General features: G+C 46.2%; 1 protein-coding gene and 4 long non-coding RNA genes across 11 annotated transcripts; 1 reads left to right on the top strand and 4 right to left on the bottom strand.

Annotated features, from left to right (window-relative positions):
- The first annotated feature begins 40,403 nt into the window (after positions 1-40,403).
- Positions 40,404-120,501, top strand: ZFP64 (ZFP64 zinc finger protein). 4 transcript variants are annotated; one of them, XM_055545337.1, is made up of 9 exons: positions 40,406-40,612; positions 43,565-43,804; positions 56,792-56,953; positions 61,754-61,816; positions 65,703-65,954; positions 106,795-106,944; positions 107,089-107,151; positions 116,331-116,582; positions 119,232-120,501. In XM_055545337.1, the coding sequence occupies exons 1-9, from the start codon at positions 40,567-40,569 to the stop codon at positions 119,939-119,941; spliced, it is 1,938 nt and encodes a 645-aa protein (XP_055401312.1). In that variant the 5' UTR covers positions 40,406-40,566; the 3' UTR covers positions 119,942-120,501. The 4 variants fall into 4 exon arrangements, with proteins under 4 accessions (XP_055401310.1, XP_055401309.1, XP_055401312.1 ...); XM_055545335.1 differs by lacking the exons at positions 106,795-106,944; positions 107,089-107,151; positions 116,331-116,582; positions 119,232-120,501 and adding an exon at positions 72,168-78,880 and having other exon boundaries at positions 40,404-40,612; positions 43,571-43,804; XM_055545334.1 differs by lacking the exons at positions 106,795-106,944; positions 107,089-107,151; positions 116,331-116,582; positions 119,232-120,501 and adding an exon at positions 72,168-78,880 and having other exon boundaries at positions 40,404-40,612.
- LOC129626113 (uncharacterized) lies at positions 41,633-48,869 on the bottom strand. 4 transcript variants are annotated; one of them, XR_008701764.1, is made up of 5 exons: positions 48,800-48,869; positions 48,559-48,645; positions 46,664-47,297; positions 46,233-46,285; positions 41,633-41,768 (listed from the first exon to the last, which is right to left on the bottom strand). It is a non-coding gene; the product is annotated as an uncharacterized LOC129626113 (long non-coding RNA). The 4 variants fall into 4 exon arrangements; XR_008701762.1 differs by lacking the exons at positions 41,633-41,768; positions 48,800-48,869 and adding exons at positions 43,736-43,871; positions 45,996-46,088 and having other exon boundaries at positions 48,559-48,698; XR_008701761.1 differs by lacking the exon at positions 48,800-48,869 and having other exon boundaries at positions 48,559-48,698.
- On the bottom strand, positions 52,855-55,333 carry LOC129626114 (uncharacterized). The gene is made up of 3 exons (XR_008701765.1): positions 55,218-55,333; positions 54,692-54,816; positions 52,855-53,228 (listed from the first exon to the last, which is right to left on the bottom strand). It is a non-coding gene; the product is annotated as an uncharacterized LOC129626114 (long non-coding RNA).
- Positions 81,736-82,368, bottom strand: LOC129626115 (uncharacterized). Its single transcript, XR_008701766.1, has 2 exons — positions 82,251-82,368; positions 81,736-81,961 (listed from the first exon to the last, which is right to left on the bottom strand). It is a non-coding gene; the product is annotated as an uncharacterized LOC129626115 (long non-coding RNA).
- Positions 83,115-84,533, bottom strand: LOC129626112 (uncharacterized). The gene is made up of 2 exons (XR_008701760.1): positions 84,356-84,533; positions 83,115-83,447 (listed from the first exon to the last, which is right to left on the bottom strand). It is a non-coding gene; the product is annotated as an uncharacterized LOC129626112 (long non-coding RNA).
- Positions 120,502-139,509: the final 19,008 nt, after the last annotated feature.

The raw sequence follows: 139,509 nt of genomic DNA, 5'->3' as shown, positions 1-139,509 counted from the left end.
CTGGACAGCACCCAAACGCCCCTGCAGCTGCTGCCTCCAGAACCTGGACGGGGCTCCCCTCCACTCACAGGAGTGCACTCCACGGGGCGCCTGCAGGAATCTCAGGGTCCGCAGTGGGTGTCTGAGTTTTGCTGTATGAGAGCTGCCGGGGAGGCTGGGACGGTGAGCCTTCTAATGACAGACGATGGGCGCTCACGTGTGGCGAATCTCCCATGCCTGGGGAGGATGCAAAAAGGGCTTGTGCTGCCAAAGAAATAGCAAGGGCCCAGCACAGTTCTGGAGGACCAGATCTATGTGTTACAGTGCCTTGGGACCTTCAGAAGCTTCCATCCAAGTCAGGCAGCCCAGAGTCCCTGCCCATCCCCCAGTATCCCTATTATCCCATTGTCCCTCCCTCTAGGGTGCGCCCTCTTTCTTCAGCCTATCAAAGCCCTGCTGATCCAGGCTGCACTCCAATAAAAATTATGCTTAAAATATATTGCAGGATCTGAAGTTTCAAACAGTCTCTAAAAAGAAAAAAAAAATCAACTTGTCCTCTGCTTCTTTGTTGCTACATTTAGAAGACACTTGGAGTGAGAGACATTCTTCTAAGAAAGAGAACTTTCTCCAGGATGGAAGACAGATCCCCTAAAACACACACCCTAAAACAGAGATTCCCGTCTTCCTAATACTTATATTATTTTTTTAAGTTTGCTTAATGAACAAATAGAAACTTATTCCTTAACCTGGAAAGCCTGGAATCCGCCCGGCTATCCCTTAGCACCGTTCTGGCACGAGAATGTCGGAGCTCTGGGCAGAAAAATCACCTCACAGTGTTGATTGACATCTCAACAAGCGTAGAAAGATGTAGCGTGTTTTGATAGGTACGTCCCACATTTTTTACTTTCTCTTCACTACACCGGATGGTTCCTTCTAGAAATGGTGATCAGCCACTTGTATATCCCAGACTGAGCTTGAGGAAGGAGTATATTGTTCCGTAGCGTTCCAATTGCATCATCTCCTTTTAACAGGCAGTCGGGCCCTTCCCAGATGCCCTCAGGGTAGTGGGGGGGGCCTCTGCATCTGCTCCTGCCAGCTGAGCCAGGCCCACTAAGGACACCCACAGTTGAGAAGAGCAGACCCCGCATTACAAAATACGCGTTGGGGAAAAATACTCAAATATGCCAGAATTAGCACAGTGGTTGTCTTCGGGAGATCAAGTTCGCGGGATTTCCTCAGGTGGTTTGTGTTTTCTCAGTTGTCTACTAGGTGCGTGCATTTCATTTTCACACAGTAGCTCATCCGCTCCAACCCCTCGCCTCTCTCCTCTTCATCTTCAGGGGGGAAGATCAGCCCATCTTTCAAGACCCACGCCGCCTCCTTCAGGAGTCCCCACAGCTGGGTGATCTCTCAAGTCAGTCTCTGTCTCCCCGGCTGCCCTGTCTCTCACTCTTGCCGCGATTAGGTTTGGCTCCGTTCTCAGTTAACCCTGCCTGCCGCTGCTGCCCTCTGTGAGCACCGACTCTGTCTACTTTTTCCAGCCATTACTGGCACAGTAGCTTACATGGATCAAGTACTCAACAGTATTCAGAGTTGAATTCTCATTTTTTTCTTTAACAAAGGTTTACCTTATCAGATTAATGGTCTGAAATGACACTTCTCTCTGAGAAATCGAACCAGGTAGGGCACAGCCATATCCTTGAAGAACCAGAGCCTGAGATTTTTCACAAAATCCACACATGGAAGCTCAGAGGCTTTGCCACATTCTCACAAGCTTCGGGTGATCCTGGAAGCCCCCAAACTCCACCCGCACCCCTGTAGGAGATCCACTCAACATACCCACCAACACGGGCACCAAAGACACACAAACCAAGACATCTCCTGCAGGGTAGTGTGAACTACTCTAAAACTTGGATTCAGCCTTAATCTCTGAATATAAGTGAAAGAACATCCACAGAGACTGTGGAATATTCTCCAGTGGTTATAAAGACAATGTTAGTTAAGCCTACACATAGTGAAATAAAAAGATCACCAAGACACATTGTTAACTAGAAAAAGCAGTACATCAATACATAGGTTAAAATTCCATAAAAGTAATAAAAACTAAAAGCTCACTTTTAAATGACAGATACATATAGGAGATATCTGTAGTCTATACATGGATATGTGAACAGTGATTATTTCTGGGGAAGGAGGAGAATTTTCAGGAAGGGATAAAAAGGGATGGTAGCATATACCTCTATGTTAAAAATTATGTCCTGAAATGATTATTGTTTGAATTTTTATGAAAACATATTCTACATTATATGTGTGATTATAAAAATAAAAAAGAATTGTAATTTTAGGACAAGTTAGAATTCCCAGACATGTTTAGATGAAGTCTTCTGTAGAACACCATGGGAATCAACTTATAAAACTTTAAATAACTACGTTTTGCTTGTCTGCGTTATGTCAGTGGCATATTAAGTTACAGCCTTAATCTGCAGCAGTTAAAGAAAACTGTAATGCAGTGAAACAACTTAAATTGAGAAACTTGTATTGATTATTTTACTTTTCTGAATATTGGGGCGGGGGGAGTGAGTCATAATTTATTTTTAAACGTGTGGTTTCAGAATCACCAGAATCTCATACAGTTTGCTTTGAGAAGCCCAAATCTAAGGAGAAAGGGAAAGAATCTAGAAAAAAAGTAGGCCATGATTATCAGGGAGCTAAGACAATACAAGCTGAACAGACTGAAATCTTGAAAAATTAAAAGAATGTCCTGGAAAACTGGCTTAGATAACAAAAATCACTCTGGAAAAAAAACAGCAGAATCACCCACCTAGACCACACTGCTTCTCTTTGTCTTTTCACAAAGGATCTAAGCAGACAGTATTAATATTTACAATAAATTTTCTTTGTGCAGTAACATATATAGAGAAACAATAGTCAAAAGACCTGTGGGATTGCAATAATTTAAACTTATACCTTTGCTTCTATTGTAGCATAATACCATGGGGATTCTATACATATTGAAAGACTCAGGATCGTGTTATACTTCTTAAAGTGGAATTTCACACACATAAGCTGAAAATAAAACAATGTCTTGGAGAAAATTTCATAACATGCTCAACAAGAATTGTATCAGAATTCAGAGCCCCATAGTCATTTTTTCAAATTATTTTTACAAGAAAAACGTTAAATATGCAACTAAAGAGCGCCCTCTAGTGGGGGATAGTGTTTGTACAAAAACTCAGAATTTGACCTATTTCCAGAAAATACTGCATCGCAGATTTGCTGTGGATAAAACAGACTATCCTTAGAATATATTGCTTCAAATCACAAAATTCTTTTTGAAATCACTGCATTTCACAATTCTTCTCTCTAACTATTAAATGCAATTGGCTATTCTTTAAAATATATTGTTTTTCTTTGAAAGCATATCAAGACTTAAAACCATCACTTTTTCCTATTAAAACACCTTCCTTTGTTTAGAAATCCTTGAGCCTTGCAAACGTGATTCCAAATGAGTATACAATGAGGACACATTTGCCCCTCTTTGAAACATATCTCCTTTGGCCTTCAGCGCAAATCTGCTGATGCTGTCCTATGGCCTGATGCAGACAATGATAACCAAATTAAAATCCCTCTTTAGGCAGAATTGAAAGGTGCTGAGGAAGCCTGCCGCGGCACATTTCAGCAATGTGCCTGAACCCGGCCATCTTTATACAACCATTTATCCTAGTTCTTCCCTATTAGGTACACACACGTGAATGCGGAAAAGAGTTTAAGCCCTCAAATGCCGAGAAGGTTGAACATACGACCCAAAAGATCAGAAACAGGAGTTTCACCAAAAAAAAAAAAAACCCTCAAAGAAACGCAGGAACACTGACCTTGAATCTGGACAGCATTTAGTTTATTTTACTCAGTATCACACCCTCACGATTTTTACCAGATTAATGTCCCATCTGTACAGCTCTTACCTGTTTAACTTATTTAAAGACCAAGATCACATACCATAAATAGAAACTAACCACAAAAAGAAAAGAGTAGTATATTACATTCTAGAAACTGGATTTTCTATTGGGGTTTGCTTCCTTCTTAGTGGAAAAGAGGAGATTGCAGGATAAGTGTTTAGGACAAAGCAACACGCAAGTAGACTCTCATCCGTGTTTCTGGAAGGACTGAACAAATCAGGATTCAGTGTTACTGAAGCTGTGTCCATGTAGCACCAAAATCATCTCTCATCCTGGCAGCAGTCCATGTCCACATTTTTAGGAGGCATTCTTCAAACTCGCGCTTCTCACATGATCACAGAAAATAAAACTCAGGAAGGGAAAGTGCCTTGCCCAAGGCTGTTGGAGCAGGCCTGGCTGGGGCCTGCCCACAGTCCCTCAGGCATTTCCACCGCAGTGCTCTCTAGGGCAGCTTCCCGCTGCTAGCATCCCGTCTCTCTGCCTGGGGGCTCCTACGGGGGGCGGGGGGGGGGGGGGGGTGCGGGTGGCAGCCCACTCTGCTCATGCACTCAGGGCTGAACCAGGAGTCCTGGAGAATTAACATCCCAGGGGCAGTTCTCAACCAGTGACCAACAGGAACCGGTATATAAATACCCCAGCTCCCTCTCCCTTCTGTCCAGCAGGCATGCAGTCCGCTCTAGCTCCTACGGTTCCCACGAGGGATGAGGCTCCTGTTACTCGCAGAACTAACCTATTTTATCTTGTTGCTTAGTCGCTTAGCCACGACCATCTCTTTAGCAACCTCATGGACTGTAGCCCACCAGATTCCTCTGTCCATGGGATTTCCCAGGCAAGAATACTGGAGTGGGTTGTCATTTCCTTCTCCAGGAAATCTTCCGACCCAGGAATGAAACCCACGTCTCCTGCATTGGTAGGCAGGTTCTTTACCACTGAGCCCCCAGGGAAGTCAGCTTGCTTGACAGCGCATCTTTCACTGGCTGTTCTCAATCCTAGTCTCACTGCCCCATTCCTTTATGGATGTTTCTTGGGGTCACTCCCCAGATAATCTACTTGCACTTGGGTCTGTATCTCAGGGTGTGCTACAGTTCAGTTCAGTTCAGTCGCTCAGTCGTGTCCAACTCTTTGCGACCCCATGAATCGCAGCATGCCAGGCCTCCCTGTCCATCACCAACTCCCGGAGTTCACCCAGACTCATGTGCATCAAGTCGGTGATGCCATCCAGCCATCTCATCCTCTGTCATCCCCTTTTCCTCCTGCCCCCAATCCCTCCCAGCATCAGGGTCTTTTCCAATGAGTCAACTCTTCGCATGAGGTGGCCAAAGTACTGGAGTTTCAGCTTTAGCATCATTCCTTCCAAAGAAATCCCAGGGCTGATCTCCTTTAGGATGGACTGGTTGGATCTCCTTGCAGTCCAAGGGACTCTCAAGAGTCTTCTCCAACACCACAGTTCAAAAGCATCAATTCTTCGGTGCTCAGCTTTCTTCACAGTCCAACTCTCACATCCATACATGACCACTGGAAAAACTCAAATTAAGACAATTAAGTAGGAAATGAGCAATAGAATCCGTTTCTTAAGCCCACTTTTCCACTTCTTTTAGGATGGTGTTATTTGTCTCTTCTTTGCCATTGCTTCCTTGTCCCAAGGTCTTTGGACTGAGCCAACTCTAAACCATGGTGCCTTTCAGTTACAAGTGTGCTGGCTAGAAGGTGCCAGGGCTGAGGAGTTCCCCAGAAGGTGGAACTTGCAGCGCAAAGTCCTGGGCAAACCAGGACCCGTTGCTCACCCTAGTCAGCCACCACTTTTCCCTTGTGAAGGGGCTACAGTTCTGAATCCAGAAAGCCTGGCCTCCTATGTGTAACACGTAGGCACAATCCGTAAGACACAGCTCTGGTAATGCAGCGCCTGGAGTTCCCCAGGTTATTACAGACAGTAAGTCTGCTGCGTACAAACCTTCCAGCTGCCAACTTTAAAAGATGCAAACGCGTTCACGTGTCCAGTCACGTGTTAGTCCACGTGTCTGGTGCGCATTGTCACGTGTTGCGTCCTCTACGAGTTGTTGTGCTTTCATGTACTTTACAGTATAGGTGGTGCTGGTGGTGAAGAACCCGTCTGCCGTTGCAGGAGACACGAGAGACAGGGGTTCGATCCCCAGGTCGGGAAGATCCCCTGCAGGAGGGCATGGCAGCCCACTCCAGTATTCCTACCTGGAGAATCCCATGACCTAGGAGTCCATGGGGTCTCAAAGAGTCAGACGTGACTGAAGCGACTTAGCACGCACAGCACACACAGAGCGTTTGCCATTCCCTTTATTTCCTTCCCTTTATTCCGCTCCCTTTATTTTGAGCCCAGGATGTCCGGAAGTCAGTGTTAAAGCTGGTGATGTAGCTGGGACTACTGTGCTTTTCGAGGTGTATGTGTTAGTCACTCAGTCACGTCTGACTCTCTGCAACCCCATGGATTGTCGGCCACCAGGCTCCTCTGTCCATGGAATTCTAGGCACGAATACTGGAGTGAGTTACCATTCTCTTCTCCAGGGGCTCTTCTCTACCCGGGGATCGAACCCAGGTCTCCCTCCTGGCAGGCAGATTCTTAACCATCTGAGCCATGAGGGAAGCTGTTCTATAAGATTAAAAATAGTTTCTTTACTCTTTGTGTTTGTTTTCTGTGTGCTGTTGTGTGAGAAGTGTTATAAAGCTATCACATACAGTACTACATAGCAGATTGTGTTAGTTGGGTACCTGGGCTAACTGTGTCGGATTTGTGAACAAATTGCACGTAGGAGCCCACTCTTGGACCAAAACTCAATCATATGTAGGGGACTTGCTACATTCAAGTGACATAAAGGATGACTTTTTACTCTGCTGGGTATACGTTTATCTTCTTGTGTGTTAGGAAACATTTAGCACAGCAAATGTGTATTTTAGAGACATTCATGTCGAAGAGGATACTCAGACAGTCATTTAGATTTACTTTTCTAAATGAGCTCATTAAATAGAAACAAATTATGGTACACATTTTACACACTCCTGGCAAAAAGTCTTGTAGAAGTTTGTTAGCTATACAGATAATACTAGAAATCATATATTTATACATTTTTAAGTAAATTAAATTCACTCTTTTAATTTGTTAAATAGATATCTTTTCAACTGTCCTTCAGTAGTCATTCCTCTTAACCTATTAAAAATAAAGGTTTCTATTTGACAGAATCTCAGACAAATGAAGCCAGCAGCCTCTATCAGGTGGCAGAAAGATTCAGTTCCTGAGCAACTGCTGGGTGCCGGTCATTGGACAATTAGAAAATACATACTGAGCACTCACTCTTGTGCCACTCGGTCCTTCATCTAATAGAGAGGGAGGCAGACACAACCCCGGCCTTGGGGAGCTGACAGTCAAGAGGGTGAGACAGACATTAACTGAATACTTACGCAAGTAAGTACGCAATTATTGTAACTGAGGTAAACAAAAAAATAACATTCAGGAAGCTGTGTTCAGATGCACAAGGGAAAATGTATCTTTATTTTCTGTAACAAACCCTGGAGTTAGTGGGGTGGGCAGATGAGAAGATGTGCAGAAATAAAAATCAAAGCTTGCTCTTTAAGGTATCTCGGTCTCTTCTGGTTTAAATGCAGCCTCTTTGGGTTTGAAATAGTGTCTTTCAAGTGAACCTCAAAGACGTGTCTCTGAAGTAGAGGTCCACGCTGTGGGAACGAACTATAGCTCTGTCACGCCCTCGCTGTGAGATCTGGGGCGAGTCATTCAGGCCCCCTGAACCGCAGCTCCCAGTCTGTGAACTGGGGGTGGGGATGGCGATGCCTGCTCCTCACTCCAGCGGGGTGGTGAGAGGTATATTCTCTTTCCGTCAGAGTTCTTCAGTGGCAAGCAACAAAAACCGATAGGCCACTGTTGTTCGGCCAGCAAAAAGGAAATGCACTTGGAAGGAGATTTGGGAGTCTCCAGAATTTATGGGGAGGCTACAGAACCGGGCGTGAACAAAGGTCAGGACCGAGGCAGGAGCTCAAGCAGAACCACAGACAGGGGTCACTGCCTTTGGACCCTCTTCCCGTCTCTGAGTCGCTTCACTCACAATCCAAAGTCCAGGGTTAAGAGAGTCTGATTTACTGAGCTTAGTTCACTTACCCACCCTTGCCTGCCCTGGAATAAAAAGAAGTTTCTACCTCTTTGGCCTCTATAGTGGGACATGTGAAGGCTTTGATTAACCATGCTCATGAGGGAAAGATAATTTCTAAAAATGAAAACAGGATCCTGTCGAAAGAGGGGGAAAGTACTGGGAAAGTACATGAAAGGTCACCGAAATGTAAAGTGGTGGTTATTCCATTTTTCTTAGCTTTAGTGGAAGCCTTGTCTGCGCATTTGTGGCAGAGGGCGGTGGGGAGGGAGCGTCTGCTCCCCTCAAGGCTTCTTCACACTCTTGTTCCCAGCGTCACAGCAAAAATACAGACACTTAATGGCAAACCTAGGCGCCGAGCTTCGATTTATACTAAATCCAAATTCTTCTCCCAAAAGCATCAACCATAAATAGCAAAAAGATAAATAAGAGTATGTGACGTGTGAGGAAATCCATGGGCTTCGTGATTTGTGTATGAAATTACTGATGATAAAAACATTATCAGATTATCATGCATTTTCAAGGCAAAAATAGTAGGTCACGGGGTAGGATAAATGTGAGGCATGACCATTCAGTTGGGAAAGAAATCTTTTTTAAGTTCAAAATAGAGTGAATCATGACCGGACAGTCCAAGAACATAAATTTTACCATCATCATTTACAAAATATTACTATTGAAACTAGGCCATTATGCAAAAAATACAGGTAGTTCCTCAAGAGAAAATACTTCAAACGTTTATGTAAATAATAATGTTTTAAAGTTAAAAAAATATAACCACGAATGCAAGAGTTATAGACATAATATTTGACTCTCTTTTTGTTTAAATGCTGTTCCAAGAAAAAATGTCTTCTCTTGGGCACATACATAAAGGTTAAGAAATATTAGCAGATCATCTGTATATACTAGTTTTGTTTTTTTACCATAAAACAAGGAAAAAATGCAGCACAAATTAAAAAATTTTAATGCTTCGTCCAAATGATATGTTAAAATATCCCAGAAAGAAAATTTTTTTTTTTATTTTATTGCTTGGCCACACCGTTAGGCATGTGGGATCTTAGTTCCCCCACCAGAGATGGAACCCACACCCCTGCCTTAGAAGCTTGGAGTCTTAACCACTGAACCACCAGGGAAGTCCCAGAAATTTTTTTAAATAAGCAATGAAGTTAATACAGAAGTTCTCCTACTTCGTGAATGTATTGAAGAAGGAAGAAGAGGGAAGGGAAAACGAAGAAAAAAAGAAAGTGAAAAAGAACGCAAATTTATAATGCTAAAAGAACAACTGTGCAGCTCAGAAAATTCATATTTGGTTATAACATAAATGCAACACTAGAACCAAACTGAAGTAAGTCACCTCAGAATTTTTTGTTAATGTTTGATTGACAGCGTTTGAGTGATCTATTTAACAAACACCAGTTGAATTTCGAGATGATTCAACATTGCATGAGGCAAAACTATAAGAGGGACTTACTATTTAAATTATATGATATGTTACTATCAACATAATTGTATCCCACATGTGACTAAATTTTGCCTACAGGTTAGAAAATAACAGATAACAAAAGCTTTTAAGAAATACACATTTGTGTAAGTTCCATTTTCTATTATCTGTTGATACTGTATCTCACGTTCTAATACAGTGGTTGTTTTGAAGACACAAATTATACAGAAACTCACTATTCTCCCCCCCACCCCCCAATTTTACCCATCATTCAAATTCCAAGGCAGAGAAAATTTTCGTCTAAATGAATTGTAGGACTTCCTTCTCCTTCTGTTAATTTTTTAAGGCATTAGGCACCTAACAAAAGAAAAATACATTCTATGCATTTTACAGTTGTTTGCAAATATCACGCTAGTGGAAGAAGCCATACAGCACTGTTTTAAAGTCTATATCAGTACACATCAGCCGGTGTAAAAACCACAGTGCTTTATCTATAAAGCTTTGACTGAAGGAACTGGCATAAGATTTGTTGAGTAAAATCTCCACAAAGAATATTACTCTGGATAAGATTTGGTGTGTATGAGTTAATAAATTTTTTGTCCGGCTGGCCCTTAGGATTACTCTTCTGTGTGAATTTTGGTTTTGTTTTCTCTCTGTTCTTCCCTCATGGAGTTGAACCTGGAAATAGCATCACTCTTGAGCTCGTTAGTTTGATAAACTGGCCTAAGTGCACAGCAACAATGGGCACCGCCAGCACAGAAGCTTTTGTGGGTCTCCAGGGAATTCTGGAAAACACCAGGAAGTGTTTAGGTACTGAATCACAGCCAAGTATTCTGAATCTTTCATTTTTTTTTCCTATGAGGATGTCAGCATTAAAATATAGAACCTGCTTTTCCCACTTGGTTTCTATTACTTGTAAAGCATTCAAGAGCTCATAGGCTAGAATTACTTCCTTCCCACACAAGAAAACAGGCAAAAATTTGAAAATGCATTAACACTTCCTCTGCTGGTCTTTAACATTTTTGAGCCAACAATATAATAAAAATGACTAAATACTAAACCTGAGCATTGAGCTTCTAAATCCATCATATTTTTATCATATTTATCCATGCAGTGTTCTCATCTTTGGTGGTTTAGATAATGCATGTTGAAATAAATTTCACACGATAACTAGTGTGTTTTCAGATATGATGCATCCATCATCCAAATAACCAGGCAATTATGACATACAAACCTTTGGGATAAATGATTTGTTTTAAAGGTTGTTTAGGTTACAGGTAAAAATTAAGCTTACTACAAAGGCAGGAAGAAATAAGATAAAATTAAGGTTTGTAAATAAGAATTTAAAACTGAAATTTGGGTGGAAATGACTTGTTGTTTTTTTCTAATTAAGCACATGTATTATTTATGTTAGAATACTTCAGACACCCCTTGAGGGGGGTGGGGGCGGGAAACGAGAGATAACTGTATTTCCTCAAATCTTAGCTTATCTATCTTTGCTTACTGACTGCTTTAGCATTTTTAAAAAATCATCCCAACAACTGAACATTGAGATATTTATCTACAATCAAACAAGCAAAAATATAGGTGCAAAGATGCTGAATGCACCAGAATGTAATATTAACAAACTGGAGACAAGTGTCCATCAATAGGGAATGACTAATAAATACTGATTAGAGTCATATAATTGGGATATAGAATGCTTTGCAGACATTTTGAAAAATTGAGATCTGTGTACACCAGCGTGGAAGTTCATGCATGACTTAGTGTCGAAGGCAAAAAGTGTTCTACATTCAGTAAGAATAGTAAGATGTCATTTTTAAATAAGCATTCATAGATATATTTGAACATTGCTTACATTTTTACAGCAAGAATATATTATTTGCTCGCTTTATTATTTTTCAAATAATTATTTAAAGGCTCCAGAGGATACCAAAAAACCTGTTAATAGTTATTGTAGTGAGCATGATACAAGAGAGACAACCTTCACTTTTTTACCTGTGTCCATTTTACTTGTTTTAAACAAAAGACCCCATATTGCTTTAAACAATACTCATTTTGTCTGGGCACTGGTTCAGCAAACAATGAAAAAAATTTCCTTTATGTGAGGTATAAGGGGATAATATTAAAATCAGTGCAAGTATCAGCAGCTAGAGAAGGAAAAAGACATGAATGTCTAATGAAAGAAATGTAAACTAATAATAATCATAGTATCCAACATGGCAAAAAGGATATTTAAAATATTCCAGCTGGTGGTAGGAACAGAAATCGGCATCGCCTTCATAGAAAGCATGTCTGCATTATATAGCTTGAGTTTCACAAACATTTGTGTTCTTAAATCCAGCATTTCAACGTGTAAAAATGTAGCCTAAGAAAGCAGCTGACGCCAACAGCGGCACTTGAAAAGGCAAAGCGCAGGGAGCAGCCTAGACTCCGGCAGAAGGGAGAGGCGCCCGTCGTCACCTTTACCCATCTTCCCTTGAGGGGTTAGAACTAGGCATCAGAACCGTGGATTAGAACCAGGCATTGTTCCGTTAAGTTCCAAGGGCTTAATAAACATTCTGTCCTGTGCTCTTAGAGCAACCCTATAAGATATACAGTTTCTTTCTACTTTTACAGGTAAGAAAACAGAGACACGAGTTGTTTCATCACTTGTCTAAGATCTGCAACTAGTTAAGAGGAGTGGAGGGATCAGAACCGATGGACAAGCTGCCAAAACCTGTGTTCTTAACCAGCACATCAATCTGTGTTCATCCGATGGGATACAGGCAGCCATTAAAGATCATGGAATATCACTGACGAGGAAAAATACTCATGATTTCTTGCTCCATAAAAATATATAATTCAATATAGTATTTATAGTATGATGGTTATTTGGAAGCGCATATTCACATGTAAACATAGAATTTTCGAAAATTAACATTTCTTTTTATATGAATAGAACACATTAGACATAAAAGAGGCTATTTTTAATCATTCTGTGAATGCTTAATGACATAAATTGGTAAGCAAAAGTAGAAGATGCTGGAATTCCCTGGCGGTCCAGTGGTTAGGGCTCCATGCTTTCACCACCGAGAGTGTGGGTTCAATTCCTGGTCAGGGAACAAGTCTCATGATGTAGCAAAAAAAAAAAAAAAAGCTTTTTTTAATGCTAAGAATGTGCCCTGGGACTTCCCTCATGATCCAGTGGCTAAGACTCTGTGCTCCCAGTGCATGGAGCCTGGATTTGATCTCTGGTCAAGAAACTAGATCTCCCATGCCACAGCTAAGATCCTGTATAGCCAAATAAATAAATAAATATTCTTTAAAATAAAAAAAGGGGGGGGAGTACCCCAGTGTTCACTGCAGCACTGTTTACAATAGCCGAGTCTTGGAAACAACCCCAAGGCCCATCGACAGAGGAGTGGATAAAGAAGGTGTGGCGTATGTTTATACACCTGGGAAGTCCACACGCAGACACGCAAAATATCAGGCTGCAAAATACAAGGCTGCAGTATATAAAAGCATCAGGGATCCTCCGAGAGGTGAGGTTTAATCTTCTTCATTATACTTGCAAAGATATTTTCCAAATTTTTACAATATAAATCTGGAACTTTAAGAAAAAATGTTATAATTAATACTTACATTTATATGCATAATAGCTTCCCTGGTGACTCAGACAGTAAAGAACTCACCTGCAATGTGGGAGACCTGGGTTCGATCCCTGGGTTGGGAAGATCCCCTGGAGAAGGAAACGGCTACCCACTCCAGTATTCTTGACTGGAGAATTCCACGGACAGAGGAGACTGGCAGGTGTCCATGGTGTCGCAAAGAGTTGGACACGACTGAGTGACTTTCACTTTTCACGTATGTAATATATAAGTGAAGCAAGACAACAAAGCTTTTCTGTTGCACATATATTAGTATTTGTATTGTTTATAAAGTTATATGTTTTATTGGAAAATTCGAAATACACAATAGTCTGACATTTGGTAAACTCATTATCCACATTCAAGAATTATCAAGAATTGGTAAGACTGTGCTGCGTTTACTTCAAGTTATCAGGAAAGATAGCAGGGCCAAGTTTAGAATGAGGCCAGACACACATCTCGGGTAAAACACTTAAGGAGGCAACAAAAAGGTCAGTAATCAAGATAAATAATATTTTAATGCAATATTTTTTGCCTTCAGGAAAATCGTGCCAAACGTTACAACCTTGTAATTTCTAGTAAGAAACTTTGGAAAACTACCACATCACAGGAGAGAGCAGTTTGAGAGCTAAACTTCAGTCTGCCAGGGCCCTTGTTTACATCCACAGACCCCCATTTAGATCCACAATGTTTTTCACCAAATCCATCTTCAATTAGGAAGTCTTGAGGGAATACATCTTTCTGCAGAAAGCGGCGGCGGCGGGGACCCAGGGGGCCACAGGGCCCCGCGCTGTCCCTCTGGAGGCTCAGCTCAGAGTAATTAAGCCTGAGTTTGGCGTAAGATGTCGTAATAGAAGGACGTGCAATCAACTTCTCCTGTGAGAACTCCAAAACTACAACTCACTGCTGAACAACCATCAACTGGAGAATGTTGGAGCCCACCAAAAAAGGATACCCCACAACCAAGGGCAAAGGAGAAGCCCCAGCAAGATGGTAGGAGGGGTGACATCATGTTTAGAATCAAACCCCTTCCCCTCCAGAGATGCTCAGAGGGCTCAAACATACCTTGTGTGCACCAGGACCCAGAGACCCCACAGAGACTGAGCCAGAACTGTGTCTGAGTGTCTCCTGCAGAGGAACGGGTCAGCAGTGGCCTGCCACAGGGGCAGGGGCTCTGGGTGCAGCAGACCTGGGTATGGCATAAGCCCTCTTGGAAGAAGTCACCATTAACCCCACCATAGAGCCGCCAGAACTTACACAGACGGGGAAATAGACTCTTGGAGGGCACAACAGAGCCTTGTGCACCAGGACCCAGGAGAAAGGAGCAGTGACCCCACAAGAGACTGACCCAGACTTGCCCGTGAGTGTCCAGGAGTCTGCGGGGCAGGCGTGGGTCGGCGGCGGCCTGCTGCAGGGCCAGGGCACTGAGTGCAGCAGAGCATCTTGGGGCCTTTTGAAGGAGGCCACCACTGTCTTCATCAGCTCCACCGTAGTTTGGCCTCAGGTCAAACAACAGGGAGGGAACACAGCCCCATCCATCAACAGAAAACTGGATTAAAGATTTACTGAGCATGGCCCTGCCCATCAGAACAAGACCCAGTTTCCCCCTCAGTCAGTCTCTCCCATCAGGAAGCTTCCATAAGCCTCTTACTCTTCTCCATCAGATGGCAGATAGAATGAACACCACAATCACATAAAACTAACCAATCTAATCACATGGGCCACAGCCTTGTCTAACTCAAGGAAACTATGAGCCATGCCGTGTAGGGCCACCCAAGACAGACACGTCATGGTGGAGAGTTCTGACAAAATGTGGTCCATTGAAGAAGGGAATGGCAAACGACTTCGGTATTCTTGCCTTGAGAACCCCATGAACAGTATGAAAAGGCAAAAAGATAGGACACTGAAAGATGAACTCCCCAGGTCGCTAGGTGCCCAATATGCTACAGGAGATCATGTCCAAACTACTGCATAATTGCACTCATCTCACATGCTAGCAAAGTAATGCTCAAAATTCTCCAAGCCAGGCTTCAACAGTACATGATCCGTGAACTTCCAGATGTTCAAGCTGGATTGAGAAAAGGCAGAAGAACCAGAGATCAAATTGCCAACATCCATTGGATCATCAAGAAAGCAAGAGCAGTTCCAGGAAAAAAAAAAAAGACAGAGTTCCAGAAAAACATCTGCTTTATTGACTACACCAAAGTCTCTGACTGTGTGGATCACAACAAACTGTGGAAAAATCACTGTATGGATCACAACAAACTGAAGAAAAAATTCTTCAAGAGATGGGAATACCAGACCACCTGACCTGCCTCCTGAGAAAACTATATTCAGGTCAAGAAGCAACAGGTAGAGACAGACACAGAACAACATGGTTCCAAATCGGGAAAGGAGTACGTCAATGCTGTATATTGTCACCCTGCTTATTTAACTTATATGCAGAGTACATCATGAGAAATGCTGGGCTGGATGAAGCACAAGCTGGAATCAAGATTTCCGGGAGAAATATCAATAACCTCAGATATGCAGATGACACCACCCTTATGGCAGAAAGCGAAGAAGAACTAAAGAGCCTCTTGATGAAAGTGAAAGAGGAGAGTGAAAAGTTGGTTTAAAACTCAACATTCAGAGAACTAAAATCATGGCATCCAGTCCCATCCCTTCATGGCAAATAGATGGGAAAATAGTGGAAACAGTGACAGACTTTATTTTCTTGGGCTCCAAAATCACTGCAGATGGTGACTGCAGCCATGAAATTAAAAGACACTTACTCCTTGGAAGAAAAGCTATGACAAACCTAGACAGCTTATTAAAAAGCAGAGACATTACTTTGCCAACAAAGGCCCATCTAGTCAAAGCTATGGTTTTTTCAGTAGTCATGTATGGATGTGAGAGTTGGACCACAAAGAAAGCTGAGCACCGAAGAATTGATGCTTTTGAACTGTGTTGTCAGAGAAGACTCTTGAGAGTCCCTTGGACTGCAAGGAGATCCAACCAGTCCATCCTAAAGGAAATCAGTCCGGAATATTCATTGGAAGAACGGATGCTGAAGCTGAAACTCCAGTACTTTGGCCACCTGATGCAAAGAACTGACTCATTGGAAAAGACCCTGATGCTGGGAAAGATTGAAGGCGAGAGGAGAAGGGGACGACAGAGGATGAGATGATTGGATGGCATCACTGACTCAATGGACATGAGTTTGAGAAAACTGTGGGAGTTGGTGATGGACAGGGGTCCTGGCGTGCTGCAGTCCATGGGGCCGCAAAGAGGCAGACACGACTGAGCGGTTAAACTGAACCAAACTGATAGGAATGCACACATGAAAAATTATTTGTGTATAAGTTATAAACTAAGTATAATCACAAAAACAAGAGAGAGGTTCAGTTTATATCACTGTAGATGATGTCAACGTACACTATCAAAAGTGTTAAGACTAAATTGGGAAGAATTCATTGAGGATATACGTTCAAGGTAATACTTAGAGAATGAAGAGAAGCACATGATTTCTATGTTTAGCCCCAACAGTGTTCCGGCAAACAAACCAAATTAGAAGAAGGTACAATCTTTATCATGACAGAGGAAAAAAAAAAAAACCCTGCCCCTTCTCCCACTGAAAAAAATACCACAAAGTTTTCATGAACAGAAAATTCTCGTACTATTGCCATTGACATGTCCTAGCCACTGGTTTGAAACCTAAGACATTGTCTGGAATTTCCCTAGAACTTATTGACCACCAAGTAACATATTTGGACAAAAAGGAAGCTCCCACATAATACATTTCAGAAGAAAAAGTAAACACCACTTCAGAGGTTGATCCTCAGCTCTGACAATATACTTAATATTTCCTTCACACTTCCCCCCAAATTAATAATTATACATATTAGAAGGAAGCAGACTAATTACTCTTTTAACATAATGAATTTGACACTTAGTCATTGTTGGGAAAGCACGATTGTCACACACTCACGCCTTAATGTGCACATGTCAATAAGGCGGGCCAAGGACGCAGGCTTTACATAGTTTCAAGAAGGAAGAGCGTTGATTTTTATGATTGTTGCATAAACACTGAGCTAAGTGTCAGAGAAACACATTGGAAGAATTCAAACGGCTTCGTAAAATGGAAGAGAAGGAAAGCCATAATTAAACATCAGAATGACTAACTATTCTTTCAAAAGAATTCCTTTGCTGAAGATTAGCAAACCTGGTTTCTCCCAGAATGTTCCAAAATGTGCACCTTCAGTGGGATGGGAGATAACTATGATTCTATTTTAATTGTTATTTTAATGTGTCCTAGAAATATCACTAACGAGCCAAGCCTGTGATACCCCAGTAGTATTGCTCATGGTGAACTTTTGTTTTAAAGGAAGTTCTTATAAATGAAAATAAAGCTAAGCCACGGTGTAAGTACCGCACAGATGAGAACACGTGATATGAGTATGTCGTGTCTCTAAGCATCTTTTTCCCATTTTCCTACACACAGACTCCCGACAGGCACCTGCTTCTAACAGCCCCACACTTGGGCTCTTTCCATGTCAAGCTGCCCAAGCCAGTTTTGCCTGGAATTAGGCAGAGCTAGAAATGCCTTGGGCTTCTCTAGTGGGTGAGATGGTAAGGAATCCCCCTGCAGTGCAGGAGACCAGGGTTCCATCCCTGGGTAGGAAGATCCCCTGGAGAAGGGAATGGCTACCCACACCAGTATTTTTGCCCGGGGTTTAGTCCATGGGGTCATAGAGAGCTGGACATGACTGAGAGACTAACAGACCCAGAAAAATGCCTGAACCAATCCCCTTCACCAATGACCAGGTGCGAGGATGTCAACCTGCTTTGTCCAATAGAAACATAATGCGACCCATCTCTGTCACTTGCAATTTTCTGTTGGCTACTGTTTACAAAAGTAAAAATAAACAGGTGGAAATAATTTTGATGATGCATTTCATTTAGTCCATTACAGCAAAACTATACCATTTCATCATGTAGTCAATGTTAAAAATTACTAGTGAGGTATTTCACATTCTTTTTTTGGTACTAAGTGTTCAAAATTCAGTGTGCATTTCACACTTACAGTACATTTCAATTTGGACTAACCACATTTCAACGGCTCAGTGGCCACATGTGGCTCGGGGCTGCCATCTTGAACAGAACAGATCTAGACAGCCATTATGCACTCAATGTTTGTGTCTTCCTGTCTCTCTCTCTCTCTCTCTCTCTCTCTCTCTCTCTCTCTGTCTGCAACTTGAGAATTCAGCAAGAAGACATCTACTTATATACAAACCAGACAGACAGCTCTCAGGAGGAACCATACTGGCCAGCACCTTGATCTTGGACATCCCAACTTCTAAGAGTGTGAAGGACAAACCGATGTTGTTGAAGTCTCCCCAGGCTATAGCATTTTTGTTACAGCAGCCCAACTGCCTTCAGTCAAACCAGTCCATCCTAAAGGAAATCAGTCCTGAATATTCACTGGAAGGACTGATGCTGAAGCTGAAATTCCAATACTTTGGCCACCTGATGCAAAGAACTGACTCATTGGGAAAGACCCTGATGCTGGGAAAGATTGAAGGCAGGAGGAGAAGGGAACGACAGAGGATGAGATGGTTGGATGTCATCACCTACTCGATGGACATGACTTTGAGTAAGCTCCGGGAGTTGGTGATGGACAGGGAAGCCTGGCGTGCCGCAATCCATGGGGTTGCAAAGAGTCAGACATAACTGAGTGACTGAACTGAACTGTCTCCAGAGCTCTCTGGGGGATTCAACCCACATAACTTTTGGGGTGGTACACAATTCAACTCACAATAGAAACTGTGCCCTAAACTAAGTTATCTGTGTATCTCTTTAAGCATTACCAGGTTGGAAGGCTTTAAGGAAAAAAAAAAAAAATGTGTGCCAGAAATGAGCTGTTACGAGACCTCATTGAAATCTTCTTGGTCAGTTCTCCCTTTTCTTTCCCCTTTTTGCTCTAGGCCTGGTCAACCAAGTATACTCACCAAAGTCATCCTTTTTTAAAACTTGAGCCAAATGTGCTAGGACACAGGACCAAAGACTAATGACACCTTGAAGTGCTGAATAAGTTTTTTGGAAAAACTTATGTCACATATCTGCCAACGAAAAAAATGAAGCGAACAATGAAATCTCTGGTAAAAATCAAAAAGGAAGTCAGTTGTGATGTTTCAACCATCGAGTCATCTTTGCAATGTGGTAAAAGAGATTAAAGTCAGTGGCCATCCCTGTATAACTCTCTTCTGCCTCTGACACCTCCTGGACATGGCCTCATTAATGCCAACTTTGTTTCCTATGACTGTAGGAGCTTTCGGGAACCTTTCATGTACTATGGTCAGACAGAAATGCTGACCCAAGGAGATCCTTGTTTCTCATACTTATAGCTGAATTTCTGTTACAGTAAGAGGAGTTTGGGGGCTTGAATGCGTTTTGAAAACCACATAAGTGATCCTGATGAAGAAGCTTACTTTAATTCAGGCTGCAGGGTTCGCTTTAAGTTACTAGCTTAGTGAGCTGTTGAAGCACTTCTCCACACCCACCTCTCCATCTCAGGCACTGGCACTCATGCTGCCTTTGCATCCAGAAGCAGAGGAAAGGTTCCCCTCGCTGCTGTACAAAATGACCACAAACCCAGTGGCTGGAAGCCTCACAAATGTATTATCTCACAGCCAGGGAGGTCACAAGTCCAAACTCAGTCTCACTGAACTAAATTCAAGGTATTAGCAGGTCTGGCTCCTTGTACTAGAACCAGTTCAAAGGAGGATCTAAAGAAACCAGGAATGTTGAATGAATGTATGAATAGAGGTGTACTGGTTTCCTAATCCTGCTGTAACAAATCACCACCATTTAGTGGCTTTGGAACACTAAGTGGGGACTTCCCTGGTGGCCCAGTGGTTAAGAATCTGCCTGCTAATATGGGGGACAAGGGTTCCATCCCTGGTCCCGGAAGATCCCCATGCCACAGAGCAACTAAGCCTGTGAGCTGCAATGGTACTGAGCCCATGTGCTGCAGCTCCTGAAGCCTGTGAGCCTAGAGCCTGTGCTCTAAAACAAGAGAACCCGCTGCAAGGAGAAACCCACACACCACAACAGAGAGTAGCTCCAACTTGCCACCACTAGAGAAGGCCCACATGCAGCCAACGAAGACCCAGTGCAGCCGTAAATAAGTAAATGAAAATTTTAATAAAACGTAAGCGGCTTATTATCTTACAGTTCTGGAGATCAGAAGTCCTAGAACCAAGGTGTCGGCAGGGCAGTTTTCTTTCTGAAGGTTCAGTGGAAGGATCCATTTCCTGGTCTTTTCCAGTCTCTAGAGGCTGCCTGCACTCCTGGGCTCGTGGCTCCTTCCTCCAGCTTCAAATCCAGTAGCGTAGCATCTTCAGATCTCTCTCTTTCTCTACCTCCTCTTCTGTCACCACATCTCCTCCCACTTCCCTTATATAAGGACCCTTGTGGTTACACTTGACCCACCCAGACAGTCCAGGGTCATCTCCCCAACTCAAGATCCTTCATTTCATCACACCTGCAAAGTAAGGTAACAGGTCCACAGTTTCCAGGAATAACGACATCCTGGAAGGGGAGGGCATTACTCTGACTACACAGGAGGAAAAATGGGAAATTAGAGATTGACTTGCCCCCAATGCAGTGTCAGAGAAGGAAGGGTGTATGGAAGCTCTATCAACACTCATACACCCTCTCTGAACCTCAATCTCACTCCCACAGAGCCCGGTTCTAGGGCTTCAGATTATACACCTTTTAAGCCTTCCCTATAAAGAAAGCTGAGTGCCGAAGAATGGATGCTTTTGAACTGTGGTGTTGGAGAAGATTCTTGAGAGTCCCTGGGACAGCAAGGAGATCCAACCAGTCCATCCTAAAGGAAATCAGTCCTGAATATTCATTGGAAGGACTGATGCTGAAGCTGAAGCTTCAATACTTTGGCCACCTGATGCAAAGAACTGATTCATCTGAAAAGACCCTGATGCTGGGAAAGATTGAGGGCAGGAGGAGAAGGGGACAACAGAGGATGAGGTGGTTGGATGGCATCACTGACGTGATGGACATGAGTTTGGGCAAACTCTAGGAAATGGTGATGGACAGGGAGGCCCGGCGTGCTGCAGTCCATGGGGTCGCAAAGAGATGGACGTGACTAAGCAATTGAACTGAACTGAACAGAAGCCTTCCCTTAAATTATTCACTAATTCATTTTTTTAATTTAAAATACAGATAATGATGTTTTTGTTAAATGTACGATGCTATAAACGCTATCTCACCTGGAAATCCGTATAACCACCACAGTCAGGACACAGAAGGAGTCATGATTCTGCCTTTTGTGAGGATCCTCGTGTGTGTGCTCACTCACGTCCAACTCCTCACGACTCCATGGACTGTAGCCCACCAGGCTCCTCTGTCCATGGGATTTTCCAGGCAACAAAGCCACAGCAAAACCAAATTTTAAACATAAAGAAATAAATAATTTAAAAGAAAACAGAAAAGGAGAGGCGCAGGGCAGGAGTTCCAACGCCAGACGCTGGGGGCCCAGGACGAGAGCAGAGGAGACGGCGGGGACAGGAAAAATCCAGAGGACAGGAGTCACTCAGTAATTAGACAGCCAAGATCCATGCAGTGGGTAGAAATAGACCCAAACAATAAATATCATCATTAAAGTTCAGATTACAAAGGGACAAGGAAAGGTAGCTGAAAGCTGGTGGGAAAAAAATACAAAGTTTTCATCTAAACACACAACTATCACAATGGTCCAGACATACGATCGTCAACATGGGAAGCCCAAGGGCAGGGGCTGCCTCGTGCCCGCGCCTAACATCGGTGTGGTGTGTAAACTTTACCTGGGCTTCCCTGGTGGCTCAGAGGGTAAAGAATCCGCCTGCAATGCCGGAGACCTGGGTTTGATCCCTGGGTGGGGAAGATCCCCTGGAGAAGGAAAAGGCTCCCCACTCCAGTATTCTTGCCTGGAGAATCCTGGGGTCAGAGGAGCCTGGTGGGCTGCAGTCCATAATATCGCAGAGTAGAAAGACTGAAGCGACTCAGCACGCATGCACGCACAATTAACAGTTGGCAGAGTTCAGCACTAACGCAAAAATAATATATAAGGTGTCCTTCAATAGAAACACATAAAATAAAGTTACGTATTGATGTGTTGATGACACGATCACGGCTAGGGGCTGAAGGGAACCTGACTCGGCGTTTCTCCTAGAAGCAGGGGTTCGGTATTCGCTGATTTGGTGGTCATGGCGACTGCAGGGCCACCTCCAACAACAAGAATCGACTAGAATCATAGCATAGAATGTTTCTTTCGTTTTTGCTTTATAAGATAGACAATGACTTTTTTCCATCCGGGTGCAGTTCTGTGGACTTATTTATCTGCTGTTGGCCGTGCCGGGTCCTCGCTGCTCTGCGTGTGCTTTCTGTGCTCACGGGTGGTGCTCTGTGGCTGTGCGCAGGCTTCGCATCGCAGCGGCGTTCCTCGCTGTGGAGCACAGGCCCTGGCGCTGCGGTGCATGGGGTCACTGCCCTGTGGCATGCGGGGTCTTCCCAGACCAGGGGTCACACCCAGGTCCCCTGCCTTGGCAGACAGAGTCTCATCCCCTGCACCACCAGGAAAGTCCAGGCCTGTGAGCTTTAACTCATGGATAGACTTCGGTGACCAGCACCACAATCAGGATACCAGGTATTTCCATCCCCCTCTAAATCTCCCTGGTGTTGCCCGTTTTTACTCACAGCTTCCCCTCCTAAACCCTGGCGCTCGCTGATCTGTTCTGTCTTTTAGAGGGTGTCATATAAATGGACTCCTGCAACACGTAACATTTTGAGACTGGCTTCCTTCACTCAACCAGTGTCTTAGGGACTCACCCACGTTTTTTTTTTGTTTTTTTTTTTGTTTTTTTCCATTTAATATTTATTTACTTATGTGGTCGCACTGGTTCTTAGTTGTGGCCCATGGGATCTTTAGTTTAGTTTCGGCGTGTGGGATCTGGTTCCCTGACCAGGGATGGAACCCACGCCCTCTGCGTTGGGAGTGTAGAGCCTTAGCCCCTGGGCCAACAGGGAAGTCCCCAAAACTCACCCCAGTTTTTACACGTATCCATCATTTGTTCCTTTTCCCTGCTGAGTCATGGTCTGTCCAGCCTAGAATTTTAAACTCAAGTCAATAAAGCAGGAGGATACACAGATCTTAAAATGTACTTTACTTCTACTTTGTCATAGGAATCTACTATACCAAAAAAAGAAAAAAGTGGGAGGTCGGAAATAAACCAGGAAGTGAAGACGTAAGATCTGTAAAACCAGGGGCTCTGCCATGAGGAAGAAACGTAACAAAGCCCCAGGATGACGTGAAGACGTCCTGAGACAGTAGCTCCTCAGCGGCTCCCGTCTGCACTGAAGAGCTCCTTCGGGGGGTAAAATCAATAGGAGTTGTCAAGTGTTTGGATCCATCGAGAAGAGGTTTACACACCTGGTGGTAACTCACTCAGGTGAATTAATACACAGATAAGTAAGTAGACGGAAAAGGAAAACTTTTAACTCGAAAGAAAACAAAAGCTTGTGCAGAACAGGAAAGGTAATCAGAATATCCTATGGTGCAGCTGTGACCACTGAATATTTGTCTAAACATAATTGTACCACAGTTCCCTTGCGGTCTGGGAAATAGGAGTGGGGAGATCACTCTCATTGATAATAAGCCTTGCAGAATTATCTAGCTCTTTAATATATGTGCCTTAATAACACAGATGAAAAAACTAAACTTAAAACGTTAGCTTGATGAAATAAATTTTTTCCTAAATCAGACCAGAGAGACAGAGAAAGCCATTCCTGATAACACTATCCTTGAAGTGGAAGTCATTCGTTCCCATCTTTGTTTAAAGCCAGTTCAAATTTGGATTTCTCTCTTTAACGACCAAAAGATAACGGACAAATACCCGAGCCGTGGACCCGCCCCACCAGGAAGCACCGTGTCCTCATTCTGGTCCTCCGCTGAGCAACCCGGATGGTGCGGGACGTGCTGAACGTGGTCAGGAAGGTGCTGCCCAGCCAGACGTCCACGTCAGCTGCAGAGCTTGCGGCTATGAACAGTGACCAGGGAGTCCTGGGTGCTGGCGGAGCTCGTGTTCCTGATGCCCAGGAACACCGTGCCCTGGCCGACCAGCATGGAGCTGGTGGGGGTCTGGCCATAACTACTGGTGGGTCCATTTCCAGGTACGCAGTGGTCCTGACCTGCCTTTCTGTAAACTGGGTACTTCACGCCATCCTCAGCTGTGACCCTTCAGTGGGTGCAGGCTCCCTGCAGGGGATTGCTTGAACCACACCTCTGTGTTCTGCCGGTGGACGTTCATCATTATTGTAAAATATGATATTTTACCTCTAGGTCTGACTGGACCTGAAAGCTATTTGTACTACCACAAGAAATTCCAGCATTGACCAATGACAGGAAAGGATATGTATGCTGGCTGCTAGACCCATTAAAAAAAAATGTTATTATTGGAAATTTCTGAAAGTTTGTTATAAAAATAGTATGCTTTTACACAGCTTCCTTGTGCTAACAGAGCTTCTCATGTGTGGCTCTCCTCGTGCATGTAACACAGCGCTAAGAACTGCACGGCCCTGAACTGAAGCCGCTCAGTCTGTCCAACTCTGTGCCACCCCGTGGACTGTAGCCCGCCAGGCTCCTCTGTCCACGGAACCTTCCAGGCAAGAATACCAGCGTGGATTGCCATTTCCTCCTTCAGGGGATCTTCCCAACCCAGGGAGCAAAGCTGCGTCTCCTGTATTGGCAGGAGGGTCTTTACCACTAGGGCCAAATGGAACACATGTGAGGTGACCGTAGATGACTTGCTCTGTCGCCCGGGCGCGCCCGGCTTTCCGTGGCGCCACGGACGGCAGCACGCCAGGCCTGCCTGTCCTGCACCATCGCCCGGAGTTCGCCCCAGTTCATGTCCATTGCATCACTGGTGCCATCCAGGCATCTCATCCTCTTTACTGAGGATCACATAACATGATCCGCATTAAAAAGACAGGAATTGCATGGAGCCGCTTAAAGCATAAATCCGATACACAGACTTTATGGATGCAAACTCAAGTTTCTCATGTAAAAAATGTGATATTTTGTAACAAGAACTTTTGTAAAATTGTAATCGTTAATTACTTTCTAAAACTTTCCATTTTATTTTCTGTATTCTTCATGGGGTCGCAAAGAGTCGGACATGACTCAGCGACTGAACTGAACTGAACTGAAGGAAATAACATCAAGAAATAGAATTGATTTTCTTTTCCCAGCCTGCATATCGTGCTTCAAAATTTCTGCCATTTGACCCCAGTGTGATAATAACTTAATTATTATCATTTAGATGATCATGTACCCTGTTGTGAAAAAAGTTGGAGAGAACTGGCTGAAATCATTCAGTTCAGTTCAGTTCAGTCGCTCAGTCGTGTCTGACTCTTTGCGACCCCATGAATCGCAGCACGCCAGGCCTCCCTGTCCATCACCAACTCCCAGAGTTCACTCAAACTCACGTCCATCGAGTCGGTGATGCCATCCAGCCATCTCATCCTCTGTCGTCCCCTTCTCCTCCTGCCCCCAATCCCTCCCAGCATCAGAGTCTTTTCCAATGAGTCAACTCTTCACATGAGGTGGCCAAAGTACTGGAGTTTCAGCTTTAGCATCATTCCTTCCAAAGAAAACCCAGGGCTGATCTCCTTCAGAATGGACTGAAGAATGGATCTCCTTGCAGTCCAAGGGACTCTCAAGAGTCTTCTCCAATACCACAGTTCAAAAGCATCAATTCTTCGGCTCTCAGCTTTCTTCACAGTCCAACTCTCACATCCATGAAATCATTAGGACATCTGTTATTACAATTAATGAAAAGTCATGAGGTAGGCAGCCTCAGAGCAGGCTAAGTAACACCAGCAAAAACCCAGACTCTTTTTATGTTTGTTCTCCTCCTGCCTCAGCACTGCCGCCCCCGTCCCTACGCCCCGACTTCCGCCGCCAAGCCTGGCGTCCACAAGGTGGCTGTCAGAGCTCTGGAACCCAGGTCCACTCCTGACAACACGCAGAGAAAAGAGGATAACGCTGGGAATGAGGTAGAAGGAGCTTTCTTCTCACATGCAACTTTCGGTTCAGAATGAGAAGTCTTTCTCAGAAGGCTCCAGATTTCCTCTACCTCTTACTGAGGTAGGTAGTGTCAGATCCCACAAGTCAAGGGTTCGGTCCTGCAAGACAGCCTCGCCCTCTGCTTCAGAAGCCAATGACAGGCCCGTGTTGACACGAGCTTCTGACAACAGCTGGAGATCTGCGTGTCCCAAGACACGCCGCCCCGCCTTGAGCTCTGTTAACCCGCTAGAGTCACTCACAGACTCAAAGAAACACTTTACTTATTTCTTACCAGTTTGTTATAAAGGGACACAACCTAGGAACAGCCGGGTGGACAAGGGCACAGGGTGAGTATGTAGAAAGGGGCCCAGAGCCTCCCTGCTCCGCTTGATTCATTGCCAGATGTTCACCAGCCCGGCACTGTCTGCAGCCTGTCCTTTTGGGTTTTCGTGGAGGCTCCCTTACCCTGGCAGTGTTGATTAAATCCCGGCCATTGGTGGTAAAACCAATCTCCAGCTCCTCTCTCCTCCCTGGAAGTGGGGGAGAAGGGCGAGGTGAGACTGCAAGTTCCAACCAGGGCTGAACACAGGCTGGGTTTCCCTGGCAACCAGCACCCTTGCTTAGGTGAGGCGGGGCTTCCCAAAGTCACCTCATTAACATGACAAAAGACACTTCCATCGCTCTCATCTCTGAGGAAACTCCAAGGGGTTTTAGGAGCTTCAAGCCAAGAAATGTGGAAAACCCAGCACACGTGTCTCATTATAAATCACAGTATCACACATGTCCACTGGTGAACGTGTCACTAGCGAGGAAACAAGTATTTTCATGTATAGCTTAGACTGAGGCTGTTCACCCAGACCAAAGCTAGTCTTGACCACCGTAACCAGCCCAGGAGCTCCAGCAAACCCACTTCTGTCCATCTGCCGATAGGATTGCGATAACCTATGCATGAGGCATAACTGAGAAAAACTCTGTGTAAGACGCTGGCAGCCAAAGGCATCCTAACTGAGACAGGCCAACGACCAACCAGCACAAAACGCTCCCTGGCTGGCTCAGCTGGTAAAGAATCTGCCTGGAATGCAGGAGACCCCAGTTTGATTCCTGGGTCAGGAAGATCCCCTGGGGAAGGGATAGGCTACCCATGCCAGTATTGTTGGGCTTCCCTGGTGGCTCAGACGTTAAAGAATCTCCCTGTAATGTGGGAGATGTGGCTTCAAACCCTGTGTTGGAAAAAACCCCTGGAGGAGGGCATAGCAACCCACTCCGGTATTCTTGCCTGAAGAATCCCCATGGACAGAGGAGCCTGGCGGGCTGTGGTCCATGGACTTGCAAAGAGTCAGACATGACTGAGCGACTGAGCAGAGCACAAGTGCTAGGCTCCGGTCACACAGAGGGACCTGTAGGGAGAGGCTCAGAGACCAGCCGAGGCTTCAGAAGAGGCTCCATAGAAGAGGAACTTAAGCTCGTTCCAGTGGTCATGTGTGGATGTGAGAGTTGGACTGTGAAGAAGGCTGAGCACCGAAGAATTGATGCTTTTGAACTGTGGTATTGGAGAAGACTCTTGAGAGTTCCTTGGACTGCAAGGAGATCCAACCAGTCCATTCTGAAGGAGATCAGCCCTGGGATTTCTTTGGAAGGAATGATGCTAAAGCTGAAACTCCAGTATTTTGGCCACCTCATGCGAAGAGTTGACTCATTGGAAAAGACTCTGATGCTGGGAGGGATCGGGGGCAAGAGGAGAAGGGGACGACAGAGGATGAGATGGCTGGATGGCATCACTGACTCGATGGATGTGAGTCTGAGTGAACTCCAGGAGTTGGTGATGGACAGGGAGGCCTGGCGTGCTGCGATCCATGGGGTCAAAAAGATTCAGACACGACTGAGCGACTGAACTGAACTGAACTGAACTGATCCTGATAAAATGAGAAACAGAATTTCAGATGGGAGACAGGACAGAAGGTACAGAGTACAGAAGTTTGGAGGAGCTTCAGGTAATTCAGGATAATAGAAGCTGTCTTGGTCTGGATCACGTGACCATTTTGGTTGACAACTGGGCTGGGGGGAGGGGTGGCTGTGACTTACTTTATGTGGAGTCAGGGCAATCATTCTCAAGGGAAGTCACAGAAAGAAGTAGTCCTGTTCTCAGAAGTAAGAAAGAGATACTAGGAAGACCAAAACAATAGCTCCTCCGTCCACAGAATTCTCCAGGCAAGAATACTGGAGTGATTTGCCACTTCCTCCTCCAGAGGATCTTCTCAACCCAGGGATCAAACCCAGGTCGCCTGCATTGCAGGTAGATTCTCTACCATCTGAGCCACCGGGGAAGCCCCTAAATAATAATAGACTGAACTAAACCCTAGGTTCCCCAATGTCCTGGGTGATACACCGTCTGAGAAAAAGCGGAGAATCCTTTCTGTGGCAGACAAGCTACTTGTACATCAAAAATACACCTCCTCCAGTCTAGAGGGGTCCGTATTTCCTTCAAGGAGACCCCCTTCCATGGACGGGAACACCCGTCTTAGACTGCAGAGAATAAGAAATTAGTTTCTATGACTGTGAGCCCTTGTATCTTGGGGACTGTTGATTTCAATAGCACCTGTGGCCCTAACTACAGTATTAATGCTTCCTGGGGCATCTCACTGAACACCTGCATTATCCGCACAGCTGTCATATGACTACCTTCTGAATCGGCTGTGGTCTTGGATGGGTAAAAAGCATTGAAAAGGAATAAACATTTCAAGATGTTGTTTGTTTGGTAACTCAAAAAGAGTATCCATTGTCCCTGGGGAGAAGGCAATATAAGAACTTTACTGTTTCCACAACTTTTTATGAATCTTCAATGATTCCAAAATTAAAAGGTATTTTAAAAGATATTCAAAAAGGTTTAAAAAAAAAAAATGTTTACCAACAGTTCTGGATTCCTACAAGGGAAGGGCCTCAGTTTTGCATCCTGTAAAATGAGGGTTTTGTTGCTTAGTCCCGAAGTCATGTCTGACTCTTGCAATCCCATAGACTGTCGCCCACCAGGCTCCTCTGTCCATGGGATTTCCCAGGCCAGAATACTGGAGTGGGTTGCCATTTCCTCCTCCAGGGGATCTTCCTGACCCAGGGATCAAACTCTCATCCCCTGCAGTGCAGGTGAATTCTTCACCCCCGAGCCACCTGGGAAGCCCAATATGAGGATTAGATCACGGATTTTCAAACCATACCATCATTTAGGGTTTCAAGATCTTAGCAAATAACTGATTGGAATTTTCTGTCACATATTAAAACCATTTGAAAACACACAGGCTAAAGTATTACCTGCTAATTTTTAACACACTGGGGACCCCAGCAAGTTGAGAGCTGACCCCAGCAGTCACATTCTGGGACGAGGTGTCTCCTTGGCCATCGATGCATTATGTCTGAACCTCTCTGAACTCATAATTACACAGATTGTAACTGCACTGTTCTGTTTTGTTGGAGACAGGTGTTGAGTTTGCCTGCCTTTGATTAAATTCAGAAGTATATCATAATTAGAGAAATGCAAATTAAATCCTTGACACAGAATTTTTTTTACCCACCAGATTGACAGACATCAGAAACCTGATAACTGTGTGAGTTAGAATGTAGGAAAGAGATGCCCTAACAAGTTGTTGATGGGCATTCTAAGTGTCATTGGAAACCATCAAAATCTGAAAGGCAGAGTTGTCCCTGGTAGTCCAGCGGTTAAGACTTCGCCTTCCAATGTAGGGGCTGTGCTTCAATCTGTGCTTCAATCTCTGATCCAGGAGCAGAGATTATACATGCCTCCAGGCCCAAAAAACCGAAACATAGAAGAGAGACAGCATTGTAACAAATTCAATAATGACTTTAAAAATGGTCCATATCCCAAAAAAAACTTAAAAAAAACCCCCACTAAATGCCCATACCCATTGACTTAGCAATTCTACTTTAGGAAATTATACTATGGATATACATTCTCCCCTGTACAGGCATAGATACAGATACTCATTGCAGCTTTGTCTGTGGTAACAAAACCTTTGAAAGAAACTAAATGTTCATTAACAGGGATTGTTTAAGTAAATTTTAGTATATGTATATACACAATGAAAAACTGAACTCTTCCTACGGCAGGGAGGAAAATCTAGATTCACTTATAAGCAATATTTTCCAAACTACATTGTTATGCAAAAAAGCAGGGTGTTGAGTGTTGTTTACGTTGTATTTTCATTTGGAAGAAAAAGAAATGGAGGGAGATATGTATATAGATCTGTACAGATAATACTGTTCTGAAGAACACCCCAGCAACTGGCAATAATGACTGTTTCTTGGAAAGGAGACTGGGGCCTGTGAGAGGCTGCAGGGGCACGCCCCTTTTACGACACACCTTATACTGTTTGAGCGTTCTCGTGTTCAGACAGCAACCATACAAAAGCATGAAAACACTCAGGTGTGTGTGTGCTCGCTTGTATGGAGTTATCCACGTGAAGCTGCTCTGAAAGCACAGGTGTCCCACCCTCAGATGCCAGACAAGTCTCAGAGCCAGCTCTCATCAAAACGATCGGTTGTATAATCACCACTTTATGCCCAACAGGTTGAGTCTTGACTATATCCTATTACAGAAGGTTTCAGTGGTTACTTTAACTTTCAAGTGTTTCTTCGTTGACTTTTATGTTTATGTAAAGATTGCAGGCCATCGTTAAATACTGTTGGCAAATCACTTCTGGAATATAAAAAATTTCCCCCTGGTCTGCTTCTAAGATTTTAGATCAGGTTTCACTGAGGTCAGGAGGGGCTAGCTCTTGTCACCCATGACGTTTCTCCAGGCTTGGTGCCTGGAACTCCACACCTCAAGATTCTGTTCCCACACAGCTGGGTGTTGCCCGGGTGTGTGTGTTCTCAGAAAGCTCCCTTGGAGATTTTAAGGCAATCTCCAATTAAGAATCACCTGCCGTATCCAGAAAAACCAGAAGAAAATTATAAGCCCCACACACCTTAATCCAAACCTTAAACCAGAGCCCAACCAGGAAAAGAAAGCAAGTCTGAGGATTTAAGTTAAGCTAACATCAGGAATTGATAGCTGAAAGGCCAAATGGGAATGTTTAGGTAACCAGAGATTATAGCATCAGCTGGAAGTCACCGGCCCATGCTCCCCAGGGAGGAGGCTGTATTTTTCAGAGACCAGGAATCAGAGTCCCCTGCCTGAGGCCATGGTGGGCCCATCTGGGATCTGAGGCCAGAGCAGAGACGCAGACCCTGCCACCCAGACAGGAAGACCTGGGAAAAGACTCTGGCTGCTTCTCCCGCTTCCTTCCACCCATTAGCAAACTTGACAGGAAACTAGAAGCCCCAGAAGCCTGGAAGACACAGACAGGGGTCAGCTCCCCTGCAGAGCTGAGCAGGGGAGGCAGAGAAGGGATCACATGACAAGAGGCTCAGAGCCAGCTCACCCACCTCGGGTAAATTTATGGGTGGAAACTTAGGCCAGAATTTTCTGTAGTACTTTTGAGAAATGGAGAAGTGGAGAGGTTGCTGACACAAGGACTTTTGAAAACCACAAAGCCCTGGGTTAGCCATTCTTGTTAGCCTTTGTCTAGAAAACTAAGGAAGGCTATAAGGTATTTGCATATCAGTGACCATACAATTTAAATGAAATCTATAATTTTTCTAGATTCTGTCACTGTATCCTACTTTTGTCTGTATGTTTTACTGAAAAGGGAAAAATGCTTTCCTATAATTGTCAAAGATTTGCTTTAATAGTTGTCTTCCAAAGTAACCATGATACTAGTCATTCCATCCATCCATCCATCATCCACCCATCCATCCATCTGTCTGTTCATCATCCATCCCTTTTTAGATACCAGACACTATTATAGATGCTGGTGTGCAGCAAGGAAGAAAATGAACAAAAGTTTCTGCCCTGAGAACTTCAATTTTACTGAATTGTGCATGGTTGCTATAGGAAACTAAGTCTGTTAAAGTGGTTACTGTCAAAAAAATTTTTGATCACTTGAAATTATAAACTATTTTGTTAGGATAAGGATATCTTTGCTTGCAGAACTTACAACAATCAAGCCAGTGACTGTGACCTCAGTATTCTTGTTACAATTAATAAATACTACCAGCATAAAAATAGTGTGTTCTTTTATGTCTGGCTGCGCTGGGTCTTCGTCGCTGTGTTCAGGCTTTCTTTAGGTACAGCAAGCAGGAGCTACGCGAGGCTCAGTAGTTGTGGCGCATGGGTTTTTGTTGTTCCAAGCATGTGGGATCTTAGTTCCCCAAGCAGAGATCAAACTCATGTCCCCTGCATTGGCAGATGGAGTCTTACCCACTGGACCACCAGGAAAGGTCCTATGTATTTTCTTAATAATTGAAGAAAGTATCTGAAAATCTGCCAGAAATCACTTAATGAAGGATATAATTCTAATTGATTGACTGTAACATACGCAAGTCTCCATTCTTCTTACAGTTTCGGTTACTTGTTCTCAAGGATTCGTAACTGCGCTGGTCCTTTTTTGGCCTTCCGTGTGGATGACATCTATTTAACTTTCAGGAGTCTCAGTTTCCACATCTATAAACTAGTATGACAGTGTCTACCCATGTGTTGTTCTAAGGATGAAATGACATAGCACAAGTAGTATAAGTAATTCCAGGCAAGAATCCTGCAGTGGGTTGCCCGGCCCTCCTCCAGGGGATCTTCCCAACTCAGGGATGGAAGCCGCTTCTCTTATGCCCCCTGCATTGGCAGGCAGGTTCTCTACCACTGGTGCCGCCTGGGGAGCCCGCACACACATGCAAACATAGACAAAAAGCAAACAAGACTTCATGTATATTCATCAACCAGAAAGTTATTTCTGGGTAGTGAATTATATATGGGTTTTCTTTTCTTATATTATTGGGTTTTTTTCTAAACTACTAACCAAGAACTTGTAATATGCCTATAATAAGAAGTACATGTATAGGAAGAAAAAAAGAAATAAAAAAAGGATATTTTAAGACCTGAAAAAAAAACCCACTGCAGTGACCTACATGTGCGGTAGAGAAAGTCTGGCTGAGCATAGTAGCAAGTGGTTAATATGGACCTGGTGGAAACATGTGAATTCATTCAGCAGCAAAAGCTGTTCTGGGGTCCCATGTGCCAGGCCCTGTTCTAGGCTCCAGAGATGCAGGGTTAATGAAAGAAATCAGGCCATGCTCTCCAGGAGCTTACAGTCTGGAGAGGGGACAGCAACAAGAACAGATAATAATAACAGTAACTAGGATTCGGACTTCCCTGGTGGTCCAGTGGTTGAGAATCTGCTTGCCAACGCGAGGGTCATGGGTTTGATCCCTGGTCTGGGAAGATCCCACATGCTGCGGAGCAACGAAGTCCAATGCCGCGACGACAGGGCCCGCGGACCCAGAGCCTGCGCTCCACGAGGGGAGAAGCCCCATGAGAAGCCAGGCGCCACAGCCAGGAGGAGCCCCACGCACTGCAACCCGGAAGAGCCTGCGAGCAGCAGGGAAGATCCGGCACAGCCAAGACGAAACGGTTTTTACAAACTTAAATGTTAATTTCAGCTCAGTTCAGTTCAGTCAGTCAGTTGTCCAACTCTGCGACCTCATGGAGTGCAGCACATCAGGCCTCCCTGTCCATCACCAACTCCCGGAGTTCGCTCAAACTCATGTCCATTGAGTTGGTGATGCCATCCAACCATCTCATCCTCTGTCGTCCCCTTCTCCTCCTGCCCTCAATCTTTCCCAGCATCAGAGTCTTTTCAAATGAGTCAGTTCTTCACATCAGGTGGCCAAAGTATTGGAGTTTCAGTTTCAGCATCAGTCCTTCTAATGAATATTCAGGACTGATTTCTTTAGGATGGACTGGATGGATCTCCTTGCAATCCAAGACTCTCAAATGTCTTCTCTAATACCACAGTTCAAAAGCATCAGTTCTTTGGTGCTCAGCTTTCTTTATAGTCCAACTCTCACATCCATACATGACCACTGCAAAAACCATAGCCTTGACTAGACGGACGTTTGTTGGCAAAGTAATGTCTCTGCTTTTTAATATGCTATCTAGGTTGGTCATAGCTTTTCTTCCAAGGAATAAGCATCTTTTAATTTCATGGCTGCAGTCACCACCTGCAGTGATTTTGGAGCCCAAAAATTTAAAGTCAGCCACTGTTTCCACTGTATCTCCATCTATTTGCAATGAAACTATGGGACCGGATGCCATGATCTTACTTTTCTGAATATTGAGCTTTAAGCCAACTTTTTCACTCTCCTCTTTCATCAAGAGGCTCTTTAGTTCTTCGCTTTCTACCATAAGGGTGGTGTCATCTGCATAGCTGAGGTTATTGATATTTCTCCCAGCAATCTTGATTCCAGCTTGTGCTTCTTCCAGCCCAGTGTTTCTCATGAGGTACTCTGCATATAAGTTAAATAAGCAGGGTGACAATATACAGCCTTGACGTACTCCTTTCCCAGTTTGGAACCAGTCTGCTGTTTCATGTCCAGTTCTAACTGTTGCTTCCTGACCTGCATACGGGTTTCTCAAGAAGCAGGTCAGCTGGTCTGATAGTCCCATCTCTTTCAGAATATTCCTCAGCTTATTGTGATCCACACAGTCAAAGGCTTTGGCATAGTCAATAAAGCAGAAGTAGATGTTTTTCTGGAACTCTCTTGCTTTCTCCATGATACAGCAGATGTTGGCAATTTGATCTATGATTTCTCTGCCTTTTCTAAAACCAGCTTGAACATCTGGAAGTTCACAGTTTACATATTGTTGAAGCCTGGCTTGGAGAATTTTGAGCATTACTTTACTAGCATGTGAGATGAGTGCAATTGTGTGGTAGTTTGAGCATTCTTTGGCATTACCTTTCTTTGGGATTGGAATGAAAACTGACCTTTTCCAGTCCTGTGGCCACTTCCAAATTTGCTGGCATATTGAGTGCAGCACTTTCACAGCATCGTCTTTTAGGATTTGAAATAGCTCAACTGGAATTCCATCACCTCCACTAGCTTTGTTCGTAGTGATGCTTCCTAAGGCCCACTTGACTTTACATTCCAGGATGTCTGGCTCTAGGTGAGTGATCTCACCATCGTGATTATCTGGGTCGTGAAGATCTTTATTGTACAGTTCCTCTGTGTATTCTTGCCACCTCTTCTTAATATCTTCTGCCTTTGTTAGGACTATACCATTTCTGTCCTTTATTGAGCCCATCCTTGCATGAAATGTTCCCTTGGTATCTCTAATTTTCTTGAAGAGATCTCTAGTCTTTCCCATTCTGTTGTTTTCCTCTATTTCTTTGCACTGATCATTGAGGAAGATTTTCTTATCTCTCCTTGCTATTCTTTGGAACGCGGCATTCAAATGCAAATATTATTCCTTTTCTCCTTTGCTTTTCGCTTCTCTTCTTTTCACAGCTATTTGTAAGGCCTCCTCAGACAGCCATTTTGCTGTTTTGCATTTCTTTTTCTTGGGGATGGTCTTGTTCCCTGTCTCCTATACAATGTCACAAACCTCCATCCATAGTTCATCAGGCACTCTGTCTATCAGATCTAGTCCCTTAAATCTCTTTCTCACTTCCACTGTATAATCGTTAGGGATTTGATTTAGGTCATACCTTAATGGTCTAGTGGTTTTCCCTACTTTCTTCAATTTAAGTCTGAATTTGGCAATAAGGAGTTCATGATCTGAGCCACAGTCAGCTCCCAGTCTTGTTTTTGCTGACTGTATAGAGCTTCTCCATCTTTGGCTGCAAAGAATATAATCAATCTGATTTTGGTATTGGCCATCTGGTGATGTCCATGTGTAGAGTCTTCTCTTGTGTTGTTGAAAGAGGGTGTTTGTTATGACCAGTGCGTTCTCTTGGCAAAACTCTATTAGCCTTTGTCCTGCTTCATTCCGTATTCCAAGGCCAAATTTGCCTGTTACTCCAGGTGTTTCTTGACTTCCTGCTTTTGCATTCCAGTCTCCTATAATGAAAAAGACCTCTTTTGGGGGTGTTAGTTCTAGAAGGTCTTGTAGGTCTTCATAGAACCTTTCAACTTCAGCTTCTTCAGCGTTACTGTTGGGGCATAGACTTGGATTACTGTGATATTGAATGGTTTGCCTTGGAAACAAACAGAGATCATTCTGTCATTTTTGAGATTGCATCCAAGTACTGCATTTTGGACTCTTTTGTTGACCATGATGGCTACTCCATTTCTTCTAAGGGATTCCTGCCCACAATAGTAGATACAATGGTCATCTGAGCTAAATTCACCCATTCCAGTCCATTTTAGTTCAGTGATTCCCAAAACGTAGACATTTACTCTTACCATCTCCTGTTTGACCACTTCCAATTTGCCTTGATTCATGGACCTGACATTCCAGGTTGCTATGCAATATTGCTCTTTACAGCATCGGACCTTGCTTCTATCACCAGTCACATCCACAACTGGGTATTGTTTTTGCTTTGGCTCCATCCCTTCATTCTTTTTCTGGAGTTATTTCTCCACTGATTTCCAATAGCATATTAGGCACCTATCGACCTGGGGAGTTCCTCTTTCAGTATCCTATCATTTTTCCTTTTCATACTATTCATGGGGTTCTCAAGGCAAGAATACTGAAGTGGTTTGGCATTCTCTTCTCCAGTGGACAATGTTTTGTCAGAACTGTCCACCATGACCCATCTGTATTGGGTGGCCCCACACGGCATGGCTCACAGTTTCATTGATTTAGACAAGGCTGTGGTCCATGTGATCAGACTGGTTAGTTTTCTGTGATTGTGGTTTTCAGTCTTTCTGCCCTCTGACGGAGAAGGGTCAGAGGCTTCTGGAAGCTTCCTGATGGGAGAGACTGAGGGGGAAACTGATGGGCAGGGCCATGCTCAGTAAATCTTTAATCCAGTTTTCTGTTGAAGGGTAGAGCTGTGTTCCCTCCCTGCTATTTACCTAGAGCCAAACTATGGTGGAGCTAATGAAGATAATGGCGACCTCCCTCAAAAGGTCCCATGATGCACTGCTGCACTCTTGCCCCGACCCTGCAGCAGGCCGCCGCCAACCCACGCCTCCGCTGGAGACTCCCAGACACCCACAGGCAAGTCTGGGTCAGTCTCTTGTGGGGTCACTGCTCCTTTCTCCTGGGTCCTGGTGCACAAGGTTCTGTTGTGCCCTTCAAGAGTCTATTTCCCTGTCCTGTGTAAGTTCTGGCGGCTCTATGATGGGGATAATGACGACCTCCTCCAAGAGGGTTTATGCCATACCCAGGTCTGCTGCACCCAGAGCCCCTGCCCCTGTGACAGGCCACTGCTGACCCGTTCCTCTGCAGGAGACACTCAGACACAGTTCTGGCTCAGTCTCTGTGGGGTCCCTGGGTCCTGGTGTGCACAAGGTATGTTTGAGCCTTCTGAGCGTCTCTTGCAGGAATGGGGTTTGATTTTAAATGCAAATTCACCCCTCCTCCTGTCTTGCTGGGGCTTCTCCTTTGCCCTTGGACATGGGGTAAATATTAAATTTTTTTAAACAGCTGTTGCCCAGTCAGGCTAAAGTTGTCCTGGTAGTATTCTAAGCACTTTATATATATTGACTCCCAGGTGGCTCAGATGGTAAAGTGTCTGCCTGCAATGCGGGAGACACGGGTTCAATCCCTGGGTGGGGAATATCCCCTGGAGAAGGAAATGGCAACCCACTCCAGTACTCTTGCCTGGAAAAGTCCATGGACAGAGGAGCCTGGTGGCCTACAGTCCGTGGGGTGGCAAACAGTCGGAGCGACTGAAGGCCTCCACTTTCACTTTCCTCTGAGAAGACCTTAGGGACGTAGGGACGTAGGGACCATTACTGTTTCCAGACTATAGATACCTGAGGCTCAGAGCAGTTGAGTCTCCCAGGAAGGTCACCCAACTGGTTACAGCGAAACAGCTCCAGGGTTTACATCACCTTGGAATAGTGTGTGTCCAGGACAGGCAGATTTAAGCACTGATTCGTAAGGCCCCTAATTATATAGTGGTAAGAATTACCTGAAGCACTTGTGAAATACATGCAAATTACCAGGTCTTGCCTTAGGAAATTTGGGTGCAGTTGATCTGGGTTGGAACTTTAGAATTTGTTCCTTAGCAAGCCCCCTTGGTGTTTCTCCTCTTCTGACAAAAATAAAAAATACTGCTCTCAACAAGAGGAATCTGCAGCAACAGAATTCTGTATGGTGTTTACCTGTCTGGACTTGGGGAGCTGGGGTAACACTGGCTGGCAAGGGGCATGAGGCTGGAAATGTTCATCCAGGTGGGGATTCATTTATCAAGCATTAAAAAAATAAACACTGCCCTATGCTGCAGTGCCTTTCTGGGTCATATTGACTAGGAGTAGGTGTACTGAGGTGATGTGCAGAGCATACCAAGCAGGGGGTAAGTACTTCAGATAAGAGACAGAAAAGGTCTCCGCCACAAAGTGACCTTCCATTTGGCAAGTCCTGCAAAGACCAGGGGAAGGCAATCCAGGCAGAAGGAGGAGGAAAAGCAGAGCTGGGCGTGTCTGAGCAGGAGCAGTGAGGGGGGTCTGGGGGAGAGCGGTGAGACTCGCAGTGGGGCTGGGGGGCGGGGTGGCCCGTTCCTGTCTAGAGCATTGTGGCTGAGGGCTCCAGCGCCTGCCAGTTCCCCAGGCTGGAACTGCCCCCAGCGCAGCAGCCTCATTCACACATTGCTCGCTCAGATAGGCCAAGGAAGCCACCATCACATGCTCGTTTCACGTCTTCTGAGATCATACTACTCTCAAGAAATTACACTGCTGATCTGACTGTTTAGCATGGACTGCATCGCTAGCCACCAGCCAAGTTCTATTAGAGCAGGAAGTAAATAGGATCACCCCTGTACCTCCAGGGGCTAGCATGCTGCCTGGCACACGGCAGACGCTTCTAAGTATATTGCTGCTGGAGGAATGAGCAAACCCTCAATGGAAACCGCAGGATAATTCCATCAGTTATACTCACCCTATTTACTGTGGGCCTACTGTGGGCCTACTATATGCCGGGCACCAGGCCAAGTCTCTGGGGATAGATGTATCAGCGAGGCAGGGAGGTTTTTATTATTCATTCCAGGTTTTTGAGGATTTATTGAATGTAAGGGGCAAGGGAAAATGGGCAATAAACGAATAAATCTGTGTATCTGTCTATAAAGACTGATAGATAGATCTACAGATAGATGGATAGACTGGTAGATACAGATAGAGATACCTCAGATTACCAGGTTAGATTTGATAAATTCTAAGATAAAGCAGACCAGCAAGTAACAGGGGGAGCCACTGGATGGAGGCACGGCAGGATTAGAACAGGGGCTAGCCAAGAAGGGCCTCTCTGTGGACGGCATTTGAAATCAAGACCCGAGGGCGTTAGGCAGGTTGGCAGGTGGATACAGAGCGAACAGTAAGCACAGAAGCCTTGAGGCTGAAAAGAGCTCGGGGCTGACGCCTGAGGGGAGGAGGGAATGGCAGGTGAAGTCAGCCGAGCGCGGGGTCAGATCGGGGGCAGCAGCGCCCACCGGTATCAGGAACTTCACCTTGTCACTTAGAATGCTGGTCCTCGGGCCTCCCCCAAGACCCACCGAGTCAGAAACTCTGGGCTGGCCCCGCGGCCTCCGTGCTAACAAGCTCTCCGGGTGGTGCGCAGAAGAGTGGGCGGACCCCCGGGGTCAGGGGTCTTGCCCCAGCGACCGATCCCAGTTGCCACCCAAGCACGTGAGCACGGGCCTCTTTATTTCACTACTGGGCAGGGGGCCCGCCCAGCGCTCTGCGGATGCGCCCAGCCGGCGTTCCCCACCCGCCAAGCCTGTGACCGCCACACCCTCCCCCCACCTCCGCAAACACCCACCCAACTGCTGCCCGGCTCGGTCCTCTTCTGCAAACTACCGGGGCGACCCGGCTGCCCGGACTCGGCGGGGCCCAGACGCCCAGAGCGGCAGGTGCAAAGGCGCCAGAGCCGGGGTGGGGGGTGCCAAAAGCGCCGGCCCAGCCCTCCGGGGTGCGGGCAGGGCGCCGGCTGCTGCAGCCCGGGGTTTGGGGGGGCGCGTCCCTCGCTGCCCGCGGCCACCCCACCGCGTGTGCGCCGTCCGGATCCCGGGGGGACCCCGCGGCCCGGGTGCCGGGATTGGCCGGCTTCTTCCCCCGGGAGCCGCAGCCGCGAAGCCAGGTTGGTGCGGCCGGGCCGGGCCAGCGCCCTCTAGGCAGCGGAAGTGGCGCTCGCTGTACATCCGTCCTCCCCGCCTCGCGGAGTTGGGAGAAGGAAGGCTGGGGGGGTGGAAAAATAAAAGGAAAAGTCCCTGCACCATGTAGACCCGCGCGCCCCGCGCCCTTGCACCCCGGCCGGCCGGGGACCCCCCTCGCCCCCCAGTCTGCGGCCATGAACGCGAGCAACGAGGGCGAGAGCTTCCCGGGCTCGGTGCAAAGTAAGTGCTTTTCCGGGCGCAGTGCGCGCTCCAGGGCCCGGGCCCAAGCACGCCTGCGACGCAGCGGGCAGGCCCGGGGCCCCGAAATCGGGGTGACGGCCCCGAGCCGGCGTCTCGGGGACCGCGGCGGGCGCGCCGGGCAGGAGGCGCCGGGGTGGGCCGGGGGCGGGCGCACCCGACCCGGCGCGAGGCGGGGGCGCTCGCCAGCCTCCAAAGAGCCCCCCGTGCAGGGGGCCGTGGGGGAGGGCTGGCGGCTCCGACCATCGCCCACCCTCTCGCGGCATTCCCCGCCCCCGGCGCAGCCTGGAGGTGGATTTGGGGTAACCGCGGCCACGCTGATGGGAAAACTTCTGTCTCGGTGGCCCCGAATCCTTGAAGTCTGGGGTTCGGAGGACTGCACGAGGTCTGGCTGGCTGGGCTCTCCGGCTTCCTGAAAAGCCTTGTCCACGTTCAAGGTGGAGATCTGAATGGGGAATGGGGCCGTGGGCGTTTTCTTTGAGTTTTGAGTTTGGGGTTCATTTTCATTATGATGACAGCCTTTTTCAAGCCCGTGGTTTCGCCGGGCTCGTTGTTTCCCTAAGTGTGGGGCTGAGCGCGAACCAGCCACCTGGGAGCTCCAGCGCTTATTTTTTTAAAAAGGGGAGAAAAAAAAAAGCTCTCTGGGCCCCACCTACCAGGTGGTGGGGCCGGGGTTGAAGGGAGGAGGATGGGCTTGCCCTGGGCGATTCGGAGGCACAGGAAGTTTGGGAACCCCTGGCACTTGTTAGATGTTACTGTTAACGACTTGGAAGACACTGGCTCCTAAACATGTCTGTGTGTTCCTTGCATAACTTGTGAAAAGCGCCGATTTCCCTAAACCTCAGTCCCCGTTCACCCCACCTCCATTAGGACTCTCTGAAGTGGGGGTCAGATGTGTCCGTGTTTATCCGTGTTTAAATACCCCACCTTAGCCCTTATTCTGATGCCCAGACAGGTTTGGAGAACTTTGTAGGGATAAAGAGGCTTCTCGGGCGGCGCCAGTGGTAAAGAACCCGCCTCCCAATGCCGGAGACGGAAGAGTCACAGGTTCGATCCCTGGCTTGGGAAGACACCCTGGAGAAGGGCACGGCAACCCACTCCAGTGTTCTTGCCTGGAGAATCCCATGGACAGAAAAGCCTGGCAAAGATAAAGGAATTCTTTGTGTTGATGATACCCAAAATAAAAATAGACCCAGTGTATTCTATTGGGTCTCAGTTCATTACAGATATTCAGAGGGGATATTTTCAAATTCAAATAGAACACCTCAGTAATAACCCCATCAGGTGACATGCTGGGGATCCCTGCGCTGGCCTTCTACAAGCACCATCTCATTTAATTCTCGTAACCATCTTATGAAGCAGAAACTTCACCCCATCTCCTCCCGGATATCAATCCTACCATTAAGGAATCTCAATGATGCACTCACTACGTCTCTTGGATTCTTTGTCTTCCTCTTAGCTTGGGCACCTCGGTAGCTACAGGAAGACAGTGTTCCAGAGAAGAGAAATGTCTTGTCCTTCCGTCCATTGATTTCAGTGTTTGCAAGATGGCTTACAAACCTACCTTGCTCAGTGCAGAGTATCTTTTCTTAGAAGTCAACCAAATTGTATTTCTGCACAGAGATGTCTTGTCTTGGTTGTAATGGGACATTGAACATAATGCAAATATTTTATAATTTTTTTTAAATTATGAAGCAAAGATGCCAACTGTATATGCACAAAGGTGGTTTTCATACTATTTAGACTCAGGGAAAATTGGGAATAATATACAAAGCTTACAGTAAGTGAGAAATTACGAGGCTTAGAAAATATGGAATAATGTGTTGTCATTAAATAATTATATATATATAAAGAGATTTTAGTGATAGAGCATAATGCTTGTAGAGCAGTATTGGGGAAAAGGTTAATTTACAATGCACAATCTTTAATTCGATGAATGGAAGAAAATATTTTGTAATGTTCATGGTAGCCATAGGTGGAAAGACTGTAATTTCCCTCCTTGCTTCTCTTCCAAATTTTCTGTTATAAACATGAATTTCCTTGTAATAAGGCAAAGAAAACTTTTTAAATAAAAATTCAGTTTGTCTTATTAGTTAGAGACTTAGTCATTGTATTTCTTTATTTAACAAACATTTACATAGCAGTTTCTAATATAGTGCCAGGACTGTGGTAAGCGCTTTGCAAGTGTTAAATACAATATTAATTCTTGATATTATTACTACAGTGAAATAATGCCTGTCAGGAATTAATTTTGCTTACAAGTAACAAAACTGAACTATACTGGCCTAATTAGAAGTCTGGAATTGATTGATTCTAGGGTTGATTTAGGGGATCAGTGAAGTAAACTTTTGTAGAGATCTTACTATTTACCTCATGTTACAACATGGCTGCAGAAGCACCTGGCATCACATCTGCATTCAAGGCTGAAGGGAGAGGTGAACAGTGCCAACCATGTCAGCTCCCTTTTTATCATGCTTTTCCCTGAAGCTCTTCCAGCACTGTGCTGGAGGGATTCCCAAGTATGTCATGAACCAAAATTATTCAGGCTAGTGGTTCTCATGATGGGGGAGAGGGTTGGAATAGCGGGAGCATTGGCTCTCATAATGACTGAGAAGTACAATTACGTTTTAGTTGAGATAGGCGATGGTCCTTTGAAGTGCAAGGTAGCTTTCTTGAAGTGCAGGGAAGAACCTTCTTGCATGAGATACCACTAGTGCCCCCACAGGGAAAAATCAGGAGCATTACTTGGGTGGGTATGTTGCTGCTGGGGTGGAACTGGGGTTCTGTGTGCAAGAAGAGGGGAGTGGAATAGATGTTGGGCCAGCAACTAGCCACGTCTGCCACCATGCCCGTTTTTCTCACCGTGGGTCTGGTGTGTGTTTTCATTTCAAGCTGTCTGAAATTAACCTGTGACTCCCCCTTCGCCCCATGGAGTTCCAGGTGGCACAGCAGTGCTGGTGGAGCTGACTCCCGACATCCACATCTGTGGCATCTGCAAGCAGCAGTTTAACAATCTGGACGCCTTTGTAGCTCACAAGCAGAGTGGCTGCCAGCTGACCGGCACGTCTGGGGCGGCGCCCAGCACGGTCCAGTTTGTATCGGAGGAAACGGTGCCTGCCACCCAGACTCAGACCACCACTCGAACCATCACCTCCGAAACCCAGACGATCACAGGTATGGTTGGGGGGTGGGGCAGTCACTCAGAGTTGGCCTGGCTATGTCCCAGACGCCTCTTCAGATCCTGTTAAAAATATAGACACCCAGGGCCCACCCCCTAGGATTGCTGATTCATTATTTTTAACAAGCTCCATGGGGAAGCTAGCTGCCTGGCCAGGTTTGGGAACTGCTAGGTTAAAACATTAAGTGGTAGCAGTTATAAATTGTTGTCATGTGCTAAACAAAACTAACAGACCAAAACCAGGTTTTTAAAACTAAACCGAAAAAAAAGCTATATACTAAGAAAAAAATACTTGCAGGAAATGGTAAAAAAGGAAAAAGTGGTTATTTGGGGGTGGTGGAAATATGTGTGATTCCTGAATTTGCATTATTTGTGTAAAGGACAAAAAAAATGTTTAAGAAATTTTTAAAATCTATAAACAAGTACTTATGACTCCCCTTCCCTGTGCCGCCAACTGGAAAAACAGAAAAGTTCATCCTAGTTCTTGGTTACGTGCAAAAGAAACCGCAGATGGATCCAAAAGTTAAACGTGCACAATGAAACCATCAAAGTTGTAGAGTAAAAACTATACACGTGCAAAAGAAAGAAAGTGAAAGCGAAGTCGCTCAGTTGTGTCCAACTCTTTGCGACCCCCTGGACTGTAGCCTACCAAGCTCCTCCGTCCATGGGATTTTCCAGGCAAGAGTACTGGAGTGGGGTGCCATTGCCTTCTCCAGGAGATCTTCCCGACCCAGGGATTGAACCCAGGTCTCCCACATTGTAGGCAGACGTTTTACCGTCTGAGCCACCAGGGAAGTCCACACATGCAGAGAGACCCAAACACTCACACCCCTATGCTTATTCCTTTATAATCTGCCTTAAGGGACGAGACAGATAACTCCAGTAAGTCACCCATTTATGAGATGGTTGGTAGACACACTGTTGCATCCTATGGGAAAATAGAGGATGTATTTGTTGGCTTTTAAAGGCATTCAAATTTTTAAATCAAAAAATATATTAATACTGTGCCTTCCAAAGAAGGCAGGTTATAGGATTGCTCCCCCAAAAGAAAAAGAATTGTTATGTGGTTGTAAATAAAGTTACCATTTTTCCACAGTAAAAACAGTGTATAAAAAAAGCTTAAAGACAGCTGGGAAAAGAAAATGCAGTACATATATGACTAAGGCCTAATATCCTTCATATATTAAAAAAAAAAAAAAAACTCCTAAAAATCAATAAAAAGACTAATGGAAAAGTCAACAAAGAGCAGCAGTTGCTATTCAAGAGCCAGTAAATATACAAGGATGTGCCATTGACTCATCATCCCTCAGTAATAAAGAAATGCAAATCAAATACTGCTTTCCTTTCCTTTCTGGAGATATCCATTCATATAAGCTGGGCAATTTTGTGATATCTTTCAAACTTTAATTCTTACATTTAAAATATTTCAAATTTTAAAAGGTACACATTTACCCAGTATGTGCACTTCTGGGTATTTATCCTATAAAACTTGACAAGTAAAAATGTACAAGGGTGTTTACTGATATACTGTAAAGAAAATGGAACCTTTGTAATGTATATGTCAGGAGGAGATTAGATAAATAAACGCCATGATGGATAATGAATAATAATGTAACAGTTAGATGAATAAATTCAGACAGTGGAATGTGACTTAGTCTGAAAAGGAAGCTAGATCTGTGTACCCACATAGAGTCTCAAGGTAAATATAAACAGGCATATATATGCATATGTATTATATTCAAGGAAGCTTCTAGAACAGGAATGAGGCAAGTAATGTTAATGAAAGATGTCAACTTGCAGAAGGCATTAGGGGATGGTGGGGACACTGGTGAAATAGAGAAAGTTGCTCTTTGGATTCAATCAGTTAGATATTTGGGTTTTTCTGAGCAACTGAAAAATGTAAAATTTCCCAAATTTTAAAACTTTGTTAGGAAACGTCCCTGTCAGTTCAATGGTTAAGAAGGTCCTCTCACTGCAGGGAGTACGGGTTTGATCCCCAGTCAGGGAACTAAGATCCCACATGTCAGGCAATGAGGGGGAAAAAAAAAACTTTGTTGGTCAAACAAAATACATCTGTGAGCTTGATCGAGCCCATCTGCAACTTCTGACTTGTTTTCAATGTTTTGCAAACAGTTAATTTGGAGCTAAGATGTGGAGAATCTCTGAAGTGAGGGTACCAACTTTTACCTTATCATTTGCACATTGATGCTGTGTCTGAATTTTTTGGCAGCAGGCGAAGTTTGTGGTCATTTCCTTAATGCATCCAAAATAATGTTTCTGCTGAAATGTGTTAAGCATTGAAATATAATTGATCACCTCGGAAACTTTCATCAGGTTACCTTGAGGTCTTCCCACTTTCTCCCAAGTTTCTCTTAATCTCATTTTAGAGGAAATCACCAAGAAAATGTTCGAACGGAAACCCACCTTAGAGATGGGCCTGGTACCACCTTCTCGTTTTACAGCTGGACAGAGTGAAGCTGCAGGTGGAGATGAGAGATGGTCAGGGTCCCAGCACAGGTTCAGGACAGTCCTGGGACTCAGGTCCTTTGGCCCTTGCCCTCGTGGTCTTCTCCATGAAGATTGAGTGTTGGGTTCTCTGTTCTCAGAAACAAGCTCCCAGTCACCCCGCACCCGGTGTGAAGCCTGAGACCCGAGACCCCAGCACGGGGAGGCCCCAAGACCCTTGTTTGTGGCCATTGCCTCTCGCTGGGCTCTGAGCCTTCCCTGCTGCCGTGGCCTCTGCCTTTCTCGCCTTTACCTGGCTGACACCAGCCCACCCTCAAAACCTAAGGTTTAGGACCATCTGCACACAGGACCTGGCTGCATCTCAGGACACGCCGCCCCCTCTGACTCACAGTAGCCGTGATGACGTCCTTTCTGTTTTCCAAGCAGGCCACTCTTCCTTGAGCCCCGGGGCGTTTGTATGTGTTGCCCCCTCTGCCTGGAGCTGACTTAATGCTGGTGCGTGTGTCAGAGCTGGGCTTAACTGCATCGCCCCAAAGAGCCCCCCTCTGAGACCACACACATGGGCATTGTTCTCTCAGATCAGGTCCCCGTAATTAAATGATCGTTTGCAGAACAAACGTAAGGCCTGTCCCACTGCTGAAGCGTAAGCGCCACGAGGTCAGGGGCTGCGTTTGACCCGAAGCATCGTATTCCGGGCACTGGTTCTGTGTGGAGTGAACGCACAGGGGCCCACGCCTCACGTCCATTGGTGAAGCTGACCGCACACCACGTAACCGCCCCTTCCTCTGTCCTAGTTCTCGGCTCGGAGACCCCCCTGCCTCGCGGCATCTCCACGGCCCCGCCGTTGTTCACTGTAGCCGCGCCTCAGCTTCGCCGACCGCCCGGTACGCCTCGGCGCCCACTGCGCAAGCGCTCCCCGCCGCGCAGAGCCGACGGGTCGCCGCGCACCGGAAACGGGCTGCTGGACCTTATCCCAGTCGGCAGCCCTGGGCTGTGGGCAGGTCGCTCACTCAGGTTCCTCGTCTGCAGAAAGGGATTATTAAAAAGGGTACCTAATACCAGTAGGCGCGCTTCCCAGGTGCCTTAGGGGTAAAGAACCCGCCTGCCACTGCAGGAGACCCAGGTTCGATCCCTGGGTTGGGAAGATCCCCTGAAGAAGGAAATGGCCACCCACTCCAGTATTCTTGCCTGGGAAATCCCATGGACAGAGGAGCCTGGCGGGCTACGCAAAGAGCTAGACGTGACTTAGTGAGTAAACAACAAACAAATACTATTAGGTTGTAGAATTAGGTGCCTAATATAATTGGGTTATTGTGAGACTCTGCAGTAATACAAATAAAGGACCTAGGACAGTCATTGGACTCAGTAGACGACTGCTTTTATTAACATGAAGGGTGTTAATGTTTCCCTGGTGGCTCAGCTGGTAAAGAATCTGCCCGCAATTCTGGAGACCTGGGTTTGGAAGATCCCCTGGAGAAGGGAAACGCTACCCACTCCAGTATTCTGGCCTGGAGAATTCCACGGACTGTGGAACCATGGGGTTGCAAACAGTCATACACGACTGAGCGATTTTCACTTTATTAACATAAATGACTGAGCGACTTTCACTTTCTTAACATCAAGATGCATGCCCAAGTGAGATGAGCAGGGTGCTGAGTCTCTGCCTGACCCAGCTGCTCTCCCTGCGTGTGCCTGCAGCTCTGCCCCCAAACAAGCAGCATCTTGCTTCCCCCCGCCCTTTCTTTTACACTGTTTATTTTGGTTTGCTGGGTCCAGCTTCCCCAAAGTTTGGGCTTCGGTGTTGCAGCAGCGGCAGTTTGGACCAGGGTCCCTTGGGATCTTGTTAAAGCCGCTAGTGCCGGGGCTGCATCTCCGAATCCGCTTGGCTGAGGCTCAGGCATCTGCATTGTTAACAAGCTCCCCAGGGGATTGCAGGCCTCGACCCAGTTGGAAAGATGCTCACCACCCGACCCCCACCCTGGCAGATTCCTCTCAATACCCGCACCCAGACCTTGTCCAGGGCTATTGGTCCCTCTTCAGTCCTTGATTAAAACAGACCCTTCCTCCTGCTCAGTCGCTTCAGTCTTTGTGACCCCATGCACTATAGCCCACCAGGCTCCTCTGTCCATGGGATTTTTCAGGCAAGAATACTGGAGTGGGTTGCCTTGTTGGATAAAAAGTAAAATTAATTCTCTGCCCGCTAGCTTTGAAAGGGCAGGTGACTTAGGGTCTCAGGGTCTCCATTTGCCCAGCTGTAAAACGGGAGAGTAGAGATAGAACTCACCTCAGAGGGTCGCTGCCAGGGGCTCCTACATGGCAGACACTCAAGCTGTCAGGGTTAGTTCTCACTACTTACTTACTGAATCAGGGGCTGTAGAAATTAAGTGAAACAGTTCATGGAAAATTTTCCACAGGCCCTGACTCATGGCAAGCCTCCAGACAGTATTAGTTGAACTATCACTGACTTTTCCCCCCTCTTCTGGTTCATTCCTACATTTTTAGGACCCAGGTTAAAAGTCACCCACCTAGAAACTAGCCATGATTTCTCCGTCCCTCCCCACCCCGAAGGTGAGGTCCTTCACCACTTCCTCAGCTAGCCCTTACCAGAGTTGCCATCAGTTTATTTGGTAACAAGCAGTCTTCAGCTAGAGAAGTGAATTCAGATGCTCCTGGGCTCAGGCAGGGGCAGTAAGTAGGGCAGCAGATGGGCTGTGAGGGGGAGTGGGCCGGCCATGGATGACCAGCAGAGGAGAGCCGGGGGCGTCGGAGTCCCTGGGAGCTGGGTTAATTCCCCGGGGCACACCGTGCTGTTCCCCTGCTGAACAGAGCCGCAGAACATCCACATGGGACAGGGCAGCTCTGACTGTGCTGGGACAGGCTGGAAAGAGAACTCCTCTGTCGTCATGCCTGAGCCTCGGAACCCCGCTCATCTGCTGCTTTATCGCTTTTATCTGCTACTCTAGCCTTCTCTGCATCTCAGCACTAGTCGCTAAGATATCAAGTCATAGTCTTGTCCCCACTTCCTGACAGCCTCCAGTGCAGGCTTCCTTGAAGCCTCCTTGCAGAATCATCTAACATGAGCCCCAAACATCTAAAACTCTACGTGCTTCCAGGCACCCTCTTACTGAGACCCTCCACAGCCCCCGTGGGGCGAGGGTCCCCTTAACTGTAAGGAGTAATCAACTTATTCAACTACAGATATGTCCCTGGTGGTCTTTGGCCATAGGTCATTGACCTGGGAAAGACCCAGCCCACCTAACTGATTTTGAAAGCCTAAAAAACAGAATTATCTGAAGGCTCAATTTGGCCTGTGGGCCTCAAAGTAGTCGGTTGTTTTGTTTTCTTAATTTCAGATGATCCTTACTCTGTATTTGCAAAACAACTAATTAGTAGTAAGCAAGGTAGTGGTTTAACTTCTAGTTTACTAGACTATAATCTCCCTGGTTTAGTCACTAAATTGTATCCGACTCTTCTAACCCTATGGACTGTAGCCCACCAGGTTCTCTGTCCGTGGGATTTCCCAGGCAAGAATACTGGAGTGGGTTGCCATTCCCTTCTCCAGGGGATCTTCCTGAACCAGGGATCGAACGCGCGTTTCCTGCACTGCAGGCAGGCGCTTTACCGCTGAACTATGAGGGATACCCCATGATTTCCCTGGAGGAGGGACTAATCAGTCTTGCTTTCCAGCCGCCCAGCCCCAGGCCCGCCACATCCTAGGCGGTCAGTAAAAGTTACCAAGTAAATGCAGTAGGGGGCGCAGTTCGGATTAAACGCGTTCAAGCCCGTGACGTTTCTGGCGTGGCGCCAGCTCCATCATGAGGGCCCAGTGGGGCGGCTCTGGGACTGGGGGGCTGCCAGACGCTGGAGCCGAGATAATGGAGATGCTTCTCTTGGAGGATTCCAAGCTCGTCCGGGAGCGGAAGAGAACTTAGTTGTAAGACATAGAAGCCCAGCCATGTGTGACCAGTACCCCCTCGTGCAGAGTTCATGGAGTAGGTTGGTCTCGGCGGGGAAAGCCATGGGGAAAAAGGATGAGTGAGATCAAACGCATGGTAGACCTTGAGAATCTCACCTGCCTTTGGGAGGAAGACAGTTTTCTCAACATGAAGTAGGAAGACTCGGGGGCGTTTCCTCCCGCTGGCCTGGAGGTGGAGAAGCTGGTCCCTGCTGCTGAAGGGGAGATCGGACCACAGTGGCTGGAGATGATATAGCGCGGATGGACTAGCGGCCCCTGCTTTGACCTGACCTTTATTCTGAAGGAGCTAGAGAGCCACTAAAGGTTGTTGAGTGTGTGAGCAATTCAGTAAAACAAACTAGGGAGTGAGTTGCCAGGGGAATCTGGCAATAATGATAGTCATAGCTGATTCTTGTGTGTGTGTGTGTGTGTGTTAGTCGCTCGGTCGTGTCTGACTCTCTGTGACCCCAGGGACTGCAGTCCACCAGGCTCCTCTGTCCACGAGATTTCCCAGGCAAGAATGCCGGAGTGGGTGGCCATTTCCTCCTCTGGAGCATCTTCCCCACACCAGGGACGGAACCCACGTCTCCTGCACAGGCAGGCGGATTCTTTACTGCTCTGCCACCTGGGAAGCCCAGCTAATTCTTACGTGCTGCTTATTATTGTGCCAAGCAGTTTTCTCAGTATGTGAAGTAGGTTTTCACAACTTCAGTTAATGAGTTTAACGTTTAATTTTTTAAAATTTAATTTTTGCAACATATATTGGCTACTAATCATTATTATCCCTGTTTTACCCATAATGATCTAAAGCACAAAGGCGTTAAATAGCTTGATGGCGGTGACAGAGCCAGCAAGGGGCTCGGAGCCAGACCCGGGGCTGGGAGCCGAGCTCCCGGGCTGCAGAAGCCCCTCAGCACCCTTGGCAAAGTCCTCATCGCAGCCTTTCTCAAAAGAGCCCCCTGGAGCTTCAGTAAGACGGGGATCCCCAGCCCCCTCCCTTAACAATCCCATCTGGGTAGTTCTGAGCAGGGTCCTGGGAGTCTGGGCCAGCCAGTGCGGGCTCAGGTTAGTTCAGATGGTTTCGGTTGCTCTTAATAACACTAAGCTACAAGAGGGCTGGACTGTGAGACACTGTGTATCTCAGGATTAAGAGCTGGCAGGGCAGACCCAGGGTTTCTGCGTCTTCTTGCTCTCCCGGCCGTAATGCCCCTCATGGCCACAAGGTGGCAGCTTTCCTCCTCAAGTCTTCTCTCAGCCCTGCTCAGGGATGGCGACAGGGACCTTCTCTTTAACAGCGAGGAAACGCTTCTCCAGGAATCCCAGATGCCATTGGCTAGGAAGGGTAACAGGCCCAGTCCCACTGTCTTGGTGTAGCCAGGCCAGCAAGGGGTCACAGAGAAGGGGCTTAGCAGTGGAATCCAGCCCCGAAGCCCTTCTGGCCATCCACACTCCTGCCACTACCCTACTGGAATAGTCTAGAGCAGCAGTTCTGAAAGCTGGTATGCAAAAGAACGGAAAACGTTAGTAAAATACAGCTATAAACACACCCAGACTATACCCAGACCTCGCATCAGAACCTCTGCTTCCGATCAGTTTTGAGAGCCCCTGGGCCGGGAGAAAGGCAGGAAAGAATGGAACTCTGTTGGTGGCAGTGTCTGGCACATGGGTGCTTCTTTTTTCACAATAGATGTCCACAGCAAGCCGCGGTGTCTTTGTCCCAGTTCCTAACCGCAGGGCAAGCGGGTCTGATTGGTCCAGCTTCTGTGCCCCTGTCTGCCCCCAGACCAGCCAGCTGCCGCAGAGAGAGGGGCGGGATCAGGAATCAGAAGCCTTAATTTGTAAAGATCATTTACAAGTCATGGGAAAAAAGTAAAAATTAATAGAAAAAAAAAAAAAAAGAGCTAAGAGCCTGAACAGGCAGTTCATAAAGAAGGTATGTGAATGAATAAAATATAGTGAAAAGGGATTTTTTTACCAATTATGAAAGAAATGCAGATTAAACTAAAACGGTCTCATATTGTCCTGACAGATAGTGTGTGTGATAGCCAAGGTGAAGGAGAGAATATGTATTGATTTAGATTTTCCTAAAGGATCTTATAGTTATGAGTCACGAAGCCATAAAATGACCATTGCACTTTGACCCGGTTCTTCAGCTTACAGGAAGGTATCCAGAGAAACTAAAGAGATAAGTTAAAATTTTTGGATAGGTGTTATTAATAAAGGTAAACCCCTAGAAACCAACTCAGTGTCCAAAAAAGAAGAAAGGGTTCATTTAGCTGGAACAGCCCAAATGTGGCATGTTATGTAGCCAGAAGAAATTGTTTTTGGATGAATTGATAACGTGGCAGAATGCTTTCACATAGCAATATTGTTTAATCGTTTAATAAAAAAGAAAAGAATACAAAATGATTTAAGCCATGATCTCAGTTCTTTGTAAAATCTGCGTAAAAAGAACACGTTGGCCATCTGATCCATCACTAACTCAACAGGTGTTCCTTGAGCCCCTGTGCGTGCCAGGTTCCACGCGAGGTTCTAGGAAACAGTGATGGAGGGAAATGCACGTCCTCACTGGGCTCATCCAACCGAATGGCAGAGAGGAAGGGCATCAGATACTGTGCCACATAACTAGTTACAGCAGAGATGAGTGCTTCGGAGGGAAGGTGCAGAATTCAGCGAGCATGTCATGCAGGGGTATGCTGCCACGGGGGGACAGCATGGGTCAGGTTTTCTCCCCGCGTTTCTGTGCTCCCGGGATTTTCTAGTTGGTGTTTTCTTTTGTTTTGACAATATAATACACTTTTAATTTTAAAAAAGAGAAAAGGATTAAAACTGGAGTTTTTAAGTTGAAGACGAGAAAGGAGAAGCAAAGGGACTTGGGAGACGTGGATGACTTCAGATGTCCGAAGAGCAGTTTCGTGGGAAGGGCTGCAGTTGCCCCTGTGAGCTCCGCGGTCTAGCACATCCAGTGGGTCCCAAGCTCAGAGGGCGGTTTTGGTTCCCTATGAAATTCATGTGACAGTCTTACTTGTTAAGCAACATCATGGGTGAATAATTGAACACCTGAGGTGCTCCTGCTACAAACCGAGACTGCGTGTAACAAGCTGTGTGTCTCAGACGTGCGGCTGGGCACACTAGCAAGCCAGGGAGAGCCCCAGCGTCAAACAAAACCGAAAGCAGGTGTGAGGCTGTGAGCTGCTGGGGGTGGAGGGGGAGGCGTGGGGGCTGATCCAGAAACACTGGACTTGATTGTAAGAGCTGTACCCACAGGGGAGACGAAGCCTTGAACTCTTACAGAAAGTTAAAAGTGAGACACCCCCATCCCACCCACACCCCCAGAAAGCGGCAGCTCATGCTACAGATCACCCCAGTGGAAAGAAGGGTTGAGAACATTCTTCCCTGGGGGGAAGTCACATCTCTGCTAGACGCGCATCCCCGGCTCAGCAGATCTGGGTGCTTGGGGTTGTCCCGGCTGCCTTCATGTCTGCTGGACACTCAGATTCCACTATTTACGCCAAATCTGCAGACACACAAGGGACCGCCCCCCACCAATGACCCCTCCAGTTGCATGCGTCCCCTAAAGACACCAAAAGCACGTGCAGCAAAGGCAGAAATAGACCAGCAGGACTGCGCTGGTTTCTGTGCACCTAAGGCAACAGCCAGCAGGATGTAAAGACAGCTTCCTGGGTGGGAGGAAATATCTGCAAACCGGATTTCTGAAAAGGAGCTGCCCCCCAGAATACTCTCAGGGTTCCCCTTTGCTGTGACTCACCACAAAAGAGATGCTAAGGCTTGTGGGGGCGGGGCGGGGGGCGGTTAGCGGACAGGCCCGGCTGTCTCCAGGGACGGTGGGTATCCCAGGCTCAGGATCATTCCAAACCCAGGACTCGCCTCCCGGAGGGTCACAGACTCCGCAGCCGGACCGTAGGGAGTGCCTGGCCACCGTCAAAACCCCCCAGCCCCTGTCTTCTTTCCCACGAGCTGGGGCATCACAGTGGCGTGACCTAGTTTTATCTTGGGTCCTGTGACCAGGGGAGCCCCTCAGTCCCAGGCAAGTGGAGGTGGTTGCTCCCCGAAGCCTTGATCATTCCCGCTAAGAGTTTGGTGCCCAGTTTTGTTCAGCTATAGGGATTAGTGTTTATTAAGACTCAACTGTGCCCATATCCTGCACTATGGATGCCCTCATGAAGCTTCGTGATATCCTTGTGAAGTGGGCACGTGATTATCCCCACTGACGGGCGGGGAAACAGGCTCAAAGGAGCTCCTCGACTGGCCTGAAGTCCCATCCGTGGGAAGTGGCTGAGCCTGGACTCACATCAGTTCAGAGACACATTGTAATGCCTGAAACGGGGCTGCGCCTTGGAATCAGCGAGACGGCTGCCAGCCCGGAGGCAGTCACCAGGGAATTGTCTTTGCACGTTTGTGAATAACCTGGATTATTATCAGTAATCACTGTTTTACTCACTTCGGCAGAGATGTGTGCATTTTTTTTGGAGCTCTGTGTTGAGTTTAATTGCTGTTTGAAATGTCTCCTGAGATACTGCAGGATGGTTCAGGTTGAAGATGAAAAGTAACTGTACCCAGAAATACCTAGAAATAATAGTAGGGGGTCCATTTGATATTGATGAAGCAAATTTTATTGCTGGAGGAACAACCATTGGGTTTTGCTAAGCTACAACTGAGAGAGATGGAGTCCCTCGATTAGACAAAGTTGAATTAAGGTTACTGCTGAGCTGCATGGAAAAGCATGGTCTGCACCATTAGTTCTCAAACTTGTGTTTATCAGAATCACGTGGGCAGCTTGTTAGGCCAGATTGCTGGGCCCACCCTAGAGTTTCTGATTCAGTAAGCTGGGGTGGGGCCCAAGAACTTGCCTCTGTAGCAAATTCCTAGGTAAGTCCATTGCTGCTGCCTGGGGACCCAACACTGCTGGCTGGGGACCACACTTGGAAAACCAATAGCTAAATCCCAGAGTAGAGGAAACATCTCACCAAGAGGCAGGTGTGGTTGATCAGGTCACCAAAGAGACTTGGCAAGAAGATGGGACTTCAGTTTGTCAGAATCTTCTGCCAGCTTTAAACAAAAGCCACTCAACTCCCCCCTACATATTTCAGCTGAGAAGACGGGAAACCATGAGTTTGCTCAAACAGCAAATGCCGAACACCTGGGTGTTCTTTGCCACACACTGGGATGAGGTTGTCATTGCTCAAGGTGCCCAAGAGCTGCGTGCCAGGAACGCGGGTTTCCTGTCAAATGTTCAGTGAAGCCTCAGAGAACTCATTCGATACATGTAAAATCTCTAAGGAATATCAATAATGTGAAATACCCAAGGAATATGAAGGCAGTGTGTTATCATGTGCTGAATTGACAGCTTTTAAAAATTTATTGTATATAAAATAATGTGACATCTTACGGTCTGTAACATCTTAGCTTCAAAGAGAGAGAATGTTTGTTTGAAGAGAAAATATAACTGGCACCTCAGACCTTTGGAGTGGGTATTCCTGCTGCAGGCAAAGCCGAAATAGGAAGTGATGTCACGCCCGTGTTGATTTTAAGAAGTGTACTTTGTAAATACAACGGAGAAATGCCACAGGTGGCGCCTCGTGACTGAAGTTTGGGAAGCAGAATACGACGCTGGCTCTCAGAATCATCAGGAGGCCCCTCAGCCTGACAGGCTCAGCTGAACAAGCCCCACAGGCCGTGTTTACTCCTGTCTGAAGCCAGATCTCCATGCGGCGATGACATGTAATGAAGGAAGAAAGAAGATACATATTCCCAAACTGCAAACTGTACACTTAATTAACAAAGCAGGAAAAACACTTTTAAGAAAAGATGTTTGGGACTGCCTGTTTTACCTGTTACAATGACAGATGTTAAAGACAAAGATGATAATGATGTTTGGTCTTCTTTTTATTCTTTTTTCCTCAAAACTTCAGTGAGAATATAGGTTGATTTATGGGTTGGTTGGTCTTAGGAGTGCTTGAACACAAACACTCGTTTGTGTTTAGAGAGTATGTGTAGTTTGCCCAGAATTCCTTTAGTCAGCTCCCTTCTGGTTTTTGAAAGGATTTTGTGATAAAGTTTATGAAAGTACAGTACCTAATGCATTTGGGTGAAGTTAACAGAAAACCTACCTGGTATAAACGATAGGGCATTTCTTGTTTACTTAATGAGTGTGGATTTGAATAGGTTTCAGGGCTCTGGCCCAGCATCTCCCTTTATGGTTACAAAGTGGCTGCCTCAGATCCAGACATCACACCCTCATCAGGCATGTCCAAAGACAAACAGCAGGGCAACCAGGGCAGCAAGAATGAGTTTTCCTCAACGACCTCTCTTTCTGCCCCCACCTTTTTTTTAAATGAGGGAGAAAATCTTTTCCAGAAGCCCCCGCAGCAGATGTTCTCTAGTGTTTCATTGGCTAGAACAGGGTCGCGTGATCACTCCTAAGCAGCAAGGAACACTAGGAAGACAATCCAACCTAATCGTTCTCACAAAGGAATGTAGGCAAAGGCAGTAGCCACTGGGGATTCATATTATGAAAATTAATAATCATCCTGTCTTTTAGTTTCAGCTCCAGAATTTGTGTTTGAACATGGCTATCAAACGTATCTGCCCACGGAAAGCAACGAAAACCAGGCAGCCACCGTCATCTCCCTCCCTGCCAAGTCACGTGCCAAAAAGCCCACAGCCCCACCGGCTCAGAAGAGGCTTAACTGCTGCTATCCAGGTAGAGGCGACACTGAGTCCTGCTTGTGTAGAGAACGTGACGTTTAACAGGTCCAGGGCTTGAGCTCCTGGATTCCCGACAACTGGGCAAAGCCAGCTGCAAACTGCCCAGCTTAGAAATCAACCCTCCAGAATTTCCATCATCACATACGACACACCTCTCACTGTCTCTGGTCACCATGCACTTGGGCCCTAAGACTTTAACAACCAAGGACCTTTGAATGGGAACAGTGAGAATTTCAGATTACTGTGACTTTCTCTTGGTGCGACAGCTTAGGAAGATATCCAGAAAAATTGTCCCTTACCTACTTTAAAAAAGGAAAACAAAAAAATTTATTTGGAAATAATTTCAGACTTAGGGAAAAGTTGCAAAAGTAGTACAAAAAGTTTCTGAGCACCCTTTTGTTATGGTTCGGTCGCTAAGTCGTGTCTGACTCCTTTCCACCCCGTGGACTGCAGCGTGCTGGGCTTCCCTGTCCTTCCCTGTCTCCTGGAGTTTGTTCAAACTCATGTCCATTGCAGTCGGTGAAGCTAACTAACATCTCCTCCTCTGCCAGCCCTTCTTTTCCCTTCAGCCTTTACCTTTCATCTGGATTTCCCAAATATTAACATATTACATTTGCTTTGTTTTTTCTGGTGGTTGCTGGATTAGTCACTTGAGTCCTGTCCAACTCTTTGCAAACCCATGGACTGTAGCCTGCCAGGCTCCTCTGTCCATGGGATTCTCCAGGCAAGAATACTGGAGTGGGTTGCCATTTCCTCCTCCCGGGGATGTTCCCAATCCAGAAATTGAACCGAGGTCTCCTGCATTGCAGGCAGATTCTTTACCAACTGAGTTACAAGGGAAGCCCCTGTTTTTTTCTAAATGTACATATATTTCCCCCAAAGTTGTAGACATGACCTTTACCTCTAAGCATCTTAATATATATTTCCTAAAAACAAGGAAATTCTTTTATATAACCACAGTACAATCATAAAAATCAGGAAATTAACATTGATAAATGCTGTTATCAAACTGCTGACTTTATCAAAAGTTTGCCAACTGTCTCATTAAAGTCCTCTTATCAAAAGAAAAGTATTTTTCCCTTAGTCCAGGATCCAATTTGTGATCACACATGGCATTTAGCGTTCATGTGTCTTTCAGTTCAGCTCAGTTCAGTCCCACAGTCGTGTCCGACTCTTCTCGACCCCATGAATCACAGCATGCCAGGCCTCCCTGTCCATCACCAACTCCCGGAGTTCACTCAAACTCACATCCATCGAGTTGGTGATGCCATCCAGCCATCTCGTCCTCTGTTGTCCCCTTCTCCTCCTGCCCCCAATCTCTCCCAGCATCAGAGTCTTTTCCAATGAGTCACCTCTTTGCATGAGGTGGCCGAAGTACTGGAGTTTCAGCTTCAGCATCATTCCTTCCAAATAACATCCAGGCCTGATCTCCTTTAGAATGGACTGGTTGGATCTCCTTGCAGTCCAAGGGACTCTCAAGAGTCTTCTCCAACACCACAGTTCAAAAGCATCAATTCTTTGGCGCTCAGCTTTCTTCACAGTCCAACTCTCACATCCATACATGACCACTGGAAAAAATATAGCCTTGACTAGACGGACCTTGGTTGGCAAAGTAATGTCTCTGCTTTTCAATATGCTCTCTAGGTTGGTCATAACTTTCCTTCCAAGGAGTAAGCGTCTTTTAATTTCATGGCTGCAATCACCATCTGCAGTGATTTTGGAGCTCAGAAAAATAAAGTCTGACACTGTTTCCCCATCTATTTCCCATGAAGTGATGGGACCAGATGCCATGATCGTTTTCTGAATGTTGAGCTTTAAGCCAACTTTTTCACTCTCCTCTTTCACTTTCATCAAGAGGCTTTTTAGTTCCTCTTCACTTTCTGCCATAAGGGTGGTGTCATCTGAGGTTATTTATATTTCTCCCGGCAATCTTGATTCCAGCTTGTGTTTCTTCCAGTCCAGCATTTCTCATGCTGCATATAAGTTAAATAAGCAGGGTGATAATATACAGCCTTGACATACCCCTCTTCCTATTTGGAACCAGTCTGTTGTTCCATGTCCAGTTCTAACTGTTGCTTCCTGACCTGCATATAGGTTTCTCAAGAGGCAGGTCAGGTGGTCTGGTATTCCCATCTCTTTCAGAATTTTCTACAGTTTATTGTGATCCATACAGTCAAAGGCTTTGGCATAGTCAGTAAAGCAGAAATAGATGTTTTTCTAGAACTCTCTTGCCTTTTCGATGATCCAGCGGATGTTGGCAATTTGAACTCTGGTTCCTCTGCCTTTTCTAAAACCAGCTTGAACATCTGGAAGTTCATGGTTCACGTATTGCTGAAGCCTGGCTTGGAGAATTTTGAGCATTACTTTACTAGCATGTGAGATGAGTGCAATTGTGCGGTAGTTTGAGCATTCTTTGGGATTGGAATGAAAACTGACCTTTTCCAGTCCTGTGGCCACTGCTGAGTTTTCCAAATATGCTGGCATATTGAGTGCAGCACTTTCACAGCATCATCTTTCAGGATTTGGAATAGCTCAACTGGAATTCCATTACCTCCACTAGCTTTGTTCATAGTGATACTTTCTAAGGCCCACTTGACTTCACATTCCAGGATGTCTGGCTCTAGGTCAGTGATCACACCATCTTGATTATCTGGGTCGTGAAGATCTTTTTTGTACAGTTCTTCTGTGTATTCTTGCCATCTCTTCTTAATATCTTCTGCTTCTGTTAGGTCCATACCATTTCTGTCCTTTATCGAGCTCATCTTTGCATGAAATGTTCCTTTGGTATCTCTGATTTTCTTAAAGAGATCTCTAGTCTTTCCCATTCTGTTGTTTTCCTCTATTTCTTTGCATTGATCGCTGAAGAAGGCTTTCTTATCTCTTCTTGCTATTCTTTGGAACTCTGCATTCAGATGTTTATATCTTTCCTTTTCTCCTTTGCTTTTCACTTCTCTTCTTTTCACAGCTATTTGTAAGGCCTCCCCAGACAGCCATGTTGCTTTTTTGCATTTCTTTTCCATGAGGATAGTCTTGATCCCTGTCTCCTGTACAATGTCATGAACCTCATTCCATAGTTCATCAGGCACTCTATCTATCAGATCTAGGCCCTTAAATCTATTTCTCACTTCCACTGTATAATCATAAGGGATTTGATTTAGGTCATACCTCAATGGTCTAGTGGTTTTCCCTACTTTCTTCAATTTAAGTCTGAATTTGGCAATAAGGAGTTCATGGTCTGAGCCACAGTCAGCTCCCGGTCTTGTTTTTGCTGACTGTATAGAGCTTCTCCGTCTTTGGCTGCAAAGAATATAATCAATCTGATTTCGGTGTTGACCATCTGGTGATGTCCATGTATAGAGTCTTCTCTTGTGTTGTTGGAAGAGGGTGTTTGCTATGACCAGTGCATTCTCTTGGCAAAACACTATTAGCCTTTGCCCTGCTTCATTCTGTATTCCAAGGCCAAATTTGCCTGTTACTCCAGGTGTTTCTTGACTTCCTGCTTTTGCATTCCAGTCCCCTATAATGAAAAGGACATCTTTTTGGGGTGTTAGTTCCAGAAGGTCTTGTAGGTCTTCATAGAACCATTCAACTTTAGCTTCTTCAGTGTTACTGGTTGGGGCATAGACTTGGATTACTGTGATGTTGAATGGTTTGCCTTGAAAACGAACAGAGATCATTCTGTCATTTTTGAGATTGCATCCAAGTACTGCATTTTGGACTCTTCTGTTGACCATGATGGCTACTCCATTTCTTCTAAGGGATTCCTGCCTACAGTAGTAGATATAATGGTCATCTGAGCTAAATTCACCCATTCCAGTCCATTTTAGTTTGCTGATTCCTAGAATGTTGACGTTCACTCCTCCCATCTCCTGTTTGACCACTTCCAATTTGCCTTGATTCATGGACCTAACATTCCAGGTTGCTATGCAATATTGCTCTTTACAGCATCGGACCTTGCTTCTATCACCAGTCACATCCTCAACTGAGTATTGTTTTTGCTTTGGCTTCATCCCTTCATTCTTTCTGGAGTTTTCTCCACTCATCTCCAGTAGCATATTGGGAGCCTACCGACCTGGGGAGTTCCCCTTTCAGTATCCTATCATTTTGCCTTTTCATACTGTTCATAGGGTTCTCAAGGCAAGAATACTGAAGTGGTTTGCCATTCCTTTCTCCAGTGGACCACGTTCTGTCAGATCTCTCCACCATGACCCGCCCGTCTTGGGTGGCCCCATGGGCATGGCTTAGTTTCATTGAGTTAGACAAAGCTGTGGTTCTAGTGTGATTAGATTGACTAGTTTTCTGTGAGTATGGTTTCAGTATGTCTGCCCTCTAATGCCCTCTTGCAACACCTACTGTCTTACTTGGGTTTCTCTTACCTTGGACGAGGGGTATCTCCTCACCGCCACCCCTCCTGACCTTGAACGTGGAGTAGCTCCTCTAGGCCCTCCTGTGCCCATACAGCCGCCACTCCTTGGACATGGGTCTTTAGTTTCCTTTAATCTAAGCTTTTGTCTTTCATGAACTTGATAGTTTTGCAAAGTAACAGGCCAGTTATCGCATAAAATGTTCATCACTTTGGGTTTGTCTGATTAGACTTAGGTGCAGCAGTTTGAGTAGGACACACAGAAGCAGTGTTATGTGCTTCCTGATGCCTGGTATCAGGATTCACATGGACGCTGTTGATCCTGTTACCTGGTATTAATGTTCGTCCGTTGGTTAAGGAAGTTGCTTCGCTGTGTCTCCGTTCTAAAGTAACTGTTTCCCTCTGTCATTGATCTTTCCTTTCCTTTTTAAGGTTGCCAGTTCAAGACTGCCTATGGTATGAAGGACATGGAGCGTCATTTAAAAATCCATACTGGTAAGTGGTCACACACATCCCTCCTCTGCTGGGAGCTGGGGGTCCAGACAAGTCAAACACATGATATGACACAGACCTCACTGGTCATCACGGGAATACAACACAAATGAAATAAAAACAAGACGCTGTTTCTACACATGATTTTGGCAGAAAATGTTTAGAGCAAGAAAGCTCAGTGCTGGAATCGATATGAGCAAACTTAGGAGTGGAAATGTGAACAGGTATGGGCATTTTGAAAATTGACCTGCCAGAATTAAGTACAATTTAAATGTATCTGCTCTTCTCATCTGGAGGAGAATATCTTGTAAGCATATGTGTATATGGTGTGTGTGTAATTACTGATAAACAGAGCAAGTAGGGGGAGAATAGTAACTTTTCACTTAGGTATCTTTACACTGCGTCATTGGATGGATACCTGAGTGTGTTATTTTTGCAGTTTCCAAGGGGAAATTTGACAAAAACTATTTTCAAGGGAGAAAAAAAGACTGATGCATGGAAAAAGAAAACCAGGATGATTTCTGGTGATTTAATTTTCTTTAATGTATCATTTTTGTGTCTCCCAGACTTTACACATGGAGAAGGAACTGCTTTTAGGCTATCTTTAACAAAGTATTAGATGCTTATAAGTCAAATGATACAGTCATATATAAATTCAATGAGTATCCATGTATATAAGGGAGGGACACTGAAATTTGTCTTGGGCATCACTAATTGCCCAAAATCTGCTACTTAGCCTCAGATAAAGTATCTATAAGGTAAAATGAAGAAGATAAAATATCCAGCAGTTATCTCAGATATTCCTTGGCCACAGGTCTAATCAGTCTCACAGCATCTTGTCATTTGAATTTCATCGAGTTCTCAGACTCTGAAATTATTATGTTTCAGGTATTGGTAAGCATTCTCAATGTACCAAGCAATACTCTCTCCTGGTGGGTTTCCTATGTTGAAGTTCCATCAGTCACATATAGCATATCCATCACTGCAAGAGTAAAGTGCTATCATGACTTATGAAAATTAGGGAAATATTATAAAGTATAAGTGAGGACAGTGGCCTGAAGTTCACTGCTGCAGATCCTCAGGAAGCGTCCTCTCCTCCCGGTCCAGGGAGGCTTGTAAGGCTTGGGCTTGTAAGGTAGTTTCTGTATAACTGCAGCGTCTCCATTAACATGTTCAAGTCGGGGCTCTGACAGAACGCCCTTGCCTTAGAAGAGGGTGTGGCCAGGACCAACGGGAGCAGGACTCTGCCAGCAGAGCTGGCCAAAAACCACCCGCCCGGCTCCACCGCTGTCCCGCATCGGAGTACGCAGCATGGCACCCACAGCTGTAGCAGCTGGTGGTAACGAGAAGTGATGGTTGCTGGATTTTCTGACTATGAACATTTTTAATAATAAAATTATAATCTTTAGTACACTTCTGTAGATGTATTCTTAAATCCCAGAGGTTTATTCTATGAAGATAATGATGACCTTTGACTGACAATTGACTTTAGCACTTAGCTATTTAGGATTTGGTAAAAATATGCGTTTGGTATGTAAAAAGTGAAATCCTGACTCACTGCCTGCCTCCTTCGTATCCGATACACGCCCAAAAGTCATCAGCCTTTATAGTCCAGCGTGTCTCATTCTTGGATTTTGGCACGCCTATACTGGGCTTGCTGTGCTTAGTCGCTCAGTCGTGTTCGACTCTTTGCATCCCCATGGACTGCAGCCCACCAGGCTCCTCTGTCCATGGGATTCTCCAGGCAAGAACACTGGAGTGGGCTGCCATGCCCTCCTCCAGGGGATCTTCCTGACCCAGGGATCGAACCCAGGTCTCCCAGATTGCAGGCAGATTCTTTATTATCTGAGCCACCAGGGAAGCCCATACTGGGCTTTAACAGACACAAAGTGTACTTTCTCCATTTCTTATGAAGTTAATATCGTAGACACTATCACTGCGGCTTGCTGTTTCTCCCTTAACGCTGGAGGTCTTTCCACAGCCATATGCGTGTGTATCCACTTCATTCTTTCAATGGCCAAGTAGGAAATTGGTCCATTAATTTACAGTACATCCATACAGTGAAATACTTCACCCCTAACAATTATGTTCTAGATATTTAATGATATGAACATGATTGAAATTATTTCAAGTATAAGAAAGTAGTCAATAATAGGGAGACAGTGTTGCATTTGGCTAAGAAGGCAAGGCCATCCTGGATTCTAATCTAAGTTGAGAGGGTTAAGTAAAATCATTGAGAGACACAGTACCATTCAAAAATAAGTGTTTAAATTTATATTGGCCAGGAAGGCTTTTGTACCCCCAAATGTACACACACACATACAAAAGTCATCAGAAAAATATACATCAAAAAATTGGCAGGTGTTCAAGGGTGGCAGGGCTTCCCTGATAGCTCAGTTGATAAAGAATCCGCCTGCAATGCAGGAAACCCCAGTTCAATTCCTGGGTCAGGAAGATCCTCTGGAGAAGGCATAGGCTACCGACTCCAGTATTCCTGGGCTTCCCTTGGCTCAGCTGGTAAAGAATCCACCTGCAATGCGGGAGACCTGGATTCAACCCCTGGGTTAGGAAGATCCCCTGGAGAAGGGAAAGGCTACCCACTCCAGTATTCTGGCCTGGAGAATTCCATGGACTGTATAGTATAGTCCATGAGGTCGCAGAGTAGAACACAACTGAGCGACTTTCACTTTCACTTCACTTTCAAGGGTGGCAAGATGACAAGTGTGTTAGTGAATACAGATTAAGCTGCTGTAACAGAGAAGCTCAGATGCCAGCTCACACACGGTAGGGGTCTGTGTCCATCTCGCATAACTGTCCAGAGATCAGCAGGTGGTCTAGGCAGATAGGCAGCGTGTTCTGGGAGGTCGTCTGAGGGCTGAAGTTCCCTCTAGTGTCAGTGCGTTGGGCACATATCCACCGTCCGCAGCCGTGATGGCCTCACGTGTTTGTTCACTTCCACGTCTTGGTAACCACTGGCAAGACAGGTAGGAAGAGAAAAAGTAAAAGTCAAGAAATTTCCCTTTAGGAAAGGAACACGTTTACCTTCTCTGCCGTTTGATTGATGATGACTTTATCGCAGAATCACCCCTGGCTGCAAGTGAGGCTGAGAAATGTATTCTTAGGCTGGTCAGCCATGATCTCAGAGACTTGAGTTTTAGGCTGTGTCTGTTATGAAAAAGAAAAAAGAACAAGTGGGTATAAAAGACAATGTTTCTCCTTTTTACTTAGCTGCACTTTAAAATTTGAGCTATTTTTAATTGATAAGGAATTCATATTCACTGTCAGAAACATTAGAAAATCCTAATAAAATAGAAGCAGTTCCCCGTCTCCCAAGATGCCAGCTCTTTGCCAGCTACCCATCTAGCTTTCTTCATTATTATCGTTTCTTTGTTTGACTGCGATGGGTCTTGGCTGTGGCCTGTGGGATCTAGTTCCTTCACCAACGATTGAGCCCTGGCCCCTGGCATTGGGAGTGCAGAGTCTCCTCGGCTGAACCACTAGGGGAGCCCCATCTAGTTTTACTTTTTAATTGGAGTATAATTGCTTTACAATCTTCTTTTAGTTTCTGCTGTACCACAAAGTGAATCAGCTATGTGTGTATATATATTTAAGCATATATATATAACATACATATCCCCTCCCCCTTGAACCTCCCTCCCTCCCCGCCACCCACCCTCTAGGTCATCACGCAGCACCAAGCTGAGCTCCCTGCGCTGTACAGCAGCTCCCCACCAGCTGTCTATTGGCAACTAAAACCCATCCGTCTAGTTTGGGGGGGAGTTTCAAAACATTCTTGGGCGACTCTGCCTTACTCTTTTCTTAAGGCCGCGGGAAGTAAGCCTTTTTCCTTTCTCATTTGCTCCCTGCTGCCGCACGCGCTTGTCTGAAGGCGACAAGCCCCACAAGTGTGAAGTCTGCGGCAAGTGCTTCAGCCGGAAGGACAAGCTGAAGACCCACACGCGCTGCCACACGGGCGTGAAGCCCTACAAGTGCAAGAGCTGCGACTACGCGGCCGCGGACAGCAGCAGCCTCAACAAGCACCTGCGCATCCACTCGGACGAGCGGCCCTTCAAGTGCCAGCTCTGCCCCTACGCCAGCCGCAACTCCAGCCAGCTCACCGTGCACCTGCGCTCCCACACGGGTAAGTCCCCCGTGCGGCCCTCGCCCTGCGCGCCCACCGGCCTGGCGCTCAGGCACCGGCACCTTCCGGCGCTGAGTCACGACCTCGGGCAGGGAACTGGCGCGCCAGTTCACCCCCCACTGTGCCATCTTGCTCGTCATCTGCTCAGCAGCATCTTTCTCTGTACAACAGGGGAGGACAGTCAAGTTCCAGCTTTATGCATTTCTTTAGTAACTCACCCACTAGTATTTAATCAAGAAGGTGCTCTAAATGAAATAGAGATATAAAATGCCTTTTTAGTAAATGTTTGCACAACATGTGGTTAGACATTTCAGTGATTTTTTAAAGAATACTCATCACTTCATCATGGGACAGCTTGATGGAAAAACTCAGCAGAGTAGGTAACTTAACAAATTATGTACGTTTTCCTTTTAGCAAGTGTGTGTCTGTTAGCTTTTGATTCATTGATGCTGTGTAACAACCACCACAAAATCTCAGTGGCATATTATTTTAGTAAAAGCACTCACTGCTCACATACTTCAGGTCAGCAGGCGGTTGGCTAGACATTCCATTGATCTTGGCCGGGCTTAATCATGTACGTGGGAAAGGCCAGGTGTCCACTGACCTTGGCTGGGCATCTGCCAGCTGTCCCCCTGCTTTGGCTGGGTCAGTCTGGCTCTGTCCACATATCTCATGGCTTCCTTCTGGGACCAGTGGGCTACTCCAAGCTTGTCCTTCTCAGGACGATGGCAGACAAAACAAGCATGCCCCTATGTGTAAGCTCATTGCAAGCCTCTGCTTGCATCCCGTTGGCTAAAGTCAGTTACCTGATTGGACCTGGTATCAAGGGGTGGGCTGAACTCATCCACAGTGAAGGGTCATCAAAGGTTACATGGCGAAGGCCGTTTTCACACCAACCAGAGTTCACTCCACCATCATTCGCTTCTCTCTGACATGCAGGTGCATTCTTGCTCTCCCCAGACCCCCACAAGTCACATCTAATCATAGAATCAGCTTTACAGACCAGGATCCTATAATCTCCATCAGGTACAGATATGGCTTCTCTTGACCTAGAGCCTTTTGAATTTGAAATAGAAAGACAAGTTGTCTGTCCCCAAACTCCCAAAAATCACAGTGAAACACAGTCAGAATACTGAGAATAATCCTGCCATTCCAAGGGGAGGAAAGGGAGGCGCTTGGCAGTCACTGGTCCACAGACTTCTGAACTCTCTCGGGAAAGGTGCTTCCAGGTCCCCCCACTCTGAGGACAGGGAGTGTTTCTTGAATAAGCGTTGGCCCAGCTGCCTGGCTTTGGGCTCTGTCCCCTGCAGCATCCTGTGCTGGCCTTCCTTCTCCACTTCTGAAAAGGAGTGGAAACGTACTTTTGAGAAACTTTCTCCACCTGCTTCCATCCTAGAGAAACTTGGGATCTTTCTGGATTTTATTTTACTCTAGACTGGTGACGCTGTTGCTAGTAGAGCTGCCTTAAAAACGCTGTGCATCTCCTGTGTATCCGTGTGCCAGAAGCCACACCCGTACTCCTCTTGGAGACTTGCCTTTCTTCTAAACCTAATTATAGACACTTTGGGCATGTAGCCTTCTGGAGGTTGAAACCAGTGAGACTTTTGGGAATCCTTGTCCAGCTGAGAGGACTCGGCCGGCACCAGCTTTATTTGTCTGGAGATTTTAACCAGGACCCTTAGGCTTTCACCCCTCTTTCCTCATTTGTCCTTCCCTCAGAGATCAGCTCCTTGGATATGATCTTTGTCCCCAGGCTTTTGTCTTACTTTGAAAATCTTTTGCTGGTTGGAGAGAAGTTTCATCCAGACCAGCACATCTTTGGCTTTCTATATTGTCTCTAAATTCCCTCTTGAAATGGCCTGTTCTTGTTCGAGTTTGTCTCTTTCCTATGGGACCTTATCAGACACAGCTTGTAAGATACTTTCACTGTTCTGCTTAGAACTGATCTCTTTGCTGAAGTCCAAACTTCAGCGGGTACGCTTTCTATCTTCTGAGTCACAACAGGCGGCAGTTTTACCAAACGTTCGCCGTTCGGTGCTGGCCATTGCCACTACTCCCTGCTTCTGCCCGCCGCCCAGGCCCACGGTCAGCGCTACATAGTTTCCTGTTAAGGCAGCACTGTGCTTCTGGACACTGATATGTGTCTCAGCTGTCTAATGTCACAGTGATGCTGTGTAACAAAAGGCCCCAGAAAACCTCGGTGGATGCAGCAGCGTGCCTTCCCTGCGCATGTTCGGGGATCAGCTGAGTGTCACCTGGTCAACTCTGCTGGTCTTCGCGGGGCTCACTTACAGATCTGAGAATCTGAGGGCTGTGGGCTGGATGTCCAGTGGCCTTAGCTGCAGCAGTCCAGCTCTGCTCTGCCTCCTTCTGGGACCAGCGGGCAAGGACAGGATTGACCCTGTCATGGCAGTGGGTGACAGAGGTGCATGTGGGCAAAGCCTAACTCACCGGCCCTGGTTCAAGGCGCTACTTGCGTCAAGTCTAGTTAGCACACCATCCGCCAAACCCAGGGACGTGATTGAGGCTATCATCTGGGGGTCATGGAAGGTCACCCTGCCCCTGCCGGGAGAGCCTGCATAACCACATACCTGGAAGAGGCCGTGGCTGCAGAGAGGGCTAGGAGGTGGGGACCTCTGGGGACATTAAGACTATAGCAAGTTAAGACGTTGGCATGACTGGTGGCCATTTGATTTTCTTCAGAAGTCTCTCCCACCTGAGTTAGGGGCACTGAAGGATGCATTTACCAAAGTGGGTCAGAGTCAACTTAGGAGGGAAAGCTTGCCATTTATAGTAGCATATTTAAGTGGGTCTAGAAAAGGTATATTTTCTAAAAATTTAACTGTATGCCACTTACGCAGTGTCTCCATGGAACATTCGTTTCCCTTTTATAAATCTGTGGCACTTGTAAATTTTTATAAGTTGTAAGATTAATAGGAGTTTGTTTTTAGCTTTTCATCTCTTGGATCAACTACCTTGTCTTAGCAGCAACCTGAACTCAAGAAAGCTCTGTCAGCTTAAATACATCAGTTGCTTATCCATTGAGCACCATTCATTGAGTCCCACCAGGTACCAGATACTGTGGGGACCAGGTAGTGGGCAGGAACGAATGTAGTCATTAGCTTTGAGAATTTCTGGTCCTGTGGGACTGGTACTAATATTTCTGCCTCATTTAAGAAATTAATTTACGGTTAAAAGGAAAAGGACTTCCCTGGTAGCTCAGCTCGTGAAGAATCCTCCTGCAATGCAGGAGACTGGATTCTATCCCTGGGTCAGGAAGATCCCCTGGAGGAGGGCATGGCTACCCACTCCAGTATTCTTGCCTGGAGAATTCCATGAACAGAGGAGCCTGGCAGGCTTTGGTCCACAGGGTCGCAAAGAGTCGGACATGACTGAGCGACTTTCACTTTCACTTTAAAAGGAAAAAGAAGAAAATATAAAAATTTTTTTAAAAAGGAAAAAGATGATGAAGAGATTTAAAGCCTCGGCTTTCATGTCAGAAAGTGCTGTCAAGCTCTGCAACTCAGCTATGAGATTTGGTTACCTGGTTTTTCCAGGTTTGACCTTTGCTGGTTGCTTTGGAAAAAAAAAAAAACGGCAAACAGATGGTCACTAGTTGGGGCAATGATGTAATTGGAATGCCTAGTAGAACATTCTGGACCAACAGCTCTTCCTCTGAAGTCACAGACACCTCCACCCCGAGGTCCATGAGTAGAATTTAGGAGGTCTGTGAACTTGGATGAGGGAGAAAATTACATCTTCATTCTCACTGATCTTACTGGATGTGATGTGTCCTTCAGTTCTGAACATGGGCATCCACTCTGATTACAGTATGTGTGACCTTGTCGATAGAAGTCCCAGATCTTTTTATTGCAAGTATTTTTGATAGATCGAAATATAGTTTACTTTCTTCTCTATTTAGAAATTATTGTAGTCCCTAGACCCACCACTGGGGCTTGTCACTTCATGCTCCAATAAAGCACACACTTTGCCAAATCACAGATTTTTTTCTTTCAATTTTTGATAACTTCCAGTACAATTAGTTTCCCATGTCTTCCTATTGATTTTTATTTTAGTTTACCTTGTGCATTTCAGACTTCCCTGGTGGCTCAGACAGTAAAGTGTCTGTCTACAATGTGGGAGACCCAGGTTCGAGCCCTGGGTTGGGAAGATCCCCTGGAGAAGGAAATGGCAATCCACTCCAGTACTATTGCCAGGAAAATCCCATGGACAGAGGAGCCTGGTAGGCCATAGTCTACGTGGTCGCAAAGAGTCGGACATGACTGAGCGACTTCACTTCACTTTGTGCATTTAAACGTTGTCCTGAGAAAGGGTCCACGGATTTCACTGCCAAAAGGGGGCCCCATAGCATGAACAAGGTTATGAGCAACATTCTAAGGCAGAAGTCAGCAAACTTTTTCTTTTTTGTTTTAATGGTTTTATACATTTATTTATGGCTATGACGGGCCTTTGTTGCTGCATGTGGGCCGTCCCTCGGTGCAGTAAGTGGGGGCCACCCCACAGTCTGGGTGCACTGGCTCCCACTGCAGTGGTGTCTCCCATGTGGAGCGCGGGCTCTAGGGCGCAAGGGCTCAGCAGTTGCAGCGTGAGGGCTCAGCAGTCACAGCACACAGGGCTACTTGCTCCAAGGCATGTGACATCTCCCAGACCAGGGATCGAACCAGCATCTCCTGCCTTGGCAGGCGGACTCTCTACCACCGAGCTACCAGGGAAGCCCAGCAAAGTTTTCCATCAAGAGCCAGATAGTTAATACTGTAGGCTTTGCGGACCACACAGCATCTGTCACAGTTACTCACCTCTGCTGTTGCGGCATGAAAGCAATCATCAACAACACATCATCAGACGGACGCGACTGTGGTACAATAAAACTTTATTTGCAGAAGTGAACCGTGGGCCGGATTTGGCCCATAGTCTGCATTCCTTACATTCCTTGTTCGAGAGTTTTGTGTGAATGGCCTTAGTGGCATTGCAGTCATGCAAAGTGTTGTTTGGTTTGGAGCAACTTCATTTTCTCAAAGCTTGTTTAATCTGCTCCCCGCCATTGTTAATTGCATTTATCGAGCATCTCACGACGATGTTATAGGTCTTGTACCAAAAAGCTGGAACACAATCCCAGTCTTTTAAGTTTATGGTAAGAAAGCCTTGGTCGTATGTACAGATAATCACCCAGCACCTAAAAATACCAGCTGGAACCCGAGCTCTGCCGCGCACCCAGTGACTGTGAACCAGCGATGCAGCCCCTCTAGGCCTCAGTCTCCTCATTCATAAATAGTGCTGAGAGTATCATTGACGGTGGTCCCCACCTCATGGGAATGTCGGGATCTTCAGATGAGACCATTCTTGTGGAATGCTCAGCAGGGCACCTGCCTTCCCAGAAGCCACCGAAGACTCTTAGCTGCTGTTTCTCTTGCTCAAACAGCATTGCAATGGGTGGGCTCACCAATTTGCTTCAGTTATCAGACGATTGGGACTTGGCATTCACTGAGGAAATAAATTTGGAATATCCGTGTCCTTTCAGATGTTTGCAGTTGCGCTTTTCCTGTTCATCTTTCACTGAACATGAATCTTAAAAAAAAAAAAAAATCAAGCAGCTGGATTTTGTAACTCCAAGAGTAAAGAACGCAGCTGGCGATGTGGGATAAATAAGTTGCACGCAATAAACACATCTTTAATGATAAAAATCTACATGAAGTATAAGCGGGGCGTCTCAATCACTGTAAAAAGGATATTCTGATGAGTGAGCACGGAACTGACTGATTTGAAAATGTACCCTTGAATCTGTTACAACACGTAACTCAATCAGAATCAACGGATTATGCAAAATTATACAACTGTGAACGGTTCCGTAGCAGAGCGAGCACATTAACCGTAGGAAGAGCTAGCCTGATTGTTTTAAAGGATACACTGAGCGTATTCACAAATCTTATTTTACGGGGCACGATTAAGCAGCTTGATTTCAGTCTCCATTTTCCTTCCAAGTATTATGATGGCAGTGGTGGGAAAGTTTGGGGAAAGGAAAGAAGTCCCGGACCCCTCTTTTTTTTTTTTTCCTCCCAGGGGCTGCTAGGAGCTGCAGTTAGAAGGTCTCCACCCGCCCGCCTCGGTTTACGCGGGTTTCTGGTGTGTGCTTCGGGGGGATCCGCTGTGGTTGTTGCCTGCCTGTTCTTATCGAAACTCACCTTGTGTTGACAGGGGACGCCCCCTTCCAGTGCTGGCTCTGTAGCGCCAAGTTCAAAATCAGCTCGGACTTGAAAAGGCACATGCGCGTGCACTCGGGGGAGAAGCCTTTCAAGTGCGAGTTCTGCAGTGTCCGCTGCACCATGAAGGGGAACCTCAAGTCACACATCCGCATCAAGCACAGCGGGAACAGCTTCAAGTGTCCGCACTGCGACTTCCTGGGGGACAGCAAGGCCACGCTCCGCAAGCACAGCCGGCTGCACCAGGCCGAGCACCCCGAGAAGTGCCCCGAGTGCAGCTACTCGTGCCCCAGCAAGGCCGCCCTGCGCGTGCACAGCCGCGTGCACTGCCCCGACCGGCCCTTCAAGTGCGGCCACTGCAGCTTCGACACCAAGCAGCCCAGCAACCTGGCCAAGCACGTGAAGAAGTTCCACGGCGACGCGCTCAAGAGCGAGGCGGCGGAGCGGAGAGATGTGGGCAGGTCGAGCGGCCGCCAGGCGGCCAAGCTGGACGCCAAGAAGACCTTCCACTGCGACCGCTGCGACGCCTCGTTCATGCGCGAGGACTCGCTCCGCAGCCACAAGCGGCAGCACAGTGAGTACGGCGACGGCAAGGGCGCCGACGTGACGGTCCTGCAGTTCCAGGTGGACGCCGGCAAGCCGCCCGCCGCGCCCCTGGCCGTGGGGCACCTCCAGGTGCCCCTCCCGCCCACCCCGGCGCCCCAGTTCAGCGAGGGCAGGGTCAAAATCATCGTCGGCCACCAAGTGCCCCAGGCCAGCACCATCGTCCAGGCGGCGGCGGCCGCCGTGAACATCGTGCAGCCCACCTTGGTGGCGCCGAACCCCGAGGAGCTGCGGGGCAACAGCCGGCTGCAGATCCTCCGCCAGGTCAACCTGATCGCGCCCCCTCCGCCCTCGGGCTGCCCCAGCGAGGCCGCGGCGCTGCCCCAGCAGGCTGTCCTGCTGACCACCCACGACCAGACGGAGGGCGCCACTCTGCACCAGACCCTCATCCCCACCACCCCGGGCGGCCCCCAGGAAGGCTCTGGCAACCAGACTTTCATCACCAGCTCGGGCATCACGTGCACTGACTTCGAAGGCCTGAACGCCCTGATTCAGGAGGGGGCCGCTGAAGTGACCGTGGTCAGCGACGGAGGCCAGAGCATCGCAGTGGCCACCACGGCGCCGCCCATATTCTCCACGTCCCAGCAAGAGCTCCCCAAGCAGACTTACTCCATCATCCAAGGAGGTGCCCACCCAGCCCTGCTCTGTCCCGCGGATTCCATCCCAGACTAGAGCTTATAAAACAAAAGAAAGGGGGGGGAAAGGGAGTGACACAAAAAAGAAGTCAGAGAATTCTGTAAGAGGTTTGCTTTTACTGTTTTCAAGGGCTGTTGTGAAAAACACCTCGCCCCCAAAATAAATTGCAATTTTATACTGCTCACTGTAATTTTTTTACGCTGTGATGATTTTGAGACCTCTGAATCACCATATTGTAACTGCTGTAGAGTCTTCAGTGATCCCAACATGATCCCATTTAGGGGTTGGAATGAAATGAGTAGTGAATACACCTGTTTGCTTCCAACTTGATTTCCCAACTTTAATAAAGGATTTTTCCATCTCATTAAATTTGTGTAGTAGATGGTACTTCTCAGCCTGTCGTAAGCTTCCATTCTGAAATCCCCCAAGTGTTTGGGGTAATCAATCGTGTTTTAATTCATGGATACAAATCTGTTGGCATGAAGGACCATTTTCTACATAATGCTACATGGATATTTGACTAAAACAGCTTAGTGCAAATGAAGGAGGGAGAGGAAAGGTTTCCTAATAAGTTGATACATGATTCAAACATAACAAATGTTAATGATCTTTAGAGTCACCGTATGATTTGGGTTATTGGGGGGGGGGTGTTATATAATTAAAGAGAACTTGAAGAAGCAAAGATTCTTAGTCCTCTCTCATGAGTAGTATGTAAGCGTCTTACCTTCTTCACAGTCAAATATGTGTGGTGCCTAAAGTGACCCAAATAACGTTTTTATTTTAAAACTTCAGAGTGACGAACCTGACATTTCTGTTTAGATGCTAATATAATGCAAGTTCCTCTTAGCCTTTAGGACAATTTTCGAGGATACTGTTGCATTAGATATTAATATACATGCAGTCCCAGGGATCAGACAAACGAGATTGGAAAAGCATCTATGTTTTTCCGAAGTGTGGGCTGTACAGAGAGGAAAATTCAAATTTTACTGTTTTGAATTGAAATTCTGTGTGATCAGTAGGTGGCGCCAGAGAGTAGTCTCAAGTCTCCGTACTTCAAAGACGGGAGGCTTCCCTGGGTCTCAGGGAAGGTAAAGGCTCAGATGGTTAAGAATCCACCTGCAATGCAGGAGACCCGAGTTCGATCCCTGGATCGGGAAGATCCCCTGGAGACGGGAAGGGCTACCCACGCCAGTATTCTTGCCTGAAGAATTTCAGACAAAGGAGCCTCGAGGGCTACATAGTTGATGGGATCGCAGAGTGGGACACAACTGAGCAAATAACACGTTCACTTTGAAAGACCTGAATTAGGGTCTTCATCTCTGATTTCCAACTTCTAGCATTATCTCCAACTCAGGATGGGCTCTTAATAAACCCTACAAGAATGAAACGTGCTGTCACAGAGCATCAGCAAGGATTGGTCAGGAGGGGAGGTTACACTTGGGAGAGAAGCATATTTAAAGTGAGAGAACATTTTAGGTACATTTTTACCAGAGTCATCAACACTTTAATTTCCCCAGCACAGGAACTTATTCAAATTCTCATGCATATCAACTCACTTTTATATAAAGATATTATCCCCCCTTTTTTTGTAATAACAAACTAAGAAACTATGCACAATGGAGATGCCAGAAACCTTAAGGGTTGCCTGTTAGAAAGCCAGCTTTCCATAAGACACACAGAGTTCAAGCTGGGTTTTGTCTTCTATTTTTGACCCCTTCTGTTTGAACACAGGCTTGATAATTCATATATCTTCTTTGCCAGAATTTATTTTCATATCAGCAATGGTAATAATGCATCATTAACTGTGGTTTGATAAGAAATCAAAACAACTTGCAGTTTACTCTTAGTATTTTAGTTATTTCATCACTTTAGGATTATTGCTTGCAGCTCTTTGAGAAAATATTCAGCCACTAAATTCTAGCTGGGAAACCCTCACGAACCTATGTTCTACATGGTTCTTTTTTCCCTGTGTGCCCCTTGTTTCAACTCTTAAATGATATTTTTCCTGCTTATAAACGTTATATAGTCAAGATAGAAAACATGGGAACCATGTTACAACTCTTCCTCCAACATACAAACGGGTTATGTCCTGATAAAGCCATCGTTAAGCTGAAAATATTACTAAGTCGAAAATATCATTAAGTCAAAAATTCATTTAATGCAGCTAATCTGCCAAACATAGCTTAGCTTCACCACCTTAAACATGCTCAGAACACTTACATTAGCTGACAGCTGGGCTAGTACAAGGCCCAACAAAGCCTGTTTGTAGCAGGATATGGACTATCTCATGTAATGTATTGACTGCAGAAACGGACAGCCATGGGTTGTAGGGGTACACAATGGCTGTAGGTGTATCACTGTTCATCTTGGGGATCCCATGGCTGATTCACTGCCACTGCCCAGCCTCGGGAGAGATGGTCAGACTGCAGAGTGCTAGCCAGGAAAAGAGCGAAATTCAAAGTACGGTTCCATTGAATGCATATTGCTTTTGTACCATCGAAAAGTTAAAAAATTGTAAGTTGAGCCATCGTATAAATTGGGGACCATTTGCATATATATTAAGAAAAATTCAAAGACACAATTTTTACTACCCAATGTAAAAATTGTGACCATTTTGCTGTACTTTCTTCTCTTCTCTATTTTCTGTGCTTGTGCGTGTTTCCTGCTCCGGTTGCAGAGCTGGGGTTGAATTGAGCACACTGGTTTCTCTTTATATACTGTACTTGTCTTTATACCATTATATCTCCACAGAGCCGCGACTCTCCATTTACTAAGGCACATACACATACATGCATATACACACACGTGCATATTTGGATTTTTTTAACAAACTACAACAGGAAAACTTGTTCTTCATGACAAACTGCATATAGAGCTGAACAAAAACCAAGACCATAACCTCCAGCCTGTTCTTACCCCACCCAAGGTAAGTGAGTTCTCTAACTAGGAGAGGTTTGTCCTTATTTTTGTAGTATGGCACTATCTACATTTCTCTCTGCTGTGAAAAATGAAAGTGTTAGGCGTTCAGTCATGTCTGACTCTGTGTGACCCCATGGACTGTAGCCCACCAGGCTCCTCTGTCCATGGGATTCTCCAGGCAAGAATACTGAAGGGGGTTGCCATTCCCTACTCCAGGGGATCTTCCCCACCCGGGAATCAAACCCAGATCTCCAGATTCTTTACTGTCTGAGCCCCAGTAAAGGTCGTTCTTTATTTTTATAGTGTCACACTGTGTACATTTCCTTCTACCTGGCTCTTACTGTCCCACTTACTAACAGTACCGTGTGTCAGGACAGCAACGCCTAACTGTTTTTAAGCAAAAGATAGAGTGTGAATTACCATGTTGTAAACACCCACCTCCACATTCGTGGATATTTGGGTTGTTTGGGGGTTTGTCTCCCATCACAAACTGCCATAGTAAATGCCTTGCATAATCCCTCGTGTTCGTTTATGCTTTATTTTCTTTCTGTAGGTTAGATTTCTCAGAGTGAGTGTCAGTGAGTTTCTGTAGTTTGCACTTGCATAGACTCAGATGACTTTTTCAAAATGATAGTCTCACTGGGATATGAGCCCCAGCCATCACCAACCTCGGGTGTTACTGATCTTTTGAGGTTTAGTCGATCTGACATGTGAAAATGGCAATCAGGACTCTGCATTCCCCGAGCTTGTGCTTTGATCTGCATCTGCCTGATGCCTCCACATAGGCTTGTGATTATTTGCATTTTTCTTACCTATGAACTTTAAACTCACATGCTCTCATTTTTTTCCTTGGGTTCTTGGGCACCCACGACATGAACCCCATGTCTGTCACATGGATACCCTTTTTCATTATACATTCCTATGAAACTTTCCAATTTTTTTCTGTAGTTAATGTTCTATTTGGATTTAATATCTCAACCTGATATATATTTTGGTACTACAGACTTTGCAAAAGGAAAAAAAAATTCATTTCACTCTAAATTTTCAAATCTGTAGTATGTAATTCCACTTAGTTTAGTCTCTTAAAATTATTTAGAATCTTCGGTATTTTTTTGGTCTCACAGCTTTCTGATTACCTTTTTTGTTTGTTTGTTTGTTTGTGGGGTTTGGTGAAAGGTCTTTGGGGTTTTTTGTTTGACTTTTGGTTTTGTTTTGTTTTTGTTGTTGGGTTTGGGTTTTTTGGGTTCTGTTTTGTTTTATTTTGTTTGTTTTTGGTATTTTCAGTTTTCTCCTTAGGTAGTTTGCCAAGAGTTTATCTTGTTGTTTATGTAAAAGTAAAACTTTTGCTTTTATTTATTCTTTCTCTACTCCTCCATTTTATTAACTTCAGCATTTATCTTTATTTCAGTATTGCCTTTATTAATTCTTTCCCCTGTTTTTCTTTCAGTTTATTTTATTAGTCTAATTTCCTATATTAAGTTCAGCCTTATTTTCAGCCTTTAATAGTAAAAGTATTTAAACCTATATATTTTCCAGTATGACTTAAAGATCATTTTTTTCGAACTTTTAAAATCATGACTGTCATACAAATATAAAGTGAACAGACATGAGCAATTTTATTTAATTCATTAAGTAATGAAGGAATCAGTAAGATGTTACAACAGGTTCCAAGGAGAATTCAGTGAATGAACACTTAAACAGGCAATCAGAAATACTGAAGTGAGTTCACAGATGCAAAATTGGTCAGTGTCTACAGGGCAACCACCAGCTGCATTCCACCCACAAAGTCTGTTTGCATTCTTACATGTTTTTTGCATTATCGTATGTTTCTGTAACTCACAAAGTTGTAAAATATCTCAAAAACACTGACAGGCGTTGACCCCTATAGAATTAGGGAATCCCAGGCCTGGGATCTCTCAGGACCAGCCAGTAATCTTTTTTGCCTATTTCCAAGTCTCTCAGAAATTTTCTTGACATCCATATCTCTACAGATTTTTATATGAAGTGTCTTTTCAAAAATTTCTAGATTCTTTGTTATTCCAGTTTCAGGGTTGGTTGGTTGGTTGGTTTGGTGGGTCAGGGGGATAAAACCCAAGAGGTTTATTTCTTATTTTTTTAAGTAAGTACAATTTGTGCAACTACATTTTGGGTTTTGATATTAATGTTTTGATCTGAGAATATGACCTGTAGAATACGTGCTTTGGGTAATCATTAGTTTTCTTTATGGCCATGCACATGACCAATTTTTGTAAATGTATGATGGAGATCTATGAATTAAGCATGTTGATTTTGTTATTCAGATTTTCTGAATCCCTCTTCGTCTTTGTCTATTTGGTAAACTTTGAAATAAGTATTTTTAAACCTTTCACTATCATGTTTTTTTATCAAGCTTTTCTTGTATTACTGTGTTTTAATCTATTTTGTCACATGTTTGATGCATATAATTTTGTGGCTGTGATGTGTTCTTTGTCAATTTTACAATTTATCCATTATGTCTGATCTTTCCATTTAAAAGCTTTTGGCCTTAAATTATACTTCATTTTGTGACAATATTCTAAGACTTATTTTATATTTTATTATATTTGCTCAGTTTATCTTTGCCCACTCTGTGGTTTAATATCTTTCTGTAATAGCATCTCTTTGTCTTTGGTTGGAGAATTCAAACTGTTTGCATTTATCATAGTAACATATACTTAGTATTATTCATTTCTGTCTTATTTAATATTTACTAGTTATTAAACTTTGTGATTTTCTTCTTTTCCCTTTCTAGCTTTTCACTTTGTTCTCAATAGTTCTTAAATATGTCTCCATTCTGCTAATAGTTACTTTCTAAACTTTAGTGATTAGTCTTAAATTGCTTCCTCTACTGTTATATCAAATATAAATATTCACCAGGCGCCAACCTTTCATTAAGAATCTGCGTCCTCCTAAGAGGAGACTGTTGGACCACATCTCTTTCTACACCCCCCTCCCCAAATCCTGGGTTTTGCTGAGATAGCTTCTGGATTGTTTACTTCCAGGCTTTTGTTAAATTTTACCCTACAGAATGTCCCTTATGTTACAATTCCCAAATTACCATCACCCATTGCTGCTGCTGCTAAGTCGCTTCAGTTGTGTCCGACTCTGCGTGACCCCATAGACGACAGCCCACATGGCTCCCCCGTCCCTGGGATTCTCCAGGCAAGAACACTGGCATGGGGTGCCGTTTCCTTCATCCACTGAGATATAATCAAAGTTACAACATTCATTATTCACCATAGTGTCTTATACTCTTTTTCTGTATTTCATATCTTTACTCTGATTTTTATCCTTATTCCATTAATCTCCTGAGTATATTCCTCAGAAAGGTCACATAGGTTGGTATTTCTTTTGTCCTGGCAGAGGAATAATACCTTTGGACAGAGGGTTCTTTTAAGTCATCTTTAAAATCTGTTCTCGTGGAGATGAAAAGTTTGATACTGATCTGATCCAGTGACCGGCAAAACTGAGATAGAATGGCAGTGTTGCTGGGGGGAAAAGTCTGGAAGTCTCTCATCTCAGCCAATCAGATTGAAAGAACCAGTCTCTGAGCCTTCCAGATCTGAAGCTAATCATTTCATCCAAATACTCAGCAATAAAATTATGGTTCTATAAATTGAAACACATTTTTTATGCCCTTTGACCATAGGGCTCCAAGCTTTAAACATTTCTTTACATCAAATTATCATTAGAAACAACTTTTTGTTGTTGTTATGTTGTAAACATGTTTTGATAATTAAAATTTTTAAAATTTACTGATAGGCCTAGTTTTTAATCAGCTTATATATCTGTGATGAACATTACTGAAAAGTTTTTATCAGCTGCTAGAATCAGGTTTCTTTTTTATTGATGTAAATAAACCCTGAGAAGTCTCAGTCACATAGGTAAGGATGTGGACATAGAAAGTGTTGTTTCAGCAATGCTTCTCAATTATTTAAATTCCTTCTGAGTTAAATGATCATACAACGATCAATCATAATTAATTGGGTCAATTTTGTTAAAAGCAAAGAACTGAAAACCCCCTGAGCTTTCCTTCCCAGCGGAGCACTGACTCTCTTGGCCTCGGCACCGTCAGTCACCTTCTGGGTGCGTTCTTAGATGGTCAGTTTTAGGGGAACGTACACTTAGAAGTGGAGGATCTGAGAATTGATTTCCTCAGTCATGCCCACACAGCTCTTGAGAAATCTTTCTATATTCCGCAAACACAAGAACCCCAACTCAAGGCCCTCGCTATGGAGCAGGGTTTAGCAAACTTCTGTAAACCAGAGACAACAGTGAAGGAGAGGGTATCGTTGTGTTCCGACAAAACTTTATTTATGGACATTGACATCTGAATTTCATATAGTTTTCAAGTGTCACAAACTATTATTTTTCTTTTATTTTTTTTCCAACCATTTTTTTAAAATGTGAAAACCATTCTTGACTCACAGACCACACAAAAACAGGTGTGTTGGGCCGTAGTTTGCCGACCCTTGCCCTAGTACACCTGCACATGGGAGGCACATAACAGACTTTTGTTAAATAAATAGCAACAATGATTTTCAGTGATAAGAAGCTAACATCTACTGACTCAGGATATGCCATGCACGCATGCACGCTAAGTCACTTCAGTCATGTCCGACTCTTTGCAACCCCATGGACTGTAGCCCGCCAGGCTCCTCTGTCCAACATGGTGCTAAATGCTGAACGCAGTTATCTCATCCTCCTAACAGCCCACAAGAGAGGCACAATTATTACCCACATTGTGCAGAAAAAGGTGTTTCCCAATTTGCCTGGTGTAAGAATCACCTGGAAACAGTGTTAAAAAGGCCACAGCCTCAGCCCAGCTCTGGGAATACCAATACAGAGCACCTGTGAGGGGGCCTGAGAATCTGTGTTTTAGAAATAGCACCGCTGACTGTTTTTCTGATCCAGACAACATGGGAAATACTAAAGAATCAAAGGCTCAGAAAAGGTAAGAAACCCACCCAAGGTCACACAGCAAATTCCCTTGTAATGTTTCAACCAACAGCCCACGCTCAAATCACCTACCCCCATTCGAATCAGCATGTTGTCTCTGGTCACGACCTTCATCCAGTCTGGTAAATCTGGGATTCTTCTCTACCCCCACCCACCCCTGGACCTCCCTGGAATATTAAATGGGACTGGGAAGCTGTTGCTGGTGTGCCTGCCGCACCCGCCCCAGATGTGAGTGACAGATGTGTTTTGTTGCATGTTGGTTCACAGCTATAATTTGGGAAATTCAAAGGTAGAATCTTTGCTCTGAGCTTCTCACACACAGAATAAGATCTGTGTTTGATCTGAGAGAGTAAAATATAAGACTGTTAGCATTCTTCCAAAAGGAAAAGGCCAAAAAAGTAAATAAGCAAATGGTGCTCCTCGGGGAATGTTAGCTCCTGGGAGAGTTGTTTATTTCTAGAGGAGCCATACCACATTTATATCATGTATATAAAGAGACCGTGTAGTCCATTATCCAGTCTGGGACAGAGAGATGCGGCACTGCTGATGATGAGGACGGGAGAGCAGGTCTAAGTAGCTTCCAACATGCCCTTAGCACTCATTCCAAGGGAAGCCCAAGCCCAGAAGCTGTAAAATAACGCCTAATGCTTTGCCCTAGAGATGGAAGACAGCAACACAACATGAGGCAAAGGGCAGAGTTTCATATCCCACGGGTCTGTTTTCCAAGAAAAATAACAAGTCACACGCCACAGAGCTGATGGAGTTTGAGTTTTGACCTAATGCTTTAGAGATAAATGTACTATTACTATAAATGTATCATCTTTATCTGTTTATTCTCCGCCATGTGACTATACTCCTATTTCCAATGTTAGCAGGCATAGTGGATTAGATTTCTATTTCCAACCCGGCACCCCCTCCCTGGGACTGAGTCATCCTTACTCACCGTCGCCCGTTAGTATCGTGGAGGGTAGAGTGGCTGCCTGGCCCCGTTGGCTCTGGGTGAAGCTTTGTGATTTGCTCTGGCCAATGAAGCCGATGGGAAGAGGGGTTCTCACTGTGTCTGTGCAGCTTGGCTCTTCCTCTCACTCTCTTGTGACCCGTCACGAGAAGAACATGCCCCGTGTAGATAAAGACCCAAGGAAAAACGAGCAGCCACATGGAGTTGACCTGAACCTAACCCAACAGAGCCACAGTGACTCCCAGATCCGTGAAAAAGAACATAAAGATTTGTTGTCAAAAGCCATGGAGATTTTGAGGTTGTGGTAGAGCAAAAGCTAACACAGGAGACTATTTGTGAACGTCCTCAATTCACGATTGTCTACTGAATTGCCCTAGCCCGCGTTTACCATTTACCTGAATAAGTAAGACAATGTTTTCCCTACAATACCACTTTAAAGTCACTTTCAACACAAGTATGGTGAAAAAAGTATTTGTCCTTATAAACTGTGAATGCAAATCCAGCTGGTCTCTTCTTCACATCTTACCTCCTTTTCCTTTTCCTTTTTATTTTTTTAATTTTTGTGAGTTCCCTTTTTTCAGAAAGGCAAAGAAAACTGCCCAGAGGACTCCCCACTTGGTCTGCCCAAGACCTGTTAGTCTCCCTGTGGGCATCTTTGGTTCGAAGTAGCATTTTCCCTGCTGGCTCTGAGACTCAGCGCATTCCAGAAGATACATGAGAGGGACAAAGCGCTGGAGATGTTTCAGCTTTTAAGAGAGTTTACACCTTTTCTTAAAGAGGGTTCCATTCACTTCTACCTGACTCTAAGTTACTATGTGTCTTCAGAAAGATCAGCAGAGTTCAGGTTAATTTGAAAGATTTTTATGTTGAAGGATCCATGAGAACTTAAAATTTTTTCAGTATTAAAAGTTCTTGCAAGTTAGTAAGTTGGCAATCACCTTTACAGAGCTTCTTTCCACCTAATCCAGTGTAGACAGCATGCATGCGTGCGTGCTAAGTCACTTCCATCGTGTCCAACTCTGTGACGCTATGGACTGTGGCCCGCCAGGCTCCTCTGTCCATGGAATTCTCCAGGCAAGAACACTGGAGTGGGCTGCCATTTCCTCCTCCAGGAGATCTTCCCAACCCAGGGATCGAACCCAGGTCTCCACATTGCAGGCGGATTCTTTACCATCTGAGCCACTAGGGGTAAAAAAAAAAAAAAAAAAAAAGTGGGTTATATGAAGCAGTTAGAGCTCGGTCAATGAAGAACACGTGGATATCATTCAAAGCCCATGCAAGCCTGGGTTCTACAGCAGGCCCATGGAGAAGTAGAACATGGTTAAGAAGAAAGGCTCTGGAGTCAGATCAATGTGGGTTAGAATCCCAGCTCCGTGTTATCCCAGAGAATGAAAATGACCCAAACAAGTGATGTAACCTCTCTGAACCTCAATTTTGTCTTCTGTATAATGTGAGGTAATAACCATGCCTGCCTTGCTGCTGCTGCTGCTAAGCCGCTTCAGTCATGTCCGACTCTGTGCAACCCCACAGACAGCAGCCCAGCAGGGTCCGCCATCCCTGGGATTCTCCAGGCAAGAACACTGGAGTGGGTTGTCATATCCTTCTCCAATACATGAAAGTGAAAAGTGAAAGTGAAGTCGCTCAGTCATGTCCGACGCTTAGCGACCCCATGGACTGCAGCCCACCAGGCTCCTCCATCCATGGGATTTTCCAGGCAAGAGTACTGGAGTGGGGTGCTATTGCCTTCTCCAATGCCTGCCTTATAGTAATGTAAAGAAGAGTTAAATAAAATAATACATGTTAAATAGAATAATGCATGTTAAGATACAGAAAATTAGCAAAGGGAAGAAGAAAGGGAGAGGGGACAAATTAGGAGAGTGGGATGAACAGATACACATACTATATGTAAAACAGATAAGCAGCAAGGATAAACAGTAATAGCCATATCCATTATCTTATAATAACCTGTAATAGAATATAATCTACAAATACTGAATCACTATACTGTATACCTGAGACTCACATAATATTGTAAAGCACCGTACTTCAATTTAAAAAGAAAAACAAAAAGAGTAGTATATGTTAGGTACCTAGCACATGTGAAAAGTGCTCAGTTGTGTCCAGCTCTTTGCGGCCCCGTGGACTGTACAGTCCATGGCATTCTCCAGGACAGAATACTGCAGCGGGTAGCCTTTCCCTTCTCCAGGGGATCTTCCCAACCCAGGCATCGAACCCACGTCTCTTATGTCTCCTGCACTGGCAGGCGGGGTCTTTACCACTCACAGCACCTGGGAGGCCAGTGCAAACCAGAGGAAGTCTCAGAGCTCGCTCACAAGAGCAGCGTTTCCGCAGAGGTTTCAGCAGTGCCTGCTGGCAGCAGCGGCAGTTTCTGGGAGCAGTGGGGCCCAGCTTAGGGGTTTCCAGCTTCAGCAGCCCAGACAGCCCTGCAGCATGCCGAGTGGACGTGTCTCGTTCAGTACCTCATTGTGGCCCGTCTCCCTGTCTCCCTGTCGCCCAACCTGTGCTCTCAGCTCCCTCACACGCTGCCACCCTGTCTCCCTGTCGCCCGAGCCGTGCTCTCAGCTCCCTCACACGCTGCCCGTCAATTCCTGATCTGGTGCAGTTGGCCAGCAGTTTCTGTTGCTTGTAATCAATGAACTCTAATTGATTCACTCCCAAAGACAGAAGCTCTGGTGGGATCTGTGGTCACTGGTCTTTTCTGAGGACGCCAGTTGGGCAGAATTTGGGGCTGTATCAATGTACACGTCGTTGCTTAGACTCAGCCCTTGCACTTAGCTAAAAAGCCAGCTCGGATGTTTTCGGTCTAATAGTGCAAACCTTGTTTCCTTTAAACAAAAAGATGCCCCTACCACCACCAGGGGAGTTCTCCTTCCTTCTGAGAGCTTGACGGGTTCCAGTGTGTGAGGGCCGGCCTTCCTGAGGGGAGGGCATGTGCCCCATGCCTGGCCAATCACGGTGCCCTGTGACCTTGGTCAAAGCTATCAGTCCAATAGCAAAGGTTAATCAGTGAGTTTATCCTATAAGGCAACACAAAGAGTTGCTGGTTTCCACAGAAATAATTGACAGTAAATATTTATCATCTCTGCTGCAGCCCCTCAGTTCTGTAGTTCTAGCACAAGAGCAGCCACGTGAAGTGAAGTGAAAGCTGCTCAGTCATATCTGACTCTTTGCGACCCCATGAACTGTAGCCCACCAGGCTCCTTTGTCCATGGGATTCTCCAGGCAAGAAGACTGGTGTGGGTTGCCATGCCCTCCTCCAGCGATCTTCCCGACCCAGGAATCGAACCCAGGTCTCCCACATTGCAGGCAGGTTCTTTACCCTTTGAATTACTCAAGAATCAGCCACAGATAAATATGTAAATGAGTGCAGCCATGTTCCAATAAAACCTGATTTACAGAAACACACAAATGAGCCATAGCTAAAGGATGGGTATATGACCCAAGACAAGCCAATCAGGCACTTTGTAGATACTCAATAAAATCAATAGATTATAATTTGTATTTTAAAGTATTTTATTTAAAGTTTTTATTGCATTTTAAAGTAGTTTTTAAAGTTATTATAGTGTAAGGGTAGTAGGTAGATGGCTGTCGATGATAATAACAATAACTAATATACTTGATTCTTTATTGTCGACCCCTTTACATATATTTCCCTTTTAATAGAAAAGCCATTAGAGTTAGGTAGAATTATCATCCTTATTTTACAGATGAGGAAACTGAGGCTTGAGGAGGTTAAGTTCAGTTTAGTCGCTCAGTCGTGTCCAACTCTTTGCAACCCCATGAACCGCAGCACGCCAGGCCTCCCTGTCCATCACCAACTCCCGGAGTTCACTCAAACTCAAGTCCATCGAGTCAGTGATGCTATCCAGCCATCTCATCCTCTGTCGTCCCCTTCTCCTTCTGCCCTGAATCTTTCCCAGCATCAGGGTCTTTTCAAATGAGTCAGCTCTTTGCATCAAGTGGCCAAAGTATTGGAGTTTCAGCTTCAACATCGGTCCTTCCAATGAACACTCAGGACTGATCTCCTTGAGGATGGACTGGTTGGATCTCCTTGCAATCCAAGGGACTCTCAAGAGAGGAGGTTAAGAGACTTATTCAAAATCACACATCTCTGAAGAGCTGGACTCGGGTGAGATGATGCGTGTGAGATGTGTTCACACTTGCTCACCCGGCGAGCCTCTGTGATCACTGACACCATCGCAGCCATGACTGCCAGCACCACTGATGCGTCTCAGGTGAGGGGAGGTTAGGTCACCTTCCCAGACCAGGCCTCGGACCTGCTCTGGAAATGCCCAAGTTTAATAGGAGAGAGGGGAAGAAGCAACAGGAGCTGGTTTCACTACACCCTGTTGCCATCAAAGCCTTCGCATCTCCTCCCTACCCACCTCCTGCTCCAGCGTTCCGCCCACCTCGAGCTGGACAGGTTTCTCGCAAGTGCCGTGGCTGATCTCTGCACGGTCTGTTCCCTCTTTGCCTCATTTCTCTGTCTGCCCGAGACCTGCTCTTCCTACACTTCTGGGGTTATGAGTCTGCCTCCTACATGAAGCTTTGCCAGGCCACTGTCTTTATCCTACTGTATGGAACTGTTTACTTATTTTCCCTCTTGCCTACTCGGTGACTTCCTTAAAGGCTTACTGTGGCATTCCCAGAGGTCGATAGAGCACCTCACACTCGGATGGAACCAAATGAATTTTTGTTTAATGAATGGTTCTGGAACAAGTGCTAGTAGAATACGTCAGAGTCAGGGAGACTGTGCGCCATAACATCAGTTCAGTTCAGTGCAGTCCCTCAGTCGTGTCTGACTCTGCGACCCCATGGACTGTAGCCCACCACACCTCCCTGTCCATCACCAACTCCTGGAGCTTGCTCAAACTCATGTCCATCTAGTCGGTGATGCCATCCAACCATCTCATCCTCTGTCGTCCCCTTCTCCTCCTGCCCCCAATCCCTCCCAGCATCAGGGTCTTTTCAAATGAGTCAGCTCTTCGCATCAGGTGGCCAAAGTATTGGAGTTTTCAGCTTCAACATCAGTCCTTCCAATGAACACCCAGGACTGGTCTCCTTTAGGATGGACTGGTTGGATCTCCTTGCAGTCCAAGGGACTCTCAAGAGCCTTCTCCAACACCACAGTTCAAAAGCATCAATTCTTCAGCGTTCAGCTTTCTTTATAGTCCAACTCTCATATCCATACATGACCACTGGAAAAACTATAGCTTTGACTAGGCGGACCTTTGTTGACAAAGTAATATCTCTGCTTTTTAATATGCTGTCTAGGTTGGTCATAGCTTTTCTTCCAAGGAGTAAGCGTCTTTTAATTTCATGGCTGCAGTCACTATCTACAGTGATTTTGGAGTCCAAAAAAATAAAGTCTGCCACTGTTTCCACTGTTTCCCCATCTATTTGCCATGAAGTGATGGGACCAGATGCCATGACCTTAGTTTTCTGAATGTTGAGCTTTAAGCCAACTTTTTCACTCTCCTCTTTCACTTTCATCAAGAGGCTCTTTAGTTCCTCTTCACTTTCCGCCATAAGGAACTTATGCATATCTTATGCAAATGGAACTTATGCACATCCATAAGGAACTTTCTGCATATCTGAGGTTACTGATATTTCTCCCAGCAATCGATTCCAGCTTGTGTTTCTTCCAGCCCAGCGTTTCTCATGATGTACTCTGCATAGAAGTTAAATAAGCAGGGTGACAATATACAGCCTTGGCGTACTCCTTTTCCTATTTGGAACCAGTCTGTTGTTCCATGTCCAGTTCTAACTGTTGCTTCTTGACCTGCATACAGGTTTCTCAAGAGGCAGGTCAGGTGGTCTGGTATTCCCATCTCTTGAAGAATTTTCCAGTTTGTTGTGATCCACACGGTCAAAGGCTTTGGTATAGTCAATAAAGTAGAAGTAGATGTTTTTCTGGAACTCTCTTGCTTTCTTGATGATCCAGTGGATGTTGGCAATTTGATGTCTGGTTCCTCCACCTTTTCTAAATCCAGCTTGAACATCTGGATGTTCTCGGTTCATGTACTGCTGAAGCCGGGCTTGGAGAATTTTGAGCATCACTTTGCTGGCGAGTGAGATGAGTGCGGTTGTGACCTAATGTGTGGACACTAACCGAGCCTGAAGATGGCAGTGGGGCTGGGTGATCTCAGTGTCACCAGGAAGGAACTGGAAACGCATTTTTCTCAAGAGCAAGTAGGATAACTGAGCAGTCCAGGCCTGCCACACCCAGCCCCACAGCTAGACGTTCAGAATGCTTACTCTGGGAAAACGTTCCTTTACCTTCAGGAACGTCCACACCTGTGGGGGCCAGCCGGTGAGTCGGAGGCTGTTTCCACCATAAAGGTCCTGATCCACATTGTTGCGTACACAGCATCCTCCTCCAGTATTTCATGCTCATCATCTCAAATTCTAGTCCATGCAGGGGAGGGGCTGGAGTGATGGAGGAGAAAGGAAAGGGGAGGAGGAACTGAGGATCTGTATCATGGTTATTTCCATTTTCAGCTAAGACTGTGTCCCAGTGACTGCGGGCTGCCCAGGTGGCTCTAGAGGCAAAGAATCCACCTGCTGATGCAGGAGATGCCAGAGATGTAGGTTCAGTCCCTACATCATGGAGGAGGAAATGGCAGCCTACTCCAGTATTCTTGCCTGGAGAGTCCCACAGACAGAGGAGCCTGGCAGCCTATGGTCCATAGTGTCGCAAAGAGTTGGGAGTCAGACACGACTGAAGCAACTTAGCACTAGTGACTATTTAACTAGCTTCTACTTTTTTTTTTTTAATTTTAATTTAAAAAGTTATATATTCTGACAAAGTGAAGTGAAGTTGCTCAGTCATGTCTGGACTCTTTGCAACCCCATGGACTGTACAGTCCATGGAATTCTCCAGGCCAGAATACTGGAGTGGGTAGCCTTTCCCTTCTCCAGGGAATCTTCCCAACCCAGAGATCAAACCCAGGTCTCCTGCATTGCAGGCAGATTCTTTACCAGCTGAGCCACCAGGAAAGCCCAGTGGCTCAGCTGTGTATGCTATATATCCCATATATGCTGCTAGGGATATAAATTAGTATGGCCACATTGAAGGAGAGTTTAGCATTTCCTAGGAAATTCCTCCCACACTACATTTCTCAAACTTACCATGCATGAGACTCACCAGGGGATTTTGTTATTAGTAAGATGCAGATTCTGGGCATAGAGAAACTTACACATGTGAATCAGGAAACCTGTGCAAGAATGTTTGTAGCCATTGCTCGTGATTACAAATTGGAGACCACCCGTCGGCAGTGGGTGTAGATGAAGTGCGATATGTTCACGGGGCCACAGTGAACAAGCCACAGCTGCCTGCAGTGACGTGTTGAATCTCACAGGCTTAAAGGAGCACGGGAAGGAAAGTCAAGTCATACCGTTCCACGAGCGGCAATACTAAGCAACGTATTTAGGTGATGGAGCTGTTTTTAAACAATGCACAGAATTAGAGATTGTGGAAGCAGGTGGCTGAAGGAAGGAGAAGCTGAGATGGAACGCGTGAAGGGCATCTTTAGTGCTAAGAATCTTCTACTTCTTCCTGTGTTGATGGTTATTCAGGTGTCATTCCTTAAATTGCATGTTTATGTTTTGTACATTCTTGTACGTGTGCCAAATTTAAAATTCTCAAAGTTAAGAGAGTGTGAAAGGCATATAGCCAAGATGTCTGTCACTCAGACAACTGCGTCACAAATACTGCTCTCGTGTCTCCAGCGATAACTCATGTTACCACCAAGCTGGTCTCCTCTGCATTCACAGGTCTATGCGAGAATGTGCATATATGCAAATGTGTTCAATTTTATCACAATACTACTGCGTGTGTGCGTACGTCTTGAAGAATATTCCATCCGTGCACAGGGAAACTACTTTATGGTCACAAAGAATTTATTCCATTGTATGATATAACCATAATTTAGTAATTTTAATTATTAACTTTTAACCATAAAGTAGTACGTGAACCCGCTCCTCCCTATTTAAAAAAAAATATTACTGAGTATAATGTTCTCTTAGGCACATCTGTGGATATTTTAGGCTCTCCAATCCTTCCCCTTCCAAACTACTCCCTGCCCACAGCTTCCTTAACTCATGGCCAGTACGCATGCGTGCTCAGTCTCTCAGTCATGTCCCACTCTTTGCAACCCCATGGACTGTAGCCCACCAGGCTCCTCTGTCCATGGGATTCTCCAGGCAAGACTACTGGAGTGGGGTGCCATTTCCTCCCCCAGGGGATCTTCCCAACCCAGGGATCGAACCCACGTCTCCTGCAGTGGCAGGCAGATTCTTTACCCCTGAGCCACCGATGGGAATCCCATAGCCAGTGTGCATTCTGCTAAAACGTTTTGCCCCTGGACATTCTTTTTTTACCACTGGAAACATGTGGAATGGAATATGTGTTTCTGTCTATGTGGGCTTCCCTGGTGGCTCAGCTGGTAAAGAATCCATCTGCAATGCGGGAGACCTGGGCTCCATCCCTGGGTTGGGAAGATCCCCTGGAGAAGGGAAAGGCTACCCACTCCAGTGTTCTGGCCTGGAGAATTCCATGGACTGTGCAGTCCACTGGGTCACAGTCAGACACGACTGAGCGACTCTCACTTTCACGTCTTTGTAGGACTTGTTCTTCCTCCTCAGTGCGGTCTTATCTAGAGCTCTAGCCATGCCTGTGACCATCAATCTGCCTGAGTACTGTTGTTTGCTGCCTGATGTGGCTAAGCCACAGTTGAATCTAACCGTTGCTCTACTGTCGGCGTTTAGCTTGTGGCCCAAGGGCTCTTGCTGTGACAGGGGTATTGCAACAGACACGCTCGGGCCTGCCGCCTGGCACAGGTGCGCCCGTTTCTCTGCAGAATCGATGGGAAGCGGACCTGGCAGGCCGTTGGCAGGGCGCGTCTACAGACTCATTGCCGGATTGCCCTCCAAAGGGACTATAAACACTCACACTCCCACCAGCAATGCACCAGAGGACTAACCTCCTTGCACTCTTACTAAAAGTAGATGTTATCAGCATTCCCAATTTTTATTGAGCTGATAGGTTAAAAAAAAAAAGGACTTTATGGTTAATATTCATTCCAATAATTGGGCTTCCCTAGTGGCTTAGTCAGTAAAGAATCCGCCTGCAGTGCAGGAGACCCAGGTTTGATCTAGTCCTAGTCCAGTATTCTTGCCTGGGAAATCCCATAGACAGAGAAGCCTGGCAAGTTACAGTCCACGGGGTCTCGAAGAGTCGGACACAACTTAGCAACTAAACCACCACCACCCTTATAATTAATGATGCCGAATGCCTGTTACACATTTCTTGCCCAGAATCTGCATTTAGCATGATCCCCAGGTCATTCTTCTGCACTGGAGTCAGAATCTGCTTTTTAACAAGGTCCCCAGTGATGCCCATGCACAGTTTGAGAAGGGCACTAGGAGAGGAATAGCTGGACCACAACGTACACTCCCCTCCACTAACTTGGGGTGTGTGTGTGTTTATCTTTTCTGTTCAGACAGGATATAAAATAGTACTTCAATGTATTTTTAACTTGTATTTGTTTCATCGTAAGTGAGCTTGGACCTTCTCAAATTCTTATGAGCTATAGTTTTCTTCTCTGGGAACAGCCAGAGAATTGTGTTTTTATTTATTTCTCTTAGAAAAGAAATTACTTGACTAATTAAATGAGTACTAATACTTATTTACCAGAGAAGAAGCTGGCACGAAGGCATGAGAGTGTGCAGCTCAGAAGGCTTGCTGCTTTCAGCACACGCTGGTTTGCTCCCTGTTTATTCCCACATAAAACGAGGATCTGTCTCAAGTTCACTGGAACCACCAATTCTTTTTTTTTTTTAGTCATACCATGAAGCTTGTGAGATCTTAGTTCTCCAACCAGGGATCAAACCCGGGTCCTCAACAGTGAAAGCCCAGAGTCCTAATCACTGGACTTCCAGGGAATTCCAGAGTATTCCGGGAACTACCAGTTCTAGATGAGCATTCGCTGCTATTATAGATAACTGTATCTCTTACCCTACTGTTATAAATAACTGTTCACATTTACAGTCCCGCCTCTGTAGCAGACACTGTTCCCTGTACTTTACGTGTATGAAGTTCAGTCACCCTCGCTACCACCCTGGGTGTATTAGCATCCCCATTTTATTGATGGGAAAACTGAGGCACAGGGCAGCTTTCTCAAGGCCACGTGGTCTCAGAGCCGGGATTCTCACCCCGGCTCCCCCAGTACATGTGCTTTGTAATGATAGGATACTAACTCTGGAATCTTTGCAATGCTTTGTAAGGAGATGCTGAGTGACCAGGGGAAATCTCCCGTATAATTCACATGCATGATCTCTTGGCAAAATGCTTGCTTAAATTATCAAAATTACATATATACTCCATTTTTATTTTACAAAGTGACAAGCCTTAAAAATTGACTTTCTCTGTGAAGAAAGGGAACTACCTAACAACTATTTTAAAAAAAAATCAAGATAAAAGTTATATATATAAAGAATGAGAAGTAACTAAGGAACTTCCCTAGCAGTCCAGTGGATAAGACTCCATGCCCCCAGTGCAGGCACCACAGGTTTGAACCCTGATAGGGGAACTTCCAGATGTTCAAGCTGGATTTAGGAAAGGCAGAGGAACCAGAGATCAAATTGCCAACATCCATTACATCATCAAAAAAGCAAGGGAGTTAAAAAAAAAAAATCTACTTCTGCTTTATTGACTACACCAAAGCCTTTGTGTGGATCACAACAAACTGTGAAAATTCTTTAAGAGATGGAAATACCAGACCACCTGACCTGCCTCTTGAGAAACCTGTATGCAGGTCAAGAAGCAACAGTTAGAACTGGACATGGAACAACAGACTGGTTCCAAATAGGAAAAAAGAGTACGTCAAGGCTGTATATTATCACCCTGCTTATTTAACTTATATGCAGAGTACATCATGAGAAACGCTGGACTGGAAGAAACACAAGCTGGAATCAAGATTGTCGGGAGAAATATCAATAACCTCAGATATGCAGATGACACCACCCTTATGGCAGAAAGTGAAGAGGAATTAAAAAGCCTCTTGATGAAAGTGAAAGTGGAGAGTGAATAAGTTGGCTTAAAGCTCAACATTCAGAAAACGAAGATCATGGCATCCGGTCCCATCACTTCATGGCAAATAGATGGGGAAACAGTGGAAACAGTGTCAGACTTTATTTTTCTGGGCTCCAAAATCACTGCAGATGGTGACTGCAGCCATGAAATTAAAAGACGCTTACTCCTTGGAAGGGAGGTTATGACCAACCTAGATAGCATATTCAAAAGCAGAGACATTACTTTGCCAACAAAGGTTCGTCTACTCAAGGCTATGGTTTTTCCTGTGGTCATGTATGGATGTGAGAGTTGGACTGTGAAGAAGGCTAGCGCCGAAGAATTGATGCTTTTGAACTGTGGTGTTGGACAAGACTCTTGAGAGTCCCTTGGACTGCAAGGAGATCCAACCAGTCCATTCTGAAGGAGATCAGCCCTGGGATTTCTTTGGAGGGAATGATGCTAAAGCTGAAACTCCAGAACTTTGGCCACCTCATGTGACGAGTTGACTCATTGGAAAAGACTCTGATGCTGGGAGGGATTGGGGGCAGGAGGAGAAGGGGACGACAGAGGATGAGATGGCTGGATGGCATCACTGACTCAATGGACATGGGTCTGGGTGAACTCCAGGAGTTGGTGATGGACAGGGAGGCCTGGCATGCTGTGATTCATGGGGTCGCAAAGAGTCGGACACCACTGAGCGACTGGACTGAACTGAACTGAAAGAGCCTCTTGATGAAAGTGAAAGAGGAGAGTGAAAAAGTTGGCTTAAAGCTCAACACAAAAAACAAAGATTATGGCATCTGGTCCCATCACTTCATGGCAAATAGATGGGGAAACAGTGACAGACTGTATTTTGGGGGCCTCCAAAAATACTGCAGATGGTGATTGCTGCCATGAAATTAAAAGACACTTGCTCCTTGGAAGAAAAGTTATGACCAAACTAGACAGCATATTAAAAAGCAGAGACATTACTTTGCCAACAAACGTCTCTCTAGTCACAGCTGTGATTTTTCCAGTAGTTATATATGGATATGAGAGTTGGACTATAAAGAAAGCTGAGTGCTGAAGAATTGATGCTTTTGAACTGTGGTGTTGGAGAAGACTCTTGAGAGTCCCCTGGATTGCAAGGAGATCCAACCAGTCCATCCTAAAGGAAATCAGTCCTGAGTGTTCATTGGAAAGACTGATGTTGATGCTGAAATTCCAATGCTTTGGCCACCTGATGCGAAGAACTGACTCCTTGGAAAGGACCCTGATGCTGGGAAAGATTGAGGACAGGAGGAGAAGGGGACGACAGAGGATGAGATGGTTGGATGGCATCACCGACTCGATGGACACGGGTTTGAGCAAACTCCGGGAGTTGTTGATGGACAGGGAGGCCTGGCGTGCTGCAGTCCATGGGGTTGCAAAGAGTCGGACACGGCTGAATGACTAAACTGAACTGAGGGTAACAAAGATCGTGCATGCCCGAGACAAGACTAAAGAAAGAAAAAGAAGTTCTAAAAAAGAAAATAACTAGTTTCCAAGAGGAACATGATATGGAGTGAATATTTGAAATGCAGTACTTGGCCAGGACTCCTTTGTTAGGCGATTTTGTTGCTGAAAATAAAGAAAAGTTGTCACCTATAAAAACGCCTATCTGCATGTTTAAACTTGGCAACAGAATTTCCTAATCTTTTTAAATATCTTCCACCTAAAGAGCTTCAGTGGGTTTGAAATCCACTTGTCACACAGATAGTGGTGCATTCTCTTTAGTTTAGTTTCTAGAAGCCCCAGGTTGCTTATCAGGGGATATGAAATTTACAAGCTGGATTTCAAAGAAAATGAAGAGTCAATTTGTATTAACTGGTGAATGGGATTTAAAAGGGAGAACCGAAATGTAAGCATAGCCAATGGTCCTTTGCTTTTTTCTATATATTCTGTGAAGTTTTCTCCTCTTCCGTTTTTTAGTGATGACCCTGAAATTAAGCCGTTAAAACCAAACATGGCATGGAGCTTTATTTAGGATCATAACTTTGAATGGATGTATTACAAAACACTAAAACAATGCCTTCAGAAAAGGAAACAAATTTTAATCAGTTGCTGTCATGATACTTGTAGCAAACATTGCTAATTTTTCACTTTGTTTTTGGTAGAAATATATGCAAGGATATTTCAAGTCAAAATCACAGTGAAATATCTTTGTACATCAACTTGATTGGCAAAAATTAAGACATCCAATAAGATGGAGCATGGGAAAGAAGGTGGCTCCGTGGTCCCTCTTACTTCGCTGGGAAAGTGAGGTTGATGCCTCCACTGTTTCATCGTTTCTTAGCCTCTTACAGTCCAACCAATGAATGCATTCATTTAAGAAACTGACACTTTTCAGAAAGATCGTAGCCACATTAGTCACAAGGCAAAGACTGGGAAACACCCCAAGTGCCCATCAACAGGAAAGCAGATAATCTCACTGGAATATTACACGTCAGTCAAAATGGTTGAACAACAGTGACAATTTGGGTGACCTCAGCAGTATAATACGGAGAAGGCCATGGCACCCACTCCAGTACTCTTGCCTGGAAAATCTCATGGACGGAGGAGCCTGGAAGGCTGCAGTCCATGGGGTCGCTGAGGGTCGGACATGACTGAGCGACTTCACTTTCACTTTTCACTTTCATGCATTGGGGAAGGAAACGGCAACCTACTCCAGTGTTCTTGCCTGGAGAATCCCAGGGACGGGGGAGCCTGGTGGGCTGCTGTCTATGGGGTCGCACAGAGTCGGACACGACTGAAGTGACTTAGCAGCAGCAGCAGCAGCAATATAATAAATGAGGGAGTAATTCAGACCCTAATACTGGGAAAGATTGAGGGCAGGAGGAGAAGGGGACGACAGAGGATGAGATGGTTGGATGGCATCATCGACTCAATGGACATGGGTTTGGGTGGACTCTGGGAGTCAGTGATGGACAGGGAGGCCTGGTGTGCTGCAGTTCATGGGGTAGCAAAGAGTTGGACATGACTGAGCAACTGAACTAACTAATTCCTGGGAGATTACATTCCCATTTCTTTTTTCTTTTTAGTATTTGTTGATGTGGACCATTTTTTAAAGTCGTTGTTGAATTTGTTACAGCATTGTTTCTGTTTTACATTTTGATTTTTTGGCCCCAAGGCATGTGGGACTCTTAGCTCCCTGACCCGGGATCAGAGACACACACCCCCTGTATTGGAAGGCAGAACCAGTGGACCTCCAGGGAAGTCACTATGTTCCCTTTTAATGAAGTTCTTGAAAAATCAAGATTTAAGGAATACATGTAGGTGCAAAAAAGAAAAAACCTTGTCAAGGGGAAAAAAAGGCAAAGAAATGAAGTATGGAGGGTTTCGGTTGATGGCTATTAAATTGGGGGGGTTAAGGGAGGTATATGAGAAATGCGGGTTATGGTTAAGGTCCCAGCTCAGGGTTGCAGGTTCCCTGGTATTAATTATATCATAATAAGCCAAGGAACAAACAAGCAACCAAACAAATGCACATCAGGGATGACAACGGGACATGTACTGATACAAAGATCAGTTAATCCAATCCTGTGCACCTGAGCTGAAGAAATGATCTCTATCCATAGCAAATACAAACACAGGCACACACCTGTGGTAGAGTGGTATCAGACCTCTCCCAACCTCCGGGCTACATGCATTTCCTCTTTCAACTTCCCCAGAGGCAACCCTAATGGCAGAAAGCAGAGAGGACCCAAAGAGCCTCTTGATGTAGGTAAAAGAGGAGTGTAAAAAAGCTGGCTTAAAACTTAACATTCAAAAAACTAAGATCACAGCATCTGGTCTCATCACTTCATGGCCAGTAGATGGGGAAACAATGGAAACAGTGACAGACTTTATTTTCTTGGGCTCCAAAATTACTGAGGACAGTGATTGCAGTCATGAAATTAAAAGACACTTGCTCCTTGGAAGAAAAGCTATGACAAACATAGACAGCGTATTAAAAAGCAGAGACATCACTTTGCCAACAAAGGACCATCTGGTCACAGCTGTGTTTTTCCAGTAGTCGTGTATGGATATGAGAGTTGGACCATAAAGAAGGCTGAACACTGAAGAAAGGATGCTTTCAAACTGTGGTGCTAGAGAAGACTCTTGAGAGTCCCTTGGACTGCAAGGAGATCAAACCAGTTACTCCTAAAGGAAACCAACACTGAATATTCACTGGAAGGATGGATGCTGAAGCTCCAATATTTAAGTCACCTAATATGTGAACCGTGAACTTCCTGATGTTCAAGCTGGTTTTAGAAAAGGCAGAGGAACCAGAGATCAAATTGCCAACATCCGCTGGATCATGGAAAAAGCAAGAGAGTTCCAGAAAAGCATCTATTTCTGCTTTATTGACTATGCCAAAGCCTTTGACTGTGCGGATCACAATAAACTGTGGAAAATTCTGAAAGAGATGGGAATACCAGACCACCTGACCTGCCTCTTGAGAAACCTGTATGCAGGTCAAGAAGCAACAGTTAGAACTGGACATGGAACAACAGACTGGTTCCAAATAGAAAAAGGAGTACGTCAAGGCTGTATATTATCACCCTGCTTATTTAACTTATATGCAGAGTACATCATGAGAAACGCTGGACTAGAAGAAACACAAGCTGGAATCAAGATTGCCGGGAGAAATATCAATAACCTCAGATATGCAGATGACACCACCCTTATGGCAGAAAGTGAAGAGGAACTCAAAAGCCTCTTGATGAAAGTGAAAGTGGAGAGTGAACAAGTTGGCTTAAAGCTCAACATTCAGAAAACAAAGATCATGGCATCCGGTCCCATCACTTCATGGCAAATAGATGGGGAAACAGTGGAAACAGTGTCAGACTTTATTTTTCTGAGCTCAAAAATCACTGCAGATGGTGACTGCAGCCATGAAATTAAAAGACGCTTACTCCTTGGAAGAAAAGTTATGACCAACCTAGATAGCATATTCAAAAGCAGAGACATTACTTTGCCAACAAAGGTCCGTCTAGTCAAGGCTATGGTTTTTCCTGTGGTCATGTATGGATGTGAGAGTTGGACTGTGAAGAAGGCTGAGCACCGAAGAATTGATGCTTTTGAACTGTGGTGTTGGAGAAGACTCTTGAGAGTCCCTTGGACTGCAAGGAGATCCAAGCAGTCCATTCTGAAGGAGATCAGCCATGGTATTTCTTTGGAGGGAATGATGCTGAAGCTGAAACTCCAGAACTTTGGCCACCTCATGTGAAGAGTTGACTCATTGGAAAAGACTCTGATGCTGGGAGGGATCGGGGGCAGGAGGAGAAGGGGAGGACAGAGGATTAGATGGCTGGATGGCATCACTGACTCAATGGACGTGAGTCTGAGTGATCTCCGGGAGTTGGTGATGGACAGGGAGGCCTGGCGTGCTGTGATTCATGGGGTCGCAAAGAGTCGGACACCACTGATCGACTGAACTGAACTGAACTGAATGCGAAGAACCAACTCATTGGAAAAGACCCTGATGCTGGGAAAGACTGAGAGCAGAAGGGGACGACAGAGGGTGAAGTGAGATGGTTGGAGTGAGATGGCATCATTGACTCAATGGACTGAGTTTGAGCAAACTCTGGGAGATGGTGAAAGACAGGGAAGCCTGGCGTGCTGCAGTCCATGGGGTCGCAAAGAGTTGGACACGACTGAGCGACTGAACAACAAGAGGCAACAAATGCCACCTAATAATCCTTCTGAGACATTTCAGAAAGACACACAATAAACACAAGCCGGCATGGATGTCCTGAAACAGCTTTCCCTGTGTGTGTGCCCGGAGGGCTTCCCTGGTGGCTCACTCAGTAAAGAACCCGCCTTCAGTGAAACGCAGGAGATGCGGGTTCAACCCCCACCCCCGGGCCAGGAAGATCCCCTGGAGAAGGAAAGGGCAACCCGCTCCAGTATCTTGCCTGGGAAATTCCATGGACAGGGGAGACTGGCAGGCTACAGTCCACAGGGCCGAAAGAGGCGGACACGACTTAGCGACTAAGCCACCACCAACCACATGTGCACTTAGGCACACATCCCAAAGAAAGCTTTCAAAGTTGCTTTTAATAAACGTCGTGAAAATTTAACCTTGAGTGACTTCACCAAGTTTTACACAGACATGTTTACAATCAATCCACAACTTGAAAATCAACAGAAAATTTGAGGAAAACATCTGTCTTTGAGAAATATAAAAATGCGCTTCTCGCAGGCAGTCCCCTGGGGTTTGTCAAGGGTAAACTTCACAAAAGGTGAATGAATTACTGGATGAAGCGGAAACCGCACGGGGCCGGACCAGCCACTGAAGAAAAACTCACCGGCGGCTGTGTTAGAAATACGGATTCCCAGGCCCCGCCCCCACGGGTTCAAAGCTGAACCTTTTTACCCAAAGGCCCCACGTGACTCTCAGGTTCGGGCAAGCTCCGGGCACAGCCCGCCTTAAGTAACTCCCCAACCGAAGAGCGCAAACACCTGGGGCTCGTAGGTGGCTTTCTGCTCCCAGTTGGATGTCGTTTACCTGGTGCCAGTCCCCTCGGAGGGGTCCCCTCTGAGGGGTCCCCTCGGGTCTCATCAAGACCCAGCCAGTCTGAGCAAGAACGCCAATTAGCTCAACCGCCCCCCGCTCCCAGGACCTCGCCTCGGTCACCTGCCGGGCGGGGTCCGCCCCCCTCTTGGCCCCAGGCTTCCTCTATGTGGTCTCGGACCCCGGGCGCCGGAGTCCCGGGACCGGGCGAGGAGAGGGGGCGGATGGGGAAGACGCTGCGCAGAAATACAGATTCCTGGGCTGCCTGAAGCGAAAACTTGCGGAATCTGCATTTTTACCCAGCTCTTCCAGGACCAGTGGGTTCACCCTGCAATTGTAGCCTAATTTAAATTTTAAATTCGAATACGCAGCCACGAGTGGAAGTCGTGCTTCCCAACCTTGGCTGCACATCAGAATAACCTGGGGAACTTAAAAAAAAAATTTTTTTTTTTAATATATATACACACCAATGTCCAGGGTTTGGTCCAGACCAATTAAGCCAGAATCTAAAAGCGCTGCCTGGGCAGCAGCCGCCTCACCTGGGAGCTCGTTAGAAATACAGAAGCTCAGGCCCCACCCCAGACCCACTGAGTCAGAATCTGCATTTTAACGAGATCCCCAGTGATTCACGCGCACATTAAAGTTGGAGGAAAGCTGTGCTTCTAAAATTTTAATGGGCAAACGAATCACCTGGGGACCTCGTTAAAATGCAGACACGGTTTCTCAAACTTTAATGTGCATGCGAATCACCTGGGGAGCTTGTTAAAATGCAGATTCTGATTCCGCGGGTCTGGGGTGGAGCCCGAGAGTCTGCATTTCTAACGAGCTCCCAGCCGGTGTGGGCTGCCCGGGTCCGCCCCGCGCTTCCCCGGGAGTCCAGAGGTTTGGCTGCGGGCCAGTCCTCCGCCAGGGCTCCTGATAAACCGTCCTGCTGGGCTGATGAGCAGGATTGCCAGGACGTGCGCGCTCCGGCCGAGCCTGGTTAATTCCCGAACTCCGGGAATTGGCTGTGTGAGGCTGGCCGCTCGCAGGGAGTCGCCAGAGCCCCGATCCTAACGCCATGTCGCGGCGCAAGCAGGCCAGGCCCCAGCATCTCAGCTCCGAGCAGCCGCAGTCCGCGAGCCGGGAGTTCGCCGAGACGGCCGCGGAGGCGGCGGGGGAGCCGGGTGAGTGGCGCCGGGGACCCCGGGTGCTGGGGGCGGTTTTCTCGGACTTTCCGCAGACCCGCGTGGATGCGAGGTCCTGGCCCTTGAGCTTGGGCGGGGTGGGGCGGGGCGGTGAGGCTTCCAACTAGAGTTCTGGGGCTCAGACCTTGTTACCCTTGCCTTTGTAAGTTACACACACACCCCCTTGTGAATTAACCCTTCTCGGGTAGATTACGTCGCTACCCGAGTCGCTCTCCTGCAACCACTCCTGCCCCCCAGCACACCTTGGAAGGATGCTTTGAGATCCCTCCGGAGGCAGCCTTCGGCGTGCCCGGCCTCCTTGGCGCCGGGCTGGGGCTGTGCGCCTCGGAGGTGGGCGTTCCGAGATCCCAGGCGTCTTCCTGGGTGTTGGGGGCGGAATGTCCGAGCTTCTGCTGGGCCCTGGAGAGAGGCGCTGGAGCGGAGGCACTGCGACCGGTTCCCGTCCTCCTGGAGCTCGAGGCCGCTGGGTACTGGAGCTGTGGCCCCCGAGATAAAGCGGTGGCGCGTGCAGCGTGTTCGGGGTGAGCGCTGGGACATCACCGAGCTGGGAGGGGCCGGGGTGCTGCCCGGGGTGGCCTCTCGGCGGAGGGCACCGTCGAGGAAAACTCCTGAGGCTTTGAGCGAGCGGTAGAGACGGCCGGGGGCGTCAGCGAGGCTGGAGCTGGGGCGGGGGCGTCCGGCTGAGGTCTGAGAAGGGCCGGGGGCCCCGGGCTCCAGTGAGGGTGTCGATTTTTACTCTGAAGTGGCGCCAGGGTGTGGGGCGGGAGCGGGGTCAGGACGGTGGTGGGATGTAGGGTTAGAGGGGTTCCAGGAGAAGCCTGGAGACCCTGGGCAACCCTGAGGGTCCCGAGGCAGCCTCTGCTTCTGAAGACCCTGCGGGTGGGGAGCTTTGAGAACTCGCTGGATTCCTCCGGCTCCTACCCCGCGCTCCTGGAATCCCAGGGGGGGAGTGGAGTCGGGGAATCTGCATTTCTAAGGCGCTTCCCGTTGTGATTATCTTGTTCTCCGGTAAGACCGTGTAGGTTCCTATTTCAGGTCTCTCCACCCCACCCACCCCCGCGATGAGTTGCTGCCTTTTGCTTAGCCAGGAGCTGTTGAGAGGAGCCCTTACTGGAACTTTCTCCCCTTCTCCCTTCCCCCCGCCCCGCCTCCGCAAGGGAGAAGGGGGATCTGGTCTCTTCTGCGAGAAAGGGCAGACCTCCAGCAGCAGGTCTCTGGTGGATTCTGATGACCGCACTGCTCCCAGGGAGGCAGTGGAGGAGAGAAGCAGCTTAACGAAGCCACTCTTAAACTGGTGGTTTGTATATAAAAGTAAAGCTTGGCTGGGTGAAACTTCTGCAACCAAAGCACCCTGTCTCTGCGCTCAAGGTGTAGAGTGCAGATAGGCAGGTAGAACCAGGGTCTTCCTGGGGGCGGGGCAGGGCTGCGGATCCTCTGTAAAGAAGAATTGGGGCGGTACTGGGGATGTTGAGTCTTGTTGGGGAGCGATAATAAGACCGTTCTTGAAGAAACACATGCTGTCCAAAGTGGACATGGGCTATGGCTGTCCAAAGTGCTATGGGCTACTTTTTACTCCTGCAAACGGCGCTTGGAGGGCAACCTCCTGGAGCCTTGCTCTGTGTTTGGAGGGGTTGGGGAGAGTGTTCTGTGTTGTGCGGCACTAGGGGGTGCCAGGACACCTCAACAGCGGCCACCGCTGCAGAGAAAAACAGCCCTGTAACTGATGTTCCCCTGCACTTGTCTTGGGTCTGTTCTGCTGAGCTAGAGGCCTGCCCTTTTTTTTTTTAAGGTTGTGAGTGCGTGTGTGTGTGTGCGCGCGCGCGCGCGTGCGCTCAGTCGCTAAGTTGAGTCTGACTCTTCTCCAACCCCATGGACTGGAGCCCACCGGGCTCCTCTGTCCGTGGGATTTTCCAGGCAAGAATACTGAAATGGGGTGCCATTTCCTCCTCCAAGATATCTTCCCATCCCAGAGATTGAACTCACATGCCTGCATCTCCTGCATTGGCAGGTGAATTCTCTACTACTGAGCCACCTCGGAAGCCCATTTTTTAAGGTTGGGCTGCTCTTAATTTGCAGATGGCTTTGCAACTCATGTAGCTTCTGGAGGAGACAGAATGACTCAGATCAGTTGGTAGACTTCAGTCACCACCAGAGAAAAGCTACGAGAAGCAGGAAAACAACCTTACCAAAAGAACACCAGCAGTTTCTCAAAAGGTTAGATAGGGCCACTGTGCTACCCTGAGTTCTCACCGTCAGATGGGGCCCACCTCCTCCTCCAGCCTAGAAGGGTCTCCGCCCCAGCTGCGCCTGTCTCAGGAGAGCAGGCTTCCCACCTTCCTTCCTTTTCTGGAAGAAGGAAGTCGCCTCGGAAGCTCTGCCGTTTTCTGCCTGGGTGACCCTTTATAGCCTTGGGCACAGTTTTCTGAGAGCGTTAACCCAACAGTCTCCCTCTGCCTGCCTTCCCATTGGCACTGTGAACTGTTTCCCTCTCCCTGAGAATTTGCTGGCTCGTGTGTATGTGCACATCCGTGAATATAACCAGGAGCATCTGTATAGTGCTGACTCAGAAGGTTCTTTTACGGAAGTATGTTAAGGAATTTAATCTTTGTCTAAACCTGGGAAATGGGGACCAAAATCCTCATTTTATAAATGTGGAAACTGAGGAACTCAGCCAGGGTCACACAGCTAATAAGTTCCAGATTCCAATTCAATTCTTTATCAGCTGGCTTCCCAGGCAGGATCGTAAACCACTGTGCTTCACAGCCTCCTACTTAGCTTTCCAGTCGTCTTGGTTTCGGTGGGATTAAAAACCCTCAGGAGTTGAGTGGCTTTCTTTCCTTAACACGTGAATTGCTAAACAATGCAAGGTTTTGCCTACCTCTGAGAGGCATAGTGATGGACTTCAGACCTGCCAAGTTTTCTGATTCGCTGAAAACTTTTGCCCAGCAGCCTTGAGCAGCATCTCTGAGCCAAGTTCTCTTCCCGCACAGCAGAAAGTATTAGTGTGGTCCCCAGACCAGCAGCATCAGCTGGGAACTTGTTAGGAATGAAACGCGGCCAGCTCCACTCTGGACCTCCGGGGGAGGCCGCGCCACCTGTACCTTAACAAGCCCTCCAGGTGACTGGTGCGCGGGTAATTTGAGAAGCTGTGGTTTGGAGTTGTGCTTCTCCCCATTTGATGGGCATGGGCCTCACCTGGGGATCTTGTTAAAGCGCAGATTCTGAGAGCCGAGGTTCTGCCTCTCTAACAGGCTCTTGGATCATGCTGGCGTTAGTGCTCTGAGGACCACCCCTTGAGTATCAAAGGCTTAGAGAGTAGTATGAGGTTGGTGTGCTTTAAAACGCACGTTCCTGGGCTCACCCCCGCCCCAGTTAACGTGGGTGAGGCTTTGGAGACTACGTTTAACCCACAGTTGAGGTGGTTCTGTGTTGCGGGTGGGGGGTCCCGTGCATCACTGGATGTTGAGCAACGTCCCTGGCCTCCACCCACTAGACGCCACGTCACAAACGTGTGCACACGATCGTCACAATCCAGAGTGTCCCCAGGTGTTGCAAGATGACCCCCAGTTGAAAGGCATGGGCCTAGGTCCCTTGTTCAGTCCCTGTTAAGGGGCTTCAAGCACTGCAGCTCCTTGGATGTGACGCCTGCGGCCCTTTTGCTGAAGCCCTGTGATAGCATTGATGCGATGGAGGCTGGATGCCGTGCTGGGAATTTACATGGGACATCTCTTCTTACTCGGAGGCGGGTCAGGGATGCTGCTTTACAGCGAAGTAAACCGAAGCTCGGAAAGGTTGAGTAAGTTGCCGGTAATCACACAGCTAGCACGCGACTAAGCAAACCCTATGCCCTCATCAGCGTGTTCTGCAGCTTCTATGGTAAGAAGGTTTGCTTTGACCAGCCTGTCAAGGAAAGCGGAATCCACCTTCCGTGTTGTTCGTTGTTCAGTCACTGAGTCATGTCTGACTCTTTGGAACCCCACGGTCTGTAGCCCACCAGGCCCCTCTGTCCATGGGATTTCCCAAGCAAGAATACTGAGTGGGTTAGTCGCTTAGTCGTGTCCGACTCTTTGCTACCCCATGGACTGTAGCCTATCGGGCTCCTCCATCCGTGGGATTTTCCAGGCAAGAAGACTGGAGTGGATTGCAATTTCCTTCTCTAGGGGATCTTCCCAACCCAGAGATCAAACCCACATCTCCCACTTGGCTGGCAGATTCTTTAGCACTGAGCCGCCTGGAAAGCCTGGGATCAAAAGTCCCTGACTCTGGGATGTAATTCATAAACTATTGAATACATTTTTTTCTTTTCAGATTTAAAATATTGACAGCACCTCTTTTTACCCGAGTCTTAAGTCCATTTGGAGAGAAATCACTTTACAGTCTTTGAGGAGCACTTGGTCTTTGTTATAGACGTTTTTAAAGTCTCCTTTTAGATTGAACCTTATGAAATAATCTGGCCGTTTTGGCTGGCAGAAACCACAGTTACACCTGGGTCAGCCTTGCTAACAGAGGGTTATGCGAAGAACTTCATGAACCAGAGGCTCGGTTTCAATCACTAGTTAAAAGTGGCCGATTGTTTCTTCATACAGCCATTGCCCTGCCCGGGATTATTTTGACGCACATCAGACATGTACAATCTACTAATAGCCATCCCCAAACTACTAGAACATGGCTTCCCATGTGGCTCAGTGATAAAGAACCCACCTGTCCATGCAGGAGAGTCCGATCCAATCCCTGGGTTGGAAGATCCCCTGGAGGAGAGCGTGACAACCCCACTCCAGTATCCTTGCCCAGAGAATCCTGTGGACAGAGGAGCCTGGTGGGCTACAGTCCATAGGGTTGTGAAGAGTTGGACGTGACTGAGCATGAATGCATGCAAACTACTAGAATACTCTTCAAAACTTTAATTTCATCTTCACGCCTTAAAAACTTCCCTTAAACGTTCATTTAGTGTTGGTGCATCCTGGGGTCTTAAATGGATTTTACAGTATGTTTAATCAGGATCCCAGAAAGTCCTGATACTGCAGACCATCTCAAGTCTTTTAGTCTCTAGTTTTGTTTTGTTTTTTTTCTTCATGTTTCAGGTTGAAACAATGGCATTTTAACCTAGAGAGCAGTGATACTTGAAGTGTGGTCTGTGACTTGTTGCTGAGTTGAGTTAAAATAAGTTCAGAAACAGCATTTAAAAGTAACTCAGTAAACATCCAGCTTTATGTCACATGTGAAGCGTTTGGGCTTCTACTGTCTTATTCCATTTTTCTCGTACTTCGTGTTTAATCTATTAAAAACGCTAGCCTGGAGGGTTGGAAGTTATTTTACAAACCAGGTCTTCCCCCACGTTGTTTGAGAGGCTCTGCTGCAAAGTCTGGATCTTGGCAGTCGTGTCCCTGGCACATTTCCATGTTCCTTTGTCCCCTCTGCTTCCTGGAAGTTGGTGAAGAGGATGGTCGAGACCAGAGTGTGCATGGCTTCTAATCTGTAATGTTTGGGGTTTTTCGGGGGGGGGGGAGTGGGGGAAGGTAAAATAAACCCAAAGTTGCTCTAAGACTTGTGCGCTCAGCTGTGTCCGACTCTGCGACCCCGTGGACTGCAGCCCACCAGGCCCCTCTGTCCATGGGATTTCCCAGGCAAGAGTGTTGGAGTGGGTTGGCATTTCCTCCTCTAGGGCATCTTCCTGATCATGGTGCTTATATTTGAGAAATCAAGTAATACTTTCCATTGTCTCGATTTCAGCTTCGGAACTAGATAACGATGTTCCCAAACCACCTTGTCCCTCCGCTGACGGCAGTGACACCCAGAAAGCCCCTGTCGCGGCTCTTCCCTCCGAGTCAAAGGAACCAACAGCAACCCTTGGGGAGAGGACCTTCAACTGCTGCTATCCAGGTGAAGGGTAGACGCGACATGCTGAGCCCCTTCCCTGTACCCGGCGCGGCCACGCGAGCTCAGGCACTGACTCGCCGGGATTTCAGATTCTTCGTACCTTCCTCTTTGAGGTTCTGTTAAGGGAACCTGTTTTTTCTTTTCTAGGTTGCCACTTCAAAACTGTGCATGGCATGAAAGATCTGGACCGCCACCTAAGAATCCACACGGGTAGGTACCTGTTCATTTGTTCCAAAGTTGCGTGCTGGAAAAAAGCCCGAGAACACGAATGTATGATGGTGAGCCCGACGCAGAAGGTCTCTGCCTCACGACAAAATCTAGTGGGAGAGGCTGGGACCTGAAGAGTCTCAAAGGCAGTGATGATAACTGACAGGCGGGGGGAGACTGTCATAAGCTGGTGATATCAGACTTTTTGGAAGAAGAGGCTCTTCAGGTAGGAAAGATGGCTGAGGAGTCAGGCGAGGAGAGGGAAGGACTCCAGGGGGAGGGAATGCCGTGCAAAGGCGTGGACGGAGCAGAACGGGCGTGGGGTGCGGTTGGAGAGGCGGGCAGAGGGAGGGTCAGCAGAGAGGCCCTGTGGCCATAGGGGTAGTGGATAAAAGAGCGGTGAGGCTGCTTCTGGACGGAAGGTGCCTTCTGAGCAACCACGCTGTTGAGAATGCAGAGAAACCAGATGTGCTGGAGCAAAGGAATGACCTAGAAGCAGGCTCTGTAAACCGCGTACGGCCTGTTGTCATGCCCGGCTCGCCTGTTACCTGCGGCTGCTGTTACAAATAATAGAAGCGTAAGCCCATCATATATTAACAGCTGCATGAAAAATAACTGTTCCTGGCCCTACGGTGGGATTACTGAATAGTCACAGAAGACCACACGGTGCACGGAGCCGGAGACACACTGTCTAGTTCGTTACAGACACCCTCTGGCTGTATGAGTTGAGATACTGATCTCTCTGCTCTCACAGAAACCAGACTAAATGACTTAAACACAATCAATGTTCTTTTTCTCAAGTACAATTCAAGAAGCCAGGTAGTCCCCAGCTGGTGGGATATAGCTGTCATTCTAACAGCTTCGTCTCCTGGTCCGAGGCAGCTGTTCCAGACCTCAGTCTCTCAGCTGGTGGAGAACTGAAGCGGGAGGAAGGCTCTAAGCCTCCCCCAGGCCAGGCCCCTGAAGCGGCCTCCCAGGTGACTAGCCGGATGATGAGCAGGACTCAGTCATCACACCAGGCACGAAGCGGGGCTGGAAAATGGCTTCAAGAAGGGCAGCCACATGCCCAGCTGAAACCCTGAGGCTCCAGCGTCAAGAGGACAGCTTTCTGGACACCTAGTCTCTCTTGGAAATGGACAGTGGGCTGTGGAAGCTAGAGAGCAAAGGGCCAGCTTTGCCTGGGAAGGGTGGATCGTGAACAGCCTCCTCGTGAAGCCTCGGGAGATAGGGGTGCCAGGATGATGGCAGTCACCTGCAGACCGTGGGAGCCATTTGAACAAAGATGAGAGACTCCCTATCAAGTTGGCAGGGTTAGGCAACTTCAAAGTGGGCGACTCTGTCCTGAGGGTAACCAGGCAGTGCTTCTCCGCTGGGGCAGTCCCAAAACCTGCAGTGAGCAGGATGGGGCCTGCGGGTTGTCAGGCCCCTGTGGCCACGGTACCAGGAAGACCTCGAGAGACAGGCGGGGGCTAGATTAATGTCTTATTGGAGTGATACAAAGTATGAGGGGGATCCGGAAGTACAAGGTGAGGCCATGTCCTTGGTGGGGCTCCCTGAGTCGGGGTGGAGATGCTGGGCAGGCCCGTGCTGCCTCTGGAAAGCAGGAGTGGGCCCTGGAGCACTGATAGCATCTTTCCCCGTGGTTGCCTAAGGCCAGCATATTTCTGTCCTGTTGGTGAGTGTGGTGGCCAGCCCCATGGTTTCAGGGACTCAGGGTCCTGTTTTGGTGCTTGGATATCCCAAAGATTGGCGTGGTCTCAGATGGCTTGTGTTAGTTGATGAGTCGTGTCCGACTCTTTGCGACCCCATGGACTGTAGCCCACCAGGCTCCTCTGTCCACGCAATTTCCCAGGCAAGAATGCTGGAGTGGGTTGCCTTCTCCAGGGGATCTTCCCAACCCAGGGATCGAACCCGGGTCTCCTGCATTGCAGGCGGATTCTTTACTGAGTCACCAGGGAAGCCCTACTCCTACCTTTAAAGGCAGCGTCCTGGAAGTTATACATCATTTCAGTTGATGCCCAATTGGCCAGAACTTAGTGGTGTGGCGATTCTTAGCTGTGGAAATGAAGTCTGGGAGCTTGAAGTCTTGAATCTGTGTGGCAAGTGCCCAGAAAAAGAGCTCACATGTAGACCACATGGCCTCTCAGCGCAGCTGTGAGAGGGAGGTGGGGGTGGCAGTGTGTGCAGGGGGTGCTTGAGGAGGAAGCTGGACCTTTGCCAAATGGGTAGAACATTGATTTTCCAACCACCATTTTGAGATCCTTTACGCTTCAAACCTGAAGATCCCCCGAAGAATTTAATTGACAGTTACTGCATTAGAAGTTAAAACCATAAACTTTTACTTTTAAATGAATAAATTTACAGTAAGCCCGCTATATATAAACACTTCTATGAGAAGTGACTGTTTTCCAAAACAAAGCAAGTAACAGTGTATATACATCTGCAAACATGTCTTATTTCATGGTTTAGCTGAACTTTCACCCCTGTATCCCAGTCCAGTCTATTGCTGTGTGTTCCTTAGGTTGGAATGTAAGAGGAAAATCTGGCCGTTCACATAATGTAATTGGAAATGGAGTATTTCGATAGTCTTTTCAGGTAATGCTACACCAGAATATAGCAAAGGGTAGTTTGTTAAATATTAGTTGCTGTATAGAATTTGCAGTCATTTCCATAAATTTTTCAAACTTGTTAAATTCCATTTGTCTGTTTTCAGCTTTGAATGGCCCTTACTTATGCTTGACTGGCTCTCCAAACCATACTTGGTTTGACAGTCATACGCCAGTCATTTGGGAAAATATGGCTTTTGCCAACTTCTGTAATTCTTCCAAATGTTGATCCATTTCATTGTACCGTAGGAGAAAAATCATGTTTAATTATGAATCTCAGTAGAAATACCTAAAGCTAGGATGCTGCAGGCCTGGGATAGTGAGGGATATGTGTTTTGCAATCCAGGCAGTCTAGAATCCAAAAGTTATCATCCCAGTTCTGTCGGTAACTTTCCTTGACATGACTGGCTCACTTAGTTCACATTTAAGGAAACATCTGCCAAATACCAAATCTGAAATACCCGTGGTTTTTTTAATTCTTTCAAGTCAACACGGTACAGCGTAGGGACGGCGCCGGTGCAACCACCCCTCAGGCACTGGTTGTCAAGGCAGCCGAGTATTTTGGTTTACAGCACACTTTTTGTAGTGTAATTGACATTTTTAATAGGGAAATTTATCATTCAAATTCCAAATATACTAAATAAGTTAAAGTCTATAACTTACTAGGAAATATAGGAGGACAAATTTATGCTGAAAATAGACAGGTAAACACAATTAGCAAAGTCCACCAAGAAGACAGATTAAATATGACTAAAGCTAAAACTTCCACTAAGACGACGTTATGACTAAAGCTAAAACTTCCACTGAGACATCATCAAGAAGTTAAGAAATTTGCAACATGGGGCAGAGTTCATCTTCTGAACACGCAAGGATGCCTGCAAATCGGTGATGGGTCCAATAGAAAAGGGTCTGAACAAGCGTCACTCAACAGAAGTGCCAATATTCAGATGAAAAGCCCACAGGAATAAAGTACAAAAGAAACACAAGAACTGTGTTTTCCTCAGAGTGGGCTAGCTGAAAAGTACTCACTGAAGACTGTGAATCAGGGAACACGGCACTTAATTCAAGCATTGCCGCCCCGAGCCGCCCCACCGCCCAGGTCAGGATGAACCAGGTCAGGTTCTCTTCAGGGAGAAGCCTGGGATGAAGAGTGGGGGAGCGATGGGGGGTGTGGGAACTTATTAGAGTGCTGTCAGCGGCAGAACGAGCTCCAGAGAAGTTTTGCATGTTCTCTCCAGGCCCCTGGCTGCCTTGTGTACTCTCGTAGGTCAAGTTTATGCTTTTGAATTGCCCTGGTAGATTGTCATATGCAAATCGTGTTTGTCTTTCTACTCGATCTAGAGTGCCTTGGTGCTCTGGGTCAGAGGTGAAGAATAGTGGTGAAGCAAACCATCCGAATCTTACTCCTGACTCGAATGAAATAGCTTGATTCCCCTGCCCCCCTTTGGCTCTCTGCAAGAGCAGCTTATGGGATCTTAGCACCCCAACCAGGGATCGACCCCAGGCCCTCGGCAGTGAAAGCACCCAGTCTTAACCACTGGACTGCCAGGGAGTTACTTGGATTTTTTTTTTTAACCACCATTTGTGGTTCAAGTCCTTAGGATCCTTGTGGAAATCATTTTGTCATGTTTGAGAAGTTTTTGTTTGTTTTTACTCCAAGTCTGTGGAAGTGGGTTTGGGTCTTTGGATGTGTATTGTTTGGCTTTGGGTTTCTCCATCAAGAATGATAGTTGAGGGGCTTCCTGGGTGGCTCGGTGGTAAAGAATCCACCCGCAATGCAGGAGACACGGGATACGTGGATTTGATCCCTGCGTCAGGAAGATCCCCTGGAAAAGGAAATGGCAACTCACCCCAGTATTGTTGCCTGGGAAATCCCGTGGGCAGAGGAACCTGGTGGAGTCCAGTCCTTGGGATAGCAAAAAAGTTGGACACAACTTAGCTATTAAAGTATAAAAAAACATGTGACGGTTGAATTTCAGATGTTTTGCACTTAAGATAATTGTCTGGTGTTTAACCTCATAAAGGACATTGTCGTCCAATGTTTGTTTTATCCCACTCTGTGTTGATCTCAGGGTTAATCTGTCCTAAAGTGAGTTGAGACATTTTTTTCTTTCCCTCTGCTATTAAACAATTGAACATGGAAACACTTTTGCTGGAAAATTGGGTAGAACGTGACCACAGTACTCTGTTTAGGACTTTCTTTTCCCGGAGGCTGGAGAGTGCATGGACTAGGCTGTGATGACGATGTCCATCTCAGTGGCCGCAGAGGCCAGCTCCGCTGAGCCCCGTGTCCCCAGAGTCAGTGGCAGCCCCAAGCCTTGTGGTCTCCCCTCCAGGACCCAGCTGGTGGGGCAGCCTCTCTGGAACACGCCAGCTAAAGGTGCTCTTAACCCTTTTTTCCTGCTGTGGACTCCTGGCAATTTTGTGAAGCTTACAGAGCCCTCCCAGAATAATATTTTTAAGCATAATAAAATCACAGTAAACTATAAGTACAGATGCTATCAAAGTGTTCGTTGTGAAGTATTTTAATAGACTACCCTTGCTTTCCTGAAGAGTGAAAGTGAAGTCGCTCAGTCGTGTCCAACTCTTTGCAACCCCATGGACTGTAGCCCACCAGGCTCCTGCATCCATAGGGTTTTCCAGGCAAGAATACTGGAGTGGGGTGCCATTTCCTCCTCCAGGGGATCTTCCCAACCCAGGGAGAGAACCCAGGTCTCCTGCATGGTAGGCAGACGCTTTGCCATCTGAGCCACCAGGGGAGTCCTGAAGAGTGGTACAGACCGAAAGGTCACCGCCACCTGGGAGCTCATTAGAAACACAGAATCCCAGACCCACCCAGACCTGCTGACCCCAAAACTGCATTTTACTCCTTGTTTCTATGAGTTCAGTTTGAGAAATGGGGAGATAGCGATCGAAGGGTACGAACTTGCAGTTCTTATAAGAGGAATGAGCTCTCGGAATGTACGGGAATGGTAAATTCCAGTTAGAGGTAAAGGAGATAAAAACTTAATCCCTTCTCATCCAAGGTCTGGAACTCCTTAAATTTTACCCACAGGGCCCAACTTAAGAATCCTTGCTCTTCCCAGGAAATAAGTCCAATATTTTATAATAACTGTAGTGTAATAGAACTTTTAAAACTCAATCACTGTGTTGCACACCTGAAACATAGTTCAAAACACCAAACTCGACCCCTAATCTGGTATGTTACGGGCCATCTTGAACAAGAGAGGCAAGTGTAGCCAACCAGACGCTCGCTCTCGTGGTTTTTTGTTAGGGGCTTTTTTGGCCGTACCACACGGCTTGTGGGATCTTAGTTCCCAGACCAGGGATTGAACCTGTGGCTCCTGGTCGAAGTGCAGGGTCCTGACCATTCGACCACCTGGGAATTCCCAAGATACTGGCTCTTAACGTTTGCTCCTCTCCATTGTGCAGAGCCAGTCCCATGTCCAGCCCGACAGTGATAGGATCATGCAGCCTAATTCTCCTGAGAAGGACAGCAAATATTTGCGCAAAAAACGGTTTACCTTGGGGCACGTCTCTAATACAGCAGTTTTTCTAAATTTGTTATTGCTCTGTTTTCTTTCTTAATTCAGACTGTAATTTTGTATCTTCCTGGACATAGCCATTTTATTGACTCATCATAATTGATTGTCGGCTTCCCTGGTGGCTCAGACGATGGAGAACTCACATGTGAAGCAGGAAACACAAGTTCTTTCCCTGGGTGGGAAAGATCTCCCGGAGAAGGGAATTGCTAGCCACTCCAGTGTTCTCGCCTGGAGAATTCCATGGACAGGGGAGCTTGGTGGGCCACAGTCCATGGGGTCACAAAGAGGCGGACGCAACGATGCAACTAAGCACACACATGCACAGAAATTGGCTGGGGTAAAGTCTGACTTAATAGTCATGATTAAGTTTATCTATCTGTCCCTTCTTTCCAGTGTCTATTAAAATGGATCGTAACCAGGTACAGTGTCGTCCCCTTCCCCCCCAGCACATTTGGTAATATCTGAAGACGTTTTTGAGTCTCAGAACTGGAGAGGAGGGTGCTACTGGCATCTTGTCGGGGAGGGGAAAGGGATGCTGCCAAACAGTGTACAATGCACGAGACAGGGCACAGCCAAGAATTACCTGGCCCCAAACGCTTGTAGTGGCAACACTGAAAACACTGGTCTACTGGTATCTTTTCTTCAAGCAAACCTCCCTTTTTAATAGCCATTCTTTTGTTTTTATAGGTCAAGTGCTGTCTGTTTTCACTTCTTCTAGTTGGTTTTTTGGTGGGTTTTTTTTTTAAGTATTTATTTGACTGCTAGGCCTTAGTTGTGGCCCGTGAACTCTGATTTTCACTGCAGCATGAGGCGTCAAGTTCCCTGACCAGGATCGAACCTGGGCCCCTGGCGTTGGGAGCACAGAGTCTTAGCCATGGGACCACCAGAGAAGTTCCATTTCTCCTCGTTTCTCCAGTTGCACGTGGTTCACTTGCTTTCAGCCTTTGGAACGGAAGTTCAGAGATTCTTCTGAAAAGTGATTAGGCTCTGGGCTTTGATATCGTGGAGCTCTCACTGTCCATCTCTTAAGAGTTTGTAATCTAATTGTGACTCTTGAGCAAAAGTTGTTTTAAAATATGTCCTATAGTTTTCCTTGAAAAAGCTTTTGTGAAACCATGTTAGTTTCATAAGTTTGATTCACATCTACTTGGTGAGTTCTGTCTCTTCCATATGAAATCTGTAGTGGTTTTTACCATGATTTGTTTTGCCTAATACTGATGTTTCTGATGCCTTTTAGCATTTTCCTAGAACACTGTGTATCGTTCTCTACTTCTCTTTCATTTTTATTTGGGTACCTCAGACAGTAAAGAATCCGCCTGCAGTGCAGGGGACCTGGGTTCAGTCCCTGGATCTGGCAGATCCCCTGGATAAGGGCATGGCCACGCACTCCAGTTGTTCTTGCCTGGAGAATTCCATGGACAGAGGAGGCTGGCAGGCCACAGCCCATGGGCCTGTGGGCCCATGGACATAACTGAACGACTAACACTTTCCCCTTTCAAGAGTATTAAGCTGACTTTTTTTAAAATGTAATTGACATTTTTAACAGGAAATTTAATCCATTTGTACTAAATGTTTAGTTTGACTATTACCTTATTTTCTGTTGTGCCCCCTTTTTTATGCTTGCTTCTCTTTTCTGGTTTGAAAGCAGTCCTTCCCATTTCATTACATCCCACGTCTTATCCAGTTACCTTTTTGTTGTTGTTCTGATGTACACGGTTCAAGTGTGATGCCTTGTGTCATCTTTAGCTTTATTTTCTCTTCCCACTGAATGCGAGTTCAAGTGTGTCTGTCAGTCGCTCAGTCGTGTCTGAGTTGCATGTCTTTGCAACCCCATGGACTGCAATCCACCAGGCTCCTCTGTCCATGAGATTCTCCAGGCAAGAATACTGGAGTGGGTTGCCATGCCCTCCTCCAGGGGACCTTCCTGACCCAGGAATTGAACCCAGGTCTCCAGCACTGCAGGCAGATTCTTTACCAGCTGAGCCACCAGGGAAGCGAGTTCAAGTGCGGGGTTTTATTTCAGTAATTTCTGTGGAACTCTGCAGGTACTCTTCCCATCCTGCAACCATCCCGTGTTGTCTGAGGAGTTGTGTGCTCATCTGGGCCTTTTTTTTTTTCCTGAAAGCTTCAGGATGTCATCATTCTTAGGCTTTGGACATTGTCAGACCCTGCCTCTAATTGAGCCATCTTAAGACCCATGTCTGAGGAATACCCCGGCAGTCCAGGGGTCAGAACCCAGCACTGCCCTTGCCAGGGGCCCGAGTTCAATCCCTTATCAAGAAACGATCCCCCAAGCCTCGCACAACCCAAAACAGCCTTTTAAAGACCCATATCTGGTTTTGGTGTTGAAAGAATTATTTTCTCTGAGTCCAGGTTCTTGGGTTGGGCATGCCTTCCGGTTCTGGCTTTCCCTGAGCAGTGGGTTGTTGAGTAGGTTTTTGTTTGCATGTGATCCGTTTGGAGTCATCATGGGAGAAGGAAGAACGCAGTTTGGTGGTGATGTTCTGGGCATGGGGTTCTCTGCTCTCCAGGAACCTCCACGTGCTTGGAGCCTCGGCGATGCTTCTCCAGCCTAAGCAGCCTTCCTTCCTAGCAGCCCGGGAGGGTAGGTGCCTCTGCTGCTTGTGGTTTAGCACAAGTAAGGCAAGAGTCACCCTGACTGTTCTCCAGGTGGCTCATCAGCTAGGGAGCCGGAAAGCCGTTCCAGATATCCGCCACCTGCCCCCTCCAATCTTGACTGCTTCTAGGAAAGCTCTCATTTTCCCAAACAAGGGTTGGCCTATGACTTCCTTTCAGCCTGATTTTATCTCTGCTCCTTGGGAGTCTGCAAAAGTTCTGAGCCACGAATGAAACAGCACACCTTCTTGTTCCACGGCGCTTGTCTAGACCTCCGTGTCTTCCTGTCTCCGGGCGTTGGTCAGAAGGAAAAGGCAGAGCCCGGGACTCGGCCCACCTTCTGGGTTGGATCTCTCTGCCAGCGTCCTGGTGGACAGAACCCCTGAAGCCGTGACTCTTGCTTGTGTGTTTGCAGGGGACAAGCCGCACAAGTGCGAGTTCTGTGACAAGTGCTTCAGCCGGAAGGACAACCTGACCATGCATATGCGCTGCCACACCAGCGTGAAGCCTCACAAGTGCCACCTCTGCGACTACGCGGCCGCGGACAGCAGCAGCCTCAAGAAGCACCTGCGCATCCACTCGGACGAGCGGCCCTACAAGTGCCAGCTCTGCCCCTACGCCAGCCGCAACTCCAGCCAGCTCACCGTGCACCTGCGCTCCCACACGGGTAAGTCCCAGGCCTCTGCATCTCTGACCCCTCAGCTTTAGTTAAAGCACAGGCAACGGAAATGACTCCAGGGTGTGAGTAAAGGAAACTGGAGCTTCTCTGTTGATATGAAGGGTGTGGTTTCTCCCACCGGGAAGACAGCTTCTAGTAAAACACTGGAAGTCTGACAGCTGAGTTTTCTAACTTGCCTGCGCAGAATACAGCTGGGGGTGATTATCCAATTCAGCATGCAAGAAGCAAAGGGTGCATCTCAATAAAAGTCTGATGAATAAACTAGGTGTTTGTCATTCAACGTCAACTCTGATTGTGTGGCTTAATTCAGAAACATGTAGCCACGTGTAAAACGGCTGGCTAGTGGGAAGCTGGTGTGTAGCACAGGGTGCTCAGCTGGTGCTCTGTGTTGGCCTGGAGGGGTGGGAAGAGCAGGGTGGGATGGAGGCTGAAGAGGGGGGAATATATGTGTTCATACAGCTGATGCACTCTGTTGTACATGACATTGTGAAGCAATTATACTCCAATAAAAGAAACATGTAGCAAAATTACCTGAAAGTAATCACAAACATCTAGAAATTAGGCTTTGCAGAAAAGCTTTTCCCTCCCTGTGTGAGACCCTGTTGAAATAAGGAGATAGAACCAACCAACCCATCACAGTGCAGAAAAAGGGAGATTGGGAAGCCCATAAGGAGAGTCAGAAAATTAGAATTTCCAATGAATTCATGGCAAGTGGCAAGCAGACCGGCATATACTGACATCCAAAATTGAGTCAAGAAACCTGTGTCCCAGCAGACAAATGGGAGGCAGCCAAAGAGCTGGGAGCTAATCTTTGCAGTCAGCGTCTGACTGCCTTGGGTGTTCTGAACGTGGAATTGATATAGGCTGCAGAGGTCAGAGGAGCAGCTGAAGCCTCTTGGCATGATGGCCCAAACTGTCGAGTAACAGGTAAAACTCACCTAATGTCTCGTCCTTAAACTGATCTCCTCTTCCTAACTGTGAAGTGTCATCTGTGGACTATGAGTCATCCGCAGGAAATAAGAGGTATGAAATGTGCCAAGTCTAACAAAAATCCTGGAGACAACAGAGTACTTGCGTAACTTAACAGAATTTTTTAGTTGTCATTGGTATCTACCCACTGGCAGGAATGTTGCATCCAAGAGGAGTTCTGTTAGAAACGGTAGTCAGAACAAAGCAGTGTGAATTGAAACTGGGGTTGCTGGCTATAAGGTCCAACTTTTCAGAGAGCAGAAAAAAAGCTGGAGAACTGACAATCAGAAGATAAAAGTCTGGTTTCTGACAAGGTCAGGAAGAAAAGAGAAGTGAGGAAATTAAGTGAAATTAAGCTGTTTCTCAAGCAAGGAGAGGTAGTGTGGCAAAGAGAAAGGCATCCTTAAACCTCTCAAGCTGATGGACTAAACATGGAAGCTAATACTTGTTTTAGAGAGGGATGCTGCTGCTGCTAAGTTGCTTCAGTCGTGTCCGACTCGGTGCGACCCCATAGATGGAAGCCCACCAGGCTCCCCCGTCCTTGGGATTCTCCAGGCAAAAACACTGGAGTGGGTTGCCATTTCTTTCTCCAATGCATGAAAGTGAAAAGTGAAAGGGAAGTCGCTCAGTCGCGTCCGACTCTTAGCGACCCCATGGACTGCAGCCTACCAGGCTCCTCTGTCCATGGGATTTTCCAGGCAAGAGTACTGGAGTGGGGTGCCATTGCCTTCTCTGAGAGAGAGATGCTAGATGAGTCAAAATCACAACCAACAGAATGCAGGAGAAGTTTGGGGAAAGGATGGTTGTGTAGGATATGTAACAGTCTCATCTTTGCCTATAATCAACTGACAGGGATGTTTAAAGTAACAGCCTCCAAAGAACTAAACTCCTTAGCTATCCCTCCAGGGAGTACAGAGGAGACTATGGCATTTCATGATTTGTCTTCTGCTCCTGCTGCCATACTCGTGGGTTAATTTCATAAATAAAATTCAGTCTGTCAGTGTGAAACTGAAAACTTTAATACAAGCCACTTAACTGATGTAATAATACAACTTAAAGACGAAGTGAAAAGTAAAAGTGTTAGTTGCTCAGTCATGTCCGACTCGTTGCAACCCCATGGGCTGTAGTCCTGCCAGGCTCGTCTGTCCATGGAATTCTCTAGGCAAGAATACTGAAGTGGGTTGCTATTCCCTTCTCCAGGGGATCTTTCGAACCCAGGTCTCCCACCAGATTCTTTACTGTGTGAGCCACAGGGAAAGTCCAGACACCAAAGTGAGCATGTTTATAAACCTTGATTAGAAACAGTTTTGTATCACATAACCATACATCTTCCTTCTGTGTCTGCATCTGGGATGTCAAGTGAGTTTAGATCTGAACCTGAAGTGTCATGAAGAGGGTGGATGTGGATGCCATGATGCTATTTGGCCATGGTGAAATAATGTGACCTATCTGAGCCTCAGTTACCCCATCTGTTAAAGTGGGGGTAGTACTCAGACATGGGATTGCTGTGAGTTAATACAGTGTTCGCAAGTGGTGGTGGTAGGAGGTGACAAGGAACTGGAGTTTTAAAGACCCAGCTACCCTGCCACCAGGCATTCTGAACGCATGTTTGGGGGGAGTTCTGTGTTGCCTGCCTGCTCTAATGGAAACGCACCTTCCCGTTGCCAGGGGACACCCCCTTCCAGTGCTGGCTCTGTAGCGCCAAGTTCAAAATCAGCTCGGACTTGAAAAGGCACATGATCGTGCACTCGGGGGAGAAGCCTTTCAAGTGCGAGTTCTGTGACGTCCGCTGCACCATGAAGGCGAACCTGAAGTCGCACATCCGCATCAAGCACACTTTTAAGTGCCTGCACTGCGCCTTCCAGGGCCGGGACCGGGCCGACCTGCTGGAGCACAGCCGGCTGCACCAGGCCGAGCACCCCGAGAAGTGCCCCGAGTGCAGCTACTCCTGTTCCAGCGCGGCCGCCCTGCGCGTGCACAGCCGCGTGCACTGCCCCGACCGGCCCTTCAAGTGCGACTTCTGCAGCTTCGACACCAAGCGGCCCAGCAGCCTGGCCAAGCACATTGACAAGGCGCACCGGGACGAGGCCCGAACGGAGAACCGGGCCCCGCCGGGCCGGGAGGGGCCGCGGGAGGGCGGCGGGCCGCCTGTGGCCAAGATCGTGACGCACAGGGCCTTCCGCTGCGAGACGTGCGGGGCGGCCTTCGTCAGGGACGACTCTCTGCGGTGCCACCGGAAGCAGCACGGCGACCACGGTGAGAACCAGAGCTCGGGCCTGGTCACCTTCCCGCCGGAGAGCAGCGCCCCCGGGCAGCTGGGCGCGCTGGTCTCCATCGGGCAGCTCGAGGCGCCCCTGGAATCCAGCCAGTGCCTCTAGCTCCCCCAGAGAGGATGCTCAGCCGGCCGGATCTCCGGACGCCACGCCGCTGCCCAGCCCTCAAGCCAGGCTGGACTCCCCAGCTCCGGGGACGCCGGCTTCCACCCTGAGGCCTGCAGAGGCCGTGGCTGCAGTCACCGTGGTGTGAGGGCAGGCGCCAAGGCAGCCCTGTGGAGACGCCTCCCCCAACCTCACCCCTTGCATCTGTCTTCCCTGCAAGCATCGTCTAAGCAGGTTTACTCGGTTCCAAGATCGGGGGTCCACGGAGCACTGCTCTATCCAATAGGGATAGTTCCTTCACGATGGATTCCAGTTCTAAAACTGATCGCCCCTGATGGGATTATGAAACAAACGAATTACACCACGTGGAAAAACTAACACTACACGGATCCGTAGAGCAGGTTAAGGGGATGTCGGGATATGTGGAGGGTCTGGGGTGGCCGGAAAAGTTCTACTTCTTAACCTGGGTGGTGGTTTCTAAGAGTATCCGCCTTATATGTTTTGTGTGTGGTTCCTTTTATCTGTTGTCTTAAAATAAAAAGGCAAGCTCGTCTGTAGAATGGTGTCAGAGGGACGCTCCATTTTTGTGGTCTGTCACAGTGTGGGCTTCTCCAGGGCCCTCCACCCGGTGGTAATTTCCCTGTAAAGGCACCTAGGATTCCTGAGCGTCTTCCTGCCGCAGCGAAGCAAAATGCAGTTTGATCTGCAGGTGGCGCCAGAGATCAAGCTAACGCTCGCTCAGCCAGTAACTGTCGTGAAATTCAAGATTTGTCTATCTGTTCCTAAAAAGGGAGCAGGGGCCCAGTGGGTCCTGGGCTTCGTTGTGGGACATGGCGATGCGTGGAAAAGCCTGGGACTAGTGTCTTTCATCATCGTAAGCACTTGATGTTTGCTGAACCAACAAATAAGGGAAATCCCAAGCCTCTTGTAAATGGACATTTAACTTGACGGAAACTTAAGAGGTCTTGGAATGCCAGCAGATATATAATTTATGCAAAGTTTCTTTCTTCTTTTCTTCAGATACAGTCTTTGTTTAATACAGATTCTTGTGTGCTCTCATCAGGCTCAATATCTGTGCCTTTGAAACACTGAGCAGATCCATTGTTTTTGATAAACTAGGAACAGGGATGCGAACACAAAACTTGAATAGATTGTAAGGGTGACTATTTCACTTATGAAATAGAGACACAGCTTATTTTAGAAGGTTACTTTGAACACATCTGATTCCATTTGGCTCAAGGCAAGTGATAATGAGTAAGAAGAAAAGACAGAAACGATGGCAGAGAGAATGAATCCTTTTTCGTTTTAGAGCTATCTTCGGTCGTTCAGAAGTGTTTCATTCCTGGTTGCTGGTGTGTTGTACAGATTCTTTTGTCACCTTTTGCTGTTTGTTATGAGTCTTATCTGTGTTTCTGTTCTGGTAACAGAAGGGCTGTTGACCTTTCAAGTGGGAACCCATAGATTGAAATCGTATAAACGTTCCTTGTACTTCTGGTGTCGAAGCTCTTCAGAGAAACAGGGACAATATCAACCTCTTTAGAAGGCATTTTTTTTTCACAGCTGTATGGGCATCAAGGGTCTTGGATCCACACTGGTATCACCTAGGAAATTTGGAACCCCAGTAGAGTGGAGATTAGCAAAAAGCTTGGAACCAGATAGTAAGTATTTCAGGCTTTATGAAGCCATAAGGGCTCTTCTGTGACTAAACTCTCGTCACAAAATCAGCCAGACTGTCTGTGTTCCCACAAAACTTTATGAAATGAGGATGAGACTTAAAATATACAGCTATCACCAAATGAAACTGGAAACAGCCACAGTAGTTAAGAGGCCCTGAATTAGTTTCTGCACCCAGCTCTATTTTGCAAGGTGCACATGGATCTCAAAGGGGACGTTGATTAATGAACGTTTGCAGTTTGACATCACATGGACCAGGGGCTGGTGAACCTTTTCAGTAAAGGGCCAGACAGGAGATATCCTGGACTTTGCCAGCCTCGGTCTCTATTCAACTGTGTTCAGCTCCGTAGCACACTCACTCAACTCTGCCATTGTCATCGAAGCAGCTGAAGATAACAGGTAAGTGAATGGATATAGCCGTGTGCCAATAAAACCTTATTTACAAAAAGCAGGCTATGATTTGGAGGGCCGTCTTTGCTGATTCCTGACCTGGGCTGTTGAGTGCAAGCAATAAGGTAACTGATATGTTAAAACGCAGGACAAACACACAGAATGCCAAATTTCCTGGGTCCCTTTATGCCAGTAGAGTTCATGCAAGAGATAGGTTCAGTTTGGTCACTCGGTTGTGTCTGACTCTCTGCGACTCCATGGACTGCAGCACGCCAGGCTTTCCTGTCCATCACCAACTCCCTGAATCTGGTTCAACTCATGTCCATCAAGTCGGTGATGCCATCCAACCATCTCATCCTCTTTTGTACCCTTCTCTTGCCTTCAATCTTTCCCAGCATCAGGATCTTTTCAAATGAGTCAGTTCTTCGCATCAGGTGGTCGAAGTATTGGAGCTTCAGCATCAGTTCTTCCAATGAATATTCAGGACTGATTTCCTTTAGGATGGACTGGTTTGATCTCCTTGCAGAGATAGGTTAAATTCCAGGTTGTGTACATGTGTGCTAAGTTGCTTTAGTCATGTCCGACTCTTTCTAACCCTATGGACTGTAGCCCACCAGGCTTCTCTGTCCATGGGATTCTCCAGGCAAGAATACTGGAGTGGGTTGCTGTTTCCTTCTCCAGGGGATCGTCCCAACCCAGGGATCAAGTTCGTTACCACTAGCACCACCTGGGAAGCCCAAGTTCTAGGTTATGAGTGGAAGTCGTTCAGTCGTAACCAACTCGATACAGTCCATGGAATTCTCCAGGCCAGAATACTGGAGTGGGTAGCCTTTTCCTTCTCCAGGGGATCTTCCCAACCCAGGGATCGAACCCAGGTCTCCTGCATTGCAGGCGGATTCTTTACCATCTGAGCCACCAGGGAAGCCCAAGAATACTGGCATGGGTAGCCTATCCCTTCTCCAGTGGATCTTTCGAACCCAGGTGTCCCCCATGGCAGGCAGATTCTTTACCAGCTGAGCTACCACGGAAGTTAGGGACTGGGAACTGCTAAGTCCTTTGGATGTCTATTCAGTGCAGCTATAAAATGTCCAGTGAAGAATTAAAAAATCAAGGAGATACCCTCTTGCTTTCCTCTGCTTAAGACTTCCTGCTGCCTTCTAAACACTGTGGAACATGAGTTCGTTTGTCCCTGTGTTTAATTTTTTAAAAAGAATGAGCCTCAATTCCTGCTGCTGTGTTGCTGTGAGTCCTTGCTCTGAGCCAGGCCCTGTGATGACAACTTGACCTGCCTTGACTCATCTCCTTCTGTCAGTTGCTATCCAGAGCTGGAGCTGGGTTGAGATGAGGAAGGCACTGGCCTAGGGCACTCAAAACTCAGCAATCACATGTTTTAAAGCAATCTATTTTTTAAATTGGCAAACTATGGCATACAGGTCAGCTGCTTTGTAGGTTTTTTTTTTTTTTTTTACGTTTTATTAGAAGTTAGCCTGGGAATTAAGGCAGGACTTGGTTCTGTCTTTAAGACTGTGATGTTTTTGTTCATTGCGGATTTTCTGTGTTAAGTTTGGTTTTTAGAAAAATTGCATTAAAATACTTTCCTTGATCAGTGAGATTGGTCCGTTTGCACTGAAGGGGTGTGCCCCAACCGCCTCACCCTCGTCCCTGCCTCTTGTCCAGATACAGAAACTGAAGCACGAGGGTGATGGAACTTCTAGAACAGTCCCAGGCAGAGTAGCTCCTGAGTCCACATTTTTAACCAAAGAACTAGGCTGGCTCTCCAATTTTAAACTATATTTTGTTAGAGTAATAAGCTGAGCTGAGTAGGGTGATGACGGACTCATCCAAAAGGATTTCTTTTGTCAAAAGGTGTCGGGGTTGAGGCGGAAAGGGGTCAAACAGCCCTGCTTCTGGTGTTACTGTGTGGCCGACACCCAGCTAGAGTTTGTACCTCGGATTCTCAGTTTGCTTGTCCGTTCATGGAGTGCTCAGTCACTTCAGTCGTGTCCAACTGTTTGCAACCCCATTGACTGTAGCCCACCAGGCTCCTCTGTCCACAGGATTCCCCAGGCAAGAATACTAGAGTGGGTAGCTGTTCGCTTCTCCTGGGGATCTTCCCAACCTGGGATCAAACCCCAGTCTTCTGTGTTGCAGTCTTTACCCGCTAAGCCACCTAGGAAGCCTTTCGCTTATCTGTAAAATGGGCCATTTCAGGCATTTGGCTTAATGATAATGTCAACAGGTTTAAAACAGCAAAGCAAAAATGGGCTCACCTGTGTCTTTCTCATTTATTTTGTCGGAGCTGGGGCACAGGGATAACCAAGAATTAGTACTGTGACCTTATGACTTTAGGCATCATGGTTTCTGTCTTCCCACCCCACCCCATATCTGCAACACGTGGTCCCAAATGGTGGCAACTGAAGCTCCAGCCAGGGGAGGAGGAGGCTTCCCCTTAGCACTGCAGGAAGGCTGCACATAAGCTTGTTTCCATCCCCTGCTACCTGGCTGGTCATACGCCATGGCTGCTGCAAAGGGTGCTGGGAAATTATGGTGCTAGAGGAGCTCTGCCGAGTTAAAACCTGGAAGGAGATGCTGGGTCACGTGAGTCCCTCTGCCTCTGAGCAGTCATGCAGCGTTCTCGTGAGGGCTGGAGATGACTTCGCTGTAAGACACCTGGCATCGGCCTTGAACACCCAAGGTATTCTACACAGGAATGTGTCTGTTTTATCAGGACTTCACTGGGGCTCCCTCTGCCTGCTCTTTGTGATACTGGCCCATGGCATCCTTCCAAGGTTTTCCGTCACTCTGGTCTGGTGGGTCTCAACTGGCTCCGGGCTGAAGTATGTGGGAAGCTCTTGGGTAACTGGAATCTGCCTCTGCAGGGGAGGTTGTGCAGGTGGTCCTGACGTGCAGCCGGTGGGAACAGCTGCCCCAGTGAAGAAGCAGGGCTGTCTTCACGGATGTTTGCCACCTATACGGTCCCGGAGGGTCCCGCACTTGGGTACCCGCTCTGCTGACGCTGTTTTGTAATTCTTAGTTTTTGAACCAGGGGTCCTGAGTTTGCATTTTGCATCAAGCCCAAATTACATAGCCAGTCCTGTGAGGAAAGGAAAGATGCCTTGGAAGGGAGCCAGTGTACGTTACTGGTGCAGAAAAGGTCTCAACCTTTGTGACCGAGACTCCTGTCTGGAGTCGGCCAGCTGGGGCTCCGGATAGGAGGGAAAAAGCACCATGAATCATAGAAAGAAAGAAAGTGAAGTCGCTCAGTTGTGTCTGACTCGCTGCGACCCCATGGACTGCAGCCTACCAGGCTCCTCCGTCCATGGGATTCTCCAGGCAAGAATACTGGAGTGGGTTACCATTTCCTTCTCCAGGGGATCTTCCCGACCCAGGGATCGAACCCAGGTCTCCCACACCGCAGGCAGACACTTTAACCTCTGATGGTCTAGAATTTCCCTGCACAATTCCATTCAGATGTTACAATGAATGCCATTTGCATTTGTTATTACGAACAAAGCTGATTTTCGGAAAAGTTAAAGCTGCTCAGTGCAGCTGGTACAGGAAAGTCAAGCCCACGCACACTAGACCCCTGTGCTTGTGCATTATTTGCAGCTCAGGCGGGGCCGTCTTCCACCGTCAGAAGTGGGGGAATTGGGGAGGGAGCCATTTGAGTTCTAAGTGATGAGGCCGGAAAAGGACATGATCTTTTGCAAGAATGGTGAGGTCTGTACTTGGCTTGGAAAATATTTTGAATATGGGTATTATTGGATAATTGGAAAATGTCCCTGGGCTATGTGTCCACGTGCTGCAGGTAAGTATTGCAGGAATGACTGATGTTACATTCCCCCAGCTCAGGCAGGTTAGAGAACGGTTGAGCAAATTTTGCTTCGATACTGATCTTGAACTCCCAGCAGTGTGTCAGGCCCCCGGAGCCCACGCTCAGCCACTCGCAGAAGCCACTTGGATAGGATCTCGTTCGTGTCTCACACCTTGAGACCCTTCTGTTTTAATAGAGAAGAAAATGAAGGTAAAGAATCCAAGTCCAGCACATGGTCAGAATTAGAACCTGTGTTCGTGTCCTCTGAGTGGAACTCCTCCTATTACCTAACACCACCTGCTCGAGAGACCTGATGCCAGTTTTCTTCATTGCTTTTGGAGTCATGAGCCCCTTTGTCAGTCCAGCCAAGTCTATGAATCCTCTCTTTGACGTTTAAGAAAATAAAGCAAAATATATAAGCTTGCAGAGGAAAACGATTGAAATCGTTATCAAAATATTTCTTGGTTTAAGTGCATTTGATTAGCATTATATTAAAGGTTGTAGCAGCAGACCTTTAGCATAACTGGCGTTTGTAGTCAGCCTTGGGCTTTCCGTGTCCACAGTTCCTCCATGGATTCAACCAACCACAAGGTGTAGTCCTGTAATAATTTATTATTGGAAAAAAAAAACAAACCCTGTGTGGACCACTTATGTGGTCCAGTACATTTCAAACCTATGTTTTTCAAGGGTCAATCAACCACAATCTTATTTTGAAGTAGAGATGCTCATAAATGTTTTTTCAAGATAGTTAGAGCAACCAGGATGTTATATGAAGCTTGGAAGATAGGAAGGGTGTGAGTGTGGTTGTGTCCCACCTTTCGGCGACCCCACAGACTGTCGCCCGCCAGGTTCCTCTGTCCATGAGATTTCCCAAGCAGGAATACTGCAGTGGGTTGCCATTTCCTCCTCCAGGGGATCTTCCCGACCCAGGATCGAACCCACATCTCCTACATTGCAGGCAGATTCTTTACCACTGAGACACCAGAGATATATGAACATTACTGGTCTCTTTTGTTGACCCAGTCACTGGTCCTGGCAATGCTTCTGTGTTCTGGTACCTACATCCCAAACTGACAGGTGCTCGATTTCAGTTAGAGGTGAGTGAAATAAGATTCATTGTCTTTCCCATGCAAATCCCTGGACCTTATAAATTCTACCCATGGTCCCTTTGTTAAGACCTCTGATGCTAATGGAATTCTGGGGTCTGATTTTCTTGGTAAAATTGGAACTTGCAGTTATTTCCATCATTACTGGGTCTAGTAGCATCAGCACTCAAACATTTACTCCTGCCTCACCCCATCCCAAAGAAAACCGTGCATTAGAAGGGATTCGCCAAACAGGGCTCTCTGTGGTAGAGCCTGTGTGCAGCCCTTTTCCTACAGGCTGTTCTTAAGATGGCTCAATCCTTGCCTGTTGGTTCGAGGGACGTTGGCTTATAGAAAACAGACACTGTACGTTCATCAGGCAATTCTGAAATTCCCAAGGCATGACAGACACCCCAGCACACTCATGCTGCACCACCTGTTTCTGCAGGGTCACAACAGACTGGCTTCAGCCTAACACGGAAGGCGTTTTACCCAAGGCTGAGAGCAGAACACATGAGTAACAACAGCAGACGATTCTAGTATCCAGCCCAGGGTCGTCTGTACTCACTCATCTCAGGCATCCTAGGAGGGAAAGGGTTGTCTCAGCTGTATTGGTGGTCACTTGTCCATCTGCAACAGTCTACCTTCACTTTTTTTTTTTTTGTAGTTTTGATAAATGATCCCTTTGGATTCAAAAGAAACTCACGTCCTGTGTGTAATTCTTTCCAAACGCGTGGCCGTCTCTGGGTTTGGAGAGGAGCCGGGTGTCTCTGCCTCTCTGTCAGTTCTGCGTTTGTCCCTGGTTGCACAACGACGCTTCTAACAGCAAGACCTGAGGGAGTCAATGGTGCAGATGGCATTTGGAAATGTTTTGTCTTTAAAAGAAAAATCTTTATTCCAGATACTCATTTCTCTCCTGACTCCAGCCTAGTCTCCAGCCCAGAGGCCGGCAGACTTTTTCTGTAAAGCTGGTAGGAAATATTTTAGGGTTTGCAGGCCATACAGTCTCTTGCAACTGCTCAGCCCTGGCCTGACAACACAACAGCAGCCAGGGATGGTACTTAGAGAAATGTGTGTAGCTGTGTCCCTGGGATGCTTTACAGACACCAAAATTTGGATTGCATGTAATTGCACATCACACAATATTTTTAAATTTCTCAACCATTTAAAAATCTAAAGACTACTCTTAGCTCGTGGGTTGTACAAAAGCAGCTCATGGGTTACTATGAGAAACACTGGGCAGAGTACACAGGGATCTCTCCCTGTAACCTTTACAACTATACATGGATCCTCAATGATCTCAGTACAAATTTTAATTCAAAAGACAAACTAACAGGCAGTTGGCTGGATTTAGCACCCCCAAGGCTGTGGTTTACCACCCCTGCCAGTGAGAACAGCTTATGAAAATATGATGCATAATTTGAAGCTGCTCTCCTATTTCTGAGATTGTTTTTGACATGAATGCTTGAATAGGATTTTTTTCTCATATGGGTTGTCCCCAAATATTGGTTTTATATTAACAGTTCAAATACAAAAGCCTTAGCTGTTAGCTGTTAGAATTAAAGATTCTAGTGTGGTTTGAGTAAGTTGATAAGTAAATTTACATTTGTGAAATGTTCGCTTAATTAAAAAGCTCACCGTATCCTCTCTTGAAATACGAAAGTCATTTATAAGAAGTCCTGCAGTCCTAAAATGTTTTCTTTTAAAATAATCTATACATTTTTTTTTAATCAAGCAATACCAGGGGATTTACAGTGAAAAGTCTCTTTCCCATCACAGCCCCTCATTTTCCCTTTCAATAGACAGTCACCATTAGCTGTGTCTATAAATTCTTTGGTTTAAAAATTTGTCTTCGGGAGTTTCCTGGCGGTCTGATCGTTAAGACTTCATGCTTTCACTGCTGGGGGCCCCGGTTCAATACCTGGTTGTGGAACTAAGATCCTAAAAGCTGCAGGAAGTGGCAAAAAATAAATGATGCATCATGGCTGTCTTGTGACTGCCAAAAATCATGATTATAGTAGCTACCAGGGCCAAATGTGCTCTGAACCTTGCAAAGGTCTTGACTGCCTGCAGCAACTCTCCGTTGCAGGTGATGCTGGCCCCATGTTGCACATTGAACTCTTGGAGGCAGACTGACTGGACATCAGTGGGTTATGGTGTCTGTGTGATTTTATGAAATGAAACCTCCTGATGCCGACTGGCTGTTGGTATAGGGCCTGAATGAGACACTTGAAAGATGAGCCACTTTTTGGTATTGAAATTGTTCTATTAAGAACTGTCACTGGGGTTCTCTTAGTACAAAAGCAATATGTGGTCACTGGAGGAAATGGAGAAAAGCAAAATAAAAATTAGCCTGTACTGCCAGGAGCTGCTAGAAACTAAAAGAAGCAAGGAGGAATACTCCCCTAGAGCCTCCAGGGAGCATGGCTCCACCAGCATCCACCAACACCTTGAGTTTGGACTTCCGGCTTCCAAACCTCTGAAATCATACTTGTTGTTGTAAGCCAAAAAAAGTAACCCGTGCTTCAGCCGTTGCAGCTCCTTGCGGTTGGAACACCTCCACCCAAAGGCAGGTTAGGAAGTTTTCCATTGTCGGTTTGTGATAAAAAGCTTTGCGGAGGGCTGTGGAATGCATCCTTATTTCCTGAAGATGAACTTTGAATAGAGCACAGTAGTTAAGAGCCCAGAGGCTGCAGTCCAAGTGTCTGGTTTGAATTCTGGGTCTGTCATTTTATCAGCTTCGTGACCTTGGTCATATTACTTAAGACCCTCTATGCCTCATTTTTCAAAATCTATAAAATAGACATAGTACCTACCTCACAGAGTTGTCATGAGAGCTAAATAAGTTAGTCTATGTAAAAGAGCTAGAACTGTGCCTGGCATGTACCAAGCCCCCGATCAGACTCGCTAACTAGAATTTATACTTTTTAATGAGCCATTAAGAGCTGCCAACAATTCCCAAATATCCAGGAGTTTCCTTAATCCTCAAATCAATCACGTGTGACTTTAGATTTCATTATATGTGTTGCATATTGGATTTACTTTGTTAATAGTAACTCCCAATGTACCTACTTGGATTGGAACAAACCTGCAGAGACCTCGTCCTCATGCCCTTCTGTTTGGTCAAATACAAAACTCCTCTCCTTTGAAAATAAGTGGACAAGGGACTTCTCTGGTGAGCCAGTGGCTGAGACACCTCACTTCCAATTCAGGGGACCCAGGTTCGATCCCTGGTCAGGGAAGTGAATCCCACATACCAAAGCAAATATCAAAGATCTCAAATGCAGCAACTGAGATCTGACACAGTCAAATAAATAAAAAAAATTTTTTTAAGGAAAAGAAATGGACATAATAAGTGAACACAATAGACTAGAAATCACCTATTCATTTTAAACAAAATTCAACTCCATGGCCAGTTAGTGAGCAAAGAGAATTCTTATGCCCTGCTAGGAAGAGATTGGGTTGAGGGACACCAACTGGGTGATATCTACCAAAATATTAAAATGTGAGTTCCCTTTGACCCAGCAATGACAGAAGTTTCTCCTGTGGAATTAAAGGAGCAAATGAGTATTCACAGAGTTGATCAGAGCAGCGTTGTCCATGAGAGCAAATGATGATACAGTCAGGCAGTCATGACCACACATTACTTTAAAAAAAACAACAGCTTCCTGGTGGTCCAGTGGTTAAGAACCTGCCTGCCAGTGCAGGGGACGTGGGTTCTGTCCCTGGTCTGGGAAGATGCTACAAGCCACGGGCAACTAAGCCTGTGTGCCGAAACGACTGAGCCCAAGCTCCTCAGCGCGAGGAACCACCACCAGGAGAAGCCGCAGCTAGAGAAAGCCTGGGCAGCAAAGACCCAGTGCAGCCAAAACGGTTTTTAAAAAAGGTGCAGTTGAACCATGTGTGTTGACAGGTAAGTGGCTGAAGGTCAATTATTAAGTGGAAAGAAAGTTGCCGTTTAATCCCCCTTGGTGTTTTAAATAGAGATTGTCTTCAAGGATATGAAATAACTTGAATGGTGGCCGTCTTCTGTAAGTGAAGCAGACGTGGGCAAGAGGTTTTATGACTTGAACAAAATCTAGCCTGTTGGGCTTTTTACAGCAAGTGAGTATTAATGGGAAAAAATAGCTTTTATCTGCCAGATTCTCATCCACTTTGCCAGTTTATTGACTTTGATGTCCGTGTTCTAAATATAAATATACACACTGATTTAAAAGTGTAAAATCCTTTGAAATTTAAAAATTCTGTGAGAATTTCACCCCTGTGGTTTGCACGCTCTGCCTCCACACCTGTCTCCTCCACCCTCCTACCCACCTGTGCACACTTTTTAATCTTATTTTCTGGAAGATACTTGGATAACCAAATAAAAAGTACTCTATAATGCCGCTTATGAATTGCACAGAACTTCTTTCAAAATGTAAGTCTGGAAAACTTTATCACCTTCATGGGTTTGTGATTTTCTGGCACTCTAACTTCAGGATAAAATAGGAATTTACCTAATTAGAGCAGTAATTTCAGCAACTGACCTTGTTTTTTTGCCAAAAAGAATCCAATTACCAAGTAGATCTGTTCTTTTATTTCATCTGCAATTCACTTTGCAGTCTTGTGCTTTCCTTTAACAAAATATTCTCAAAGAACGTGACCACACCTCTGAAGGACAGGGAATATTGTGCTGGGGACAATGCAATGCATGATTGATATTTCACACCAAAAAAAAATAATAATCTTAATTTTTTTTTAATTTAAAACTTTTGTAATACATTCCATCATTTTTATCATATAAATTAAATTCATGCTTATAGAAAATTTGGAAAACACAAAATGATCCACAAAAGTAAAATTACCTGTGTGTGCACTCGGTCTTGTCTTTGTCTGCCACCTGCCAGGCTGCTCTGCCCACAGGATTTCCCAGGCAAGGATACTGGAGTGGGTTGCCATTTTCTCCTCCAGGGCATCTTCTCAACCCAGGGATCAATCCCGGGTCTCTTGTGTCTCCTGTGTTTGGCAAGTAGATTCTTTACAACCAGCGCCACCTGGGAAGCACTTTTATTACCTGTAATTTAGTTACAAATCCATAGGCATCAGTTGCTAACATTGTGCTCTATTTTCTTGGTCTTTTGCTCTGCTTAGTATGTTTTTACATCATTAATATAGTAAGTATGCACACCTATATGTAATAATATATGTATGTAATATACACTTGGTATATAATATAAATATAATAAGTGTAATATATATTAATGTCCGCACAATTTGAAATTTTTATTTTCCCCTCTTTGTAACCTAACATAGCATTTTTCCATGTAGTCAAAATGACATATAAATGTTACTTACCATTACTCCCCTGGTGGACATTTGGGTTTCTTTTAATTAAAAATAATGCATAAAGCTCTTTCCATATATAGGATTTTCTTCCATTCAGTTTGGTCTCTCAGTCGCGTCTGACTCTTTGCAACCCCATGGACTCCAGCACGCCAGGCCTCCCTGTCCATCGCCAACTCCTGGAGTCTACTCAAACTCATGTCCATCGCGTCGGTGATGCCTTCCAACCATCTCACCCTCTGTCGTCCCCTTCTCCTCCTGCCTTCAATCTTTCCCAGCATCAGGGTCTTTTCCAGTGAGTCAGTTCTTTGCATCGGGTGGCCAAAGTATTGGAGCTTCAGCTTCAGCATCAGCCCTTCCAATGAATATTCAGGACTGATTTCCTTTAGGATTGACTAGTTTTCTTCTGTTAGATTCCCAAAAATTGAATCTAGATCAAAGGTCATGAATAAATTTAAGGCTTTTACTGAATGTTGCTAAATTGCTTTCTACAAAGATTGTACCAGTTTATCCTCATCAGTAATATTGAAAGGCCAAGTTGGCTTTCCCCTTCTCCAAAACTGAGCATTATTTTGTTAAGTACTGTGCTAATTTAGACAAGCTGATTATCATCATCGCATTAGTAACTTTAATGGCCTCAGTGGAGGGCTTTTTTGGAGAAGGCAATGGCACCCCACTCCAGGACTCCTGCCTGGAGAATCCACGGACGGAGGAGCCTGGTGGGCTGCAATCCATGGGGTCGATAACAGTTGAATACGACTGATCGACTTCACTTTCACTTTTCACTTTCATGCATTGGAGAAGGAAATGGCAACCCACTCTAGTGTTCTTGCCTGGAGAATCCCAGGGACGGGGAAGCCTGGTGGGCTGCCGTCTATGGGGTCACACAGAGTCGGACATGACTGAAGTGACTTAGCAGCAGTAGCAGCAACAGTGGAGGACTTTTAAAAAAATCCATCCATGATCATATTTTTGTGTAGTTAAGTGATGTGTATTAAATTTTTAAATAGCAAAAAAAAAAAAAAAAATCACAAGTGTCCTGATGAAAATAAAAGTGTTAGTCACTCAGTCATGTCAGACTCCAAGACCCCCATGGACTGTAGCCCGCCAGGCTCCTCTGTCCATGGGATTCTCCAGGCAAGAATCCTAGAGTGGGTTGCCATTTCCTTCTCCAGGGGATCTTCCCAACCCAGGGGTGGAACCCATATTTCCCGCATTGCAGGCAAATTATTTACCGTATAAGTCACCAGGGAAGCCCTGATTAAATTTTAAATGGCAAAAAAAAATATCACAAGTGTCCTGATGGCCAGATATCAATTTGCAAATATCAAATCCACCAACCCCTTGATCCAGCAACATCGTGAACACCCGGTAGAAATAAAATCATTTGAAATTTCACATTTTATAGGCTTCCATGGTGGCTTAATGGTGGGGAGTCTGCCAGACATACAAAAGGCTTGGGTTCGATCCCTGGGTCAGGAAGATCCCCTGGAGAGGGAGATGGCACCCCACTCCAGTATTATTGCCTGGGAAATCCCATGCACAGAGGAGCCTGGCAAGATCCAGTCCATGGGGTCACAAAAGAATCGGACACAACTTAGTGGCTAAAGAACAAGAAGGCTCTCTATTTTTAAAAACATTTCCATAAAAGAACCACAGTTCTTGAAAATTATTCTGATTTGAATACTTTTGTTGCAATAGGAAATTTGTGATACTAGAATTCATGTGATATATTTCCAAATAAATTGCCTTCCAAATTAAAAAAAAAAAGCAGAGATATTACTTTGCCAACAAAGGTCTGTCTAGTCAAGGCTATGGTTTTTCCAGTGGTCATGTATGGATGTGAGAGTTGGACTGTGAAGAAAGCTGAGCACCGAAGAATTGATGCTTTTGAACTGTGGTGTTGGAGAAGACTCTTGAGAGTCCCTTGGACTGCAAGGAGATCAGTCCTGGGTGTTCTTTGGAAGGGCTGATGCTAAAGCTGAAACTCCATGGCCACCTCATGCGAAGAGTTGACTCATTGGAAAAGACCCTGATGCTGGGAGGGATTGGGGGCAGGAGGAGAAGGGAACGACAGAGGATGAGATGGCCGGATGGCATCACCAACTCGGACATGAGTTTGAGTGAATTCCGGGAGTTGGTGATGGACAGGGAGGCCTGGCGTGCTGCGATTCATGGGGTCACAAAGAGTCGGACACGACTGAGCCACTGAACTGAACTGAGGACATTGTATCCTGGTATAACCTGTTTTTTTCTTTCTAAACCGTGGCATTGTTCTTCACACATCAACAAATATGTCCTTCTCATTCCTTGGGTTTTTATTTTGTAGTGGAGATTAAATTATTTTTAGAAATAACATTGTATACAACACTTTCTTTTAGAGGGTGTACACAAATTCTGTATAATTTCGTGCATGGAAGTCACATGTAGCAATTTTTAATTGATTACTTTTAATCTACCTAGAACACAGAAAATAAATGAATATTTTGGGGGGAAAAAAAGAAATTTCACATTTAGCACATAGTTACTATAGTCACCAGTAAAAGGAAGAATTATTAAACATCTGGACTTTGCTCAAGAATGTTGGGAATTTATATGATGTGCCTTGATTTGTTTGATCAATATTAAATACTGCTTGTATATAAATCTTAGATCTCAGCAAATGCTGTAGCTTCTAACTGGACAAAGGCTTTCATGATGACCAGGAGCTGCCAGTATAATTGGTTTCCTGGTGATGACTGCTTGAGAATTGCCAGGCAGGGAACCATTTCCAATTGATTATCTTTCATTGCTAATAGCGTCACAGACTCTTTCTACTCCTATATTTAAATGTGACTCTTGAAAGCTGAACGTATCAGTGATCAAGGAAAGGGGATGGGATGGGCACCACACACACACAAAAAATGCAGAGCTTTGCCAGATTTTCAGTAACTGAGGGCAACCTAAAAATTGGAAAAAATGCTGCAATTGACAAAGGGGGCAGATGGAAGGAAGCAATTCCTTAACATTTGACATATTTAAAAGGAAGGAAAGAAGAATGTTTATCTAGTATTTTAAGGGCTACTCCTTGTGCTTTCGTTTCTGTATCATTTAATTATTGGGGGAAAGATTCAGGATTGCTGTAAAAGTAGCTTAAGAATAGCTGAGAGAGGATGTCCTTGGTGGTCCAGTGGTTCAGAATCCAGCTTGCAATGCAGAGGACATGGGTTCAATCCCTGGTCAGGGAACTAAGATCCCAGCTGCTGTGGAGCAACCACGTGTGGTTCAACTACTGGGCCGAACTAGAGAGTCCATGTGCTGAAACAGAAGAAACAAAGTCCCAACACAGCCAAGTAAATAAAATACATATTAAAAAGAAAAAATAGCTGAGGGACATCCTTGGTGGTCCAGTGATTAAGAGTCCATGCTCCCATTTGCCATATGGTGATTTTCAAATTCTGTCGTTCTTTTCTCACCTGTCAATGGGAATCTCTGTAAGGAGGCACTGTCCTACCTCCCCATGTATTTATTGACTCATACCGTGTGTTTTTCTCTTTGCTTATTTAGTTTGTTCAAATTGCTCTAGGTTTGGCCACTGGGAGGTCTTTCAGTTTGGCTCCTGTGTCCTTTCAGCATGGTCCCCTGGTTTTTTAAGCACATCCTTAGTTTCTGGTATCATGTGTTCCAGGTTCCTCTTGAGTATCTCCTGCCCCAGCTCTGAGATGGACTGTTTCCCAGAGAGGCTCTGGTTCTTTTCAGTGGAGAAGAGTATTTAATCCTGATCTGCGCACTAGTGTGTCCATTGCTGCCAGGCTGTCTCTAGACTGTATCTCGCGTCTTCCCACCCCATCCCTCCCACCACCCCCCTGGTACAAGTCATCACCACATTTCATCTGGATAACTGCCTCTTTATGGCCCCCCAACCCCAGTCTTGCCTTCCTCCAAGCCCCTCCAAACAGTAGCAAAATTAGAATTTTAAAACATTAGCTCAAAGACAAAAGAGTAATACTTAAGCCATTAAACAAAGTCAAGGACCTTTAGTTCTTCCTCGAGGACTGTAGCTCATGTTCTGAGCCGTGTCCTTTGAGCTGTTTTACAGATACTGAAACCCCTACCAGGTGGGGGATGTTAACTGTATGTTGCCCACAAGCACATAGACGCCACCTCCCCAGACCAGTTGGAACCAGAAGGTTGATGATGCTGACTCCCAATTACTTCACCATCAACCAATCAGAAGAAAGTCCACGAGCTATCACGCCCTCTATGAACCATTTCTATAAAACTCCTCACTACTCCCTCCAGGGTGGGACACAGTCTAATGGGCATTAGCCTGCTATGGCCTCCTTTGCCTGGCAGAACAATAAAGCTCTTTTACTTTGTCCGAACAACCAAGACATTAGCTGCTGCTGCTAAGTCACTTCAGTCGTATCCAACTCTGTGCAACCCCATAGACGGCAGCCCACCAGGCTCCCCCTTCCCTGGGATTCTCCAGGCAAGAACACTGGAATGGGTTGCCATTTCCTTCTCCAATGCACGAAAGTGAAAAGTGAAAGTGAAGTCGCTCAGTCGTGTCCAACTCATCGCGACCCCATGGACTTCAGCCTACCAGGCTCCTCTGTCCATGGGATTTTCCAGGCAAGAGTACTGGAGTGGGGTGCCATGGCCTTCTCCAAAGACATTAGCTGGACCCCATCATTTCCTTGCACAAAACAAAACTTTTTGCTGGATGTCAAGGGTAGGTTCAGATAAGTGAAATCACTCATAGACATATACAGATACATATCTGTAAGATATGCTTGCAGCCTGCCATATCTTAGCGCAGGATTGGCAAACTTCTTTTAAAAGGACCAGGATGAAAATGTTCTAGGTTCTGCAGGCCGTTCAGATCTGCTGTTGCAGCCCCAAAGCAGGCACAGACAACGTGCAAGTATATAAGTGTGGCTATGTTCCAATAAAGCTTTATTTACAAAAACAGGCAATGGGCTGGATAGGCCTGAGAGCTATAGATTGTCAACCTCTGGCCTACAGGGAGGGCTTCCCTGATGGCTCAGCAGGTAAAGAATCTGCCTGCAACGCAGGAGACACAGGAGGTGCAGGTTCAATACCTGGGTCAGGAAGGTCCCCTGGAGGAAGAAATGACAACCCACAGCAGCATTTGTGCCTGGAAAATCCCATGGACAGAGGAGCCTGGTGCACTACAGTCCAGAGTGTCACAAAGTCAGACAGTTTTCTAAAGCTTGCCAGAAACTGCCGAGAACCTTTAGAAAGCTCTCAGTGGGCAGCTGCACAGCTGATCCACACGAAATTCTCCAGAAAGTTGCCACCAGCTAGCCTGTGTTCCTCTGTCTGCCAAGCCTCTTAAGGGTGCCCCCGACACTGACAGAACCTGAAACCACAGGGAAGGGGATTCTGGGAAATGTCAAAATAGCAACCAGTTAGCCCGGTGGCCTTCCTGTCTCCATGGACTGAAAGTCCTCCCTTGCTCACTGCACACTCTCCACTATCTTCTCCTCTCTCAGTTCTTCAAACCTACTGGTCTCTTTTCCACCTCAGGACCTTTGCATGTGCTACCCCATTTGCTTGGAATGCTCTTTCCACCTTCTTCCCTCTTTTTTATCTTCTAGATCCCAGATCAAAGGGTACTTTCTTAGAAAGGCCTTCCCTGACCCCTCTATTTAAAATTGCCTCCCCTTCTACTAGAATCTGTCTTATCTCAAAGCTAAGGAACTATTTTGTTCCTTGTCATATTTCCAGGATTTACATGCAGAAATGCTCAGTCACTAAATGGATCTGACCCCACAACTGGCTAACATGGTACTTACTTTATATGCTATGTTGATTGATTGTTGGTCTGCTTTCTATATCCATATAAAGTCAGGGGCAGAAGTTAGAACTCTACCATTTATTCCTTACAGCTAGTCCCTAAAATAGTACCTGGAACATAGTCGGTGTTTAGTATATATTTGTTAGATGGATCCGTGATGAGCCTCACACATTTTAGGGATTTCCCTGGTGATCCAGGGATTAAGACTTCACTCTTCCACTGCAGATGGTGCGGGTTAGATCCTTTGTTGGGGAACTAAGATCCCGCCTGCTGCCTGTGGCCAAACAAACAAAACCTCATACATTTAAAAAAAAAAACCTTACTGCGGACTCTTCCCCGGTGGTCCAGGGGCTAAGACAATGCTGCCATTGCAGGGGCCCAGGTTCAGTCCCTGATGAGGGAACTACACCCCACGTGCTGCAACCAGGACCTGGCTCAGCCAAAAGTATTTGTGAAAACCACTTTACTGCGCACAGTAAATACTAGATAGTCATAGCGATCAGGTAGAATTACGTAGCAAAATTTTCTTTTTATTGAGTGTGTTCTGATGTCCATTCAGTGTCTAGACTTTTCGTATTTCTGTGGGGCAGGCAACCCAAACAAGGACAGGAACTCTACCTTTGGAACGGCCCCTCTGAGTGAGGGGACCCTGCGCCTCTCAGCTCTCTCCCCTCTGAGTGAGGGGACCCTGCACCCCATCAGCTCTCTCCCCTCTGAGTGAGGGGACCCTGCACCCCGTCAGCTCTGTCCCCTCTGAGTGAGGGGACCCTGCACCCCGTCAGCTCTGTCCCCTCTGAGTGAGGGGACCCTGCACCCCGTCAGCTCTGTCCCCTCTGAGTGAGGGGACCCTGCACCCCATCAGCTCTCTCCCCTCTGAGTGAGGGGACCCTGCACCCCGTCAGCTCTCTCCCCTCTGAGTGAGGGGACCCTGCGCCTCTCAGCTCTCTCCCCTCTGAGTGAGGGGACCCTGCACCCCATCAGCTCTCTCCCCTCTGAGTGAGGGGACCCTGCGCCTCTCAGCTCTCTCCCCTCTGCCTGTGGGGACCCTGCGCCTGTCAGTTCTTTCCTTCACCTTAAGATGTCACTAAGTGACTTGGCCGTGGCTTCTGCTGACTGTTGCTACAAGAGCTGGGAGGTCAGGCCAGGACGGGAGGAAATGACCTGGTGTTATGAGCAAATCTCCCACTTCCTCCAGCGCCTGGCAGACAAGGTGCTGATGTCTCCCCCCAGCTCTTGCTTTACGGGGTCGGGGTGGGCGGTGGGGTGGCGTTCATTAGCACACCTGATATTCTGGAGCCTGGCCACTTCTGTTTTCTTCTTCAGCCAGAAGCTTAATAAATCAGGCCAAACCACATAAATTACTTCCTGTCATGGGTCCAGCACTGCTCCTAGGACACTGGAATGGATTCAGATGTCCAGTAGTAGTTCTGCTCTCAAGAAGTGGTGGGGCAGCTGAGAAATATAGGAATTAAAAACTAAA

The sequence above is a fragment of the Bubalus kerabau genome, chromosome 13 (assembly GCF_029407905.1).
Source record: "Bubalus kerabau isolate K-KA32 ecotype Philippines breed swamp buffalo chromosome 13, PCC_UOA_SB_1v2, whole genome shotgun sequence".
NCBI classification, from domain to species: domain Eukaryota; kingdom Metazoa; phylum Chordata; class Mammalia; order Artiodactyla; family Bovidae; genus Bubalus; species Bubalus kerabau.
Note: the sequence above shows the minus strand (reverse complement) of the source record. Positions and strands in the feature narration are given on the sequence as shown.

Coding starts and splice junctions, on each gene's coding strand:
- ZFP64 (XM_055545334.1), top strand. CDS start 40,567: ATGAACGCGAGCAACGAGGGCGAGAGCTTCCCGGGCTCGGTGCAAA. Junction 40,613..43,564: donor CTTCCCGGGCTCGGTGCAAA/GTAAGTGCTTTT, acceptor CGCCCCATGGAG/TTCCAGGTGGCACAGCAGTG. Junction 65,955..72,167: donor GCACCTGCGCTCCCACACGG/GTAAGTCCCCCG, acceptor TTGTGTTGACAG/GGGACGCCCCCTTCCAGTGC.